Source organism: Oncorhynchus mykiss, chromosome 17 (genome assembly GCF_013265735.2).
Source record: "Oncorhynchus mykiss isolate Arlee chromosome 17, USDA_OmykA_1.1, whole genome shotgun sequence".
Taxonomy (NCBI): Eukaryota; Metazoa; Chordata; class Actinopteri; order Salmoniformes; family Salmonidae; genus Oncorhynchus; species Oncorhynchus mykiss.
Window position 1 is genome coordinate 45,732,931 of NC_048581.1, and position 144,179 is coordinate 45,877,109.

Below are 144,179 nucleotides of genomic sequence, written 5' to 3' on the forward strand. Positions count from 1 at the left end.
GTCTGAAATCTGGAATTCTATACACCATCTATACACCATTCTTCCACGCGAAATTCCATCATTTGGTGTTTTGTTGATTGTGGAGGAAAACGCTGTCACAGACGTCGCTCCAGAGTCTCCCATAAGTGTTCAATTGGGTTGAGTCTGGTGACGGAGACACACACACACACACCATTTGAGACCCCTCTTTCAAAGTCACTGAGATCTCTTCTTCTAGCCATGGTAGTCATAATAATGGGCAACTGGGAATTGTTACACATGACCCTGAGCATGATGGGATGTTAATTGCTTAATATTCTCAGGAACCGCACCTGTGTGCTAGCACCTGCTTTCAATATACTTTGTATACCTCATTTACTCAAGTGTTTCCTATTTGAATAATTAAGGTTTTGTACAGCCTGATTTGTTTTTGGGGGTATCTAGTTAAGGAGTATCCATTCTGCCTTCCAGCACTGAACAAGCCATGGGCATACGGTTATATAAACACTGTCTTCTGATAATTGGCATGGTAATGGTTAATAAACTGTCCCTCTCTCTCCCTCTCGCCCACCCCTCTCTCCCTCTCGCCCACCCCTCTCTCCCTCTCGCCCACCCCTCTCTGTTTCCTTCTTTCTCCCTATCTCTCTCTCTCTCTCCCTTCAGTGGGGTAACTATTAAAACAGCAGGAGTAGATGGAAAGAGCCGGCTGGGGGTCAGAGAGAGGAGTGGCCTATCTGTCAATGCCACGAAGGCCGTGTGCATGACATGCCAATAGCCTAGCCTACCCACCAGGCTCCTTTCACAATGTCCCATACCTGGGAGACTGAGAGCAGTGTTGGGGCCCTGCAAGAAATATAGGAAGTTCATTTGTTATTGCTACAACTACAGAGTATCAGTCATATGGGCAGCCCATGTCACTGGTCCAGCTCTCTGTGAGGTATTCACTGTGGTGTAAAAAATAATTGACCTTCTCTCTGTGTGTGTGTGTGTGTGTGTGTGTGTGTTCGCACATTGCACTCTGACCATAAAATTGCATTAGGAAATAGAGATGGATGTCCAAGTACAATATTAACCTCAGTGGAAAAGCGTCAGAAACCTGTGTCTTTCTTCCCTCAAGACACTGTTCAGACAAAGATTCTGTTACATAGCCAGGTAGTTCGCTGAAATTGTAAATGCTTCTCTTTTCAATTTCAAATCCTACCGGAATAAAGTTTGTCTCTTTCGTAGATCATTCAAATCAACAAACATATACAGTGTGTATCCGCAAACAGCCATAAAACTGTTACGGCAAACCTTACAGAAGCTGGGGTCACACCATATCGAAAATATTCTATGGAGCGATATCCATCTAGAATTGTATACATTTTGTATTGATTGGCAGCATGACTACGGGAGAGTTAACTACCTGTCCATAACCTCTCCAATATCCCTAGTCTCTTCACCCTCTCTATCCATACCAGAATATCCATCTCATCGATCTGTCTCAGCCTGCAGAAGGACACGTTCATTTCACAGGTCAATTCATTTTAATTACCCAGCATCTCAATAGCCCATCATTGGGGTGGAGTGGTGTGTGTATGTGTGGTGGGAAGGAGAACTTAATTAACCTTAAAGTTCTGAGACACCTATTCACCCAGGCCACGAGTCAAGACATTTTAAATGTAATTTGACAAGACACGGCAAATCTACGGGGTTTGAGATGACAGACTGAAACACGATAGTGGTCTGAAGCTTCACGTGCCTCCTGAACTTTTACTTTTAGTCTAGCCTATCTGTACCTTTCGTCGACAACCTCAATAAATTGTAGCTCTACCTGTTCTTGCAGCTATTCATGTCTGTTGTCATCCCCACCCTCATCCGTTTGCTTCAATGTAGTGGTTTTGTACTTGAGAACACTTGACCTTAACCAATGCTACCAATTGCAATCTCTAACCATTGTGTACCACTTGCGGAAACAGAACAACATGTTGCTACACTGTCTTCAATTGAGCCAAACCATTTGTCATCACGAGAGTGTGGAGATTATTTGCCACCGACGAAACGATCGAAGGCTATATTTGCAGAAAAAAAGGTTCTCGATGGAGGTGGGCCAGACAAAGAACTTTCCGGTCAAAAGCCCAGCAAAGACCAGCTAAAGTAGCTCATTTCTGCACGAACACACCCCACGTTCCAGATCACCGTCCCCTGCCTCAGCTCATTATCCACCTGCTCGCTGCGTTGAAGGTAATTTGGCACCAACTGATTTAGATTAATGCTGAGCCCTGTGCGCAACAGCTGCTGCCAGCCAACCACTTTTTTGCTACCCTAGAGCAGCTGTAGCCTGTTACATTGCATTCCAATGAAGGCCATAGTACTTATTCAATATTTACTGTGCAACACTGCGATTGTTACAGCTGATGGAGGACTCATCTCTGATGCTTACTAATAATGGCAACAGCAAAAGCCCAAAGCATACCGTCACCATTTTTTTTTTACTTTGAACATTTTGGGGTGGGATATGGCTTGGTTTGTAGTGCGCCTCTCGATTTTTCCAATTCACAGAACTTAAATGAAGTGTCAGATAAACACGTCTGAGTTATTTTGTGACAGGTGCATGGGAACAATGCGATAATAAAACGAGAGAAGAGAAACTCCCAGACTGCTCTAGATAGTATAACTTATTTTTTTTCAATGTTGTCCTTTTGGCCTTAGTCAGAGCTTTTTTTCAGATGTCATATACACTGATGATAGTTAGTGGACAAAGCGATGTTAACAACTGAAATATGAACTAGAGGAAATGCATATACTGGCTGAGAGAACTTCATTGGCCTACAATTAAGTTATTTTCCGCCTTTAAAACCCCCTAGTATAAGGGGACAAGGCGAGACCCAGATGCAGACACGTGAGGCAGATGGTTTGAGTCTTTGATATTTATTAGAATCCAAAATGGTGGCAAGAGAATGGTCGTGGACAGGCAAAAGGTCAAAACCAGTTCAGAGTCCAGGATGTACATTATGGCAGGCAGACTCAAGGTTAGGGCAGGCAGAAGGGTCAGGCAGGTGGGTACAGAGTCCAAACAGGCAAGGGTCAAAACCGGCAAAGAGAGACAGGAAATACAGGGATAAATACACCGGGGAAAATAAGCAACACCTGGAGGGGGTGGAGACATTCACAAGGTCAGGTGAAACAGATCAGGGCGTGACACCAAGAGTCAATTGACTCACCGGTGCGTCAATCTAAGTAACATAATAAAAAAATCCCCATCAAAATCTGTCAGTTTAAGCTAGAGATATCTGTTTTTGCATTGGGTTGCATCTCAATTCTCCACAGCCACTGATGTCGCACTTCTGCTTCATCAGGTGGCAGAGCTAGAGCGGTGTTTGTCAGACCATGAGACATCCCAAAAATCGATTTTCTCACAAAAATGTGTGTATGGTTGACCTACAAACTAATGTAAAACAAAAGGGGAGATTCTCACGAATACAATGGTGTTCTCCGTTTTGCTCTTCGACTCCCACAACTGTCACAGGACTCGCTGGAAGGTAACCGGTACCGGTTGTAAAAAATGAATTGAAGTATGAAGATAGTTTTGTGCCTACCCCCAAAAAATTGGTTAAAAAAATATATATATACAGTATATTTCCTGATCTTTCTTATATTTCATAGATATAGGACACACTTCAAAACCTTGTTTCTTATAATTTATTTTTGGACTGTCAATTTTGTCTTTTATTAATATGTTATTCAATTTGTTTCTCTGGGCTATAGTAGGTAAGGCCATATTCAATATTTGTGACTTGTTTCAGGAAACTAGGAGTATGTCGCACATCACTACTTCACAGGAGTGGCATTAGAACTTAAACATGTATTTTTTATCAAAATGTGTTTTTTGGGCAGAAATGCCTTCTGGAATGTGTGAACTTTCATGTGCCTTAGTAACAAACTTGTATTCCATCCACGAGCCTAGTTGGTTTAGCCACAGAAAAATGGAGGAACCTTCCAGCAAGCCATGATTGGCTGAGATAATAGGTGGGCTGGACATGCCGGGAGATGAGTTTTGATTGGTCTGCCATGTAGCATGCTTTTGTCTATAACGTGAGCTTTTGAGTATGTGTTGACAGTCCTTTCTACCACGCTGTTTTGGAAAGATATAGCGTTAGCCATCGAGAACTACAAAAGTTTTGCTACTTTTCTCAACGACATTGATGCCCTGAATTTAGCAGGAGCTATCGACAGACAGAAAAAGTGATGGGCTACTTTCTGCACACGCCACAGTCAGTGTGAACTGGAGTGACTTGACACAATGCTGGCCAAACAAAATGTAACTACAAACAAAACAGAGTTAAATGGTTCCTGTCTACTGTGAAGTGTTCATCCAAGTATACGCATAAGAGTCTAGCTACATTTTCCGATATACGTTTCTAATTTTGTCATAAAGTTGTTTTTATTGCAAGTTAGCTAGCAAATGTTAGCTTGCTGGCTCGCTAGCTAACGTCACGTGTATGATCTGTATGATAATATTATTTGAATCAGAAATCCATTTGCATTGCTAGTTATAGCCTAATGTTAGCTAGCTAACATTGAACCGAGTTTGTTAGCTTTAGGTACCTGCAGATTCATGCTACAGCTATGACAATGTTTGTATTGGTAGTAGTATGAGTCGGGATTATGCCGGTTCATTGTTTAACTAGCTAGCTACGTCTAAACAAAGGACTCCACTTTGGCCAGATTATTACATAACCCATCAAATTAGCCAGGTGTGTCTGGGGGTGATTATTGCCATTTATTGTATTTCAAGAACAAGTGTACATGTCTAGAAAATAGTGATCCATCCACTTAACTAGATGGGGCTGGGGGGTGGTTAGAGAATTTCCTTCACATTACCCATCAATTTAGACAAGTGTGTCGGGAAAGCATAATTTAATATTAATTAAATATTGACAAAATATTTTTATCTCGACACTTTCTGTTTTTGATGTTGATACCACTTCACTGTACCATTTACACCTTCTGTATCCTGTGCATATGAGAAATAAACCTAGATTTTATTTGATTTACGTAGCTTGTGTTTACCACATGGCCTCACATGTGAATCCTAAAATAGATGGGTGGGGCTAAGGCTTACGAGGGTGTGAACGATTCTGAATGGATGTCGATAAATAATAGTTCTCCAGTAGGTGTACCAAAACATTCAAGGACGTTTTTCTCAAAAGTGGGGTTACAAGTTTATCAACTTTCAAAGCAGAATTACTTTCCCATTGTTCTTCAACTGCGGTGTATGATATACTATTTTGTAGCTCAGAGTCTCTACTTTTATCCAATGTAAAAAACACAATTTCTAATTTTGCTACATACATTTTTTTTTATACATAAAGGGGACCTGAAATTCAAAATCAACTAGCTAAAAGATCCATAGTATGACCATCTTAAATCAATTCCATATGTCAGTAAAAAAATTAGCATAACAAACAAGGTTTTGAAGTGTTTGTCCTTTGTCTATGAGATATAAGAAAGCTCAGGAAATATTTATATATTTTTTGTTACACATATTTAACGGCCCGTCTGGAAGTCCAGGATCAGGTTGCAGAGGGAGGTGTTTAGTCCCTGGGTCCTTAACTTGGTGATGCGCTTTGAGGGCACTATGGTATTGAACGCTGAGCTGTAGTTAATGAATAGCATTCTCACTTAGGTGTTCCTTTTGTCTAGGTGGGAAAGGGCAGTGTGGAGTGCGATAGTGACTGCATCATCTGTGGATCTGTTGGGGCTGTATGCAAATTGGAGTTGGTCTAGTTAGGGTTTCTGGGATGATGGTGTTGATGTGAGCCATGACCAGCCTTTCAAAGCACTTCATGGCTTCAGACGTGAGTGCTTCGGTCGGTAGTCATTTAGGCAGGTTACCTTAGTGTTCTTGGCACAGGGACTATGGTGGTCTGCTTAAAACATGTTGGTATTATAGACTCGGACAGGGAGAGGTTGAAAATGTCAGTAAAGACACTTACTAGTAGGTCAGCGCATGCTCACAGTACACGTCCTGGTAATCCCTCTGACCCTGCGGCCTAGTGAATGTTTACCTGTCTCTCTAAAGGTCTTGCTCTCTGCAGCCGTTGAGAGTATGATCACACAGTCGTCCGGTACAGCTGGTGCTCTCATGTGTCAGTGTTATTTGCCTTGAAGCGAGCATAGAAGTAGTTTAGTTTGTCCGGTATGCTCCTGTCACTGGGCAGCTCTCGTAGGTGCTTCCCTTTGTAGTCTGTAATGGTTTGCAGGCCCTGCCACATCCAACGAGCGCCCGAGCAGTTGTGGTACGACTCAATCTTGCTCATCTATTGACGCTTTGTGTAACGGTTTTCTTTCGGTGAAAGAGAGTCGGACCAAAATGCAGCGTTGTGATGATTCATATTTAATAAAGACGACACACGATCAATACAAAACAAGAAACTTATCGTGAAAACCTAACAGCCTATACTGGTGCACAAACAAACAAACACAGAGACAGGAACAAGGACAATCACCCACAAAAACCAAACAGGCTACCTAAATATGGTTCCCAATCAGGGACAATGACTAACACCTGCCTCTGATTGAGAACCATATCAGGCCAAACATAGAAATGGACAAACCAGACACACAACATAGAATGCCCACCCAGCTCACATCCTGACCAACACTAAAACAAGGAAAACACACACAAACAATGGTCAGAAAGTGACACTTTGCCTGTTTGATGGAACGTCGGAGGGCATAGTGGGATTTCTTATAAACTTTCACGTTACGTACTGTCACTGTGGGGACAATGTCATCAATGCACTTATTTATGAAGCCTTATTTATGATGTGGTGTACTCCTCAATGCCATTGTAGGAATCCCGGAACATATTACAGCCTGTGCTAGCAAAACAGTCCTGTAGCTGCTTAGCATCTGCTTTATCTGACCACTTTTTAATTGATCTAGTCACTGGTACTTCCAGCTTAAATTTTTGCTTTTAAGCAGGAATCAGGATAATGGAATTATGGTCAGATTTGCTAAATTGAGGGAGAGGGAGAGCTTTGTATGCATCTCTGTGTATGGAGTATAGGTGGTCCAGAGTTATTTTACCTCTAATTGCACATTTAACATGCTGATATATATTTGGTAACACTAATTGAAGTTTTCCTGCATTAATGTACCCGGCTACTAGGAACACCGCTTCTGGATGAGCGTTTTCTTGTTTGCTTATGGCAGATAATGATCATTCAGTGCTATCTTAGTGCCAGCCTCTGACTGTGGTGGTATGTAAACAACTACAAAGAATATACAGTTGAAGTCAGAAGTTTACATACACTTAGGTTGGAGTCATTAAAACTCGATTTTCAACCACTCCACAAATTTCTTGTTAACCTCTTGAGTGTATGGTGCAGTATTTTGATGTTTGGATGAAAAACTGCATATTTCTCACGCCCAGAATCTAGAATATGCATACACTCTAAAGTTTCCAAAACTGTCAAAATATTGTCTGTGAGTATAACAGAACTGACATTGCAGGCGAAAACCTGAGGAAAGTTACTTTTAAGGGTGGAACCAACATGCAGTACTTACAGCAGGCAGAGAGGCAAGAACCATTAATTGGCCCACTCAGGGACATGCAACAATGTTCACAGCCCTGTGTAATGTTCAATATAATGTCATTACTTTACTTTTTGAAATGTAACGTATTTGTATTTTTTAACTTTTTAATTTGACATCCCATGTGTTAGGGATAGGGAGGTTGTTAAGTGAGGGTGGGGTATTAATGGGAAGGGGTTTAACATGTAAAAATAAAATAAATATATGGTTTAACCTCTCTGTTACAAGTGGGACGCTAGCACAACAGCCAGTGAAATTGCAGGGCTCCAAATTCAAAACAACAGAAATCCCATAATTAAAATTCCTCAAACATACAAGTATTATACACCATTTTAAAGATAAACTTTTTGTAAATCCTATCACAGTGTCCGATTTCAAAAAGGCTTTACTGCGAAAGCACACCATGTGATTATGTTAGGCCAGCGCCTAGTCACAGAAAACCATACAGCCATTTTCCAGCCAAGGATAGGGCTCACAAAATTCAGAAATAGCGAATAAATGAATCACTAAGCTTTGATGATCTTCATCAGATGGCACTCCCAGGACTCCATGTTACACAATAAATGTGTGTTTTGTCCGATAAAGTTCATCTTTATGTCCAAAAACCTCACTTGAAATTGGCGCGTTATGTTCCGAAATGCATTGTCTCAAACAAACATCGGTGAAAGTGCAGAGAGCCACATGAAATTACAGAAATACTCATCATAAATATTGATCTAAGATACAAGTGTTTAACATTAAAGATAAACTTCTCCTTAATGCAACCCTCGTGTCAGATTTCAAAAAAGGCTTTATTGCAAAAGCACACCATGCTAGGTTAGCGCCTAGCCACAGAAAACCATACAGCCATTTTCCAACCAAGGAGAGGTGTCACAAAAGTCAGAAATAGCGTTAAAATGAATCACTTACCTTTGATGATCTTCATCTGATGGCACTCCCAGGTTTCCATGTTAGACAACAAATGTTTGTTTTGTTCGATAAAGTTCATCTTTATGTTCAAATTCCTCCTTTTTATTCGCGTGTTTAGTCCAGTAATCCAAATGCACAAGCTGCGGGCACTAAGTCCAGACGAAAAGTCAAAAAAGTTCCATTACAGTTTAGAAACATGTCAAACGATGTATAGAATCAATCTTTAGGATGTTTTTATCATAAACCTTCAATAATATTCCAACCTGACAATTCCTTTGTCATTAGAAATGAAAGGGAACAGAGCTCGTGCTCACTGCCACGCGCGTGACTAAACTAAAGGCTTTCAGCCTGACCACTGGTTCAAACAACTCTTATTCTCTCCCCTTTCATAGTAGAAGCCTGAAACAATGTTCTAAAGACTGTTGACATGTAGTGGAAGCCTTGGGAAATCTGACCCCATAGACACAGTATATTGGATAGGCATTCACTTGAAAAACTACAAACCTCAGATTTCCCACTTCTTGGTTGGACTTTTTCTCAGGTTTTCACCTGCCTCCTCTTCTGTTCCCATGGGTGAATGTGTCAAAGACCTGACTGGGCCCAGCACCGCATGGTATGGATTGCTATATTGTCGTGTGGGTGTTTGTGTACTGGGGAACATGGAACTTGGTTACAGAAGAAAGCCACTTTCAATGTCCTTATGTTGGAGGCTTTTATCAAGGTAACATGACTTTAGAACGTGTGTGATCCTGCAGCACAACACGTCACCCTTCATAAAGCACATGTTTATGTCATGTTCGACATTGGTGATTATGTGACACACTTATGCCACATTTTTTAACACGTTATAAAGCACGACATACATTTATGAGACTTCAAAAGGGTGCTTCATCGATCACAGAGTCATATAGAGTCGATGTCAGCGCCTCCGCTGAAATCTAATTAGCGTTATAACAAAATCCCTATCAAAATCCATCTGTTTAAGCTAGAGATATCTGGGGGGTTTTGCACTGGATCCGACGATGTCGGCCTTCCTCACCTGTGGTAAAAGGTGACAGAGCTACAGCTATGTTTATCAGACCAGAAGACTTCTCAAAAATTGCGTCAGTATGGTTTGGCCTACAAACTAATGAACTCTCTATGGAAAGACGAGACTCTCATGAACACGATGGTGTTCTCCGTTTTGTTACGGCCCCCACAAGCATTAGGGGACTCATCTGAAGTTGGTACCGCCGATCTGACAACTTCTGTCTGTAGCGTCCGAACCGTTTGGGCTACACACTAAATGACATCAGAAATAGAGGAAGGACTAAATAGAGGAAGGACTAAAAACAAAATAAATATAACTATTGTAAAATAGATTGTGTCTGTAAAATGCGTATAATATGTATATACTGAAGGTAGAAGCCTAAGTGTTATTGTTAATTAGTTTGCTCCAATTGGGGGAAGGGTGGTAAGGTTTGCGGGGAATAATAAAGGTATATTCTAAAAAAGTATGTATGTCTATTTGTGTATATGTATGCATGTGTATGTACATGGACATTTAAATTTAGCCCCAAAAATATATGGGGGATTGGAAATGATGCAGACAATTACATTGATGGAAGCAACAATCTTTCCCCAATATTAAGCTGATCCACCCCTTAAGATTTAAAAATAAAGAAATAAAATTAATGAACCCTCTATGGAAAGATGAGACTCTCACGAACATGATGGTGTTCTCCGTTTTGTTACGCCCCCACAAGCGTCAGGGGACTCATTTGAAGTCGGTACCGCCGATCTGACAACTTCTGTCTGTAGTGTCCAAACAGTTTGGGCTACACACTAAATGACCCCGCCATCGAAAGGTGAGACTGTCACGTTCGTTATAAGGATTGGACCAAGGCGCAGCGTGGTATGCGTACATTCTTATTTATTTAAAGAATGAAACACTGAACAAACTAACAAAATAGCAAAATGAAACGTGAAGCTGTACAAACGAGTGCTGACAGGCAACTGCACATAGACAAGACCCCACACCAGAAAGTTGGAAACAGGGTTACCTAAATATGATCCCCAATCAGAGACAACAATAAACAGCTGTCTCTGATTGGGAACCATATCAGGCCAACATAAAAATACAAAAACACGAGACCTTCAGTTTCTTTGCAATTTCTCACGCGGAATAGCCTTCATTTTACAGAATAAGAATAGACTGACGAGCTTCAGAAGAAAGTTCTTTGTTTCTAGCCATTTTGAGCCTGTAATCGAACCCAGAAATGCTGATGCTCCAGATACTTAACCAGTCTAAAGAAGGCCAGTTTTATTGCTTCTTTAATCAGGACAACAGTTTTCAGCTGTGCTAGCATAATTGCAAAAGGGTTTTCTAATGACCAATTAGCCTTTTAAAATGATAAACTTGGATTTGCTAACACAACGTGCCATTTGGAACACAGGAGTGATGGTTGCTGGTAATGGGCCTCTGTACGCCTAAGTAGATATTCCATATAAAATCTGCCGTTTCCAACTACAATAGTCATTTATGACATTATAAATGTCTACACTTAATTTCTGATCAATTTCCCGTTATTTTAATGGACAAAAAATGTGATTTTCTTTCAAAAACAAGGAAATATCTAAGTGACCCCAAACTTTTGTTTTGCATCAGGATGCCCAAAAGCCTGACAAGACTCACCTGAAGGTAGCCCAGTACCAGTTTAAAAAAATAAATGGAAGTATACACTGAGTGTACAAAACATTAGGATCCTTCCTAATATTGAGTTACAGACCCTTTTGCCTTCAGAACAGCCTGAATTTGTCTGGGCATGGACTCTACAATGTGTCAAAAGTGTTCCACAGGGATACTGGCCCATCTTGACTCCAATGCTTACCACAGTTGTGTCAAGTTTGCTGGATCTACTTTGGGTTGTCGACCATTCTTGATACACACAGGAAACTGTTGAGTGTGGAAAACCCAACAGCGTTGCAGTTCTTGACACACTCAAACCGGTGCGCCTGGCACCTTCTACCATACCCCTTTCAAAGGCACTTAAATATTTTGTCTTGCCCATTCACCCTCTGACACATCTCAATAGTATCAAGGCTTTCATTTTTTTTTTTTACTGCACCTAATGTCCCCTCCCCTTCATCTACACCAGCGTTTCCCAAACTTGGTCCCCGGGACCCCAAGGGGTGCACGTTTTGGATTTTCCCTAGCCCTACACAGCTGATTCAAGTAATAAACTAATCAAAAAGCTTTGATCATTTGAATCAGCTGTGTAGTGTTAGGGCAAAACATCTAATCCTGCACCACTTGGGGTCCTGAGGACTGAGTTTGGGAAATGCTGATTTTCACTGATTGGATTTCACTGATTGGAAGTGACATCAATAAGGGATCATAGCTTCACCTGGGTTCACCTGGTCATGTTTTGTACACTCAGTGAATATGGAAGTAATTTAGTTCCAGAAGAAATTGGTTAATGTGGGTAAAATGTCTCTCAGATATACGACCGACACTTCCAAACATACTACTGTTCTGTATTTTTTTTACTGTATGTTTTGCCATGTATGAAAATGTTATTCAATGCATTTCTATCGGCTAATGGCAATAAGGCCAAATTCAATGTTACATCAAATAATTTGTAAAACATTTTTTGTACTTACACGGTTACTCAAATTCAAAATGAAATATCTAAATTATCCTTGATATTATCTTCTTAAAACAATTCCATATGTTAGCTTAGTACAAACCCAGCCCCAGGCCGTTAGACCTTAGGGGGTTGTACATTAACTGCAGTACTCAAGCACAGCAGTGTAGGAACAACTCCAGTTACCACCGTAATGCACATACTGTATTGGTGCATTTGTCTCTTGCTTGTCAAATGCAAGTCTCGTAAGATTCTGTGTCTGTTGAGAGCTATACATCCATCTAACTGCCAAATGCATAGGGATACACTGCTCAAGGGATGATCTATAGCAAGGCTTCAATGGGGCCTACAGTGTTTACGATCATTCATATATCGACAAACAAGACCATACAGGTCTCCCCAATGCAGTTGATGTGATGGAATGCCAATTGTGATGCATAATGTTCCCCAAACCGCCAGAGACATCATGCGGGATGCACATCATGTGTGGCCCATTCATCACAACCAGTGGCCTCTTTTCATAGCCATATCCATATTAATTTCACGTCTCTGTCAAGCCATATTAACTTTTGGGAGGAAGGCAGTAAATGCTGAAGTAAGTTCATGTTCAGAAACTCCAGCTGCAGGGTGGCTGGTTGACATCTCCGCTCTCCGAGGCAGCGAGTTGAAATTGCTCTGGAAATGAACAGCGAAATATCTACTGGAGCAAGAACTTATAGTCAGTGAACCAGGAAATGGCCGCGAAGTTTCACCATCATATAATTTTTCCTGAGCGGTCAGCCCGATGACAGGTGGAGACAGAGGAAGGGGCTGACTGGGGTGTGAAAAAAACATGTATTCCTTCCGTTGAAAACTTGTGTGAAAATATAACGTTATTTAGAGGTCATTTTGGCAAATGCAACACCGTAGCATTTACATCGCTACAACTGACATATTATGGTGAATACAGAGTAATGAACACCGATTTCGTCTTACAAGTGCTGTTTTTGTGCTATCAAAACAATGTACTGCCACTTTCCCTGTACTGCAATTCATATTTCCCTCACAGGTTCTAAAATAGAAAACCAGGCCTCCACACATATACTCCTGTTTCTGTTCCATTATGCTTTTCAGTCTCTCACTGACCCGAGAGAAACTCTCCTCAAAGCATAATCCCTGCACATCCTTACTGTGCAAAGTTACATTTCCCACTCCCTACATTTGACTCACAAAATAGTCTCCGTTTTGGGGGGGATACCCATGTCATTTACAGTAACTTCAGAAAGTATTTATACCCTTTGACTTATTCCACATTTTGTTGTGTTACAGTCTGAATTCAAAATGTATGATATACGTATATGTATAATATATATATATATATATATATATAATATAAAATATATATACAGTGCCTTGCGAAAGTATTTGGCCCCCTTGACCTTTGCAACCTTTTGCAACCTTTTGCAACCTTTTGCTGCGATTACAGCTGTAAGTCGCTTGGGGTATGTCTCTATCAGTTTTGCACATCGAGAGACTGACATTTTTTCCCATTCCTCCTTGCAAAACAGCTCGAGCTCAGTGAGGTTGGATGGAGAGCATTTGTGAACAGCAGTTTTCAGTTCTTTCCACAGATTCTCGATTGGATTCAGGTCTGGACTTTGACTTGGCCATTCTAACACCTGGATATGTTTATTTTTGAACCATTCCATTGTAGATTTTGCTTTATGTTTTGGATCATTGTCTTGTTGGAAGACAAATCTCCATCCCAGTCTCAGGTCTTTTGCAGACTCCATCAGGTTTTCTTCCAGAATGGTCCTGTATTTGGCTCCATCCATCTTCCCATCAATTTTAACCATCTTCCCTGTCCCTGCTGAAGAAAAGCAGGCCCAAACCATGATGCTGTGACCACCATGTTTGACAGTGGGGATGGTGTGTTCAGGGTGATGGGCTGTTGCTTTTACACCAAACATAACGTTTTGCATTGTTGCCAAAAAGTTCAATTTTGGTTTCATCTGACCAGAGCACCTTCTTCCACATGTTTGGTGTGTCTCCCAGGTGGCTTGTGGCAAATTTTAAATGACACTTTTTATGGATATCTTTAAGAAATGGCTTTCTTCTTGCCACTCTTCCATAAAGGCCAGATTTGTGCAATATACGACTGATTGTTGTCCTATGGACAGAGTCTCCCACCTCAGCTGTAGATCTCTGCAGTTCATCCAGAGTGATCATGGGCCTCTTGGCTGCATCTCTGATCAGTCTTCTCCTTGTATGAGCTGAAAGTTTAGAGGGACGGCCAGGTCTTGGTAGATTTGCAGTGGTCTGATACTCCTTCCATTTCAATATTATCGCTTGCACAGTGCTCCTTGGGATGTTTAAAGCTTGGGAAATCTTTTTGTATCCAAATCCGGCTTTAAACTTCTTCACAACAGTATCTCGGACCTGCCTGGTGTGTTCCTTGTTCTTCATGATGCTCTCTGCGCTTTTAACAGACCTCTGAGACTATCACAGTGCAGGTGCATTTATACGGAGACTTGATTACACACAGGTGGATTGTATTTATCATCATTAGTCATTTAGGTCAACATTGGATCATTCAAAGATCCTCAATGAACTTCTGGAGAGAGTTTGCTGCACTGAAAGTAAAGGGGCTGAATAATTTTGCACGCCCAATTTTTCTGTTTTTGATTTGTTAAAAAAGTTTGAAATATCCAATAAATGTCGTTCCACTTCATGATTGTGTCCCACTTGTTGTTGATTCTTCACAAAAAAATACAGTTTTATATCTTTATGTTTGAAGCCTGAAATGTGGCAAAAGGTTGCAAAGTTCAAGGGGGCCGAATACTTTCGCAAGGCACTGTATGTATAATATATATATCATATATATATAATATGTATTATATATATATATATATATATATATATATATATATATATATATATATATATATCCCATCCGCACACAATACCCCATAATGACAAAGTGAAAACATGTTTTCAGAATTTTTTACAAATGTATTGAAAATACGTACAAAAATATCTAATTTACAAAAGTATTCACACCCCTAAGTCAATACATGTTAGAATCAATCCTTTGGCAGTGATTACGGCTGTGAGTCTTTCTGGTCTCTAAGAGTGTTGCACACCTGGATTGTACAATATTGCCCATTATTATTTTCAAAATTCTTTAAGCTCTGTATATTTGTTGATCATTGGTATACAACCATTTGTAAGTCTAGCCCTAGATTTCAAGCAGATTTAAGTCAAAACTATGACTCTGCACTGGGAACATTCACTGTATTTTTGGTAAGAAGTGTAGATTTGCCCTTGTGTTTTAGGATGGTGTCCTGCTGAAAGGTGACTTAATCTCCCAGTGTCTGGTGAAAAGCAGACTGAACCAGGCATTCCTGCTTAGCTCAATTCCATTTCTTTTTTTATCCTGAAAATAAGTGCCCTTCTTTGGAAGGCATGGGAAAACCTCCCTGGTCTTTGAGGTTGAATCTGTGTTTGAAATTCACTGCTTGACTGAGGGACCTTAGAGATAATTGTATGTGCGGGGTAGAGACATGTAGTCATTCAAAGGGATTGAAGACTTATTTACTCAAGACATTTCAGCTTTTCATTTTAAATTAATTTGTCACAATTTCAAAAAGCATAATTCCACTTTGACATAGCCATTGGAGCCTTAGCCATTGGAGAATGTAAAGCCCATGGAATTAAACGCCTCCGGATCTAAATCCCTGCTGATCTTATAAAGGATAGCAGCGGCTTCCCGAAACAGCATCTTGACATGGGCAACAATTGAGCACGCAAACAGCTTCACCCACATTAAGCCATTACCTCTTGCAGTAAAGCTCAGGATATTTGGTTTCTCCAAAGCTCAGAGTATGGTTTAATATTCATAAAGGTGTCGAGATCTCTGGTCACATGGGAGCTAATATATATTTTGTTCTACTGGCATTAAAATGGTGGATGAGGTAAACAACAGTGGTGAAAAAAGTAACTACACAGGAGAGAAGCCATTTTCAAGACAAACTACAAATTCCTTAGCCTTTTTGGAATATCGACGTAACAGAACTTCAAAGCCATCAGAAATCCATCAGAAAATGCTTACAAGTTCCATTGCTTAGCAGAAAGTCTAACATTTAGCCAGACACATTTATGCCAAAACATACTGACAACCTGTCTTTGAGAAAGCAAATGATTTATTCCATCATGAACAATGCCTACAATAATATTTATTTCATGACAGAGGACAAGTAGAAGAAGTATGCATGGTTGAGAGAATTCAAGAGAATAACCATTGTGTTCTACCTGTTGATGGTGCACTGGCCTTGAAAATAAATTTGCCTCATAAATGTAAAATATTGTATTCAAATGCAGCAGTTAAAAAGTCAACCTATAGTAATGTGTCAGAAACTCAATACATTCTGAGTTTAAAGACCATGGAAAAGCCACAGCTTTGACATTCTTCCAGTTCTACACACACACACGCGCACATACCTTCCACATCTCTGGATGGGCTGTCTAAAGCATTTAGTGCCGGGAGGTGTGGAGCTCAGGGCTGCCAGGCAGGTGTTGTGTCCTTCTCAGTGCCTCACGTCTGCATACATCAGTTTCACTTCCCCCACAGCTCCCCCGGCTGCAGCCTGGACATGACACTTCCAGGGAGAGAGCTGAGAGGAGTGGAGCTCCTGGAGAGAAGAAAAAAAGACACGGACCTGACAAAAAGTCAAAATGAGAGAGTTTCTGCAAGACCCTAAAGGTTAACTGCTTTTCAAGGCCTTGACAGGATTTCTGACTTTTCAAAGGGAATGTTCAAATCCTACTGTACGTCTTCTTGAGAGAAACAAACATTTCCAGGGTTGATATAACAGAGTACTGTATGTTCATTAAATGCTCAAATAGATGATATTCAAACTGAAAAATGTATATCATGTACTCAGATAAAGCTAAATATAGAATATACACTGAGTATACAAAACATTAGGAACACCTTCTCTTTCCATGACATAGAATGACCAGGTGAATCCAGGTGAAAGCTATGATCCCTTGTTGATGTCTCTTGTTAAATCCACTTCAATAAGTGTAGATGAAGGGGAGGAGACAGTTTAAAGAAGGATTTGTAAGTCTTGAGACAATTAAGACATGGATGATGTACTTGTGCCATTCAGAGGGTTAATGGACAAGACAACATTTTTAAGTGCCTTTGAATGTGGTATGGTGGAAAGTGCCAGGCGCACCGGTTTGTGTGTGTCAAGAACTGTAACACTGTTGGGTGTTTCATGCTCAACAGTTTCCTGTGTGTATCAAGAATGGTCCACCACCCAAACGACATCCAGCCAACTTGACACAACTGTGGTATGCATTGGAGTCAACATGGGCCAGCATCCCTGTGGAACACCTGTAGACACCTTGTAGAGTTCATGCCCTGACGAATTGAGGCTGTTCTGAAGGCAAAGGGGTCTGCAACACAATATTAGGAAGGTTCCTAATGTTTTGTACACTCAGCATAAATTAAACCACTTCATTATCATTGACAAGAATAGTTTCATATTGCTCTCTGAAGTTCAACCTCATATAAAATCGGAAGTTCAACCAATGAAATTAGACTGGAAAAATTATGAATAATCTTAATCTGCAAATAATACTACAGACTCATAACTGCATAATTTTCAATGTTCCTAGCTGTTTGTCCCCCACATTGAACATTGTACCACAGATGGAGTTTTGTCAACAGGATAAATAGTCCTCCTTAGTGCCACCCTTTGCCTTGATGAGAGCTTTGCAAACTCTTGGCATTATCTCAACCAGCTTCATGAGGTAGTCACCTGGAATGCATTTCAATTAACAAGTGTGCTTTGTTAAAAGTTAATTTGTGGAATTATTTCCTTCTTAATGCGTATGAGCTAATCAATTGTGTTGCGACAAGGTAGGGGTGGTATACAGAAGATAACCCTATTTGGTAAAAGACCAAGTCCATATTATGGCAAGAACAGCTCAAATAAGCAAAGAGAAACAACAGTCCATCATTACTTTAAGACATGAAGGTCAGTCAATGCGGAAAATGTCAAGAACTTTGAAAGTTTCTTCAAGTGCAGTCGCAAAAACCATCAAGCGCTATGATGAAACTGGCTCAGAGTTACCTCTGCTGCAGAGGATGCGTTCATTAGAGTTACCAGCCTCAGAAATTTTAGCCCAAATAAATGCTTCACAGAGGTCAAGTAACAGACTGAGTGATTCAGGCCTTCATGGTTGAATTGCTGCAAAGAAATGCTACTAAAGTACACCAATAATAAGAAGAGATTTGCTTGGGCCAAGAAACACGAGCAATGGACATTAGATCAATGATCCTGTCCTTTGGTCTGATGAGTCCAAATTTGATATTTTTGGTTCCAACCACATTGTCTTTGTGAGACACATGGGAGGAGGTGTGATGGTGTGAGGGTGCTTTGCTGGTGACACTGTCAGTGAATTCAATGCACACTTAACCAGCATGGCTACCACTGCGTTCTACAGTGATACGCCATCCAATCTGGTTTGCGCTTAGTGAAACTATCATTTGTTTTTCAACATGACAATGACCCAACGCACCTCCAGGTTGTGTAAGGGCTATTTGACCAAGAAGGAGTGTGATGGAGTGCTGTATCAGATGACCTGGCTTCCACAATCACCCAACCTCAACCCAATTGAGATTGTTTGGGATGAGTTGGACCACAGAGTGAAGGAAAAGCAGCCAACAAGTGCTCAGCATATGTGGGAACTCCTTCAAGACTGTTGGAAAAGCATTCCTCAGGAAGCTGGTTGAGATAATGCCAAGTGTGAGCAAAGCTGTCATCAAGGCAAAGATTGGCTCTATTTGAAGAATCTCAAATATAAAATATATTGAGATTTGTATAACACTTTTTTTGGTTACTACATGATTCCATCTGTCTTATTTCATGGATGTCTTTACTATTATTCTACAATGTTGAAAACAGTAAAAAAGTACAGTAGGTGTGTCCAAACTTTGACTGGTACTGTACTTCTTAGAAACGTATAGAGCTAAATAGGTTTAATGTCTTGTTAAGGCCTACTAGCAGGTCGGTATGTTTAGTTTGCTGAATTGTTAACAAAATAATGCTGATTCCTCAAGATACATTATCAATACATGTGTTATTGTATCCAATCCTTGGTAAGTATGTCAACTAGTCTAGACAGCACATTTTCTGTTTTTGTGTCTGCCTACTGAATACAACCCTGTTGACAATTGAAATGCTTTTAAGAAAAGTTAATTCCTCAAGTAATTAGTATACTGAAACTGGACAAAAATTAAGGAAAATCTATCTTTGCAATGTGCTGTAAAGCTTTCACAGATAGCACAGGTTGTGAGAGAGGGAATGAAGAGGGTAGGCCACTGTGAGGAGACTATGCCACTTAACCAAGCCACTGTTGTTTCTGTGAGAGTTGGGACATTCAATGAATTGCAATTGTAAGTACACTTGAAGCTCAGTCTTGTGTTGTGTGTAACTGCAACCAGAGAATCAGAAGGTCTTTGTTAGCTTGTGGTTTGGTGAGACCTCATGACTGTAGGAATTATGTTTGCTTGAGCAGCTGTACAGTACAGTAAGCAGCAAAAAACTTGCCTTTTCTACAAGAGAAAGGATTGATTTGTCTCTACTAACTAGGGTACCTATTGTAACTTGTGAGTACTTGGGACAGTGTTTGAGTGAGTCTCCATGTGCTTGCGCAGGTGCCTGTAAGCCGTGACTGCGCCAAGGGCTAAAATATTGTGTGTTGTCTCTTCGTGTGCAGGGCAAATAAAAAGAATCCAACCGGCAGACCTGCAGTTGTGTCCTAATTAACAGTACACAACGCAGATCGAACCAAGCTACATCTATATGTGGGCAGAACCCTTATTAACTTGTATAGAAGCTAGTGTTGCCAAACGTAGCTCATTCAGTATGACGAACGAGGCTCACATGCTTTTTAAAATTAATGCCCTGTGTAGGTGTTCAACTACACTATGTGTTCAACCACACGTGTCCCTTAATTAAGAGCCTGCGAGCTCACTGCATGCCAATACGAGCCCCATAGGAGGAAATGTACGGCTAGGCTAACAGCTGCAGTAGCGCTGAGTCCTAGGTTAATACTGCTGTAACGCCATGTGTTAGATGTGATGACAGCAGGTTGGTTGATGTATTCCTCTAGTGGTTTGGAAAAGGACAGTCTTGCATAAAGTAGCATTTATATGGAATCAATCTGTTTGCAGTAGGCTGAGAATCATATGCCTAACCCAATATCACATTTGATCAAATATACCAAATATAACAATTATATTATAGTGGAATGATTTTGAGCTGCATTTTTTTCTATGATTTGTCGAGATTTGAATGTCGTGGTCTGTCTTGAATAAACTGATGAATAGATAGATTGCTATGCCATGCTAGGTATATAGAATGCAATACAGGCCAACTGCAATTGTAAACGTTGCCTATGCCCAGAAAAATACACATTAGCCTACCTTTTTGAGTTGGCTATATAGCAAGTAAAGACATATATGTGTAAAGAAGTAAGAATAACAGTACAGGAGCTTTGACTATTGAACATATATTTTTTTTATAATGACTATTCAGAATAAAGGATGTTAAAACCTCAGATCGCCGAATGTAACTTGTTATAAAAGTTAATAACAGTAGGCCTATAATTTTTCTAGATCCCTCCGCCTAAATGACTTTCTCTGCAAGCCACTGCACTTGTCCCCATGTATTTCTCCGTCCGCCTCTACTGGAGGTGCTTGCTTGCAGAAATACAGGGAACCAGTGCTGATAATATCCCGCAGGCGAATAGGGTACACCTTGCGCCTCATAGCGCAATTTTTGTCCGGTGCTATTTTGTATCTAATCTCCGAGGGTGCTGTCATCCAGGAAGGATTTGGATACTATTTAGTGAGCGTGCTCCGCCTAATGTGAGTTTTTCGTCCACGACTTGAAACAAGAACAAAAGCAATGGGAGCATTTGGAGTGATAATATGGATTTTACATTATATGGGACTCTATATTCAGTTTAACGCCGCATACAAACCGACTGTGCGAACCGAGGTGGACAATCATATATCTGGAAATGGTAGGTTTAATTCCGTCGGTAATTATGTAGCCAATTCATTATGTTGCATATTTAATACAACTGATACATTGTTCCATGCACACGCGACTATTCTGATTGGGTGGGGTTGACTGATGTCAAGATGGTGATGATAGTTGCGACTATTGTTTAGCGTATAAAGTTATCTGGGACACACATTAATAGTGTATTGTAAGCCCATGTGTGCCGGGCACCGGTAGCTAGGTGTATGACACGTAAATAAAATAAATCCTTCAATCATTAACATCTTTATGACAGAATAGCATTTTTTATCAATTTGGCTCTTAAGACTTCCCTGGACTGTGTAGCCTGTATCTGTGAAGATTGCTTTGTTATTATAATACATTAAACATGTGTGATATTAATGAACGCAACATTCCTTTATATGGCACGTTTGAGTATTGAAAATGGGAATGAGTTCAACCCGGAACAACTGTTACATTAATCCAACTGTGCAATACAATTGTATGACCTCAAAGACCATTTTGTGAGGGGCAGTTCAAACTTGATATCTGACAATGCTATATTTGGAGCAACTGTTTTGAGCTATTGCTGTTGGATTTCGTATATGGTATTTCCAGTTAGGTAGCGGTGCATCTTGGGCTAATTTACTGACAGAACAACACAGACAAGAGGGAAATCAATGTTCTTGTCCCAAAGCTATAAATCATCCATGTCATTTTAAGTTTTGTTGTAGGATATATTTTCTTTTTCAACTTTTGCTTCGTTTGCGTGCTGTGAAATCAAGGGTGGCAGGGGGGTGCATTGTTGGCAGAGGTGGGATTTTAAGGGGAGGATTTTTGGAGGGAAGGAGTAGATAGGTGGCAGGTGATTCAGACCCGTATATGGCAGGTGTGAGGGCACTAGTCAAGGTATGTTGAGGGTAAATATATGACTTACTTAGGAAGTTACTATGGGAATAAAAAGACCTCACATAGGAGCGCAGTGTGCAGAGTCTCATTTCACTTTCTAATTGATTTTTTTAGTAGCCAGCACCTGCTCAGAGACAATGGATGTGTGTAATCGTTCCCTATTCTAAGGTCCTATGTGAGACATTGGTAATGGATTGCACAGACAAAGCAATAGTTTAAAATCTGTATTAATCAATCAATCATGTTATCTACAAAAATGAGTTTTCATAATGTTAATGAGCCACCACCCTGAGACCCTGGAGTTAGGTTGGGAGGAAACGTGAATAAACCAATTTATCTTATTAAGATTTCTGGACTTTTTTTGAATGATTTCATGATTTTTTTTCAGATTTTCTTTCAGATCCCCATTAGCTGTTGAAGAAGCATCAGCTATTTTTCCTGGGGTTGACACAAAACATAGAACATGACAAAATGCAGAACACAAATGGACAAGAACAGCAATGATATGTTGATGCATTATTTTAACAGCAATACCTTACCAGCAATGAGCGTGCTTGTACATACTCAGATAAAATGTAGCTCAGTAGAAGCTTACTAATTGGTGTGGCACTGCATTTCTGCCATATTCCCTGTCACAAAGATGTTTCTACAGTATTTTGGCTCTAACTGCAGGCTGCTATACAATTTAATTTGATCGTCTGCGATAAACACTTTATCATTGTGTCTCCCTATTCTGTCCCAGGAGCTCTCTCTCTCTCTCTCGCTCTCTCTCTCTCTGTCCTTAGCGCGTCAGCTTTAGCCAAATCAATATGAATGAGTGTAGCGTATACTGGCGCTGGATGAATTGACAATCTTGGATGGGTAGAAAAATCGATTACACGCATCACTCCCAGAGGGAGTTAATTAAAATGGGGTTAAACTGCAATGTTCTCTCCCCGGTCTTACGTGTAACCAGCCACAAAAGAGAATGGCTCAGGGTGTGAATTTCATAAAAGGGGAAAGCTCATCATTTCAAAGTAGGCTACTGTAGCGTAGCTATAACTCAGATCCTACTATCTCCATTAGCTGTTCTCTCTTTGGTGACCTGGAAAAAAATAGCCTTTTGTTTCACTCTTGGAGGTGACTGGCTTCTCAACCGAAATGAGAGCTGCATCCCACTGAGGTTAAGTCGTACCTCAACGTCAACTAAACAAATTAGCTGATCGTGGACTACAGGAGACAGCAGAGAGGGCATGCCCCCAACCACATCGACGGGGCCGCAGCGGAGAGGGTCAAAAGCTTCAAGTTGATCTGCGTGCACATCACTGACAACCTGAAATGGTCCTTTCACACAGACAGTGTGGTGAAGAAGCTGCAACAGCGCCTCTTCAACCTCAGGAGGCTACAGATGCACCATTGAGAGCATCCTTCCGGGCTCTATCACTGTACCTATTGGCTATTGAGCAAGTTGAGGAGACTAAACTGGTGGGTGTAACCCTAGATAGCAAGCTGTCATGGTCAAAACATATAGACTCATTGGTCAAAACATATAGACTCAATGGTTGCTAAAACGGGAAGAGGTCTGTCCATGATAGGGTGTTGCTCTGCCTTCGTGACATCTCAAGTTTTGTGGTCATGTGCAGCTAAGAAGGACAATTGCAGTTGGTCCAGAACAAAGCAGCACGTGTTGCACTTAGATGTAAACAGAGGGATAGTGTCCGTAACATGCATGTCAGTCTCTCCTGGCTGAAAGTTGAGGAGAGATTGTCTGCATTACTGTTGGTGCAATGTACTGTTGTGTTGAAGGTACCAAACTGTCTGTTCAAGCAGTTGGCACACAGTTTAGACACTCTTCGGTACCACATAAGACATGCAACCAGAGGTCTCTTCACAGTCGTCAGGTCCAGAACAGAGGCTGGGAAACGCAACGTATTAAATAGAGCCATGACATCGGCTAACGCTCTCGGTAGGCGATGTGAACAAAACCTTTAAACAGGTCAACATTCACAAAGCCGCTGGGCCAGACGGATTACCAGTACGTGTACACAAAGCATGCGCGGACCAACTGTCAAGTATCTTCACCGACATTTTCAACCTCTCCCTGACCGAGTCTGTAATACCTACATGTTTCAAGCAGACCACCATAGTCCCTGTGCCCAAGAAAGCGAAGGTAACCTGCCTAAATTATTACCGCCCTGTGCCACTCATGTCAGTAGCCATGAAGTGCTTTGAAAGGCTGGTCATGGCTCACATCAACAGCATCCTCCCGGACACCCTAGACCCACTCCAATTCGCATACCGTACCAACAGGTCCACAGATGACACAATCTCAATCGCACTCCACACTGCCCTTTCTTACCTGAACAAAATGAACACCTATGTGAGAATGCTGTTCACTGACTACAGCTCAGCATTCAACATCATAGTGCCCTCGAAGCTCATCACTAAGCTAAGGACTCTGGGACTAAACACCTCCCTCTGCAACTGGATCCTGGACTTCCTGACGGGCCACCCCCAGGTGGTAAGAGTAGGCAACAACACGTCTACCCTGCTGATCCTTAACACTGGAGCCCCACAGGGGTGTGTACTTAGTCCCCTCCTGTATTCCCTATTCACCCATGACTGCGTGGCCAAACACCACTCCAACACCATGATTAAGTTTGCTGATGACACAACAGTGGTAGGCCTGATCACCGACAACGATGAGACGACCTATAGGGAGGAGATCAGAGAACTGGCTGTGTGGTGCCAGGACAACAATCTCTCCCTCAATGTGAGCAAGACAAAGGACCTGATCGTGGACTCCAGGAAAAGGCGGGCTGAACAGGCCCCCATTAACATTGACGGGGCTGTAGTGGAGTGGGTCGAGAGTATCAAGTTACTTGGTGTCCACATCACCAACGAACTATCATGGTCCAAACATACCAAGACAGTTGTGAAGAGGGCACGACAAAACCTTTTCCCCCTCAGGAGAATGAAAAGATTTGGCATGGGTCCCCAGATCCTCAAAAGGTTCTACAGCTGCACATCGAGAGCATCCTGACCGGTCGCATCACCGCCTGGTATGGCAACTGCCCGGCATCTGACCACTAAGCGCTACAGAGGGTAGTGCGAATGGCCCAGTACAGCTTCTACCCCCCCCCCCCTTGTACACTGCTGCTACTTGCTGTTTGTTAGGTACCTATGCATAGTCACTTCGCCCCAACCTACATGTACAGATTACCTCAACTAGCCTGTACCAGTGCCCCTGGTATACAGCCTCGTTATTGTTATTCTTATTGTGTTACTTTTTAGTATTACTTTTTATTTTAGCTTTGTTGGTAAATATTTTCTTCTTCTTGAACTGCACCGTTGGTTAAGGGCTTGTAAGTAAGCATTTCACGGTAAAGTCTACACTTGTTGTATTCGGCGCATGTGGCAAATAAAGTCTGATTTGATTTGACTACATATAACTCTCTGCCACACCAGGTAACTCAAGCTAGAAATAAAACCAGTTTCAAAAAAACAGGTAAAATAACACCTGACTGCACAAATGGGACAGTGAAGAGACAGCCATTTTATATATCTTGTATTGTAATTTGCATTGTACTATGTATTCAGTGGCGATTTTAGCATGTACATCTTGGTGGGGCAAAATAAAGTGGGATGCATGCCAGCAAAGCCACGACACAGAAAAACATAGCTGATATGGCAGACTTACTTAAACAAATGTGGTTTCTACTGACTTCTTGGATGGGCACTTCTAAAATAACTTTATGTCAGAACCCAAGGGGCAAACATTTTTGAGCTCTAACCTTAGAATTGGGAATGATGTACTGTCCATGAGTGACAGATAACTGAGTCAATCATGACAGAAAACTGAGCCAATCAGGCTCAACTCTCTGTATTTTCTGCTGGCTAGCCCCACCACCACAGAAAGCACTGAGCTAGTCTGCCTTACTCAAGAAATCAAAAAAGAGACCATGTTTGTATACGGCTTTATTAACTCATAATGCATTTTTTTTACATTGTTTGCAAGCTGATATGTGACATGTATTAATGCCAAAATATCAAGCAAAACAGACAAGCCCCCCAATTAAAAAAGAAATATATATTTAAATATGTATTTATTTATAACCTAAAAGTGTGATGCACAAAACAGGTGGGGCCAACCTGCCCTGAATGACGGGTCGCCACTGTATGTATTAGACCTAGATATTGGGTGTATGTTTTGATATGTAGGCTATGTGTGACATTTTAGATGTATTTATTTCAGTCCTTGACTAATAATGTTCTGTACTATGTATTATGTCATGTTTCATGCGGACCCCAGGAAGAGTAGCTGATGCTTTTGCAGCGGCTAATGGGGATCCTAATAAACACCAAATACCAATACCACCTGTTATGGCAAATGCACCGTCCACAACCGTAGTGCTCTCCAAAGGGTGGTGAGGTCAGACCAAAGCATTATCGGGGGCACACTGCCTGCCCTCCAGGAACACCTGGTGTCACAGGAAGGCCAAGAAGTTCATCAAGGACATCAGCCACACGAGCCATGGCCTGTTCATCCCGCTTCCATTTAGAAGGAGGACACAGTACAGGTGCGTCAAATCTGGGACCAAGAGACTGATTAACAGCTTCTATCTCTAGGTCATCAGCCTGTTAATTCTTACGGCTAGGGGTTCTGCTAGCGGAAACCCTCGACAACATTCCGCTGAAAAGGTAGAACGCGGAATTCAAAAATGTTTTTTTGAAATATGTAACTTTCATACATTCACAAGTGCAATGCACCAAATTAAAGACCAACTTCTTGTTAATCTACCCATCGTGTCCGATTTCAAAAAGGTTTTACAGCGTATGCACACCATATGATTATGTTAGGTCAGAGCCTAGTCACAAAAACACACACAGCCATTTTCCAGAAAAAGAGAGGAGTCACAAAAAGTAGAAATAGAGATAAAATGAATCACTATCCTTTGATGATCTTCATCAGATGTCACTCATAGCACTTCATGTTACACAATACATGTATGTTTTGTTCGATAAAGTTCATATTTATATCCAAAAATCTCAGTTTACATTGGCGCTTCATGGTCAGTAATGTTGTGCCTCAAACATCTGGAGAATTTTCAGAGAGCCACATCAATTTACAGAAATACTCAATATAAACTTTGATAAAAGATACAACTATTATGCACAGAATTATAGATATACTTCTCCTTAATGCAACCGCTGTGTCAGATTTCATAAAAGCTTTACGGAAAAAGCAAACCATGCAATAATCTGAGTAAGGCGCTCAGACACAAAAACAAGCCATGCAGATACCCGCCATGTTGTGGAGTCAGTAAAAGTCAGAAATATACAGTGCCTTGCGAAAGTATTCGGCCCCCTTGAACTTTGCGACCTTTTGCCACATTTCAGGCTTCAAACATAAAGATATAAAACTTAATTTTTTTGTGAAGAATCAACAACAAGTGGGACACAATCATGAAGTGGAACGACATTTATGGGATATTTCAAACTTTTTTAACAAATCAAAAACTGAAAAATTGGGCGTGCAAAATTATTCAGCCCCCTTAAGTTAATACTTTGTAGCGCCACCTTTTGAAGCGATTACAGCTGTAAGTCGCTTGGGGTATGTCTATCAGTTTTGCACATCGAGAGACTGACATTTTTTCCCATTCCTCCTTGCAAAACAGCTCGAGCTCAGTGAGGTTGGATGGAGAGCATTTGTGAACAGCAGTTTTCAGTTCTTTCCACAGATTCTCGATTGGATTCAGGTCTGGACTTTGACTTGGCCATTCTAACACCTGGATATGTTTATTTTTGAACCATTCCATTGTAGATTTTGCTTTATGTTTTGGATCATTGTCTTGTTGGAAGACAAATCTCCGTGCCAGTCTCAGGTCTTTTGCAGACTCCATCAGGTTTTCTTCCAGAATGGTCCTGTATTTGGCTCCATCCATCTTCCCATCAATTTTAACCATCTTCCCTGTCCCTGCTGAAGAAAAGCAGGCCCAAACCATGATGCTGCCACCACCATGTTTGACAGTGGGGATGGTGTGTTCAAGGTGATGAGCTGTGTTGCTTTTAAGCCAAACATAACGTTTTGCATTGTTGCCAAAAAGTTCAATTTTGGTTTCATCTGACCAGAGCACCTTCTTCCACATGTTTGGTGTGTCTCCCAGGTGGCTTGTGGCAAACTTTAAACAACACTTTTTATGGATATCTTTAAGAAATGGCTTTCTTCTTGCCACTCTTCCATAAAGGCCAGCTTTGTGCAATATACAACTGATTGTTGTCCTATGGACAGAATCTCCCACCTCAGCTGTAGATCTCTGCAGTTCATCCAGAGTGATCATGGGCCTCTTGTCTGCATCTCTGATCAGTCTTCTCCTTGTATGAGCTAAAAGTTTAGAGGGACGGCCAGGTCTTGATAGATTTGCAGTGGTCTGATACTCCTTCCATTTCAATATTATCGCTTTCACAGTGCTCCTTGGGATGTTTAAAGCTTGGGAAATCTTTTTGTATCCAAATCCGGCTTTAAACTTCTTCACAACAGTATCTCGGACCTGCCTGGTGTGTTCCTTGTTCTTCATGATGCTCTCTGCGCTTTTAACGGACCTCTGAGACTATCGCAGTGCAGGTGCATTTATACGGAGACTTGATTACACACAGGTGGATTGTATTTATCATCATTAGTCATTTAGGTCAACATTGGATCATTCAGAGATCCTCACTGAACTTCTGGGGAGAGTTTGCTGCACTGAAAGTAAAGGGGCTGAATAATTTTGCACGCCCAATTTTTCAGTTTTTGATTTGTTAAAAAAGTTTGAAATATCCAATAAATGTCGTTCCACTTCATGATTGTGTCCCACTTGTTGTTGATTCTTCACAAAAAAATACAGTTTTATATCTTTATGTCTGAAGCCTGAAATGTGGCAAAAGGTCGCAAAGTTCACGGGGGCCGAATACTTTCGCAAGGCACTGTAGTTAAAATATTCACTTACCTGTGATGATCTTCATCAGAATGCACTCCCAGGAATCCCAGATCCACAATAAATGTTTGTTTTTAGTTCGATAAAGTCCAAACAAATCCAAACTCACGAGGCGTGGGCAAGTCCAGGCGAAAGTTCAGAAGAAAAGTACAAAAAGTCATATTACAGTTCATAGAAACATGTCAAACGAAGTATAGAATCAATCTTTAGGATGTTTTTAACATAAATCTTCAATAATGTTCCAACTGGATAATTCCTTTGTCTTTAGAATTGCAATGGAACGCAGGTCGCTCCCACGTGTGCACGCGTGATCAGCTCATGGCACTCTGGCAGGCCTCTGGTTGATTCAGCTCTCATTCTCCCCCACTTCACAGTAGAAGCCTCAAACAATGTTCTAAAGACTGTTGACATCTAGTGGAAGTCTTAGGAAATGCAATATGACCCATAGACACTGTATATTTGATAGGCAATGAGTTGAAAAACTACAAACCTCAGATTTCCCACTTCTTGGTTGGATTTTCTTCAGGTTTTCACCTTTCATATGAGTTCTGTTATACTCACAGACATCATTCAAACAGTTTTAGAAACTTCAGAGTGTTTTCTATCCAATACTACTAATGATATGCATATATTAGGTTCTGGGCCTGAGTAGTTGGAGGTTTACTCTGGGCACGCTTTTCATCAGAACGTGAAAATGCTGCCCCCTATCTCAAACAGGTTTTAAACAGTCATCACTAGCCGGCCTCCCCCCAGTACCCTTTCCTGATCCTTAGACACTGTTACTAGCCGGCTACCACCTGGTACTCTACCCAGCACCTTAGAGACTGCTTCACCCTATGTGCATAGAGACATTGAACACTTGTCACTTTAATAATGTTTACATACTTTTTGTGTGTAATGTTTTGTATTGTTAGGTGTTACTGCACTGTTGGAGTAACAAACCTCAGATAATATCTGCAAAATACGTGTATCCGACCAATACAATTTGATTTGACTTTATATGTATTCACTATACTGTATTCTCGTCATGGCTCATCCTATATAACTACTGATGTACAAACCGTTTACAGTGGGGCAAAAAAGTATTTAGTCAGCCACCAATTTTGCAAGTTCTCCCACTTAAAAAGATGAAAGAGGCCTGTAATTTTCCTCATAGGTACACTTCAAATATGGCAGACAAAATGAGAAAGAAAAATCCAGAAAATCACATTATAGGATTTTTTATGGATTTATTTGCAAATTATGGTGGAAAATAAGTATTTGGTCAATAACAAAAGTTTATCTCAATACTTTGTTATATACCCTTTGTTGGCAATGACAGAGGTCAAACGTTTTCTGTAAGTCTTCACAAGGTTTTCACACAAGGTTTTCACAAAATGGGTATTTTGGCCCATTCCTCCATGCAGATCTCCTCTAGAGCAGTGATGTTTTGGGGCTGTTGCTGGGCAACACGGACTTTCAATTCCCTCCAAAGATTTTCTATGGGGTTGAGATCTAGAGACTGGCTAGGCCACTCCAGGACCTTGAAATGCTTCTTACGAAGCCACTCCTTCGTTGCCCGGGCGGTGTGTTTGGGATCATTGTCATGCTGAAAGACCCAGCCACGTTTCATCTTCAATGCCCTTGCTGATGGAAGGAGGTTTTCACTCAAAATCTCACGATACATGGCCCCATTCATTATTTTCTTTACACTGATCAGTCGTCCTGGTCCCTTTGCAGAAAAGCAGCCCCAAAGCATGATGTTTCCACCCCCATGCTTCACAGTAGGTATGGTGTTCTTTGGATGCAACTCAACATTCTTTGTCCTCCAAACACGACGAGTTGAGTTTTAACCAAAAAGTTATATTTTGGTTTCATCTGACCATATGACATTCTCTCAATCTTCTTCCGGATCATCCAAATGCTCTCTATCAAACTTCAGACGGGCCTGGACATGTACTGGCTTAAGCAGGGGGACACGTCTAGCACTGCAGGATTTGAGTCCCTGGCGGCGTAGTGTGTTACTGATGGTAAGCTTTGTTACTTTGGTCCCAGCTCTCTGCAGGTCATTCACTATGTCCCCCCGTGTGGTTCTGGGGTTTTTGCTCACTGTTCTTGTGATCATTTTGACTCCACGGGGTGAAATCTTGCGTGGAGCCCCAGATCGAGGGAGATTATCAGTGGTCTTGTATGTCTTCCATTTCCTAATAATTGCTCCCCCAGTTGATTTCTTCAAACCAAGCTGCTTACCTATTGCAGATTCAGTCTTCCCAGCCTGGTGCTGGTCTACAATTTTGTTTCTGGTGTCCTTTGACAGCTCTTTGGTCTTGGCCATAGTGGAGTTTGGAGTGTGACTGTTTGAGGTTGTGGACAGGTGTCTTTTATACTGATAACAAGTTCAAACAGGTGCCATTAATACAGGTAATTAGTGGAGGACAGAGGAGCCTCTTAAAGAAGAAGTTACAGGTCTGTGAGAGCCAGAAATCTTGCTTGTTTGTAGGTGACCAAATACTTATTTTCCACCATAATTTGCAAATACATTCATAAAAAATCCTATAATGTGATTTTCTGGATTTTTCTTTCTCATTTTGTCTGTCATAGTTGAAGTGTACCTATGATGACAATTACAGGCCTCTCTCATCTTTTTAAGTGGGAGAACTTGCACAATTGGTGGCTGACTAAATACTTTTTTGCCCCACTGTATATATATATATGTATATATAAAGCTCTGGAAAATATTAAGAGACCAGTGCAAAATTATCAGTTTCTCTGGTTTTACTATTTATAGGTATGTGTTTAGGTAAAATTAAAAATGTTGTTTTATTCTATAAACTAATGACATTTCTCCCAAATTCCAAATAAAAATATTGTCATTTAGAGCATTTATTTGCAGAAAATGACAACTGGTCAAAATAACAACAAAGATGCAGAGTGTTCAGACCTCAAATGAACCCTACAGACGAAGAACCATCATATATGTGACAATTTTTCAATTTTAAGATAATCAGTTATTTTTATATTATTAATTGTGTGTACCACATTAGGTGTTTTATGGTTGAGAAATAATTCACCATACCCATATCTTCCAACAACAATTAATATTTTTTTGTTATTTCAAATAATATTTTTTTTATTGCCGTTTTAATTTTTAGAATGTGGAAGAACAGTATATCTCCAGTGATGATTTCAGTTTGTGGAAGAACAGTATATGTGACATTTTTCATGACTCTTGTAAGATGTCCTTTTTTAACACCTGATATGATGTTTTAAGTACTTTCAAGTACAGATGCCCTTCATGTAAATAACTTAAATGCAATATGCAGTTAATTCATTTGTATGGAGGTTCATTTAAAGGTGGTCTATCAACTTTAGCAATGATTACTTTTTTTAAAAGTTGAGTCATGAAATCTTAGTCTCATTTAAAATGAAGCCCTCAATGTGAACATACCATAGAACTACCAAAATAGAATACAATTAAATTAATTCAATCAAAACAAGCACAACTTGTAAATATCAAATAGGGATAAATGTGATGTGCCAATATGCATGTCCATTATGCAGGTCCCGAAGGTCAATATTACAAAACGTTCAGAAAACCATTCTCTTTGTGTTTAACACTATGATCAGCAATTACGTTGTGAATTGCGTTAAACCCATGCTAAAGGCAAGAAATGTCCTTCTGCACTGAGATGACAGCAGTAAATAAGTATTAACTGCTTAGAGTTAATGCTAAATGTGGTGACAGAGAGACAGTGTATATTGTAATGAATAAAAAAAGGGAATCAAGATCAAATGAATACTCACATACTGTATGTGATGACTTATTTGTTTTTAATTCATTCAGATTAAAAAAAGGTTCAAATGATCACACAAAATAATTATCAACAGAACACATTGTACATAACATTTTCTACACTAGGAACAACATCTTAAAATTAAATTAATTCAATATATTGTGCTGGTTCAAATCATACACAAATTGATTCACATAGAAAACACCTACGATACATTTAATTTCCTACAATAGGGGTGACATGTCTTCTGAAATGTATACAGATTCAACATACTACAGTATACAGGTTCAGGGGATCATAAACTCACAGAAAAAATGTTTAATTATGTAGCTTGGTTTAACAACAAATTATTCACTCTGCAGAGATTCATAAAAAGAGCGTGCAGCAGCTGGCAAGTAGTTGAGCATGGTCATCAGATCTTGGTACTTGTTTTTTTTTGATGGGCAGAGGACTCTCATATGCTCTAGGGTAGTGGCTTGCAAAATAGGGAGGTTGAGGTGTAGCTCCTTGTTTTGGTTTGGATATCAGCCACGACTTCCATCCCTCAAATAGACTGTGGCTCTGTTTGGCGTACAGATTCCAAGGATCCTCAACTGAAATTAGAACAGAAACATTTTAAGTTCCTGACATCAATAACAACTTTCACAGTCAAGCATTAGGATATTTTATTGTTAGAACAACATGTTGCGTGTTGATGGGATGTTAGTAAACTATTCTCTGTGCAATACCTGTGACTTTTAACCACCTCACTGAGGTGATCTGTAGTCCAGCTGGTCGCTTGAGGACAGAATCTGGGAGGTGCCTGAAGTCTTCACATTGCATCCTCATCACCTTGAATGGTTTTGCTGGTTGTGCTTCAAGTATCATCTTTGAAACATCATATAGGTGTATGAAGGACTGACACCTTGCGCCTCTTCTCGATGGTGGCAAAAGATCGATCACAAGGAAGAAAAGAATGACCAGAGACCATGAACTTCTGCTCAACTTGGGTAAAGTAACCCATAGAGACGAGCATCGACATCAGATTGAGCATCCGCCAGTTGTTATTCTGCCCACAGCATCTGTCAGCATCTGTACAGAGAATACAATATGTTTGTAATTGATATTCATATAGACATTAATTCATATTTTCACTTGCCTGAAGATGGCTGTTGGTTAGCTGGAACACAGACATGAAAGTAACCTTGCACACATTCAATCTCTGGCCTGCTTGCTGTACATGGTATTTGAAGGTTTGTTTCCGTCGTTTGTTCTCCTTTGTATCCTCAGGTTTACGTCTCCGTTTCACCTCATGCTGCAATAAAAATTGACAATGATGAATTCAGAATTTAATATACTGTAGCACATTCAGGATATTGCTTGATCAGGACCTCCATCTTTCACACACTCCCAATCTATACACAGAATGAGTTTGTATTGCAACATTGTGTAACACAGCACTTTTAGAGTTAATGTTAATGTACGTATCATTACTGTCAAAGTTAAACTATGCAAGTGTTCAATATAGCTATTATAATAATAGGCGTTTTGTCTTATTTCTAACCTGTTCTAAGCCGGAGAGAATCAACGCTTGTTGTTTCTCGTATGGGACAGTATAGAACCTGTTGAACAGATGCAGCTTGCGTTCATCAGTCAACTTTCCACAATCCTTTCTGCACGTCGTGGAACACGCTCTTCCCTGCAGGATACAGTGTAACTAGCTAGCTACTGTAGCCATGTCGAATCATCCGGTGGACGGAGAAAAAGTAGCTAGCTATGTTTCTTCTATAATCTAGCAATAACATTTGTAACGATAATGTATGAGTTAGTAGCCAACGAACTTTAGCTAATATGTTTTCTCTATAGTTACAAATTAGACAACCCAGAACATACATGTTAGTTACTGTACTCTATAGCTAGCTAGCTTGATTGTTTGATATACGGTTCTTCCACATACCTCTTTTGGACAGCTTTTCCCAGTTTTTTCTTGACCCTTACGATTTGTATAGGGTTTTCCCGCATCCCGTAAGATCTTCCTTTGCCTGTCTTTCCATTCTTTTAGTTTTGTTTTACGTTTCTTTCCCACATTTCTGCGATTTTCATCAGCAACAGAAAGGTTGTGCGCTTGTCCGTCCATTCTGAGTGGTGCACATAAACGGTTATTCCACGAGAGCCTATCTTTAAATTTAAAATTATTGTTAATTAGCGCGTGGAAAGCTTGTGAAACCGGTTCACTATAGAAAAATGGTGTCCAATAATGATTTTTTATGTATATCTCATTTTTTTTTTAAATGTCACATATATGGTTCTTCGCCTGTAGGATTCAAATAATGCAAAGTTCATATTCATTTTCAAACAGCACAATACTAATGTTTTAACTTAGGAAGAGTTCAGAAATCAATATTTGGTGGAATAACCCTGATTTTCAATCACAGCTTTCATGTGTCTTGGCATGCTCTCCTCCAGTCTTTCACATTGATTTTGGTTGACTTTATGCCACTCCTGGCGCAAAAATTCAAGCAGCTCAGCTTTGTTTGATGGCTTGTGACCATCCATCTTTCTCTTGATCACATTCCAGAAGTTTTCAGTGGGGTTCAGGTTTGGAGATTTGGCTGGTCATGACAGGTTCTTGATCAGGTGCTCCTCCATCAACACGTTGATTGACCTGGCTGTGTGGCATGGAGCATTGTCCAGCTGGAAAAAGTTTTCTTCCAGGACAACCTTGTACGTGGCTTGATTCATGCGTCCTTCACAAAGACAAATCTGCCCGATTCCAGCCTTGCTGAAGCATCCCTAGATCATCACCGATCCTCCACCAACTTTCACAGTGGGTGCGAGACCTGGAGAGGCATACAAGCCACAGTGTCTCGCACCCAGTGTGAAATTTGGTGGAGGATCGGTGATATATATATATATATATATATATATATATATATATATATATATATATATATATATATATATATATATATACAGTGCCTTGCGAAAGTATTCGGCCCCCTTGACCTTTGCAACCTTTTGCCACATTTCAGGCTTCAAACATAAAGATTTAAAACTGTATTTTTTTGTGAAGAATCAGCAACAAGTGGGACACAATCATGAAGTGGAACGACATTTATTGGATAGTTCAAACTTTTTTAACAAATCAAAAACTGAAAAATTGGGCGTGCAAAATTATTCAGCCCCTTTACTTTCAGTGCAGCAAACTCTCTCCAGAAGTTCAGTGAGGATCTCTGAATGATCCAATGTTGACCTAAATGACTAATGATGATAAATACAATCCACCTGTGTGTAATCAAGTCTCCGTATAAATGCACCTGCACTGTGATAGTCTCAGAGGTCTGTTAAAAGCGCAGAGAGCATCATGAAGAACAAGGAACACACCAGGCAGGTCCGAGATACTGTTGTGAAGAAGTTAAAGCCGGATTTGGATGCAAAAAGATTTCCCAAGCTTTAAACATCCCAAGGAGCACTGTGCAAGCGATAATATTGAAATGGAAGGAGTATCAGACCACTGCAAATCTACCAAGACCTGGCCGTCCCTCTAAACTTTCAGCTCATACAAGGAGAAGACTGATCAGAGATGCAGCCAAGAGGCCCATGATCACTCTGGATGAACTGCAGAGATCTACAGCTGAGGTGGGAGACTCTGTCCATAGGACAACAATCAGTCGTATATTGCACAAATCTGGCCTTTATGGAAGAGTGGCAAGAAGAAAGCCATTTCTTAAAGATATCCATAAAAAGTGTTGTTTAAAGTTTGCCACAAGCCACCTGGGAGACACACCAAACATGTGGAAGAAGGTGCTCTGGTCAGATGAAACCAAAATTGAACTTTTTGGCAACAATGCAAAACGTTATGTTTGGCGTAAAAGCAACACAGCCCATCACCCTGAACACACCATCCCCAATGTCAAACATGGTGGTCACAGCATCATGGTTTGGGCCTGCTTTTCTTCAGCAGGGACAGGGAAGATGGTTAAAATTGATGGGAAGATGGATGGAGCCAAATACAGGACCATTCTGGAAGAAAACCTGATGGAGTCTGCAAAAGACCTGAGACTGGGATGGAGATTTGTCTTCCAACAAGACAATGATCCAAAACATAAAGCAAAATCTACAATGGAATGGTTCAAAAATAAACATATCCAGGTGTTAGAATGGCCAAGTCAAAGTCCAGACCTGAATCCAATCGAGAATCTGTGGAAAGAACTGAAAACTGCTGTTCACAAATGCTCTCCATCCAACCTCACTGAGCTCGAGCTGTTTTGCAAGGAGGAATGGGAAAAAATGTCAGTCTCTCGATGTGCAAAACTGATAGAGACATACCCCAAGCGACTTACAGCTGTAATCGCAGCAAAAGGTGGCGCTACAAAGTATTAACTTAAGGGGGCTGAATAATTTTGCACGCCCAATTTTTCAGTTTTTGATTTGTTAAAAAAGTTTGAAATATCCAATAAATGTCGTTCCACTTCATGATTGTGTCCCACTTGTTGTTGATTCTTCACAAAAAAATACAGTTTTATATCTTTATGTTTGAAGCCTGAAATGTGGCAAAAGGTTGCAAAGTTCAAGGGGGCCGAATACTTTCGCAAGGCACTGTACATATATATATATACTCTGACATTGTTTGTTCTGATATTTCTTCATTTCTTTATTTTTTACTTTTTGGATAACGTGCATATTGTTTTGTTTTGGTTGGTATTATTTCTGTACTGTTGGAGCTAGAAACACAAGCATTTCGCTGCACCTGCGATAACATCTGCAAATCTGTGTACATGACCAATAAACTTTGATTTGATTTATCAGGCCAGACACTGATGGGTTGATATATTGACCTGGTACCCAGGAGCTGTGGCGCACCGGCACTTATGTGTGGCTCAGTGGGTAGCGTACCCCGCTTGCAAATGCCAAGGGTTGAGGGTTTGATTCCCCATGGGGCCACCCATATGTAAAATGTATGCATACATGACTGTAAGTTGTGTTGGATAAAAGCATCTGCTAGATGGCATTTTATATTATAATATAGAACACAGCAGCCGATGCAGTGTTCCATAGAGCGTTTGTTTTATTTAGCCCAGGCTCATTTGTATACAGCCCCAGATAAGTGCATTTGTCCCGGGTTTCGTGGCCCTGCATGGCCACTGCTCATCCGACGTGTACAGGTCTGTAGGTCTAACACCTGTGCAGCTAGGCGGAACATTGCATGGCATCGGAAGGGAAGGTGAAGAAGTCAGGTCTAACAACACCTGGCTCCTTTGACACGTGTGTCTGGTTCTGCCCCGGTCCTGCCAATCTCACAGCATCAGGTCTCGGAAGGTTGCACAGAGAAAAGACGAGGGAGGGGGGGCAATGTTGAGTATGTGTCCATGTGTACCTGGAAGAGCAATAATGAACACAGTACAAGACATAAGATCTACTCTAGTAGGGAAAATGTGACATTGGACGTCATAATTGTCTGGTTGTAAATTGGTTCCCTAATTGTAGAGGCATCAGCCTATCACAAGGAAAATATGTATATTTTGTACACGATGACACCAAGACGTCTAGCAAAGATGGCACATCATTATCTGTGTCAGGGTGTGACTAGGGTGGGCATTCTAGTTTCTTTATTTCTATGTTTTCTGTTTCTACGTCTTGGTCGGGTATGGTTCTCAATGAGGGACAGCTGTCTATCGTTGTCTCTGATTGGGAATCATACTTAGGCAGCCTGTTTTGCCACCTTAGTTGTGGGTAGTTGACTTTGTTAGTGGCCTGTATAGCCCTAGTAAGTGTCACGGTTGTTTTTGTTGGTGACATTCAAAATAAAAAGGAATGTACGCTCACCACGCTGCACCTTGGTCTGGTCATTTCATTTCCCTGACGACGTTCATGACAGTCTGGTAAGATATCCAGGTAACAACCATCAGAACAAAAACACCAGACAACACCGGATGATCCGGATCAACACAACACCAGATGTATTTCTCCTGGTCGCTAAAAAAGCATTAAAAAAATCTGTAGGCCTATACAACCTGACCATGACCTCACAATATGTTATTGACGCCATTAAAATTGCCCTAGGACACTGTTTTGTTGAATATTCTGCACTGTGACGGCAGTCCAATTTGACAACATTTCAAATCCCACCCAACAGAACGTCAATGTACTCTGATTGTTTCACCATGTAATCATTGTTCACACTAAATTTACCATCTGGGCGTATTGTATAAGTTAATTACGCACAAAAAATATTTTTAAATCCTCCTCCACAGTATTGTCAATACCAGTACTGACAACGACAACCATCATCAATACTGTCACACCCTGATCTGTTTCACCTGTTTTGGTGATTGTCTCCACCCCTCTCCAGGTGTCACCCATCTTCCCCATTATCCCCTGTGTATTTATACCTGTGTTCTCTGTTCATCTATTGCCAGTTCGTCTTGTTTGTCAAGGCAACCAGCGTTTTGTCTCAGCTCCTGCTTTTCCCTCGTCTCTTTTTCTCACCCTCCTGGTTTTGTCCCTTGCCTGACCCTGAGCCTGCCTGCCATCCTGTACCTATGCCCCTACTCTGGATAACCTGACCTGACCCTGACTCTGCCTGACCTGACCCTGAAACTGCCTATCGGCCTGTACTTTTGCCCCACTACTCTGGATTACCAACCCCTGCCTGCCTTGACCTGTCATTTGCCTGCCCCTGTTGCTGTAATAAACATTGTTCAGCACAGTCTGCATTTGGATCTTACCTGAAACGTGATAAATACCTATCACCACCAAGTTCCTACCTTTTATTCCCTTGTTATCTTCACCAATAAGTAATAATACTATTACTCATATTGGCATTAATCATAAACACGGTCATATTAATAGCTAAAATAAGAGTAATAATAGTTGTAATTATAATAATAACGTCAACGACAATACAATTATCATCCTCACCACTGTCACAATCAATAAGTCAAACGAACAGCAAAAACAAGAATGTGCAGATATTCATATACAGCAGCTCATTATTTTCTCACTTTGTAAGTTGGCAGTCTTCAATCACAACACAAGGTATATCAGACCACTTTGTTCAGTTCATTAGATTCCCTTGCCAATGAAAATGGAAGAAAGGTTCAGAAACAACATTATAGGCTCACTTAGGCCTAGATTCCATCAGATCAAGCCTTAACCAGTCATAGCAGACAGCAGCATAGCAGATGTGTTGCTGGTGTTGGAACTGCTGATGAAGACAGCTTGGCTGTCGAAAGGTTGGTAATTACATTTTTGCATCTGAGCTCCTAGAGTGTGCGGCTCTCTTTTATTTTCAAGTTGGAACTGCTTTTGCCATCATTCCTCACAAAGCCAAAAGTTCAGAACAAGAAAGTGGGCTGCATGGGATTTCTCTTAATGTGACACCGTTCAGCCACGGGCATTGTCCGCTTTAGGTATAATGCCAGGAGCCGCTTGTGGATTTGACAGCTCTGACGCAGTTCCAACTCCGTCACCGTCAAACAACCGCTATGTGGATGTCGGCTGAAGCGGATCTGATTGAATAGAGCCATTATTCACATTCAGACAATCACAATAGAGGATAGGCAGATCAGCCCAGTTTGTTTCAAGTTCATTAGATCCGAATGTCAGTGAAATGAGAGAAAGAAATTGAAAACAACAAGAGCAGTTTTTAAATGTCCATTACTCACACTTTGCCTATTAGGCAGAGAACATATTTCCACATGCCATCCTTGTTATATTCTAGCATTAAAAATAATAATTTGAAGAACTGGCAATAACTGATAACGGGTATCCGCTTTACACATCACAACACCCTTGAAAGAACACATAATCCTCATTTGGAATCGCCCTTGACACTGAAGGACAAGTATGGTAAAATAATAATACATCTCAATATGCAGATCTGGTAATTGGAGCAATTTATTAAATATGTATATTTTAACTGTAGATCTACCTATATCAAATATTATACCATTACACCTATTATATCATGACCCTTTTCCATGATTTGGAAAAGGGGTCGGAGAGAGAAAGGTAGCGTAAACAAAACGAATCAGATCAAAATGTCCCGCCCCATGGGAAGTAGTGGTTTAAAATGTACTTTCTTAAACCAGTTACTGTTGGGTTTACTCATTTAATTTAGGCTAACATTAGTTTGACCCAATGTTAATTCCCCACAACACTTCCCTCCATCAGAAGACCAAGGGGAACAAAGGTAACATTGGACTTCATATCTTCATCTCAACACACTGCCTCGTGGAGGGTTTTTCTGGTTCACCTGTAATGGTTAGTGCAGTGCAGAATGGCTACACTTCTACTAATGTGATCAGCATTAAGGTTATGTCTGTCTCTATATCCTTTCCATTGGCTATTGGTTGAACTTAGAGTTTGCTGTTCAGGAGTTATTCACAACTTGGATGCTATGGTTCATGTACCTACAGTAAATACCACAGGTATCAGAGAGTCAAACGTGAAGAATTCCATCTCATGGAACCAGTTTTTACCACAGATGAAAGTTCCGAATTGCGAATATGAAGTCTTCAATACACCTGTTTGAGTGAGTAATTCACCAGTTTTGCACAGTAAACCCTTTGAGTCTTGAACCTCACATGGGGGATATCCAGGATTTCTGCAGCCAATAATAGATAAGGCCTTGCAGGCTTGCACAAAGCCCAATCCCCCAGGCTCCCTGCTAAGTGTCACGTTCTGTGGACCTATTTATTGAAATGTTACACTGCCTGTGATCTTGATTGCCGAAGACTCCTCTCATCAGATCAAAGGCTCAGAGCATTTCTTTTGATATTCCTTGCCATAAATTCAGTGCCATGTCTAGCCCCAAAGTCCCCAGGAGCCTAATTGTTATTACACCACATTCAATTGATAGCATGGTAGAGAAGCAAATGCCTATTTCAGAATCCGTGTATTGGCCCGACAAGACTCTCGGATGACCCTCATATTGAAATGCAACACATTTATATTTGAAGTATTTCCAACTTCCTGAGACTGAATGTTACAAAATGTGATGTTGATGACATAGACTTCTTTTTGGCATCAGACTAACAGTTAACATTTGACAGGAAACATGAGATTTCCTAAAAACAGTATAATTCTAACACACAAACAAATTCCCAGACCAATCTATCATACAGTCATAGAGTCTTAGAGAACTACTTTTGTGTAGAAATCTTGTGGATTGACCCTCCAAGGTTCAATCTTTGCTACAAAGTGGAGCTCTCCTTTCCCCGGTGTCCTCCTCCTCCAAAACACACCACTGTGCATCACTTCATCCATGTCAGACCTGTCATTCCGCTACACTCACTCACCAGGTCTCTGTCATGACCCTCTGCTGTGACAGTGTAAATGTCCAATCTGTTGGCCCCTCTCTCACAGCCAGAGCCGCATTCAATTGAAAGCCAATGCAAACTGCCTGGGCAGATGAGACTCATTAAATGGACACCAAGCAGAGTGTGTAGGAGGATTTCAAAGACTTTTTGTGCGTAATTAATTTATACAGTACGCCCAGACGGTAAATTTAGTGTGAACAATGATTACATGGTGAAACAATCAGAGTGCATTAACGTTCTGTTGGGTGGGATTTCAAATGGTGCCAAATTGGACTATGCCTTCACAGCGCAGAATATTCAACAAAAGAGTGTCCTAGGGCAAACCGATTTCAACTACAATAACATATTTTGTGAGGTCATGGTCAGGTTGTATAGGCCTACAGATGTTTTTTTTTTCATGCTTTTTAAGCATACCAGGAGAAATACATCTGTTGTTGTGTTGATCCGGATCATCTGGTATTTTTGTTCTGATGGTTGTTGCCTGGATATCTTACCAGACAATGATGTACCATCTTTGCTAGACGTTTTGGTGTTGTCGTGAACAATTATGACGTCCCATGTCACATTTTACCTACTAGGGTAGAGCTTATGTCTTGTACTGTGTTCATTTTTGCACTCCCAGGTACACATGGACACACAATCGACATTGCCTGCCTGCCCCCCACACCACTGCCACTCTCTGTTGTCATCTATGCATAGTCACTTCAATTAACTCCTAGATGTACATACCACCTAAACGAATTGGTGCCCCCGCACATTGCCTCTGTACCGGCACACCCCTGTATATATAGTTATTTCTTACTGTTGCTCTTTAATTACTTGTTACTTTTATCTCTTATTCTTATCCGTATTTTTTTAACTGCACTGTCGGTTAGGGGCTCGTAAGTAAGCATTTTACTGTTAGGTCTACACCTGTTGTATTCGCATCATGTGACTAATACATTTTTATTTGATTTGACATTGCACCTCCCTCCCCCCGTTTCCCTCATCTTTTCTCTGTGAATCCTTCCCGAGACCTGATGCTGTGAGATTGGCAGAACCGGGGCAGACCCAGACACACGTGTCAAAGGAGCCAGGTGTTGTTAGACCTGACTTCTTCACCTTCCCTTCCGATGCCATGCAATGTTCCGCCTAGCTGCACAAGTGTTAGACCTACAGACCTGTACACGTCGGATGAGCAGTGGCCACGAAACCCCAGGCGAATGCACTTATCTGGGGCTGTATACAAATGAGCCTGGACCAAATCTACCAATACTAATACAGAATTATAATAATATACACTTCTCTTTCCATGACAGACTGACCAGGTGAAATCTATGATCCCTTATTGATGTCACTTGTTAAATCTTCTTCAATCAGTGTAGATGGAGGGAATGAGACAGGTTAAAAAAGGATGTTTAAGCCTTGAGACAATTGAGACAAGGATTGTGTATTTGTGCCATTCAGAGGGTGAATGGGTAACACAAAAGTGCCTTTGAACTGAGTATGGTAGTAGGTGCCAGCAATGCTTAATTTGAGCCATATCCTGCCAGAACAGAGATCCGGCACCTCTCAGATTTGACCTTGTTCATTCCGGCACCTCTTTGACCAGCTACGGTACCTCTCACGGCATTATTTATACAATTTGTTCACTGTTTGCATTGTAAACATTTTTTTTTAAGCGATCAGAGTTAAATCAAGTTGCATCCTGGTTATTTCTCCCGCCTCCCTGAAAAACCATAATGTAAAAGCATTCCTTCTGTGCAATCATCCTATCCTTCCAAACTGATTTCAGACCTGCTCTCTTATTTGTACATATAGGTTATGGGGTAGGCCGGCAAGGTAAGTAACTGATTTTGAAGCAGGTCTTGGCAGTGGTGGTCAGCTAGTGAAGAGGTCCCTACGTAATCATGTCAGAGAGCATAGGCTAGTAGTCTCCCTACTGAATTTTAAACATGGAAAAGACAAATCAAAAATGGATAAGCAAAGGCAATCAACTTTAATGAAGATTTTCAAGTCCAAAAATCCTGAAAAAGATGGTGAATCGAACCTGAAACGAGCCAGAGAACTGCCAATGGCGGATGAGAGGAATGGGTCAGAAGTTTACATACACTAAGTTGACTGTGCCTTTAAACAGCTTGGAAAATTCCAGAAAATTATGTCATGGCTTTAGAAGCTTCTGATAGGCTATTTGACGTCAATTGGAGGTGTACCTGTGGATGTATTTCAAGGCCTATCTTTAAAACTCAGTGCCTCTTTGCTTGACATCATGGGAAAATCAAAAGAAATTAGCCAAGACCTCAGCAATTTCCAAACGCCTGAATGTACCACAGTCATCTGTACAAACAAGAGTACGCAAGTATAAACACATGGGACCACGCAGCCGTCATACCCATCAGGAAGGAGACGTGTTCTGTCTCCTAGACATGAACGTACTTTGGTGTGAAAAGTGCAAATCAATCCCCAAACAACAGGAAAGGACCTTGTGAAGATGTTGAAGGTAACAGAAACAAAAGTGTATATATATCCACAGTAAAACAAGTCCTATATCGACATAACCTGAAAGGCCGCTCAGCAAGGAAGAAGCCACTGCACCAAAACCACCATAAAACGGCCAGACTACGGTTTGCAACTGCACATGGGGACAAAGTTCGTACTTTTTGGAGAAATGTCCTCTGGTCTGATGAAACAAAAACAGAACTGAAAAAGTGTGTGTGAGAAAGGAGGCCTACAAACCTCAGTTACACCAGCTCTGTCAGGAGGAATTGGCCAAAATTTTGTGGAAGCTTGTGGAAGGCTACTCGAAACGTTTGACCCAAGTTAAACAATTTAAAGGCAATGCTACCAAATACCAATTGAGTGTATGGTAACTTCTGACCCACTGGGAATGTGATGAAATAAATAAAAGCTGAAGTAAATCATTCTCTACTATTATTCTGACATTTCACATTCTTAAAATAATGTGGTTATCCTAACCTACTTAAGACAGGGAATTTTTTACTCGGATTACATGTCAGGAATTGTGAAAAACTGAGTTTAAAAGTAGTTGGCTAAGGTGTATGTAATCTTCCGACTTCAACTGTATCTGCTGGTGGAATTGTCCGTAATCTGTTATCTACGTTAGAGGGTGTGAAGTTTACTGAAAAAACCCTCATTGGAATTACATGTGATTGTGCGTCTGTCATGCTGCGATGCAAGAGCGAGGTAGTAACAAGGCTTCAGGCCCTCTTCCCTAATAGAACCGTTTGGCACTGCTCGGCATACAGGCTTGAGCTCGCAGTAGGTAATGTGGTAAAAGAGATGAGAGCAATTAATTATTTTAAAATACTTATGGACAAGCTATATACGGTTCATAGCGTATCCAACATAAAACGAATGGAGCTAAGAGAGTGCACAGAGAGTTTAGACATTCAGCTGTGCAAAAACGGCAGGATCTTTGATGGGTGGCATCCAGTTTTTGAGTTGTAGAGTCTGTGTGGAAAAATTACCCAGCTCTTCACAAGCATTTCACCACAGCAGCTGAGGATGCCCGCCGAGCTTAAGTGGTCTTGCCATGCAAATATCGTCGCATGCGTTTGTTAACAATCTAGGCTTTATGTTTGATGCACTTCAAGAACTATCTGAATTGTCACTCGAGCTCCAAAAGAGAGATTGCACAATTATTACTGCACACAGGGCAGTCATCAGGGAAGCATTGCAATGGCAGAGCAGCCAGGCTGACACACACGACTCAGAGAGGGATTGAGCCAGAGAGGGATTGAGAACTCTTTCCAAGGAGTCAAACTGAATGGTGGAAGACCCAGCGACAGAGTCCTTAATCAGAGGGAGTTTTACAAGGGCTTGGTGAGGAACATGGAGGCTAGAATGTTATCTCAAGGAGGACGGGCGGTGGACCATACAGGATACAGACAGTTCATCAAGGAGCTGAAGATGCTTTACGCGCAATACTGGCCAGAGGACGCAGGAGCACTGTATAGAGAAACAGAGATAGAATCTCTCTGCCAGCGGTTTGGCATTGACAGTCCACTTAGGGTCATACAGGCCTACAGGCAGTACAGGTACTACAGGTACACTCATGGTAACGATAAAGGTGCCATTCTAGATGGACCTAAAGAGCTGTTGGTGGCAGTCAGCACCAATGTAGAATGCGAGTGAGGATTTTATCATATGAATCTGATTTGCACCTCAACCTGCGCCCCTCTGCATTCCTCCACCATATCAGGACTTCTCTTTCTGAACCTTGTTATCCCACCCCTGATCAAATTCAAGCCAGTTCCCTATGTGAGATCATGGATTTCTAAAGGACACAGATGTCACAGAGACCAGGAGCAAAACAAGAAATAGGGAGAAGACGCACAAGGAAATGTCTGTGTTGAGGGAGATTTTTCAAAACTAAGGTAGGAACATCTTTTTCCTTTACATACCTTTTCTGTACTGTGAAGTTAATCTGAATATGCACTTCATGTTATCACAAGTAGGAGGCCCATATATTCTGATGTGTGTTCGGCTGTAGCCTACATTGGATACTGAACAGAAATCGAAACACAATGTGTAAAGTGTTGGTCCCATGTTTCATGAGCTGAAATTAAAGATCCCTGAAATGTTCCATACACACAAAAAGCTTATTCCTCTCAAACGTTGTGCACAAATTTGTTAACGTCCCTGTTAGTGAGCATTTCTGCTTTGTCAAGATAATCCATCCACCTGACAGGTGCAGCATATCAAGAAGCTGATTAAACAGCATGATCATTCCACAGGAGGGTTAAATGGTAGGAACCCGATTACTGGGATTTACCGCCCACAATCACACCCTTTTCCCGGGATAAATAACTGTGAGAAACCGGTCAATTATAATAAATTATTTATATTAACAGCATGGCGTGAACTATAACTATTACATTATATGCAATGTCTAAATCTGGCTTCTCTACGGCCTCTGCATGATGAATCATCAACGCTCAAGGTGGGGACAGACAGCCCATCTCAGTCTGGAGCACAGTTCACAATGCATGTAGACCTATCATCTCATCATGGTAGTGTTTTTTCTTGTGACAGGTAGGCCTACATTTGTGACAGCATAGCCTATACTACAGTGATATAAAGACCGAATGCGCATCTAATTTATCCATCTCCATCTGACTTTCGGGGGTCACCTTGGTTTTTAATTGTAATGATTTGTTTTTGGAGTTTTTGAGAGTTTTGAGACTTTTTAAACAGCCTTTCTTAACAACTTAAGCAGCCTTTCTCTCCATCAACTCCATTCAAATTGGATCCAAAATAGATAATCCTGTTCTAGATTGATATATGGCACTAAATATAGATGTCCAAGTCTACCTCTTTCAGGTAATAAATGCAATGTACTATTAGCCTTATATTTAGCTAATTAATGATGGGTTATGCATAATAAGCTTCTAACGTATAGCCACTGTCTCTTGCGCAATACACACGCACCTCTGCTCCACTGGCTTCTCCTTAAACACACTCCTTAGCTCTTGAACTAGAATAGCTTGCTGGACATAATTGTTTTGAATTTCTTATACTAATAGACTATTCCAAGAGGGACGCAAGCTCTTTTTTTCCTCTATGTTAAAGACAGCAGCCAATAGAACTCATGGGTAGTTTGAAAGAAGAGTTGAAAGCACGATGGCTGTAGACTATAGCGGTTATTTATTCAAACCCATAAGCATAGCCCCACCTGTTTTGAGCCCCACATTTTTAGCATTTATTTTTGGGGGCTTGTCTGTTTTGCATGTTATTTTGGCATTAATACATGTTACATATCAGTTTCCAAACGATGTAAAAATAATATATATATTTTCTTGAGTAAGACAGCTCCAAAAGGCAGGTGTTTCAGCCTAGCTCAGAGCTTTTTCTGGTGGTGGGGCAAGCCAGCAGAAAATATGGAGCGCTGCACCGTGATTGTCTCAGTGTTCTGTCACTCATGGGGACTTTAGGTCACTGCCAAGTGTAAGAGGAGACATTGAAAATTCTAGCCCTTCGGCTGCTGCCATAGAAGTGCCCATCCAAGAAGGCTCAAGGTCATTGGCCACGGATAAAATTACGTCAAATCACGCTATATGTACAGTAGCTTATATTGGACTGATCATGTCAACATCACACTTTCACAATCTTAGCCTAATAATTTGGTCTATTTACCTCTCTTTAATTTTGCCTACTGTTCTACCGTAGCCTATAACCTGTTTTTTGAGAAATGCAATGATCGAATAGTGTAAGAGCTTTCATTGTCTTCTAATATGCCCCCTTTATTTATTCTACGGTTCTAACTTGGTGCACAGGGAGAGCACTGAAAGAACGGCCCATGTTCTGAATTCTGTCGCTGTACATTTCTAAAGTGCTAAACAAATAGTTATATTGACTAACATTATGTCTGTCCTAGCTTGCTCGTTGTCTTAGTCGAAATTACGAATTGCCTCTTATGCGCATGTCCATTATGCCATAGTTTGTAAATCTCAAATGTCATTAGAAACCACATTTGCTAAAGCAAGTCAGCCATATCAGCTATGTTTTTTTTATTCAGTAAATTAGGTTGAATTAAATGTTTCGCTGCCAGACAAGGCTCCGCTGATAACCAGGTGTAGCAGTGGTAAGATGTTGGGACTAGAGGTAGACCGATTTAATCGGAATGGCTGATTAATTAGGGCCGATTTCAAGTTTTCATAACAATCGGAAATGTTGCCTTTTTTAAATATGTTTTTTTCTACCTTTATTTAACTAGGCAAGTCAGTTAAGAACACATTCTTATTTTCAATGACGGCCCAGAAACGGTGGGTTATCTGCCTCGTTCAGGGGCAGAATGACAGATTTTCACCTTGTCATCCCGGAGACCCAGTCTTGCAACCTTACAGTTAACTAGTCCAACGCAATAACGACCTGCCTCTCTCTCGTTGCACTCCATAAGGAGACTGCCTGTTACGCGAATGCAGTAAGCCAAGGTAAGTTGCTAGCAAGCATTAAACTTATCTTATAAAAAACAATCAATCATAATCACTAGTTAACTACACATGGTTGATGATATTACTCGATATTATCTAGCGTGTCCTGCGTTGCATATAATCTGACTGAGCATACAAGCATACAAGTATCTCACTCATTCAAACAGCACTTTCGGCCGTTTTGCCAGCAGCTCTTCCTTGTGCGTCAAGCATTGCACTGTTTATGACTTCAAGCCTATCAACTCCCGAGATGAGGCTGGTGTAACCGAAGTGAAATGGCTAGCTAGTTAGCGCGCGCTAATAGCGTTTCAAACGTCACGCGCTCTGAGCCTTCTAGTAGTTGTTCCCCTTGCTCTGCATGGGTAACGCTGCTTCGATGGTGGCTGTTGTCGTTGTGTTGCTGGTTCGAGCCCAGGGAGCGAGGAGAGGGACAGAAGCTATACTGTTACACTGGCAATACTAAAGTGCCTATAAGAACATCCAATAATAACTACAACCTATAATAACTACACATTCCTATAATAACTACAAACTAAAACTTCTTACCTGGGAATATTGAAGACTCATGTTATAAGGAACCACCAGCTTTCATATGTTCTCATGCTCTGAGCAAGGAACTGAAACGTTAGCTTTCTTACATAGCACATATTGCACTTTTACTTTCTTCTCCAACACTTTGTTTTTGAATTATTTAAATAAAATTGAACATGTTTCATTATTTACTTGAGGCTAAATTGATTTTATTGATGTATTATATTAAGTTAAAATAAGTGTTCATTCAGTATGGTTGTAATTGTCATTATTACAAATAAATAAAATAAAAATCTGCAGATTAATCGGTATCGGCTTTTTTTGGTGCTCCAATAATCGGTATCGGTATCAGCGCTGAAAAATCATAATCTGTCGACCTCTAGTTGAGACTGTTGTTTGGACAGTTTGTGGGCACCGTCTGTCACAGTTATCGTGCAATTCATGTATTGTTTAGTGTTGTGTTGTGTAGTGGCTTTGCTGGCATGCTTCCCACTTGTTTTTTTTCCCCTACTAAGCTTATATGCTAAAATGTAAGCTTGTCGTGGGTATTGTGCACTAGCCTATATCATATAGCCTATCCTATTGGATAACGACACAATCATTTGGGCTTTTTTGGGCTTGGGCTTGTTAAAGGTCCAACGTATTTAATGTATGTCTCATCATGCTCAGGTAGCATCAGGCTTGCATTTTCGATCAAAGCTTTATTCAAATCCAGACCTCGGCCTATTTATATGCTTTATAATGCTTTTGAATGACGCTTTTGTTTTTGGGACATGGAACATTCGTAAAAATACCGGAAAAGTATTCAACCTTATTACACAAGTGCGCCTTGTGCTGGAGACAACATAAGGCCACTTTAAAATATGCATTTTTGTCACACAACACAATGCCACAGATGTCTCAAGTTTTGAGGGAGCATACACTTTCTCTACCATAAGCCAACTCCAATGTTGTTTTAGAGAATTTGGGAGTACAACCAGCCTCGCAACCACAGACTCTCTGTAACCAAGCCAGCCCAGGACCTCCACATTCGGCTTCTTCACCTGCAGGTTTGTCTGAGACTAGCGAACCTGGACAGCTGATGAAACTGAGGAGTATTTCTGTCTGCGATGAAGCTCTTTTGTGGGAAAAAACTCATTCTGATTGTCTGGGCCTGGTTCCTAAGTGGGTGGGTTTATGCCCTCCCAGGGCCACACATGGCTGCGCCCCTGCCCAGTCATGTGAAATCCATAGATTAGGGCTTAATTCATTTATTTCAACTGATTTATTTCCTTATATGAACTGTAACTAAGTAAAATCATTAAAATTGTTTCATGTTGCGTTTATATTTTTGTTCAGTATATATTCAGATATCAAATCAGATTATTTTGATATGTTTGTTCTACTGCTACATTGATGTCTTGAAAAGTATATGAAATTCAACTCTTGTAAGCCATACAGCTGAGTGTGTGGATATGCAATGGCGGGTGTTCTGTAGTTACATCTAAAAATGATGCACATTAATAGCTTGAAAATCAGGCTATAAGAAATTCTGACTTGTAAGCCCCACAGCTGTATGCACTGTATATAATGCAGTACCAGTCAAAAGGTTGGATACACCTACTCATTCAAGGTTTTTTATTTATTTTTCTATTTTCTACATTGTAGAATAATGGTGAAAACATCAAAACTATGAAATAACACACATGGAATCATATAGGAACCAAAAAAGTGTTAAACATAATATATTTTATATTTTAGATACTTCAAAGTAGCCACCCTTTGCCTTGATGACGGCTTTGCACACTCTTGGCATTCTCTCAAACAGCTTCACCTGGAATAATTTTCCAACAGTCTTGAAGGACTTCCCACATATGCTGAGCACTTGTTGGCAGCTTTTCCTTCACTCTGCGGTCCAACTCATCCCAAATCATCTCAATTGGGTTGAGGTCGGGTGATTGTGGAAGCCAGGTCATGCATCACTCTCCTTCTTGGTCAAATAGCCCTTACACATGCTGGACGTATGTTGAGTCATTGTTCTGTTGAAAATCAAATGATCGTCCCACTAATTGCAAACCAGATGCGATGGGGTATCTCTGCAGAATCCTGTGGTAACCATGCTGATTAAGTGTGCCTTGAATTCCTAATAAATCACTGACAGTGTCACCAGAAAAGTACACACCATCAGATCTCCTCCTCCATGCTTCACGGAGGGAACCACACATGCGACGATCATCCGTTCACCTACTCTGCTTCTCACAAAGACACAGTGGCTGGAACCATAAATATCACATTTGAACTCATCAGTCCAAAGGACAGATTTCCACCGGTCTAATGTCCATTGCTCGTGTTTCTTGGCCCAAGAAAGTCTCTTCTTCTTATTGGTGTCCTTCATTAGTCTTTTTTTTTGCAGCAATTCAACCATGAAGTCTCCTCTGAACAGTTGATGTTGAGATATGTTTGTTACTTGAACTCTGTGAAGCATTTATTTGGGATGCAATTTCTGAGGCTGGTAACTCTTATGAACGTATGAACGTATGAACTCTGTGTCTTTCTTTCCTGTGGCGGTTCTCATGAGAGACAGTTTCATCATAGCGCTTGATGTTTTTTGCGACTGCACTCAAAGAAACTTTCAAAGTTCTTGACATTTTCCAGATTGACTGACCTTCATGTCTTAAATTAATGATGGACTGTTGTTTATCTTTGCTTATTTGCTGTTCTTGCCATAATATGGACTTGGTCTTTTACCAAATTGGGTTATCTTCTGTATACCAACCCCTACCTTGTCACAACACAACTGATTGGCTCAAACGCATTAAGAAGGAAAGAAATTCCACAAAATAACTTTTAACAAGGCACACTTGTTAATTGAACTGGTTGAGAGAATGCCAAAAGTGTGCAAAGCTGTCATCAAGGCAAAAGGTGGGTACTTTGAAGAATCTGAAATGTAAAAAGGAGTTCATGTTTAACACTTTTTTGGCTACTGTCACGTCTACTCCCGCTCATCCCCTCTGGCGTTCGACGTTGCCGGTATACTAACCACCAGTCTTGGGATCCATCATTACATGCACCTGGCGTCAATCATTATGCGCACCTGCACGTCATCATGAGGCACACATGGACTCCATTACCTCACTTATTACCTCCCCTATATCTGGCACTCCCTTAGGTTCCTTCCCCAGTCAGTATTGATCCTGTGTTTATGCAAAGACGCTACTGTTATGTTGTCTCGTTTGTTGTTTTATTAAACGTTTCACCTGCACCTGCTTCTCTACTCACAGCGTCTTCCTTACAGTTACTACATTACATGATTCCATATGTGTTATTTCATAGTTTTGATGTCTTCCCTATTATTCTACAATGTAGAATATGGTAAAAATAAAGAAAAACGCTGGAATGAGGTGTGTCCAAACTTTTTACTGGTACTGTATATATACAGTGCATTTGGAAAGTATCAGACAACTATTTCCACATTTTGTTACGTTACAGCCTTATGCAAAAATGTATTAAATTCATGTTTTCCTCATCAATCTGCACACAATGCCCCATAATGACAAAGCAAAAACTGTTTTTTAGAAATGTTTGCAATTGTATAAAAAATAATAATAAAACAAATACCTTATTTACATAAGTATTCAGACCCTGAGCTCAGGTGCATCCTGTTTTCATTTATCATCCTTGAGACATTTCTACAACTTGATTGGAGTCCACCTGTTGTAAATTCAATCGATTGGACATAATTTGGAAAGGCACACACCTATCTATATAAGGTCCCACAGTTGACAGTGCATGGCAGAGTAAAAACCAAGCCATGAGGTCAACCGAATTGCCCGCAGAGCTCCGAAACAGGATTGTGTTGAGGCACAGATCCTGGGAAGGGTACCAAAACATTTCTGCAGCATTGTCCCTAAGAACACAGTTGTCTTCATCATTCTTAAATGGAAGAAGTTTGGAACCACCAAGACTCTTCCTAAAGCTGTCCGTCCGGACAAACTGAGTAATTGGGCGAGAAGGGCCTTGGTCAGGGAAATGATTAAGAACCCAATGGTCACTCTGACAGAGCTCCAGAGATCCTCTATCGAGATGAGAGAACCTTCCAGAAGGACAACCATCTCTGCAGCGCTCCACCAATCAGGCCTTTAGGCTAATAGGCACATGACACCCCACTTGGAGTTTGCCAAAAGGTACCTAAAGGGCTATCCGACCTGAATGCCAACCGTCACGTCTAGAAGAAAACTGACAACAGCGGCATCATGCTGTAGGGATGTTTTTCAGCGGCAGGGACTGGAAGAATACTCAGGATCGAGGGGAAAAATGAATTGAGCAAAGTACAGAGAGATCCTTGATGAGAATCTGCTCCAGAGCGCTCAGGACCTCAGACTGGGGCTAAGGTTAATCTTCCAACAGGACAATCATTAAGACGATTTGACAACATCCGGTGAATTGGCAGAGCGCCATACTATAAATATTAAACTTTCATGTAATTACACATGCAATTCTTGGATGGTTTGTCCTAGGGGTTTATCCTGCCAAATAAGTTGTTATACTCACAGACATCATTCAAACAGTTTTAGAAACTTCAGAGTGTTTTCTGTCCAAATCTACTAATAATATGCACATCCTAGCATCTGGGCCTGAGTAGCAGGTCCTTTACTTTGGGCACGCTTTTCATCCGGACGTGAAAATACTACCCCCTAGCCTAGAGAGGTTAAACAACCTCTTCCGTGGTGCCCCAAATTTCTAATGAGTTAATTGTTACATAATTAATTTAATCGGGTAAAAATTAAACATAGTTAGTGGATTAAATAATAACAGTCATCAGATTTAATGAAAGTAATGTCATGACACTGCAGTTACATGACATACCTTGCGCCATGTATCACTCAAAACCTCTCAGTATGTTTATATGTGGGACGATGGCGTTTTTTAAATTACTTTCTGCATGTATAAGACTGACGACTGTATAATATGTTATTTTCAACAAATTACTCTACTCTATTTGATAGTACATTTCCATGATATGACAGTTCAGTTATAAATTTACAAGCACAGTAACTACAGACAATGGTCGAAGCGATCAGAACGTCCAGTGACTGCAAACCTTACTCTTTGTTGACTACGGATTACCATTTAGGATTAATATTTAGGCCTGACGAAAAACAAGTGCAGGAAAGGAAGCAGGATGGATGGAAAGTGTTGAATGGAATGAGAGAATGAGTGATGACAACACATGACTTTGACAACACAGTGTTTTTGTTTTTTTTCTGTCACTGTTGTCCGTCTTTTCGCCTGATCAGGCATCTAGTTCTCGGTTCCAGACGTAACGCATATGGCTCTAACCCATGGTAATTAGAGTACTGTGATTTGGCCAAACTCATCCAACTCCCTTTAGAAAGACTGAAAGACTGAAAGAGAGAGAGGGAAGGGAGAGAGAGAGAGAGAGAAATAAAAAGAGATTGCCAGATCGACCTCACGCTGGTACTTTCGCGCTGGATTTATCTGTCTAATTTCATGTTGGACTCCTGTGAGGAGGGAGCGAATTTTATAGAGTGGCGTCTCTCGAGATTGAGCTATGTTACATGAATTGGTTTAGATATTTATTTACTTAAAGCACTTTCCGCTTTATTTAATTATTTATCCCCTTTTCATTTTTAATGAGGCTTCAGGCGACAGCTGCCGGCAGTGTCTGTGTGTTAGGGCCACATTTCTATCATAGTACTCCAAGTCATACAGGGAAAATGCCACGTGTGCGTAGGGCGTTTAAAAATGCACGTGTTGCATCTTCAAACGAGCATCGTCTGCAACTGCCGGGGGAGGATTATGACACCACTGCCTTTATGAGTTTTCTGCTTGAAACTGCACAGTAGCAAATTTAAAATTGCTGGCTAGCAAGGCTGACTGTACATAACATTATTCAAGTTGACTGAACGAGAATGTTTCCATTTAGAAACTGCTCCCCTCTCTTGGAAGGATTTTTGTGGTACGAAATACCACAAAGGTGTCAGTATTGAAATCCAAACGTTGCCGTTTGATTCCCGCTGTCGTTCTCAGTGGTGAGAGGCCGGCGAAGCGGACTGGAGGTATGCAACATGTTAACTTATCATCCAGCCAAGGTTAGAGGATTGATTTCCCACCACACTAATGTGATTTAAGTCACAAACGTGCTGGATGTTTGCTGAGCAGGCCTGTCAGGACCTGACGTTGGCACAAAGCACCCTGGGATATGGCCTGTTTGTCAACAAGTCATGTTTTATACTTCGCTGGAAGAAGGCGCCTGCATACTGAGGTGGAAGGCAATTTGACATCTGTCAGATCAATAAGGAAGGGAGACAGAGAGAGAGAGAAAGAGAGAGAGAGAGAGAGAGAGAGAGATGCAGAGCCCTTTTCCAAACATTATTTGCTGGTGGTGATGATGTGTTGTAAATAGAAGTGTGTGCTCAGCATGAAGTGTTGATGTGAGTGGGTGGATGGAGATGTGTGTGAGTGAGTGAGTTTGTGGGTGTATTGTATGTATTTATGTGTGAGTGTATAGGCAGCGCTTTGATGATTGAAAAAAATATATACAGTGCCTTCAGAAAGGATTCATACTCCTTGACTTATTCTACATTTTGTTGTGTTGCAGCCTGAATTCAAAATGGATTAAACAGATTTTTTTCTCTCACACATCTACACACAATTAAGTGATAAAGAAACTAGAGGCCGTGCTCTACAGTATGATGAATATAGTCACAGGTAAATGGCATTGTTCGGCCAGACGTGATAGCGGGGGGTCGGTCAACCCATTTACCTGTGACTGTATTCATGATACAGCACTGCCTCATGTGCCTTATTGCTTTACTGTGTCACCAACATATTAATAACATATTAATACCAATTAATTATATATTTTCAATACAACATTATTTTAATAAATACATTCATAAAATGTCATTATTCTACCAGAAGAAAAACATACAAAAATCTGGTTGTTCGTTATTTTGGTCATGTTGCTACAGACAGGAACGACCCAGTCATTCATTATTTTTGTGTAGTTGCTATGCAAACAAAATGGTTGCTATGTAGGCTGGATAATGTTCTTGTTACTTGCTAGCTAGCTAGCCAACTTTTCAGCTGACACATTCATGTCAAACATTGAACCTGGAATGACAGTACACAAGCTGCATTTTCATTTGTTCTATATTTTTTTCTATTGGCATTTACTTGGATTTGTCCATGATAATGACGTTGTTGAGTGATTTCTAACGACGTTGTTGTTTGATTTCATCTAGCTCGGAAAAAGTTGTCTTCTCTTGTCTGGACACTCTCTGTGTTTAGTACAGAGATCAAAATTCAAAAGTTAAATATTGTTTTTGGGCTTATATTAACTTTATATTAACTCCCACTGTACCAAACTAAATGCTAGGCTGGAAGCAAGGGGAAATAATGTGCGAGTTGAGATAAATACAAGAGATGATTCGGACAGCAGCATGAACATTATATTCTTATGAAGGCATGGGGATAATTTTCAGATGGAACTGTTAGCAGACATAGTGTGCTTGTGCCAGCAAATACAGGGCGGCTTGGAATGCTGCTTGTCCAATCAGAATCCAGGGTCAAAACAACTAGTTTTATAATACCCCATAATGACAAAGTGAAAACATGTTTTCATACGTTTTTACTAATTTGTAGAAAATGAAATACAGAAATATCAAATTTACATAAGTATTCTCACCCCTTTGTCATTACATCTTTCTGGGTAAGTCTCATAGAGCGTTGTACACCTGGATTGTACAATATTTGCACATTCAAGTTTTATCAAGCTCTGTGAAGTTGGTTGTTGATCATTGCTAGACAGACATTTTCAAGTCTTCCATAGATTTTCATGGCGATTTAAGTCAAAACTGTAACCAGGCCTGAATCACGTTTTCCTCTAGGATTTTTTTTATTAGGGGGGTAGAGCAGCTTTAATATTGCAGACAGATTGTGGCTTCTATGAATGTAATTGTCTGCATCATTTACAATGCCCCATATATACAGTTGAAGGTGGAAGTTTACATCCACTTAGGTTGGAGTCATTAAAACTTGTTTTTCAACCACTCCACAAATGTCTTGTTAACAAACCATAGTTTTGGCAAGTCGGTTAGGACATCTACTTTGTGCATGACACAAGTAATTTTTCCAACAATTGTTTAGAGACAGATTATTTCACTTATAATTCACTGTATCACAATTCCAGTGGGTCAGAAGTTTACGTACACTAAGTTGACTGTGCCTATAAACAGCTTGCAAAATTCCAGAAGATTATGGCCTGGCTTTAAAAGCTTCTGATAGGCTACTTGACATCATTTGAGTCAATTGGATGTGTACCTGTGGATGTATTTCAAGGCCTACCTTCAAACTCAGTGCCTCTTTGCTTGACATCAAGGGAAAATCAAAATAAATCAGCTAAGACCAGAGGGGGAAAAAATTATAGACCTCCACAAGTCTGGTTCATATTTGGGAGAAATTTCCAAACACTTGAAGGTACCACGTTTATCTGTACAAACAATAGTATGCAAGTATAAACACCATGGGACCACGCAGGCATCATACCGCTCATACACGTTCTGTCTCCTAGAGATGAACGTACTTTGGTGCGAAAAGTGCAAATCAATCCCAGAACAACAGCAAAGGACCTTGTGAAGATTCTGTAGGAAACAGGTACAAAAGTATCTATATCCACAGTAAAACGAGTCCTATATCGACATAACCTGAAAGGCCACTCAGCAAGGTAGAAGCCACTGCTCCAAAACCGCCATAAAAAAAGCCAGACTACGATTTGTACGCACATGGGGACAAATATCATACTTTTTTATTTTTTATTATTACCCCTTTTTCTCCCCAATTTCGTGGTATCCAATTGTTGTAGTAGCTACTATCTTGTCTCTTCGCTACAAATCCCGTACGGGCTTGGGAGAGACGAAGGTTGAAAGTCATGCGTCCTCCGATACACAACCCAACCAGCCGCACTGCTTCTTAACACAGCGCGCATCCAACCCGGAAGCCAGCCGCACCAATGTGTCGGAGGCTACACCGTGCACCTGGCAACCTTGGTTAGGGCGCACTGCGCCCGGCTCGCCACAGGAGTCGCTGGTGCGTGACGAGACAAGGACATCCCTACCGACCAAGCCCTCCCTAACCCGGACGACGCTAGGCCAATTGTACGTCGCCCCACGGACCTCCCGGTCGCGGCCGGTTACGACAGAGCCTGGGCGCTAACCCGGGGACTCTGATGGCACAGCTGGCGCTGCAGTACAGCGCCCTTAACCACTGCGCCACCCGGGAGGCCCCAAATATCATACTTTTTAGAGAAATGTCCTCTGGTCTGATGAAACAAAAATAGAACTGTTTGGCCATAATTACCATCGTTATGTCTGGAGGAAAAAGGGGGATGCTTGCAAGCTGAAGAACACCATCCCAACCGTGAAGCACAGGGGTGGCAGCATCATTTTGTGGGGGTGCTTTGCTGCAGGAGGGACTGGTGCACTTCACAAAATAGATGGCATCATGATGCAGGAACATCATGAGGATTTATTTAAGCAACATCTCAAGACATCAGTCAGGAAGTTAAAGCTTGGTCGCAAATGGGTCTTCCAAATGGACAACGACCCCAAGCATACTTCCAAAGTTGTGGCAAAATGGCTCAAGGACAACAATGACAAGGTATTGGAGGGGCTATCACAAAGCCCTCACCTCAATCCTATAGAGGATGTGTGAGCAGAACTGAAAAAGCATGTGCAAGCAAGGAGGCCTACAAACCTGACTCAGTTACACCAACTCTGTCAGGAGGAATGGGCCATAATTCACCCAACTTATTGTGGGAAGCTTGTGGAAAGCTACCCAAAATATTTGGCCCAAGTTAAACAATTTAAAGGCAATGCTACCAAATATTAATTGAGTGTATGTAAATGTCTGACCCACTGGGAATGTGATGAAAGAAATAAAAGCTGAAATAAATCCTTCTCTCTACTGTTATTTCACAGTCTTAAAAACTGACCGAAGACAGGAAATTTTTACTAGGATTAAATGTCATGAATTGTAAAAAACTTAGTTTGGTGTATGTTAACATCCGACTTCAACTGTGTGTACACACACATATATGTATATATATATTTTTTAATTAAATATATGTTCCTTCTTTAGTTTTTTTCCCCTAACCCTACCACCCCTCCACTAATTGGAGTAAACTAATTGACAACAATACTTAGCATGTGTAAACTGGAAGTTAAAACCTATATCAATTTTATGGAGACAATATATTTTACATTAGTCATCTTTTTTAAATTATTCAGCTAGCCTCAACCCTATCTCTCAAACCATCCAGTTTTGATTTCTAATTTCCATATATTTTTCAACTGTGCTGTGATGTTTCACAATGTTTCTGAACCTTTATAGATTCTACAGATTGTAAATTAAAGATAAACATGTTTGCTAAGAGTATTATTATATTATTGATGGATTGACTATGGCTTTTCAAGTCACCCAGCAGTGCTACTTGCAAAGTTAGCTCCAGGTAAATGTTTAAATTCTTCAACCATTCCTGAACCTGTGACCAAAAACAGGCTACATTTAATTTATCACTATTTTCTTTAAACAATTTTGGTCTTTAATGTAGGGCTGACAGACAAGTTCCTTACATTCTCCTCCTTCCACTTGTCTCTTCCAGTTTTGCGGTAATACTTCAATCAGTTGGTTGTAATTTTGAATTAGTATACGATACCTTGCAAAAATATTCATCCCCCTTGGCATTTTTCCTATTTTGTTGCATTACAACCTGAAATTTAAATATAGTTTTATTTGGATTTCATGTAATGTTCATACACAAAAAAGTCCAAATTGGTGAAGTGAAGTCAAAAAAAGTATTTATTTCAAATAATTCTACAAAATTTAAAAAACGGAAGTGGTGCGTGCAAATGTATTCACCCCCTTTGCCATGAAGCTCCTAAATAAGATCTAGTACAACCAATTACCTTCAGAAGTCACAAAGTGTATGAAATAATGTCCACCTGTGTGCAATCTAAGTGTCACATGTCACAATCTATCTGTCACATGATCTCAGTATATATACACCTGTTCTGAAAGGCCCCAGAGTCTGCAACACCACAAAGCAAGGGGCAGCACCAAACAGGTCAGGAACTAAGTTGTGGAGAAGTACAGATCAGGGTTGGGTTATAAAAAATATCAGAAACTTTGAACATCCCACAGAGCACAATTAAATCCATTATTAAAACATGGAAAGAATATGGCACCACAACAAACCTGCTAAGAGAGGGCCGCCCACCAAAACTCACGGACCAGGCAAGGAGGGCATTAATCAGAGAGGCAACAAAGAGACCAAAGATTGGAGTGTCTGTCCATAGGACCACTTTAAGCCACACACTCCACAAAGCTTGGCTTTACGGAAGAGTGGCCAGAAAAAAAGCCATTGCTTAAATAAAAATAAATAAAAAAGCATGTTTGGTGTTCGCCAAAAGGCATGTGGGAGACTCCCCAAACATATGGAAGAAGGTACTCTGGTCAGATGAGACTAAAATTGAGCATTTTGGCCATCAAGGAAAACGCTATATCTGGCGCAAACCCAACACCTCTCATCACCCCAAGAATACCATCCCCACAGTGAAGCATGGTGGTGGCAGAATCATGCTGTGGGAATGTTTTTAATCGGCAGGGACTGGGAAACTGGTCAGAATTGAAGGAATGATGGATAGTGCTAAATACAGGGAAATTCTTGAGGGAAACCTGTTTCAATGCCCAGACCTAGACCTAGTCAATGCCCAGAGCTCAATCCAATTGAGAATCTGTGATATGACTTGAAGATTGCTGTACACCAGCAGAACCCATCCATCTTGAAGGAGCTGGAGCAGTTTTGCCTTGAAGAATGGGCAAAAATCCAAGAGGTGCCAAATTTATAGAGACCACAAGAGACTTGCAGCTGTAATTGCTGCAAAAGTAGGCTTTACAAAGTATTGACTTTGGGTGGGTGAATAGTTATGCACACTAAAGTTTTCAATTTTTGTCTTATTTCTTGTTTGTTTCACAATAAAACATATTTTGCATCTTTAAAGTGGTAGGCATGTTGTGTAAATCAAATGATACAAAACCCCCAAAATCTATTTTAATTCCAGGTTGTAAGGCAACAAAATAGGAAAAATGCCAAGGGGGTGAATACTTTCACAAGTTTAACTATAATATTTGTTGTAATATTTGTTCTGTATTTTCTGCTGGATTAAACTGAAATTGAAACCAGCTTTCTATGGCTTGTTTTAAAAATAGCAATATTTTGGAGATTTTATTTATTTTCAGACAACCGAAAGGGAGAGGTTGTAATCTGATTAAAGAGAAAAATACCATTCTTGAACATGGGGTGAGCCATTTTTACTAATCTGCTACAACTGGTTTTGGATTGAAGTATAGCTTTTGTATGACTGAAACCTTTAGTGAGAGGTCCAATGTTAAAATATTTACTCCTTTCTGCCCTCCAAATTCATATTCAATATATAAATAGGCCTGTTAAATTTTATCTGGCTTGTTGTTCCAAATAAAGTGGAATATTTTTTGCTCATATAATTAAAAAAAACAAGTCATTAGGTGTAGGAAGCGCCATGAGCAAATAAGTATATTGGGATATGACTAAAGAGTTAATCAGGTTGATTTTTCTTCAAATAAACAGGTATATCCCTTTCCATAGTATCAAGATCTTATCTCTTTTTGCCAACTTTCTATGAAAATGTATTAGAGTGAGATCATTTCTTCCTTTCAGAATGTAAATACTGATTGTAATCCAGAGCGGTTAGAGAAATTCTGTGTGGCTGTGCAGCAATCCAAATAAAATCAAAATATAAAAAAAACATGTTTTTAAGCCCTGGATTTATAGCACCTTGATATTATTGTTGGATCTGATATTAATAGCTACCATTTTGATAGCCGTAAATAGATATGCCTATGGTGGACAACCTTGTTTTACTCCTCAGTTTAATACTTTCTGAGAAGTAGACATCATTTTATTTGTACATCTGTGGTTACTATACATAATTTTAACCCATTGTATTCTCCAAAATGAAAAAAGTCCAGGCATTTCTATATAAATTCCAAACGTACTTTATCAAAAGCCTTTTCAAAGTCCACTATGGATACCAGGCCTGGTTTCCCAGATTTTTCATAGTATTCTATTGTTTCCAGTACTTGTCTTATATTATCTCTAATGTATCATCAATGTAAAACACCTGTCTGATTAGGCTTAATAATATCTGTCAATACCTTTTTTATTCTGTGCTCTATGCATTTTGCTATCATTTTTGCATCACAACACGGAAGTGTATGGGGCCTCCTGTTTTTTTTTAAATGGACTGGATCTTTATTTACCACCTGGGTCCTGTTTCAGTAATAGTGAAATCGGACCTTCTTGCTGAGTGTCTGACGGTCTACCATTTTTATAGGAATGGTTAAAACATGCTAATAACAGACCCTCTGAGTACATCAAATAAGGTTTGATATACCTCAACTAGTATGCCATCCAGCCCTGGAGTTTAAAGCCTTTTATTGCATCATGAAGTTCAGAAAATAATCAGAGAGGATAATTCTGACCCACATACAACAATATCAAGATCACAGAATCAGGATTTTCAGTGCTTTGAACAGGCCTACACCATGCCATCTAATGGACAGGTTGTGGTACTACTTCCACACTGTCATGGGGAAACAAAAAGTTAACTACATAAATTAAAGTAAGATAAAAAAAATGTTACAGCTTTCATATCACTTATAAGTAGATGCATGTATTTTACATGTCTCAATATAACAACTGACCACATACCTATACTAGGGTCAATTTAACATAATGAACCTTTGGTTTTCAGATGTAATAACGTTTTTTAAATCTCACCTTAGTTACATTGGCATTTCTTGGTTGTGGTGCCTTTCACCTTTCAAATCCCCCTGAATCCCCCTTCCAAGATAGTTTTGATGCTGGAAATCTGAATTATCATAACTACTTTTGAGTTTTGAAAAACAAACAAAAAAAATTATCCTGGTCAGATTGGACTACCAACTCCTTATTCCTTTTCAGAGGATCAGAATAAAAATGTCAATTTTGAAAAACCCAAATCCAACATTTAATCCTATCCGATTGCCGAAATCTGATGAATTAACTTTAAAAAACTGGGCCCTGTGTCAGAGTCTAGGCGATGTGGGTAAGGCGGAGTCAGGCGCAGGACACAGAGATTAGTAATAATAGTAACTTTACTCAAAAATAATCTTCCAGCAAGGAGAACGAAAATCCAGAATCACATAAACGAAACAACTGACAACAATAAACACGCACAAAACCATGATGGCTCCAGAGGGTTAAATAGGGAAATAATTCAAACGTAATGGGAACCAGGTGTGTACAATACAGACAAAACAAATGGAAAAAGAAATGTAGATTGGTGGAGGCTAGAAAACCGGTGACGTCAACCGCCGAACGCCGCCCGAACAAGGAGAGGCACCAACTTCGGCGGAAGTCGTGACCCCCTGGTTTCCTGCACATTAGTAGAATAAATATCACAAACAGGACAATAGGAGAAACAGTGACAAAAAGTGTTGCATTTTATAAGTCATGGTCCTGCTGGGTTTTTCCATGCTCAACAGTTTTCCATGTGTATCAAGAATGGTCCACCACCCAAAGGTGTATTGGGAATAATTATATTTATTGTTATCTTTTTACCCCTTTTTCACCCCAATTTCGTGATATCCAATTGTTACTTACAGTCTTGTCCTATCACTGCAACTCCTATACGGACTCAGGAGAGGGGAAGGGCGAGAGCCATGCACCCCCCGAAACATGACCCTGCCATGCCGCACTGCTTCATGACACACTGCTCACTTAACCCGGAAGCCAGCCGCACCAATGTGTCAGAGGAAACACCATACAACTGGTGACTGAAATCAGCATGCATGCGCCCAGCCCTCCACAAGGAGTCGCTAGAGCATGATGGGACAAGGACATCCCAGCAGGCCAAACCATCCCCTAACCCGGACGACGCTAGGCCAATTGTGCGCTGCCTCATGGGTCTCCCAGTCGCGGCCAGCTGCAACACAGCCTGCGATCGAACCTGGGTCTGTAATGATGCCTCAAACACTGCGCCACTCGGGAGGCTGGGAATTAGTATTTGACATGTGTACATACAGTATATATACAGTGGGGAGAACAAGTATTTGATACACTGCCGATTTTGCAGGTTGTCCTACTTACAAAGCATGTAGAGGGGTTGCAACAATGGCAGCGGATAGTTTTAGAAAGAGAGGATCCAGATTGTCTAGCCCAGCTGATTGTACGGGTCCAGGTTTTGCAGCTCTTTCAGAACATCTGCTATCTGGATTTGGGAGAAGGAGAAGCTGGGGAGGCTCGGGCGAGTAGCTGCGTGGGCGGCGGAGCTGTTGTCCGGAGTTGGAGTAGCCAGGAGGAAGGCATGTCCAGCCATAGAGAAATGCTTATTGAAATGTTCAATTATCATGGATTTATCAGTGTTGACCGTGTTACCTAGCCTCAGTGCAGTGGGCAGCTGGGAGGAGGTGCTCTTGTTCTCCATGGACATTACAGTGTCCCAAAACAATTCCCAAAACTTCTTAACCTCATTGAGCATTCTGCACTGTGCTCTTGCGGTCATCTTTGCAGGTCGGCCACTCCTAGGGAGAGTAGCAACAGTGCTGAACTTTCTCCATTTATAGACAATTTGTCTTACCGTGAACTGATGAACATCAAGGCTTTTAGATATTTTTGTAACCCTTTCCAGCTTTATGCATGTCAACAATTCTTTATCTTAGATCTTCTGAGATCTCTTTTCTTCGAGACATGGTTCACATCAGGTAATGCTTCTTTTGAATAGCAAACTCTAATTTTGTGAGTGTTTTTTTTATAGGGCAAGGCAGCTCTAACCAACATCTCCAATCTTGTCTCATTGATTGGACTCCAGGTTAGCAGACTCCTGACTCCAATTATCTTTTGGAGAAGACCATTAACATAGGGGTTCACACACTTTTTCCAACCTACACTGTGAATGTTTAAATTATGTATTCAATATAGATATGAAAAATACAAAAAAATTGTGTTATTAGCTTAAGCACACTATGTTTGTCTATTGTTGTGACTTAGATGAAGATCAGATCAAATTTGATGACCAATTAATGCTGAAATCCAGGTAATTCCAAAGGGTTCACATACTTTTTCTTGCCACTGTATAGTCACTGAAAGGAAACAAATACTTTGACCCATGTTTGTTCATAACCATTGCGCTATATCTATCTATCTTTCCATCAGTCTGTTTGTCTTATCATCGCCATGTGTCTGTATGTCTGACTGTCTGTCTTTTCAGCTAGATACTCTTTATCGACACGAAATATACAAAAGTATGTGGACAGCCCTTCAAATGATTGGATTTGGCTATTTTTAAATCTAACACACAGCCATGCAATCTCCATAGACAAACATTGGCAGTAGAATGGCCTTACAGAAGAGCTAAGGGACTTTCAACATGGCACCGTCATAGGTGGCCACCTTTCCCAAAAGTCAGTTGGTCAAATTTCTGCCCTGCTAGAGCTGCCCAGGTCATCTGTAAGTGCTATTTTTGTGAAGTGGAAACAAGGAGCAACAACAGCTCAGCCATGAAGTGGTAGGACACACACATGCTCACAGAACAGTACCGCCAAGTGCTGAAGCGCATAGTGTGTAAAAATCATCTGTCCTCGGTTGCAACACTCACTACCGAGTTCCAAACTGCACTGGGAGCAATGTCAGCACAATAACTGTTCGTCGGGAGCTTCATGAAATGGGTTTTCATGGCTAAGCAGCCTAAGATCACCATGCGCAATGCCAAGCGTCGGCAGGAGTGGTATGAAGCTCGTCGCCATTGGACTCTGGAGCAGTGAAAATGCTTTCTCTGGCAGTCCAACGGACAAATCTGGGTTTGACGGATGCCAGGAGAATGCTATCTACCCCAATGCATAGAGCCAAATGTAAAGTTTGGTGGAGGAGGAATAATGGTTTGGGGCTGTTTTCATGGCTCTGGCTAGGCCCCTTAGTTCCTGTATACAATGACATTCTAGACGATTCTGTGCTTCCAACTTTGTGGCAATAGTTTGGAAAGGTCCTTTCTGTTTCAGCACAATGCCCCTGTGCACAACACAAGTTTCATACAGAAATGTTTTGTCTAGATCGGTGTGGAAGAACTTGACTGGCTTGCACAGTGCCCTGTCCTCAACCCTATCTAACACCTTTGGGATGAATTGGAACATTGACTGCAAGCCATGCCTAATCACCCAACATCAGTGCCCAACCTCACGAATGCTCTTGTGGCTGAATGGAAGCAAGGCCCTGCAGCAATGTTCCAACATCTAGTGGAAAGCCTTCCCTAGAAGAGTGGAGGCTGTTACAGCAGTAAAGGGAGGACCAACTCCATATTAATGCCCATGATTTTAGAATGAGATGTTCGGCTAGCAGGTGTCCACATTACTTTTTTGCCATGTAGTGAATCGTGCTCTGTATTTTTAAGCCTGAAGCATTACTGATATGAAACCAGTTATTTTCACATTTCTAAAACAGGCATGAGCAAGCACAAACAAGATTAAGAAACGCATATAGTACCAGTCAAAAGTTTGGACACACTTACTCATTCAAGGGTTTTTCTTTATTTTTACTATTTTCTACATTGTAGACATAAAAACTATGAAATAACACGTACGGAATCATGTAGTAACCAAAACAAGTGTTAAACAAATGTAATACTTGAGATTCTTCAAAGTAGCCACCCTTTGCCTTGATGACAGCTTTGCACACTCTTGGCATTCTCTCAACCAGCTTCATGAGGTAGTCACCTGGAATGCATTTCATTTCACAGGTGTGCCTTGTTACTGTAAACGCTCATTTGATTAATTACAATAACATCACATCAACAACCCTCTACCACTGCATGGTTATGAAAATCAACAACTCTAATTTAGAACGTTACCATGTTGCTGATTTTGCAAAATAATTCACTGTTTCCTTTCATGCAGTCAATGCATACAGAATCACTCTTCCGTGTTATTTTTTGTCAATTTCCTATACACGGGGGGATACAATGCTTGTTTTCATCTTTGATCTTTGAAATGGTTCTAATTCTCTGTAAATTGGTAGGGCCAAGGCTGCATGCATCCTTCCTTTCTGGAGTATAGAAGGACATCATGGATGGAATTCCTACCTAGAGACGTCCTTTCCACTCTGCACTCACTCACACACACCCACACACAGACACACGTAAGGAGGCACATAAGCACTAGTGTGCCACTGAGAGCATCACTGTGTACCAGACAGGAGAGGAGGAACAGGGACTGCACACTCAGCGAGAGAGAGACAAAAGAGAGAGATGGGGGGGGGGGGGGTTATAGAGAGGGAGTGAGTGAGAAGTAGAGAGAGAACAGAGGTGCAGGGGGTATAGAGTGGGAGGAAGGAGTGAGAGAACAAGAGGAGAGGCAACAGCTCTCAGTAGAGGGGAACCAAGAGGGAGAAGGTTGAGGGTTTGTTTTAGAGGATGAAAGCAACTCAGTGTGAGTGTGAAACTGTAGGTGAGGGAGAGAAAGAAGGAACAAAACATAAAAGGATACACACCACAGGAGGTTGGTGGCACCTTAATTGGGGAGGACTGGCTCATGGTAATGACTGGAGCAGAATAAGTGGAATGGTATCAAATACGTCAAACACATGGTTTGATTCCATTGCATTCCCTCCATTTCATCCATTATTATGAGCCGTCCTCCCCTCCGCAGCCTCCTCTGATACACACATATGAGAGAGTGAAAGATAACAATCGAGAGAGAGGGAGGGGAATTTGAGAGAAAATGCTTGAGTCTGCATAATTAGTATTTTTAGTAAGTGTCTTTTGGGTTGGATGGATTTGAAAGAACAGGGTCTACCTCAAAGCTATAAGAAGGCAATTCCATGGTAACAAATTTGGTTTGTATGGACTTGACCAAATCTGCTCCAATCATAGACATCTATTTTCAAGTTTGGACATCGCAGTACAGCACAGTAGAGTATAGTTCACTCTACTCTAGTGTGCACTACTGTACAGTACTGTAATGTATTGTACTGACCTATACTATACTTTTCTTTACTGTACTGTACTTTACTGTGCTGTCCAAACGTGTGAAAAAGACATATGTGATTGGTTCAGATTTGGACTACTTTTCAACGCCCATAGACGTCCGGTGTCAGTCTGTGCTTAGTGGGTGAGAGGGCTGGTTCCAGTAAATGGAAATAGAGGGGGCTCATGGGTAGATAAGAGCGGGAAGAGGTGACATTAACTGAAAAGAGAGGGGCAGGGAGAGAGAGAGGGAGGGCAGTCCAGACTGTTTTCACACTTTTGCTTTGACCACCACGCAACAGAAAGAGAAAGAAAACAGTTATGGGCTGAACATAACAGTATGCCAGTAGCAGGTGACCCAACTGTGGAATTCCCATTGTAGCCAATTCAGTTGAATCATATAAAATCAAATTTGATTTGTCACATGCGCTGAGTACAACAGGATTTTTTTTTAATTATGAAAAAGGCAATGCCACAGAGTGACATTCTCCACAATCGCACCATTGACAAGACTAAATAAAAAGATAGCTTGAGTTTTCTAACATTTTCAAGTTTCCCAAGTGGAATAGAATAACCCTGAAGGAAAGTTTATATCTTAAAATCTCCTCCCCCACTTTCTCTTCTCATAGACAAGAGTTTTTAAAAAGAAAATAGTTCGAATTTTAGAGCCAATCTCAATCGAGATGACCTCCCATTCAAATAAATTATGCTTCTTAGCTTTAACATACTAGACCCTACTCGACCCTACCCTACATACTAGACCCTACCCTACATACTAGACCCTACCTTATAGTGAAATGCTTACTTACAAGCCCTTAACCAACAATGTATTAAGTAAAAAATAGAAAGTAAAAAATAGAGCAGCAGTAAAATGACAATAGAGAGACTCAGGTAATATGTACATGTAGGTAGAGTTAAAGTGACTATAAAAAGATAATAAACAGAGAGTAGCAGTGTAAAAGAGGGGGCTATGCAAATAGTCTGGGTAGCCATTTGATTAGCTGTTCAGGAGTCTTATGGCTTGGGGGTAGAACATGTTAAGAAGCCTTTTTGTCCTAGACTTGGCTCTCCGGTACCGCTTGCCGTACGGTAGCTGAGAGAACAGTCTCTGACTTAGGGTGGCTAGAGTCTTTGACAATTTTTAGGGCCTTCCTCTGATACCACCTGGTATAGTGGTCCTGGATGGCAGGAAGCTTGGACCTAGTGATGTACTCTACTGAACCGTACGCACTACCCTCTGTATTGCCTTGCGGTCGGAGGCCGAGCAGTTGCCATAACAGGTAGTGATGCAACCAGTCAAGATGCTCTCAATGGTGCAGCTGTAATCTTTTCAGTCTCCTAAGGTGGAATAGGCTTTGTCGTGCCCTCTTCACGACTGTCTTGGTGTGTGTGGACCATGATAGTTTGCTGGTGATGTGGACACCAAGGATCTTGAAGCTTTCAACCTGCTCCACTACAGCCCCATCGATGAGAATGGGGGTGTGCTCAGTCCTCCTTTTCCTGTAGTCCACAATCATCTCCTTGATCACGTTGAGGGAGAGGTTGTTGTCCTGGCACCACACGTCCAGGTCTCTGACCATAGGCTGTCTCATCATTGTCGGTGATCAGGCCTACCGCTGTTGTGTCATCGGCAAACTTAATGATGGTGTTGGAGTTGTGCAGTGTTGAGTGAACAGGGAGTACAGGACGGGCCTGAGCATGCACCCATGAGGGGCCCCCATGTTGAGGACAAGCGTGCTGGTCAGGAAGTCCAGGATCCAGTTGCAGAGAGAGGTTTTTAGTGCCAGGGTCCTTAACAGAAGTCATTCTGATTTTTTTGGTCATTCTGTTACAGATTTGGTAACAGAATGACGCGTTTTAATCACTTAAACCAAATTTATATCAGTATAAACACTATAACTAAGTAGATCTATCTTGTTATGTGGTGGAATATTATATTTATTTGAGAGACTTTGTAATTTCTTTAAAAAATATATATTTTTCAATATCAATTAATTATTGCAATAATGAAACCGTCGACCCGGCAGTCTTGCCTACCCTTTACAGACCATGCTGTTCCTTATATACCTGTTACTAAGATTGCTCAGTTTTAGCTGGTTCAACCCCTCCAATATAGTTTGGGGGCAACATAAGCCACTTTGGGTTCCTCCTGTGGTCATCTGCCAGGATAATAATGAGGCCTTTGTTCTGTTCCTCCAGGCTATCTCTATCTTGATGGCTCTCACCACATCTGATCTATGGAAAGCCAGCTGTAGGTTTTTTATCACCAAGCCACCAAGCTCCATAAAGACTCCTCTCAGTTAACTCAGAACCTTACTCTAATAAATAAAACAACCATTTGGTGCATAAACATAACATTACATTGTAATCCAGCTACCACATTCCCCCATTTTGACAATTCTCTCAACTTAAAAGCAGAATTATAAGGTTTAAAAAAAACAACATTTATTCCGGTTAGTGCCTAATGAACATGCCCTGGGACAAGTATCATGATTCCACCATGTATAAGGCATCGTCTATGGACTCTATGTTCTATTAGCATAAACCTGCTATAGTTCCTGAGTATTATCATTATCAAAAATTACAATTTGGCAATGGATATAAATCCAATAGATTAGGATCAAATTTACTCTCAGGACCAGAGTTCACCTCTCCATTCTCAAGGCATGCTGAGAATAGTCATTGGTCAACATTTTCAGTACACAACAACTTCTTTATCTATGTCACAATCATCATAACAACAATCAAAACAATCAATCCATAATACATTAATTGCCCCGATTAACATACCAAAAATTTCTCAAATCAATTAGGCAGTTTAAAGAATCATTCAGCTTCCAAATCATAATTAAAACCCAAATAATTATTCTAACAAAGTTTAGAATGACATTGCTCAGTGATTCACATTGGTTCTATCACCCAAAATGAAAACCCTCAACTTAACACACTGATAGAATGTACATTTAAATTACTATACAAAAGATTAATCTCATAATTCTAGTATTAAGTTTCTCATCAGGGTTATAATTGCAGATCAGTATCTCAATGCATTCCTAGCCTAAATCACTATACATTTTGCAGTGTATAAACCTCCTCAATCAACCTGATACCCCAAAATAAACATTTTAGACAAGTCTAAATCAGTTACGGGCACAGGTGACCAACCCCCTCCTTTTCCCGGCCCTCAATCTTGTGGCATTTCTTAATTTTTTCTTCTGCAGATATCTTTACAGTTCAAAGTGGATGGCCCATGACAATGTCCCAATTTCAATGTCTCACTTGAACCCCACCACAACTCCTACTATGTCTTGTCCATTTGCCAACCAGTATACAAGCAATATGAGAGAAGTTTTGGAATGGATCTCTCCCCATGCTCACTCCATGTGGACTTCTGTTGTATTCCTGGGAGAAAAGGCATGAGAGAAAAGGCAGTTGATAACTTCAACAGGATGCTGTACACCGATTGCTCGGTTCGGACTCAGGTCACTCGGTAGAGGTGGTGCAGGACAGGGCCGTAGTGAACACCATTTCTTCACCTGGTTAGAGGATGTTTTGAGGTCCACACCATTTGGTAAAATTACCCCTCCCGTGCATTTAGATCCCATCTCCACCATAACCTTAAGAAAGGACAGATCAGAACAATAATTCAGTTCAGTGCATCTTTGATTCCGTAAATCCAAACAAATGATCTACTGTATGACAAAGTATTACTACAATCCAATATTCTTAATGCAAATCTCTAAAACACATGTCTTTGAAAAAAAATAACATCACATTCTGTTGAAACAATTTTTCCAATTAGCCCTATACTCTCCTTATCACACTGTTAACCTCATGGCAGAGTCATAGGGTCAGGAAATGCTCCCGATCATTCAGCAGACCCAATCTGGTGAGATTTATCGAAACAACCATTTGGTGCATAAATATAACATAATCTTGTAATCCTGCAACCACAGTTACTTCTGCGAAATGTAATTACCTTCCCTCCTCATGAAGGAGAGAAATAAGAAAATATCTTAAAGATAGGTGGGTTTTTTGGAACAGAATGACAATTATTTCTTAAATTTAACAGAAGGCAAATTATTTTTGCAAAGCTAAATATAAACGTTGATATTATTTGGCAGGGTCTTTAATTCAACATGAATGTGTTTTCATGTATTGTTAATAGCTTTTAAGACTTTTTATGTTTTCTAAGACTGCTTTTTCATCTGATACCAGATTCAAAGTCTTTGCCTATTCCACATTTTTAGGATGGAAAATGGTTGAATAATGTATATGCCTTAATTTCTCAAAAATATAGAATCTTAGCTTTCATTTTATGTGCTCGTGGGGATTTTTTTTGACGTGGAAATGTCGAAGACCATCCTACTGTGGTGTGGAATCCCAAATCTAAGCCTCATACAGGACTCCCTGCATATCGCTGTCCTTGAGATGACTTTGCTTTACTTTAGGGTTCCATCTGTTAGGTTATGGATACAGAAGACTGAGGGCAGCAAAGGCAGTTTGTCAAAATTAGACTTCACTGTCTGCTCACTCACGGCTTTCATGGCTCTTCTCAAGCTGTATGCCTATATGAAAGTGATCACAAACCAAAGCTGTAGTTCATTGTTAAAAAATAAATAACTTCGCTATGATCTTTTTTGTTCATTTTCTCTCTGTCAACCACCATCCTTCACCTATTTATTTGTGCTCGTGTTTATCTTCTTTTAAGTTAGATAATATGAGCAAACAACTGTCTGGTGTCTGCTGTTGTCAATAGACTGCCAAGCACTGTTGCTATCTTGGGTATGCCACACTTTAATTTGGATGTTCCAATAAACCACTTTTAAAAAAGGAGAGTGCATGCCTTCACACTGTTCATGGTTCAAAAAATGACAATGAAAGGTCAATGTTTGGGTCACTTTCTGTTCTGTGTAATGCACCCTTTGGAGCATTTCAAGTGTGTGTAGGCACCCTTTAATTATATGTGTGCAGTTTTCAGACAGTTTTATAATGTAGCATGTACCATGACCATTGCCCTCCAAAAGTGTTGTTGGGTTTATCTCAGCGGTATAAAGTGGAGTATTGGTTTCCACATGTAAGATGGCGCCCACAGATATGGCAGCTCTACTTCTAGCTCCGAAGAAACTTTGCAGTATTTCATTTTTTGTTATTTCGTACATTATTAGCCCAGATTTCTTTGGTGTTATTATATACAGCCGGAAATAACTTTTGGATATCAGAGCGGTGGTAACTCACCAGCATTACGACCAGGAATACGACTTTCCCGAATTGGATCCTATGTTCGTACCCCCCAGGGCAATTTAACTTATTCCAGAGACTGCTCCAAAATACCACTGGCAGAGAAGAGCTATTTGGAGTGGACTTCTAGTCCGACTCAGGAGGCGTGCACATTATCCACCACTTCTGAGTACAATACTAGCTAACACTCAGTCTTTGGATAATAAAGTAAACGAGCTCAGGGCGAGGATCTCCTTCCAGAGACATCAGGGATTGTAACATACTCTGTTTCACGGAAACATGGTTCTCTCGAGATATACTGTTTCCTTCCATTCAGCCATCTGGGTTGTCAGTACATTGTGCAGACAGGAATTAAGAACTCTCCGGGAAGAAGAAAGGCGGTGGTATATGTTTCCTGATTAACCACTCTTGGTATGATTGTGATAACAAACAGAAACGGAAGTCCTTTTGTTCACCCAACCTAGAATACCTCACAATCAAATGCCAACCATATTACCTCCCAAAATAATTATCTTCGGTTATAGTCACAGCCCTCAAGCCGATACCATGACGGCCATCAAAGAACTACACTGAACTACACTGGATGCAATCTGGAAACCACATATCCTGAGGCCGCATTTATATATTTTTAACAAAGCAAATGTGAGGAAAACGCTACCGAAGTTCTCCCAACACATTGACTGTAGTGCTGGTAAAAAATTTGGACCCTTGCTACTCAACTTTTCAAAATCCCTACAAGGACCTCCCCCACCCTCCCTTCAACAAATCTGATCACGATTCCATTTTGCTCCTCCCTTCCTATAGGTAGAAACTCAAACAGGAAGTACCCGTGCTAAGGTCTATTCAACGCTGGTCTGACCAATCGGAATCCATGCTTCAAGATTGTTTTGATCACGCGGACTGGGATATGTTCCAGGTAGCCTCTGAGAATAACATCAACGAAAACACAGATATGGTGACAGAGTTCATCAGGAAGTGTATAGGAGATGTTTTGTGACTATTAAAACCTACCCAAACCAGAAAATGTGGATAGATGGCAGCATTCACGCAAAACTGAAAGCGCAAACCACCGCATTTAACCATGGCAAGGTGACTGGAAGTATGGCCAAAAATGAACAGTGTAGTTATTCCTTCCATAAGGCAATCAAACAGGCATCACATCAGTACAGAGACAAAGTGGAGTCGCATTTCAACGGCTCAGACATGAGACTGATGTGGCTGGGTCAACAGACAATCACGGACAAAGGGAAAACCAGACACGCCGCGACCACCCACGTCTTGCTTGCGGACAAGCTAAACACCTTCGTCTGCTTTGATGACAACACAGTGCCACCGTCGCAGCCCGCTACCAAGGACTGTGGGCTCTCCTTTTCCGTGGCCAGCATGAGTAAGACATTTAAGTGTGTTAACCCTCGCAAGGCTGCCAGCCCAGACGGCATCCCTAGCCACATCCTCCCTTATAGGGCACTCCACAAACTCTGGGTCATGATCCCCACCACAATTGCAACACGGCTGCTCTTCACTTCGATTTTTGTACACTCCACTCATCTGCACACACTTGAAACATGTCCAAATCCTTTACAGTTTTTACATTGTAGTGGTTTTGGCACAAATGCTCTTATCTCATATACCCTAAGTGCTCACTATCAAAAATGATAGAACTGACATGCTTTCTTCCTTTTCTCCATCTACCATCGGGGTCAAGCGATGAGCACCAATCAAACCTGGGATTCTCGATGTAAGGTTTTCCACCTTAACTTCCCTCAACACCCTTGAGGTAACTTCCGTCGACACCCCTGGGATGACTCCCTTAACAGATGCCCAACTCTGGAGTTTGAAGCACGATACTTCAGATGACACAATTCTTGTGAGGCCCGCTGACCTCGTCCTCTATTCCTAAGGCACATAATTCATTATTAGAACAAGCCCACTCTAATTGATTTCACTTTTCGCGGCAAACGATTCACCCGCTTCATGACCCCAGATAAACATCCTTGTTAAAAAAAAGCAGCCCAATTTATTTTTCCTTTATTTAACTAGGCAAGTCAGTTAAGAACAAATTTTTATTTTCAATGACGGCCTAGGAACAGTGAATTGCCTGTTCAGGGGCAGAACGACAGAAGTGAACCTCAGCTCAGGGTTTGAACTTGCAAACTTCCGGTTACTAGTCCAACGCTCTAACCACTAGGCTACCCTGCCGCCCCGATAAGAAGTGAACCCTTGTACGACATACACTTATCATACTCTTAAATTGTTGACACCTTTTTCATTCCATTCTTCGACTACTACTGTTGTCTGTTCATCTTCTCCAACTCTGCACTTCTCGTTTCAAATTTGACCTCCTCTTCCACCATGATTCCTCATGGTCCTCGACCTACTATCGACGCCGAAAAACCATGCATGTAACCAAAATCCACACGTGTTTACTTGGTTTTGAGCATGTGCCGGGGAAATAAATTTAAACGACAGTACCGGTGGGATGAGAACTTGTGCTCCATAAACCACACCCCAGTGGGCAGAGGCATGTTGCTTGTTCACTGGGACACATTTTACCACGAGAAAGACAGATAGCCCTCTCATTTTACAATGGTCTACGCTAGTTGACAAGCCAGACCTGCTTGACATTCCCTCTCTCGTCGCCCTCTGTCCCTCTCTCTCTCCTTCTCACATATGAGGCTGCTCCCTGGCCACGAGCAGTGGAGCGTCGAGGACAGACTTGTGGGAGCTCAGTCAGTCAGTCTGTGCTGAACCTCCCTCCCGAAAGAAAATGTATTTCAATAAACACAATAGCATTTTCATTAGTTTATGCAACTGTAGGCTATGTGTGCAAAATAATAAACACTAAAACACCACAATAAAACACCAAAAACCATTAAATAAACAACATCGCAAGGACCATTCATTATTCATTTGTTAAGGGCAGGTCTTAACTCTTGAAACTCTGGGGGCGGTATTTCATTTTTGGATAAAAAACGTTCCCGTTTTAAACGGGATATTTTGTCACGACAAGATGCTCGACAATGCATATAATTGACAGCTTTGGATAGAAAACACTCTAACGTTTCCAAAACTGCAAAGATATTGTCTGTGAGTGCAACAGAATGTTACAGGCGAAACCCAGATAAAAATCCAATCAGGAAGTGCCCCATATTTTGAAAGTGCTGCATGCCAATGACTCCTTATATGGCTGTGAATGGGCTACGAATGAGCTTACGCTTTTTACGTATTCCCCAAGGTGTCTACAGCATTGTGACGTATTTTTACGCATTTATGTTGAAGAATAGCCGTAAGTGACCACATTGAGCAAGTGGTCACATGATGGCTCCCGCAGAAAATCTTGCGTAAAGTACAGAGGTAGCCATTATTCCAATCGCTTCTAATGAGAAACCAATTGTCCCGGTGGATATATTATCGAATAGATATGTGAAAAACACTTTGATGATTGAATCTAAACAACGTTTGCCATGTTTCTGTCGATATTATGGAGGTAATTTGGAAAAAAGTTTGGCGTTGTAGTGACCGCATTTTCCGGTCGATTTCTCAGCCAAACATGAAGAACAAACGGAGCTATTTCGCCTACAAAAATAATATATTTGGAAAGAACGGAACATTTGCTATCTAACTGGGAGTCTCGTGAGTGAAAACATCCGAAGTTCTTCAAAGGTAAATGATTTAATTTGATTGCTTTTATTATTTTCGTGAAAATGTTGCCTGCAGCTAGCAGGACATAATGCTATGCTAGGCTATGATAAACTTACACAAATGCTTGTCTAGCGTTGGCTGTAAAGCATGTTTTGAAAATCTGAGATGACAGTGTGATTAACAAAAGGCTAAGCTGTGTCTCAATATATTTCATTTGTGATTTTCATGAATAGGAAGATTTTCTAGGGATATTTTTGTCCGCTGTGTTATGCTAATTAGCTTCAGGCGATGATTATGTTCCCGGATCCGGGATGGGTAGTATCAAGAAGTTTTTAAGGAATTCATTTATGAATTAAAAATGCATTTCAAAAGAACAGAATGTCATATTTTGAGTTCAAATATATTACTGTGCTTTGAGTGTAGGAGTGCATGTGGGGTGCGGATGTAATAGCAGTAATTCTGCCCCCAAAAGTTCTATTTTGAAATATAGCTCATTTGTCAGAGTTGTTTGGCAAGCATAGGTGATTTGGAAACTGCAGAATCTGCTCTTTCTGATACTATATAGACATCAAAATGTCTTACCTGCTTGTGACACTGTAAGATAATTAGCAAAAGTCACTTTTTGGCACTCCATTTAATTTCCCTACCTCTGTTGTCAATTCCAAACTGTGCTGTTTATCAGATTATTCATATACAATCTAACAATTGATAATTTTCTCACCCATTGGACTATAGTCAATTTAATGTTTGTCTTTACGCTAACTCTATTATTATAAGTGTGAAATTAGTTTTGATGTAGTTTAGATTTTGTTTCAATGGGCCGTCATTAGCTGCAGATGCCTGACAGGCAGGGGGGAAACATTGATATGTCCTCTTAAAACTGCTTAGAACACAAATTCTGTTTGTGTTATTAAGATTCTAACAACGATAGTTTGTTAGACTTATTTAGCAAAAGTCAAGGACGAGTGGGACATAACTTTAAAAATGACAGGGTAATAAAAAAGTGCATGTGTTTTGAGTCAATATGATGCTCTCTGCTCTCCTAGTGTTAAATGGTTACATTTGTGGCCGCCTTGTCACTATCTCCTGGTCGCTGAGCCTAGCCTAACCTACTACCTCCTGGTCCTTGAGCCTAGCCTACTATCTCCTGGTCCCTGAGCCTAGCCTAGCCTACTACCTCCTGGTCCCTGAGCCTAGCCTACTATCTCCTGGTCCCTGAGCCTAGCCTACTATCTCCAGGTCCCTGAGCCTAGCCTACTATCTCCAAGTCCCTGAGCCTAGCCTACTATCTCCAGGTCCCTGAGCCTAGCCTAGCCTACTTCCTCCTGGTCCCTGAGCCTAGCCTATTATCTCCTAGTCCCTGAGCCTAGCCTAAACTACTACCTCCTGGTCCCCGAGCCTAGCCTATTATCTCCTGGTCCCTGAGCCTGGCCTACTATCTCCTGAGCCTAGCATAGCCTACCATCTCCTGGTCCCTGAAACTAGCCTACTGTCTTCTGGTCCCTGAGCCTAGCCTAGCCTATTGTCTCCTGGTCCCTGAGCCTAGCCTAGCCTATTGTCTCCTGGTCCCTGAGCCTAGCCTACTATCTCCTGGTCGCTGAGCCTAGCCTACTATCTCCTGGTCACTGAGCCTAGCCTACTATCTACTGGTCGCTGAGCCTAGCCTATTATCTCCTGGTCGCTGAGCCAGTAAGATGTTGCCAAGCCTATTGGGATTATTACTGTTATAGGGCATTATGTTCCAGCCTCATAGTCTATTAATTACCGGCCTATGGTTTACTATGTGTAGGTCTATGTGAGTTGCATGTTAAATGCAAGAGTCATGGATTTACATAGGCCTATAAGACTATTTGGTCTCTAATGCGAAATCACATGTTAGATGGTTTGTTGTGTGCTATCAATTACAGTCAGGTATAGAATAGGTTATGCTTTTATGATGATTTGAGTGGCTAAACATGGACCTTTTATAAATCAAGCTGTGGACACCATAGATCGAAATGGCTTACATTGAGCTATAGCCCTGGTCTTTATTTTTACCTTTATTTAACTAGGCAAGTCAGTTAAGAACACATTCTCATTTTCAATGACGGCCTAGGAACTGCCTGTTCAGGGGCAGAATTACACATTTGTACCTTGTCAGCACGGGGATTTGAATTTGCATCCTTCTGGTTACTAGTCCAACACTCTAACCACTAGGCTACCCTGCCACCCCGAGGACAAAGTAGTATATTTTCTGTGTGACATAGGATGTGAAATCTGAAACCACTTGACGCTGGAATGTCACTCTTAGCATTTCATTGGCTCTTCTGACAGTCCATCAACTCCTGTCTAAACCCTACATCACAGACACTGACAAAGCATATGCCTGCAATCCATATATTGTAGTGCAGCAGGAGAGAGTGGTTTCACCACTGTAGCACATTTATAACCATTAATCTAAAATAATTTGTACATTTTAAACAAAAAAAAACACTTTATGTTTTTCACAGACGGGCAAAATTAATATGAGATGAAAGGTGAGTGCCTAACGAGTTCAGGAAGCCAAGATAAAGCTCTCTGCGATTCACAGCGATTGGGGGCAGGCATTTTGATCAAGAGAGACCATTTAGAAAATATGCAAATGTTCTGTTACACTAAACATACACATATGTATTTTACAATTATAAGGAAGGTGAAATCTTATCATTAGTTGTATCATTAGATTATACTATACTATATTTATAAAGAATATAAGTAATTTCAAGCCTTATTCATACCATTTTGTTGAATAGGAAATGCATCATATAAAATATTTTGTATTTTCATATTTGAATCATATTTGTACTGTGAACTTGCGCTTGTGTCCTCAAAAGTGACTACACCCCAATTTGTACCTGAAAGGTGAGATTTTAACCTTTCTTGGAATATGCAGCACTGCTAGTTATTGTTTATGGCCCTCTCATGGTAAATAATTACTTTTGGGGATTACGTAGATTGCAGAGGAGCTTTATTTCATAGACTAAAGCATGTTACCTCTCGTGCCCCCAGTCTAGTGAAATACTCGGTCTCTCTGGAAGATAGATGTATCCTATCATAATAAATACACTACTTTGACAGACAGCACCTCCCTTAGCCTACTCTCTACCCACCACGATACCTCGTACGGGTCCCCTTTTCATGGTCAACTTTTCCTTTGAACCGTACTCCAGGTCGCAAGTTTTCATTTCCCAACTTTCTTCCTTCCCACCATTCTCAGGCACAGCAGCAGCTGCACCTTCCAGACCCTCCGCTATTTCTCCGCTCTTCGACTCACCCTTACTCTCTACAGCTTTCCCAATCTCCATCTCACTCCCTCTATGATCACTACCATCCAGAGGAGGCTGTTGGGAGGCGCTATAGGAGGACAGGCTCATTGTAATTGCTAGAATGGAATAAATGGAACGGAGTCATAAGTAGTTTTCGTGTGATTGGCAAGAATATAAAATAAACAAATAGGAGTAACCCACTTGTTCAGGACAATGCACTTACTCCCAAAATAACTCACCACTGTAAGTACATAGTCATATAAAATCAATATGGAGAGAGAGTGAGCAAGAGCGAGAGATCTTTTTAGTAAAAAATGTGGGACTCAATGGGGTGTGATGAGTGTACAATCACACATGACCTCAGGCTGCTACGCTGTGTAGAGCAGGAACTGAATGTACTGAACATACATCTAGTTTCACCACACATTATTAACCACCATCATTAGCGTGATGATAGATCAAATGAAGATAGATCAAAATGATTGATGTGAATGTAATGAACCAGTTGTCATTGTCCTGAAAAGCTACTGGGGATGCAGGCTTTCGTTCCAGCCCAGCACTACCACACCTGATTTAACTTAGCATGGTCCAGTTTGAAGATCACGATTAGTTGATTATTTGAAACAGGGGTGTTCATGCTAGGCTGAAGCAAATGCATGCACACCATGAATGGGAATTGGAGACCCCTGGAATATACCTTGATTTAATAGAGGCATGATACGGTCATAATGTGTATTGTGTTCTCTAAGCGTTTGTCGTGTAGGGATGCTGGGACAATATTTTATCACAACAGAAGACAAAGGCTGCTCTATGACAGGTGTAATGTTTCCTTAATGCTTCTTTATGTTCTATACACAAGGGGTCGCTGCAGGAGAGATGGGAAAACAATAGGCAGTCAGGAAGGATTGCGAAATGTAATGGACGCAGAAATGCCTACAACCCTTTTAATTATTTTCCATAGGGGTATATCTTTTCAGGGGTAAATCACTTAGATAAGACACACATTTTCACAATCGTACTATCCATATCTATTGAAGTAGTTATTTATTATGATACATTTTGTATGCATGCTTCTCATTACCTAAAGGACAACATCCTTAAAAAGCATGACCCAAAATGTGATTAGATGAGCCAGTCGAATTGCATTTGTCTGATACATCTGTAATGTCTTTAAGACACACAAAACATCTCTCCTACTGACATCTCCCTAAAGTATACAAGAACATCCCTTCCAAAATCCCCAAAGTGCCCTTCAACTTAACTATCTTCATCCTTGCTGAAGTTTTATCCTCATAGCAGATGGTGCATGTTAAACAACAACACATCGCTTAAACAGAATACCAGTGGCTACCTTATCTTTCAAAGACTTGTCTATAAGACTAAAGCACTTGGTGGAGGAAGCCTTTGTGGTGGTGAAGTTATAAAGGATGATTAGTCCATGAATTAGCAATGTGTTTTAAGGGAGCAGTTAACAGGATTTAGCGATGGTCTAATAGCTGGATGTGTGGGGATAGATAAGGGATATGAGGGAGTGATGTCTTTGTTTGAGAGATGTCCCAGGCTACTTTAGCCCTCTGAAGGATCACGGAAACTAAAAAGCCCACAGCAAAGCTGGGTGGTATTCATTAGGTGCCAAATGGAAAACACACGACTGAAACAGGGAGGGACTAGCTGAAGATGTCCAATAAGAAACATTATTGTTTAGTGTTACTGTTCTTTAGCAATTATTTTGCTAAAGTTTCACAGACAGGGACTTTTTTGACCCTTTCGTGATTTAAAGTCACAAATGTATCACTTTTATTTCCAGTGCCACTCCTGGTTGGTCACTTTTTCTGGTCACTTTTCGGGTGCATACATGCTCAGTCTCTTCACTCTTTCTCCATTAAGCTCTCTTCACGGAGGTCCCTCATGACACCACAACGCATAGCGGTCAGGATGTGGAGATGGCCTGTTCATTCCGGGGGGCGGGGCCCTCCTACTCCCTGGAGATCCAGTGGTGGTACATGAAGAACCACAGAGACTGGCCAGAGAAACCCGCCTGGACCTCCAATCAGGTGAGCCGCTGAGAGGAATACGGTCGGAGGGCGGGACTTGCCTTTTAAGGGGAGATTGTAATGGCCGTTGGGTGTTTGAGTGACACGTGAGTCAACGATCCGAGTTACTGTTCTGTGATTCTGTTTGACATAGAGTAGCAGTGGTTGTGTTAGCTCAGGACTTGGTGAGCACAATTAAACAATGTAGTTCCACTCACTAAATATTAGTAACTGTCAACCCTGGTTTGTCTATTGAAAGGTTACAAATGGAGCCCCGAATCACTACTTTGAGATACATGTGTCGGTGTGTGTATAACATTTTCCCAACCTCCTAGTGTCAATACAATATTCACTTGAGTTATTTTCTTGTTTCATAAAAGAGTAGCCCTGTATCTGATTATCATTATCATCCATATTTGATTAATTCTCAGCTAAAATATTTATTACCTTTTAAAATGTATTCTAAATGTACAGCAGTCGGGTTTTAGACCAGGTCATAGAACTATCGCTGCTGCATCCACAGTTATAAATGATGTTGTTAACTGTATGAATAAAAAGCAACATTGTGCTGCCCTCTTCATTGACATGTCAAAGGATTTCGATACTGTTGATCTCTCACTGCTAATTCAGAGGCTTTCCTCAAATTGGCCTAGACCAGGCTGCATGTAACTAGTTAAAAAATACTATAGATATAAAACTCAATGTACAGTACATTCTGAAAATATTTAGACCCCTTGAATTAAAACATTTTTGGTGCGTTACAGCCTTATTCAAGAATTGCTAAAATAGTTGTTTCCCCCTCATCAATCTACACACAGTACCCCATAATGACAAGTTAAAATCAGCAAAAACATTTTTGCAAATGTATTTTCAAAAAATGAACTGAAAAATCATTATTTACATACTGTACATTTTCAGACCCTTTACACAGGACTTTGTTGAAGCACCTTTGGCAGCGATTACAGCCTTGAGCATTCTTGGGTATAACGCTACAAACTTAGCACACCTGTATTTGGGAAGTTTCTCCAATTCTTCTCTGCAGATCCTCTCAAGCTCTGTCAGGTTGGGTGGGGAGTGTCACTGCACAGCTTTTTTCAGGTCTCTTCAGAAATGTTTGATCAGGTTCAATCAATCAATCAATCAAATTTATTTTATATAGCCCTTCGTACATCAGCTGATATCTCAAAGTGCTGTACAGAAACCCAGCCTAAAACCCCAAACAGCAAGCAATGCAGGTGAAGAAGCACGGTGGCTAGGAAAAACTCCCTAGAAAGGCCAAAACCTAGGAAGAAACCTAGAGAGGAACCAGGCTATGTGGGGTGGCCAGTCCTCTTCTGGCTGTGCCGGGTGGAGATTATAACAAAACATGGTCAAGATGTTCAAATGTTCATAAATGACCAGCATGGTCGAATAATAATAAGGCAGAATAGTTGAAACTGGAGCAGCAGCACAGTCAGGTGGACTGGGGACAGCAAGGAGTCATCATGTCAGGTATTCCTGGGGCATGGTCCTAGGGCTCAGGTCCTCCGAGAGAGAGAAAGAAAGAGAGAATTAGAGAGAGCATATGTGGGATGGCCAGTCCTCTTCTGGCTGTGCCGGGTGGAGATTATAACAGAACATGGCCAAGATGTTCAAATGTTCATAAATGATCAGCATGGTCGAATAATAATAAGGCAGAACAGTTGAAACTGGAGCAGCAGCACAGCCAGGTGGACTGGGGACAGCAAGGAGTCATCATGTCAGGTAGTCCTGGGGCATGGTCCTAGGGCTCAGGTCCTCCGAGAGAGAGAAAGAGAGAAGGAGAGAATTACAGAACGCACACTTAGATTCACACAGGACACCGAATAGGACAGGAGAAGTACTCCAGATATAACAAATTGACCCTAGCCCCCCGACACATAAACTACTGCAGCATAAATACTGGAGGCTGAGACAGGAGGGGTCAGGAGACACTGTGGCCCACTCCGAGGACACCCCCGGACAGGGCCAAACAGGAAGGATATAACCCCACCCACTTTGCCAAAGCACAGCCCCCACACCACTAGAGGGATATCTTCAACCACCAACATACCATCCTGAGACAAGAATGAGTATAGCCCACAAAGACCTCCGCCACGGCACAACTTAAGGGGGGGGGGGGGGGGGGGGGGGGGGGGGGGGGCGCACCAGTATTTGGGAAGTTTCTCCCATTCTTCTCTGCAGATCCTCTCAAGCTCTGTCAAGTTGAGTGGGGAGCGTCGCTGCACAACTATTTTCAGGTCTCTTCAGAAATGTTTGATCAGGTTCAACTCCGGGTTCTGGCTGGGCCAATCAAGTACATTCATTGTCCCAAAGCCACTCCTGCTTAATATTGGCTGTGTGCTTAGGGTCATTGTCCTGTTGGAAGGTGAACATTTGGCCCAGTCTGAGGTCCTGAACGCTCTGGAGCAGGTTTTCATCAAGGATCTCTCTGTACATTGCTCCCTTTATCTTTCCTTCAATCCTGACTAGTCTCCCAGTCCCTGCCGCTGAAAAACATTGCACCATGCTTCACTGTAGGGATGGTGCCAGGTTTCCTCCAGATGTGACGCTTGGCATTCAAGCCAAAGAGTTCAATCTTGGTTTCATCAGACCAGAGAATCTTGTTTCTCATGGTCAGAGTTCTTTAGCAGCCTTATGGAAAACTCCAAGAGGGCTGTCATGTGCCTTTTTTTGAGGAATGGCTTCCGTCTGACCACTCTACCGTAAAGGCCTGATGGATGGAGTGCTGCAGAGATGGTTGCACTTCTGGAAGGTTCTCCCCTCTCCACAGAGGAACTCTGGATTTCTGTCAGAGTGACCATTGGGTTCTTGGTCATCTCCCTGACGAAGGCCCTTCTCCCCCGATTGCTCAGTTTGGCTGGGCGGCCAGCTCTAGGAAGAGTCTTGGTGGTAACTAACTTCTTCCATTTAAGAATGATGGAGGCCACAGTGTTCTTGGGGACCTTCAATGCTGCAGAACATTTTTGGTACCCTTCCCCAGATCTGTGCCTCGACACAATCCTCTCGGAGTTCTAAAGAAAATTCCTTCGACCTCATGGCTTGGTTTTTGCTGTTTTCTATATGAACACAGCAGCCACGTCATTAACGCCACCGGATGCAGTTTATCATGGCACATTCCGGAGACGGGCACACCGTGCACCATTCCCTAGCATTCTTCTTGCCAATGTCCAGTCTCTTGACAACAAGGTTGATGAAATCCGAGCAAGGGTAGCATTCCAGAGGGACATCAGAGACTGTAACGTTCTTTGCTTCACGGAAACGTGGCTTACTGGAGAGACGCTATCCGAGGCGGTGCAGCCAACAGGTTTCTCCACGCATCGCGCAGACAGAAACAAACATCTTTCTGGTAAGAAGAGGGGCGGGGGCGTATGCCTTATGACTAACGTGACATGGTGTGATGAAAGAAACATACAGGAACTCAAATCCTTCGGTTTACCTAATTTAGAATTCCTCACAATCAAATGTAGACCGCATTATCTACCAAGAGAATTCTCTTCGATTATAATCACAGCCGTATATATCCCCCCCCAAGCAGACACATCGTTGGCTCTGAATGAACTTTATTTGACTCTTTGCAAACTGGAAACCATTTATCCGGAGGCTGCATTCATTGTAGCTGGGGATTTTAACAAGGCTAATCTGAAAACAAGACTCCCTAAATTTTATCAGCATATCGATTGCGCAACCAGGGGTGGAAAGACCTTGGATCATTGTTACTCTAACTTCCGCGACGCATATAAGGCCCTGCCCCGCCCCCCTTTCGGAAAAGCTGACCACGACTCCATTTTGTTGATCCCTGCCTACAGACAGAAACTAAAACAAGAGGCTCCCACGCTGAGGTCTGTCCAACGCTGGTCCGACCAAGCTGACTCCACACTCCAAGACTGCTTCCATCACGTGGACTGGGACATGTTTCGTATTGCGTCAGATAACAATATTGACCAATACGCTGATTCGGTGTGCGAGTTCATTAGAACGTGCGTTGAAGATGTCGTTCCCAGAGCAACGATTAAAACATTCCCTAACCAGAAACCGTGGATTGATGGCAGCATTCGCGTGAAACTGAAAGCGCGAACCACTGCTTTTAATCAGGGCAAGGTGACTGGTAACATGACCGAATACAAACAGTGCAGCTATTCCCTCTGCAAGGCTATCAAACAAGCTAAGCGTCAGTACAGAGACAAAGTAGAATCTCAATTCAACGGCTCAGACACATGAGGCATGTGGCAGGGTCTACAGTCAATCACGGACTACAAGAAGAAATCCAGCCCAGTCACGGACCAGGATGTCCTGCTCCCAGGCAGACTAAATAACTTTTTTGCCCGCTTTGAGGACAATACAGTGCCACTGACACGGCCTGCAACGAAAACATGCAGACTCTTCTTCACTGCAGCCGAGGTGAGTAAGACATTTAAACGTGTTAACCCTCGCAAGGCTGCAGGCCCAGACGGCATCCCCAGCCGCGCCCTCAGAGCATACGCAGACCAGCTGGCCGGTGTGTTTACGGACATATTCAATCAATCCCTATACCAGTCTGCTGTTCCCACATGCTTCAAGAGGGCCACCATTGTTCCTGTTCCCAAGAAAGCTAAGGTAACTGAGCTAAACGATTACCGCCCCGTAGCACTCACTTCCGTCATCATGAAGTGCTTTGAGAGACTAGTCAAGGACCATATCACCTCCACCCTACCTGACACCCTAGACCCACTCCAATTTGCTTACCGCCCAAATAGGTCCATAGACGATGCAATCTCAACCACACTGCACACTGCCCTAACCCATCTGGACAAGAGGAATACCTATGTGAGAATGCTGTTCATCGACTACAGCTCGGCATTCAACACCATAGTACCCTCCAAGCTCGTCATCAAGCTCGAGACCCTGGGTCTCGACCCCGCCCTGTGCAACTGGGTACTGGACTTCCTGACGGGCCGCCCCCAGGTGGTGAGGGTAGGTAACAACATCTCCTCCCCGCTGATCCTCAACACTGGGGCCCCACAAGGGTGCGTTCTGAGCCCTCTCCTGTACTCCCTGTTCACCCACGACTGCGTGGCCACGCACGCCTCCAACTCAATCATCAAGTTTGCGGACGACACAACAGTGGTAGGCTTGATTACCAACAACGACGAGACGGCCTACAGGGAGGAGGTGAGGGCCCTCGGAGTGTGGTGTCAGGAAAATAACCTCACACTCAACGTCAACAAAACTAAGGAGATGATTGTGGACTTCAGGAAACAGCAGAGGGAACACCCCCCTATCCACATCGATGGAACAGTAGTGGAGAGGGTAGCAAGTTTTAAGTTCCTCGGCATACACATCACAGACAAACTGAATTGGTCCACTCACACAGACAGCATTGTGAAGAAGGCGCAGCAGTGCCTCTTCAACCTCAGGAGGCTGAAGAAATTTGTCTTGTCACCAAAAGCACTCACAAACTTCTACAGATGCAACAATCGAGAGCATCCTGGTGGGCTGTATCACCGCCTGGTACGGCAACTGCTCCACCCTCAACCGTAAGGCTCTCCAGAGGGTAGTGAGGTCTGCACAACGCATCACCGGGGGCAAACTACCTGCCCTCCAGGACACCTACACCACCCGATGTCACAGGAAGGCCATAAAGATCATCAAGGACATCAACCACCCGAGCCACTGCCTGTTCACCCCGCTATCATCCAGAAGGCGAGGTCAGTACAGGTGCATCAAAGCTGGGACCGAGAGACTGAAAAACAGCTTCTATCTCAAGGCCATCAGACTGTTAAACAGCCACCACTAACATTGAGTGGCTGCTGCCAACACACTGACACTGACTCAACTCCAGCCACTTTAATAATGGGAATTGATGGGAAATTATGTAAATATATCACTAGCCCCTTTAAACAATGCTACCTTATATAATGTTACTTACCCTACATTATTCATCTCATATGCATACGCATATACTGTATTCTATATCATCGACTGTATCCTTATGTAATACATGTATCACTAGCCACTTTAACTATGCCACTTTGTTTACATACTCATCTCATATGTATATACTGTACTCGATACCATCTACTGTATCTTGCCTATGCTGCTCTGTACCATCACTCATTCATATATCCTTATGTACATATTCTTTATCCCCTCACACTGTGTACAAGACAGTAGTTTTGGAATTGTTAGTTAAATTACTTGTTGGTTATTACTGCATTGTCGGAACTAGAAGCACAAGCATTTCGCTACACTCGCATTAACATCTGCTAACCATGTGTATGTGACAAATAAAATTTGATTTGATTTGATTTTATACAGGTGAAATTTTTAGGACTCGTCACTGTATTCTCTACCAGCAAGTTCCTTGGCCTTCTTTGATGTCATATAGGTTGATACATTGCTAAGTTTTCATTCCTAAAGCTCTTTTACAAAAAGTCCCACTGTACCTAACATCATTTACTAAACTTTAGACATACGAGTTACCACATCCGGTCTCAGGGATGGCTAATTCTGGAAATCCCTTTGACCTCTATTGAGTTAGGTCAATCAGATCTTAGTTTTCTTGCATCTTATTATTGGAACACTTTTTTTTATGTTCTGGTGCCTCTAGGGAAATTCAGAAAGCTGATTGAGGACCTTATTACTGGTGAATGTGTTTGTTTTCTATGACTGTGTTTTTCTTGCATTTTTTGCATGTATTTTGTATTTATATTTTGTTATGTGTATTTGTTATGTAATTTATCATGGCTCATCGGTAAAGGAAACCTTGGTCTCAGTATGACTCCCTGATAAAATAAATGTTAAATAAAATACATTTTAAAAAATGTTTAAAAAAAACATTAATTAAGCCCACATGGACTTTGTTAACACACTATTACCATTCAAAGAGATCATGTTCATTACTGTTGACAGAACTGAATCGACTGAATCCACATTTGTCTATAATACAGCACGCAGAGGAAATACATTACCCACAGCCCTTGGCATTGGAAATAATAGATAATTGCTGATTAGCATTTTACTAGCACTGTGGGAGGAGGTTGACTACTATAACTTATGGAAACTCAAACCCCCTGCTGTGATGCTAGACACTATAATTGGCACTAAGGAAGGAATAGATTTTCCAAATCTCTGTTCAATGCATAATGCATACCTATGTCCCTAAGAACATTAACAACTTCATAGTTAAGAACACTATAATAATATGGAAGAAAATGAAACATATTCTACAAGAACGAACATCACTCCCTAAAAATACAACCTTATGGAACAATCATTGGATAGGTTTTCAGAATAATTGGTCCAAATGGAAAACTAAAGGCATAGAAACCATAAATGACTTGGTAACAGGAAATCCATTTAGCTCAGAATAAAAATACACTTTGGACTGACCAATGTACAGTGGGGCAAAAAAGTATTTAGTCAGCCACCAATTGTGCATGTTCTCCCACTTAAAAAGATGAGAGAGGCCTGTAATTTTCATCATAGGTACACTTCAACTATGACAGACAAAATTTGAAAAAAATCCAGAAAATCACATTGTAGGATTTTTAATGAATTTATTTGCCAATTATGGTCACCTACAAACAAGCAAGATTTCTGGCTCTCACAGACCTGTAACTTCTTCTTTAAGTGGCTCCTCTGTCCTCCACTCGTTACCTGTATTAATGGCACCTGTTTGAACTTGTTATCAGTATAAAAGACCTGTCCACCTGTCCACAACCTCAAACAGTCACACTCCAAACTCCACTATAGCCAAGACCAAAGAGCTGTCAAAGGACACCAAAAACAAAATTGTAGACCTGCACCAGGCTGGGAAGACTGCATCTGCAATAGGTAAGCAGCTTGGTTTGAAGAAATCAACTGTGGGAGCAATTATTAGGAAATCGAAGACATACAAGACCACTGATAATCTCCCTCGATCTGGGGCTCCACGCAAGATCTCACCCCGTGGGGTCAAAATGATCACAAGAACGGTGAGCAAAAATCCCAGAACCACACGGGGGGACCTAGTGAATGACCTGCAGAGAGCTGGGACCAAAGTAACAAAGCCTACCATCAGCAAGGGCATTGAATATGAAACGTGGCTGGGTCTTTCAGCATGACAATGATCCCAAACACACCGCCCGGGCAACGAAGGAGTGGCTTCGTAAGAAGCATTTCAAGGTCCTGGAGTGGCCTAGCCAGTCACCAGATCTCAACCCCATAGAAAATCTTTGGAGTGAGTTGAAAGTCCGTGTTGCCCAGCAACAGTCCCAAAACATCATTGCTCTAGAGGAGATCTGCATGGAGGAATGGGCCAAAATACCAGCAACAGTGTGTGAAAACCTTACAGAAAATGTTTGACCTCTGTCATTGCCAACAAAGGGTATATAACAAAGTATTGAGATAAACTTTTGTTATTGACCAAATACTTATTTTCCACCATCATTTGCAAATAAATTCATTAAAAATCCTACAATGTGATTTTCTGGATTTTTTTCCTCATTTTGTCTGTCATAGTTGAAGTGTACCTATGATGAAAATTACAGGCCTCTCTCATCTTTTTATGTGGGAGAACTTGCACAATTGGTGGCTGACTAAATACTTTTATGCCCCACTGTATATAGTTTCAAATGCATGCAACTTAAAGGTTACATGTCACAAAATGTCGATTTGAAATCCTTTGGACACCAAAGCAATCTTGAGGGAATCTTGTTTGAGTCAAAAAAGGATGTTCTTATGATACGGAATATATACTGTACAAAACCTTGTAGAGAGCATATCCAACTGACAATCTCTTAGAAGAAAATATAAACTATTGGAACCAAGACTTAAAAATAACTGATGTTGGCACAAGATGGGGGGGTGGGGGGGGGAATTTGGAGTATAACTACTGAAATTACAGTTAACGAAAAAAGTACTCTTAATCTAGTATAAACGAATGTATAGAATTGATTGTACAAGAGACAAAATTCACAAATTCTACAGCACAACAGCAAAGTCACATCTTAAGTGTAAAACCAATTATGATTGAATAATCCATGCTTTCTGGGAATGCTATGAAGTCCAAAAGTTATGGGCGGAGCAAGAAAGTTGGCTGTCAGAACTGTTACAATGTAAACTTATTTGAATCTGTCCGTCTGCATATTTCAAGACATACCCACTGATCTTGAAAAAACGTACATTAAAACTTGTAAATCAATCAATCCGCCATCATTAACACAATGGAAAAATGAAATGATTTATTATTGAAATATTGAAATTAGCATTGGCGTCTGAGATAGACGAATGGGTACAGTGTAAGGCCAAGTGGCAAACAACAATGCAGGCGCTAGGGATGGGGGTGTGAGCATGCAGGTCTGGGAAAATTAGATGTATCCATTGTTTGAGTGCATCTGTAAGTTGTTGTTTGTATGTATACGTTTGTATCTGGAGTTAAAAAAAAAAAAAAGACAAATAAAATATTATTTAAAAAAAGTGAATACCTTCCCCTCCCCAACTTTCCCAGATAGCCTGTTCAATTGACACCACAAAACAGCTAGCAGACATAACAACAGCAACAAATATATTAGACTACCCAGCGTGGATAGAAACTAGTTTATCTGAGCACAGTGCTAAAGGTTTTGAATTGCAGCTGTGCGAAAGCATATATATGTACGCAGTATCACATTCCACTGGTTCAAGTGGTGGAGTCTAACACATTTTCATTTGTTGATTATCTGACGTGTAACATATTTGAAAGTATGTCGACATATACGGTATATTTTATATATATATTTATTTACATTTATTTGAACAGTTTAACAGGGAGTCATGCTGAAACCAAGGTCTTTTTCACAGTTGAGACCTGTATATACATCAATACACATCAAGCACATCAATTTGTTTCGTTTTTTACCTTTATTTAACTGGGAAAGTCAGTTAAGAACACATTCTTATTTTCAATGACGGCCTAGGAACAGTGGGTTAACTGCCTGTTCAGGGGCAGAACGACAGATGTGTCAATATACTCTCTGCACATCAATAAACATCAATATACACATCAATATTCACATCAATACACTAAAAGCAAAACACAATCATAGAAAAACATGTGAAGTCATATTTGATTATATCTCAATTGATAATGTATGTCTCTTGCGAATGTTATTTCAGCCATATGCCTGACTTATTTTAACAAATTCCTTATAGGTGGTGCCAATGGAGGAGATGTCTAAGGATGCCACCAAAATAAGTGTGAGGAGACACATGTACAGTCTTCAGTACTGCACTGTAAACTAAATGGACTCTTAACTAAACATGATTAAAACATTATGAACCTAATTATTTCTGTTGAAACCCAGGAATATTATTCATATTCATGTGACTCACAAATACATGATCTCCTGCCACAGGTGGTGAAAGTGGCTGGGAGCAACATCTCCCACAAGCTCCGCCTCTCCAGTGTCAAGCAGTCAGACGAGGGCACATACGAGTGCCGTGTCATCGACTTCAGCGGCAGCGTTGCGCAGCACCACCGCGTCCGGGCCTACCTCCAGGTGGAAGCCGAGAGATGGCTGGGTCACGGGTCAGCAGACACCCAGCCCCAGGAGCCCCGACACAAGGGACAGGGGAGCCAGGTGCACCCCCACCAAACAGAGGACCGGGAACTGAAGAGGCGATCGGCCGATGACAGCACCACGGACTGCACTGAGAGCTGTGTGCTCTAGAGTCTGGTTCTGTGTCCAGATAGGAATAACAGGAGTGCATGTTCCCAATTATCTTAAGAAGGATGATTATTTTTACACCAGCAGAGGCCTGGACAAAAACTGCTTAATTTATGTTAAATTTATGAATCGATTTGTTTGGTTGTTTGTTAATCTGAGATTTGTTTATGTTTGTTTGAATTCGGGTTGTCATAGACCACCAGAGGGCATGATCGTGTTGTCTTGGTTCTTAAATGTAATGTTATTTCACATCGCCTTTGTTAAATGCTTTGTCCATGATTTCTGACTCTGGAGTTGTGATGGTTGAAGATGAGGTTGTCGTTGGGTGGAAAGGATGCAGGGAAGGCCTGTATCTCAATAGTATGAAGTATCTTCCTTCCTTTGTCTCCTTTCCTTAATAAGCACTGATCTGAAATTAATGGAAAGGACAAAGCAATATATACCCTAGGGCTCTTGAGTGGCGCAGCAGTCTAAGGCACTGCTTCTCAGTGATAGAGATGTCACTACAGACCCTGGTTCGATTCTAGGCTGTATCACAACTGGCTGTGATTGGGAGTCCCATAGGGCGGTGCACAATTGGATTCCTGCATCATCCAGGTTAGGGTTTGGCCGGGGTAGACTGTCATTGTAAATAATAATTTGTTCTTAACCGACTTGCCTAGTTAAAAGGTTAAATAAATAAAACAATTAAAATACTGAACAAAAATATAAAACGCAACATGGAACAATTTCAAAGATTTTATTGAGTTACAGTTCATAGAAGGAAACCAGTCAATTTAAATAAATTCATTAGCCCTTATCTATGGATTTCACATGACTGGCCAGGGGCGCAGCCATGGGTGGGCCTGGGAGGGCATAGGTCCACAATCTTGGGAGCCAGGTCCACCCAGTGGGAAGCCTGGCCCAGACAATCAGAATGAGTTTTTTCCCACAAAAGGGCTTTCTTACGATCCCGCAGGTGAAGAAGCCAGATGTGGAGGTCCCTGAGCTGGCATGGTTACACTTGGGCTGTGGTTTTGTGGCCAGTTGGATGTACTGCTAAATTCTCTAAAATGTTATGGCTTATGGTAGAGAAATTAACATTACATTCTCTGGAAACATCTTTGTTGGATATTCCTGCAGTCACCATGCCAACTTGAGATATCTGTGGCATTGTGTAGTATGACAAAACTGTACATTTTAGAGTGGCCTTTTATTGTCTCTAGCACAAGGGCCACCTGTGTAATGATCATGCTGTTTAATCAGCTTCTTGATATGCCACACCTGTCAGGTGGATGGATTCCTGCTCTTGGCAAAGAATAAATGCTCACTAACATGTAAACAAATTTGTGCACATAATTTGAGAGAGAGACACTTTTTTTTTGTTGCATACAGCATTAATCATTTCTGGGTTCTTTTATTTCAGCTCAAGAAAAATGGGGCCAAAACTTGACATGTTATGTTTACAATTTGTTCAGTTTAGTAGCTACCAACCCAGGTATTTCTGTATCTGAAGTTATGAATTAAAGGAGACAATTAGAGGAAGTGATTCAGGAGTATTTAGACCCCGTTGTTCATCGAAAGATACATTTTGCTCTCGGTGACATACACTTTGAAATACCTTGTTTCTTAATGGTCTTTAATTAATGGAAACGTATTCCAAAAAAAAGCTACAGTATTTACATGTAAATAACACTTTAATTGATCAAGCTCTGTGAAAGGACTTTGAAGGTTGTTCTTTGGTTTGTACTTACATTTTGCTTTGATGTTTTGTAAAAAAAAAAATCTTGATCGAAATGTGTAACTTTCTAAACCACTTCTAGAATATCCAACGTAAACCCAAACATACATGTATGCCTTCATAACATTGAATAAATTGTATATTATCTCCACACTGAACACACACACTTTTCCTATCAGCACAACACAATGTATTAAGTGCTAATTAACCAAATGAATCATTGCACACTATGGGCCAGTTTCCCAGCCCCAGATTAAACCTAGTCCTGGACTAAAATGCAGTTTTAATGGAAATTCTCCATTGAGAATGATTGTTAGTCCAGAACTACGCTAAATCTGTCTGGGAAACCTGCCCTGGGAGTATGTTAATTCTAGCTTGTTTGTCTCAACTAGCGCTTGGGTCTTTTTTTGTGCAATTATTTCGTCAATGGAGTTAAAATGATAAGTTGTGTTTTTGGAATATTTTTTTATCTTCTCATCCTCTTCTTGACTGTATTTGTTCTTCAATCTAAGTGATGCTGTTTGATAGCTATTCTGTTAAATACATTGATTTAATGGAGAAAAAAAAAAACCTTGGTCTTAGGAATGATTTTTTTTTATTGTTCACTTACAGGACTATGATGTCTGCGTGATCTCCTGTCAGAGAAAAATTGTATCCCAAAAATCAAAACATTTCAACACGATAGTTGATGAAACAGTTGTATCTCAATGGCGGTATTGAATGCACGACAGGGCAATGGATGCTTCTGTTCTTTTACATCTGCTTTGCTGTGATCAGGAATCTACCAGAAAATACTTTTTGAAGCATCTACAGTATCAATATACACCACCACCCCCCCCCCCCCCCCCCCCCCCCCCCCCCCCGCTTGCCCTCAGAACAGTCTTAATTTGTTGGGGCATGGACTCTGCAAAGTGACGAAAGTGTTCCACAGGGATGCAGGTCCATGTTGACTCCAATGCTTCCCACAGTTGTGTCAAGTTGGCTGGATGTCCTTTGGGTGGTGGCCCACTCGTGATACGCACAGGGAAAACCCAGTACCGTAGGCAGTTCTTGACTCCAACCTTATTGATGTCACTTGTTAAATCCACTTCAATCAGTGTAGATACGGGGAAGGTACCAACTACAGATAAAATCTACTTAAGCCATGAACTCACCAGTAGTGTTCAGTGCAGAGAGCCTTGTGTTCCTCAGTCGACGGTTTGTCCTGTCTTTTTCCTTTCAATAGTGAAAAGGTAACAAGGTGTATAAAGTAATCTATTCAAGTAAAAATTTGTGAACACCATAGAATAGAAGACAGGCAATTACTGTTACACATTTTATTAATCTTTTTTCAAAGATTCTCCAATGGTAATAGGTAGTAGGGACAACAATTCATATTTTAACTTAGTCAAGTTGGTTTTAACGTACAATACATACAACCATGGAATTATACTACGTGGGGTTATAAGCTAGGTTTAATAGAAGGGTTACAAGCCACAATAAACTAGGGTTAATTTAACTATTTCTCATTGTCTGTTTTTTCATAGCAGATTGGGATACAGTGCGCTGTTGCCACCTATAGGGCTAAAAATGAATTACAATTACTGATGCACTTCTCTTGAACAGATTACCATGTAACACTATCACTATGTAGTCCATGTAACACTATCTAATCACCTGTTCTCCATTTCACAGTGATACATTAAATGCAATGTGTGATTTTAATGCCTTTACAGTTCGAAGAGGGTTAATGTTTAACACACACACACAACCTTGATTCAACCAGTGGGGAACTTCTAATCTTTTCCACGATGTTGGCTGTTATTCAATTGGACAATGGAAAAAGTATTATACCGATCGTCATTGGCCATACTCAACTACAATACTCCAACAAATGTTTTAGCGTAAGCCAAGCGTTGTATGTAAGCGGGACCCAGTTTGTTTAGAAAGGACTTCATGCTCAAACACGAAGCAGCTCCTTTCTTCAGCACCATGTCAATGACGTCACGTGCCTTCTCTTCTCTCACACAAATCCCCTTCACTGCTTTCACATCATTGGCAATAATCCCTTTCTGTTGCAGAAGTCCATCCAGCAAAACATCAATAACAGGCTTTGACACTCAAGCCACAAACTCCTTCCCCACAGAGCGCTGTTGTTTCTCTGCAGAACTCAGCTGTTCCTTTGCTGAATCACTCTCAGCCTGGAAGAGGTAGAATATACCTCTGCAAAAACTAAAGAGTAACCCTGCCACAGCAGTGCATCTTGATCCAGATTAGTCAGTGAGTTTAATAACATCGAACATGGAATGATACAAAACTGATAACAGCGGTTCGCAATCAAGGGAGTAATGAAGTCCAGGTGTGACTGTTGATGCTGAGACGCAGGTGTGCGTAAAGATAGGTTGCCAGGACCGGTGGTTAGCATACAGGTGACGCCGCATGCCGGAGCAAGAGTTGATGTGACAATTGTTGTGACAGAACACTGAGCCAATCACAGTGCAACTAGAGAACATCACCAATCGACTATATCCATCAGTAATTTCTGCTTTTTGCTCTTTCCAGATTAATTTGGATGATTCATTTAATCAAATGTTCTTGCAACTTTTTCTCCTTTGTCTCACTCCTCCTAATGCCCCTTCTGTGGCTTCCCCAACTACTCCAGCCTGTAAACCAGCTACTGTCCGACCTGCTGCTCTACCTGATGCACCATTCCTTATTTATACTACCCCTCTTGGTTTAACTGATGTCCCTCCCAAAATTGCAACATTTTCTCTGTCCCCAGCCATCTTATCTTTCCCATATTGCCCCCATACATATGGCTTCTTTGTTTCTGTCTGGGATCACTAATCCAACCACCTGTAATGTATACCTTTCAGCTCCCAGGTCTACCACCTCCTCTAAATGTACAAATTCCAATCCTGCTGCCCCACCAGCAACTCTACCTGCTGCCCCTGTATCTCTACCTGAACCTCTGCCTGCATCTGCCCGAAACTCTGTCAGACCTAAAAAAGAAATGGTGACAAAATAAGTAAATACAATTTGGGGTGGGGGTGTTACAGGTACAATATTCATAACAATTCATATATAAAGTTTATATAACATGTACCCATGGGCTGCCACTCAAAATAAAAACAAAAGTAAGAAATACATCAAATGATCACACGGGATTTTGTAATAGGTAGTTGGGTTTCTCAAGGGACTACATTGCTCCTGAGTGGCGCAGCGGTCTAAGGCACTGCATCTCAGTGCAAGAGGAGTCACTCATGTGTGTTCCACACGGAACTGCTTTGATTAGTTATTTCGCGTGTAGTTTGTTTTGTTTCAGTGTTCGCTTGTTTTAATAAAGAGCATGAACATGTACCACGCTGCGCATTGGTCCTCCGAACCTTACTGATCCTCCTCGTCGGAGGAAGACAGCCATTACACTGAGACTCTTTTTGCTTATGGCGATGGGCTTGTCCGGTCTGCGGTGAGCGTCCAGCTGGATAAGACTGCCGAAAGTGGTGTAGGGCTTCTTAACCACCAACTGTTTGGTCCTCTTGCAGAAGATTTGCTGGTACTGGACATCTCCTGGAAAGTGGACGAGACGTAGGGCAACATTACTTTGTTGGTAATGGTGTCAATCGAATGGGACCAGCTAGTTTAGGGACAATGGGGGGACATTGGGAGCTGCTTTTGAGAGGAAAGATCAGTCAACAAAGTGAACGGGCTGGGGGGCTAAAGAAGGTGTGAAAAGTCTTAGGAAGGCAGTTCTTACACAGTATGAATTGATGTGTATGGGAGACTGAAGAGAAATGGCACCTCAATCCAGTGTTGTATCGGTCTCGAGACCACATAGTGTCTTGGTCTTATCTCTGTGTCAGATATTTTTACTCTGTCTTGGACAGTGAGGACTCATTTCGAGACAAGCCGAGACCAGCAGAGTAAAAGAGATCAGCTTATACTCAGTCAGCAGATTAAACCATTTTGCCGGGCCAAATATATACACTACTTTCTTGAAACCTTTTTATCCAGGGCTGCAACTTTCACTGGGGACGGAGGGGTCATGTCCCCCCCCCCCAGTTCTATCATTGCAATGTCATACAAAAAGCGGCAACTGTGAGCTTTAGGACCATGCGGATGCCTTTGAGCAGTCGGGTAGGCTGTTTGGAGTGTTTAGCAAGTTGGATTTAGGGCAGCACAGACACCACAGGCTGTGTGAAGGCAAAGCTTCTGGAAGGCTGGCTGGACCAGCATGGGAGAGTTGAGCATAGTTCAGTGTGTGTGTGTGGCGCTCTTTCACCGAGTTGTAAATGCAGAGCAGAAACTGGCTACTATTTAGTTGGCTGATGTAGCTGGCAAGGTAACCAAGGTCAGTTTTAGCCTCTTTATGTCAGTCATAATAGCCACCTCAAATCGCTATCTAACAGCTGTTATTTGTATGGAAATATTTTGGAGCCTTTGTTTTGTCTCATTTGAAAAGTAAATGAACTTGGCTAGCTTCGTCAGTTGATGTACCTGAACACATTTTGGGTGTGTTCATAAATTCAGGCTACCTCCATTTCAGAGCACTTGTCTGAGTGTGCCAGAGTGCAGAATAACTGAATTTACTAACCCTCAAACACCCGTTGAATATGAACCGTGTCAGTAAATGCCAGCGAAAAAAAAGCACAATGCAATTGTTGCCAGCAGCACAGTAAGTCATCAACCCTCAGGATAACATGAAAACAGCCTAACCAGCTCTGGAAGTAGCTAGCAGGCCAGAGTATCCAGTGTGCGCTCTGAACGCTCCGAAAGCAAAACGCTCTGAATTTACAAATGGACAATCGTACAGCAAAGTTGCTCTGGATAACATAACGGCCTAACCAGCTCTGTTAGGGCGAGTAATGTTCAGTGAGCTTGATACACACGCCTCTTGGAGGGATTGAAACACTCAACTCCCCATGGAGTGAAAGAGGTATGTGATTGCAGGTGCGAGTAAGGATGACAGAGGCAGAGAATATTATAATTTATTGGGAATTTATTTCCTTAACACAGTAATGTGGGGAAAAGGGTCTGGACAGAGCAAAAGCAAAGAAAGTAAAAGTTTCCTCTCTCCTACCTTACCTGACCTACCCACTACTTAGCTAACCTTATCACCACCTGATGCACTAACCAAAATACAGGGGTGGTCGACCCAGGTCTTACCTAGTGTGCATTGACAGAGTACATATATATGCCCTCAGGCCTCTTGCCTAAGCACTCCCAAGGTGCCTTCCCCTTCCCCTCTTGGAACAAATGAAACAGAATACAAACTTAAAGTGAACAATCAAAAACACTGAGTTTTATTGGCACACACATACCTTCATCAAAACTGTCTCTGAGCAACAACCAACTCAGGACATCCAAGAAGCTCTCTCTTCCACAAAGTGACACTGGCTTTTTATCCAGCTGCAGAAGGAGTTTGTAATTGCCGACAGCTGTATCCCCTAACGAGAGGGTGGGATCAGAGCACCAATCTGCAATGGGGCCAACCAATCAGCTGCTTGGGGGAATCCAGGAAGACATTTCCTGAAAGACACACATACATAAACACAACTCATAACACAGAAACTGGGGAACGTAACAGAGCTGTTCTCTCATTTGTGTCTGGAAGTTGCTATCAAGTTAGCTTGAGTGCTTGACTGCTATTTTTTCTTCTTATTATTATTTTGAACAAAACAAATACAAAAACAGAAATATACAAACAAGAGTACAAAAACCTAACAGTATTACATATCGAGATACATTTATTATTTGATAAAAAGTTACTTACTAATAATTTCTAAATAATATTTAAATTATATCTTAAACAATGTGAAGAGGGCTTTGTTCTCCGCCCACTTCCTTTTATGGATAAAGAATCTGCCATGTAAAAATAAACAAATGAACAATGAACATTAAACCAGGGTACATATACTTTGGATCTAAATGAAACATCATATCAGAGTCTTTCAAATGAACATTAATAGCAGTTTCTTTTAACTGCCACGTGATTATTTGCCCATGTAGGTTAGCCTACTCTCACGCTCAACCAGGAGAGGTAGGCTACTGGAGTTGAAGCAGCGAAATCTGAGTGTGTGAATAATGTGGGAAAAGATGTGCTTTTAATACAACAGGTAAGCTAACGCATACAAAGCAGAAAGAGGACCGTCTCCAAATAATCTGTGGGACAACAAAAATGTTGTCATCCCCAAAATCGTCTGTCTAACCGCCTTCAGCTTGAAAAATGCCGACCCGCACTGATCTCTGTCAGGAACCACAGGTCCTGTAGGCATCCTGCAGGAAGGGAGCCCTCTAGTGCAATCAGTACACAACACTATGCTCATCATGTCTTAGCAGGACCAGATGGTGACAGGGGTCGCAGCAGGATCAGACAGCCAGGGAAGACCAGTCTACGGAGCTCAGGTGAATTTCGCAGTATAATAACAATGTCAGTGAATGTTCCACCTTGAACTGATGGGTAGACCCAAAGTAGCTACAGGACAGCAGCTTAAATTTATAGCTACAGTCTGTGATCTGGGAATAATGGTCATTTTAATTCTGGAATCATTGATTCTATTCTTGTATAATATAATGTATAAAAGTACACCAAGGTAATTCTTTGTCACATCTCATTTTAGGAGGATCAGATTTTAAGGCAGTCTGACAAACCTCCAAAGTTGATTTCAAAACTGTAACAAGGGTTGATAGATGCTTTTCCTGATGACACAAAACATGTAAAACAAAAATGTGATGAAGACCTGGAAGATGCTATTGATGATGATGAATGAATACAGATACTGTATGTTTGAATGCCTCGTCATGTCCATATAATCTCAGACATAAATTACTGCATAAATTAAGACCATCCATAGAACGTAAAATAAAAAAAAATGATATAAAAATCAAACTTTCATTAAATCACACATGTAAGATACTCAATTAAAGCTACACTCGTTGTGAATCCAGCCAACATGTCAGATAAACATCACAATTGGTCCTTTTGTTCGATTAATTCCGTCCATATACAGTGCCTTGCGAAAGTATTCGTCCCCCTTGAACTTTGCGACCTTTTGCCACATTTCAGGCTTCAAACATAAAGATATAAAACTGTATTTTTTTTGTGAAGAATCAACAACAAGTGGGACACAATCATGAAGTGGAACGACATTTATTGGATATTTCAAACTTTTTTAACAAATCAAAAACTGAAAAATTGGGCGTGCAAAATTATTCAGCCCCCTTAAGTTAATACTTTGTAGCGCCACCTTTTGCTGCGATTACAGCTGTAAGTCGCTTGGGGTATGTCTCTATCAGTTTTGCACATCGAGAGACTGAAATGTTTTCCCATTCCTCCTTGCAAAACAGCTCGAGCTCAGTGAGGTTGGATGGAGAGCATTTGTGAACAGCAGTTTTCAGTTCTTTCCACAGATTCTCGATTGGATTCAGGTCTGGACTTTGACTTGGCCATTCTAACACCTGGATATGTTTATTTTTGAACCATTCCATTGTAGATTTTGCTTTATGTTTTGGATCATTGTCTTGTTGGAAGACAAATCTCCGTCCCAGTCTCAGGTCTTTTGCAGACTCCATCAGGTTTTCTTCCAGAATGGTCCTGTATTTGGCTCCATCCATCTTCCCATCAATTTTAACCATCTTCCCTGTCCCTGCTGAAGAAAAGCAGGCCCAAACCATGATGCTGCCACCACCATGTTTGACAGTGGGGATGGTGTGTTCAGTGTGATGAGCTGTGTTGCTTTTACGCCAAACATAACGTTTTGCATTGTTGCCAAAAAGTTCAATTTTGGTTTCATCTGACCAGAGCACCTTCTTCCACATGTTTGGTGTGTCTCCCAGGTGGCTTGTGACAAACTTTAAACGACACTTTTTATGGATATCTTTAAGAAATGGCTTTCTTCTTGCCACTCTTCCATAAAGGCCAGATTTGTGCAATATACGACTGATTGTTGTCCTATGGACAGAGTCTCCCACCTCAGCTGTAGATCTCTGCAGTTCATCCAGAGTGATCATGGGCCTCTTGGCTGCATCTCTGATCAGTCTTCTCCTTGTATGAGCTGAAAGTTTAGAGGGACGGCCAGGTCTTGGTAGATTTGCAGTGGTCTGATACTCCTTCCATTTCAATATTATCGCTTGCACAGTGCTCCTTGGGATGTTTAAAGCTTGGGAAATCTTTTTGTATCCAAATCCGGCTTTAAACTTCTTCACAACAGTATCTCGGACCTGCCTGGTGTGTTCCTTGTTCTTCATGATGCTCTCTGCGCTTTTAACGGACCTCTGAGACTATCACAGTGCAGGTGCATTTATACGGAGACTTGATTACACACAGGTGGATTGTATTTATCATCATTAGTCATTTAGGTCAACATTGGATCATTCAGAGATCCTCACTGAACTTCTGGAGAGAGTTTGCTGCACTGAAAGTAAAGGGGCTGAATAATTTAGCACGCCCAATTTTTATGTTTTTGATTTGTTAAAAAAGTTTGAAATATCCAATAAATGTCGTTCCACTTCATGATTGTGTCCCACTTGTTGTTGATTCTTCACAAAAAAATACAGTTTTATATCTTTATGTTTGAAGCCTGAAATGTGGCAAAAGGTCGCAAAGTTCAAGGGGGCCGAATACTTTCGCAAGGCACTGTATATCCAAAATGTCATTTTATTTGGAGCGTTTGATCCAGAAAAAAACAGCTTCCAAAATGTGCAACTTCACTACAAAACATTTCAAAAGTTGCCTATAAACTTTGCCAAAATATTTCAAACTACTTTTGTAATACAACTTTAGGTATTTTTAAACGTTAATATTCGATCAAATTGAAGACGGGTCTATCTGTGTTCAATACAGGAACACAACAAACCAAGCTACTTTTCAAGTCTTGCGCAACTCAACAGTGTTACGCAGTTCCTAGATGGCCGTACTTCTTCATTGCCCAAATGAATAACCTCAAGCATCGTTTGCCAATGAGAACTCAATGAACAGACAGAGACCTAAAAAAAAATTAATCTGAACGGTTAGTCCTTGGGGTTTTGCCTGCTACAAAAGTTCTGTTATACTCACAGACATGATTCAAACAGTTTTAGAAACTTCAGAGTGTTTTTTTTATCCAAATATACTAATAATATGCATATCTTATATTCCTGGCATGAGTAGCAGGAAGTCGAAATTGGGCACGCTATTTATCCAAAAGTGAAAATGCTGCCCCCTATACCTTAAGAAGTTAAATAGTACCCGCAAACTCCAGTCTCAAGGTCAACAGCGATGAGGCGACTCCGGGATACTGACCTTCTAGGCAATTGCAAAGAAAATGCCATATCTCGGACTGGCCAACAAAAAGAAAATATTTAAGATGGGCAAAAGAACACAGAAACTGGACAGAGGAACTCTGCCTAGAAGGCCAGCTTCCTGGAGTTGCCTCTTCACTCTTCTGCCTAGAAGCTGCCAGTTGAGGACTTGTGAGGTGTCTATTTCTCAAACTAGACACTAATGTACTTGTCTTCATGCTCAGTTGTGCACCGGGGCCTCCCACTCCTCTTTCTATTCTGGTTATAGCCAGTTTGCGCTGTTCTGTGAAGAGAGTATTACACAGCGTTGTACGAGATATTCAGTTTCTTGGCAATTTCACCCATGGAATACCCTTCATTTCTCAGAACAAGAATAGACTGACAAGAAATGTATTTGTTTCTGGACAATTTTAGCCTGTAAATGAACCCACAAATGTTGATGCTCCAGATACTCAACTAGTCTAAAGAAGGCCAGTTTTATTGCTTCTTTAATCAGACCAACAGTTTTCATATGTGCTAACATAATTACAAAAGGGTTTTCTAATGATCAATTAGCCTTTTAAAATTAGGATCTTGGATTATCTAACACAACGTGCCATTGGAACACAGGAGTGATGGTTGCTGATAATGGGCCTTTGTACGCCTATGTAGAAATTCCATAAAAAAATATGCAGTTTCCAGCTACAATAGTAATTTACAACATTAACAATGTCTACACTATATTTATGATCATTTTGATGATATTTTAATGGACAAAAAATGTATTTCTTTCAAAACAAGGACATTTCTAAGTGACCCCAAACTTTTGAACGGTAGTGTATATTTGAGGTGTACTGTATGTGTGTTTTTTTTTGTTTGTTTCCAAACCTTTCCATTGGAAATTAAAAAATTGGTATGAACTGGGAAGGGAATTGGGTTGGGAGAGAATTTAGTTATTGACTATCAATCACATTTATTTCTAAAGCCCTTTTTACAAAGTGCTATACAGAAACCCAGCCTAAAACCCCAAACATCAAGCAGTGCAGCTGTAGAAGCACAGTGTCAAGGAACAACTCCATAGAAAGGTGGGAACCTAGGAAGAAACCTAGAGAGGAACCAGGCTCTGCGTGGTGGCCAGTCCTCCTCTGGCTGTGCCGGGTGGATATTATAAGAGTACATGGCCATTAAGGCCAGATTGTTCTTCAAGATGTTCAAACGTTCATAGATGACCAGTAGGGTCAAATAATCATTGGATGTGGCAGGGCTTGCAAACTATTACAGACTACAAAGGGAAGCACAGCCGAGAGCTGCCCAGTGACACGAGCCTACTAGACGAGCTAAATAACTTATGTGCTCACTTCGAGGCAAGTAACACTGAAACATGCAGGAGAGCATCAACTGTTCCGGACGACTGTGTGATCACGCTCTCTGCAGACGATGCAAGTAAGACCTTTAAACAGGTCAACACTCACAAGGCCGCTGGGCCAGATGGATTACCAGGACGTGTTCTCCGAGCATGCGCTGACCAACTGGCAAGTGTCTTCACTGACATTTTCAACCTCTCCCTGTCTGAGTCTGTAATACCAACATGTTTCAAGCAGACCACCATAGTCCCTGTGCCCAAGAACACTAAGATAACCTGTGTAAAAGACTACCGACCACTTACGTCTGTAGCCATGAAATGCTTTTAGGTACTTTCTTAAAACTGCATCGTTGGTTAAGGGTATTTCACTGTAAGGTCTAACCCTGTTGTATTCGGCGCATCTGACAAAAAACATTTGATTTGATTTGATATGATATCAACAGACCACCAACTTATTACCCTGAGAGAAGGCTAAGAATAGCGCACAAAAATCTCCACAGCACAAGCCTGAGGGGGTGCAAAACCAAACAGGAAAATCATGTCTGTGACTCATCCCACTCAATAATACACGCCTCCTAAGAACGACATGGAAGAGCACTAGCAAGCCAGTAACTCAGCCCCTGTAATCGGGTCGGAGGAAGAGAATCCAAGTGGAGAGAGGGGAGCTGGCCAGGCAGCGACAGCGGTTCGGTTTTCCAATGCCTTGCCGCTCACCTTCACACCCCTGGGCCAGACTACACTCAGTCATAGGACCTACTGAAGAGATGAGTCTTTAAAGGTCGAGGTAGAGTCTGTGTCTCTCAAATGGATAGGCAGACTATTCCAAAAGCCTTGCTTGGAAATTATAGGCACAATAAGGAGGCCTGTGTCGTGTGACCATAGCATATGTCCAAATTGCAGAGATAGGTAGGAGCAAGCCCATGTAATGCTTTGTAGGATAGCAGTGCTATCTTGAAATCAGCCCCTAGCCTTAACAGGAAGCCAGTGTAGAGAGGCTGGCACTGGAGTAATATGATCAAATGTTTTGGTTCTAGTCAAGATTCTAGCAGCTGTGTTTAGCACTAACTGAAGTTTATTTAGTGTTTTATCCGGGTAGTCGGAGAGTAGAGCATTGCACTCTATGTTGTCTGTTCACACTGCAATGCTTTATCTTGGCCAGGTCACAGTTGCAAATGAGAACTTGTTATCAACTAGCCTACCTGGTTAAATAAAGGTGAAATAAAATAAATAAAAAAGCTTAATCTAGAAGTGACAAAAGCAAGGATTAGTTTTCCTGCATCAATTTTGGACAACACATTTATGATATTTGAAATGTTACGAAGATGGAAAAAGGCTCTCCCTGAAATATTATTAATATGTTTGTCAGAAGACAGATTAGGGTCCAGATTAAAGTCAAGGTCCGTCACAGATTAATTTGAGATGACTGTACAACCATCAATATTAATTGTTAGATCCAACAGCAGATCTCTTTGTTTCTTGGGACCTAGAACTATCATCTCTGTTTTGTCCGAGTTCAGAAGTAAAACAGGCAAATTTAAGGCTTTGCCCAGTGTGGCAAAGAAGGGGGTCGAGTGATAAATGGCAGATATGTGAGAGCAGAACTAATAAACGGGCTCTGCCCGATCACTAAAATGACCACCCCTGTCAGAACTACAGATCACAAAATGGCCGACCGCCAAAACTACAAGTCCCAGAAGCAAGGTGAACCCTCAGAAGGTGGAGCCGACCCACAGATAAAGGGTCAAGAAAAACCAGGAAGAGAGAGAGAGAGTGCTGGAAGGATCTATGAACAATAGAGAAAGAGACAATAGAGATTGGCTGGATTTACTGTGTATGAGCTGGATTGTTTTGAACTTACCTGTTGGCGTTTGGACCTGGACCTACCGAGAACCCGATTTGTGTACCGAACCCTGCTATCCTTGACCTCGCCTACGGCCTGGGTGGACCAGGACGGAGAAACAAACACACAGGTACTGTCCTGTTCGAAAGAACTCTCATTCTTGGGTGATTTGGTGACAGTTTACCACTTAATTTGTGACAAACGCTCCTAACCTTGAAGAGGTTTGCCACACCCAGTTTCATCAAAATGTACAGCTGTGTGTCGTCCGCATAGCAGTGAACGTTGACATTGTGTTTCTGAATGACGTCACCAAGAGGTAGAATATATTGTGACAACAGTAGTGATCCTAAAATGGAACCTTGAGGAATGCCGCAACTTACAATTGATTTGTTAGAGGACAAACTATCCACAGAGACGAACTGATATCTATCTGACAGAAAGGCAAAAACTTTGTAGACCAAGTAGGGTTTCTCATCTTTACAAAAAAATGTGGTGATGATGGTCTCAAAAGCAACATTGAGGTCTAGGAGCACGAGGACAGATGCAAAGCCTTGGTCTGATTCCATTAAAAGGTAATTTACCACCTTCACGAGTGCAGTCTCAGTGCTATCATGGGGTCTAAAAACAGACTGAAGCATTTCGGCATACATTATTTGGTTTTGTTACTGCCACTTTTAGTGAGTTTGGAACTGGTGGATAGGGAGCAATTTATTATGTTCAACATAGGAGGGCCAAACACAGGAAGTAGTTGGAATAGGGTCCAGTATGCAGCTTGAGGGTTTAGAGGCCATGACATGTTCATGAATGTGTCAAGAGATACATAATTAAAAACTTTAGCGTCTCCATTCATCCTAGGTCCTGGCAGTTCTGTGCAGACTCAGTGCAGACAACTGAGCTTTGGAGAAGTACGCAGATTCAAAGAGGAGTCAGTAATTTTGCTTTCTAATGATCATGATCTTTTCATCAAACAAGTTAATTAATTCATCACTGCTGAAGTGAAAGCCATCCTCTCTTGTTGAATGCTGCTTTTCAGTTAGCTTTGCGACAGTATCAAAGATACATTTTGGATTCTTCTTATTCTCCTCAATTAGGTTGAAGAAATAGGATGACCGAGCAGCAAAGTGGGCTCTTCGATACTGCACCTAGATCGTCTTTCCAAGCTACTCGGAAGACTTCCAGTTTGGTGTAACGCCATTTCCATTCCAGTTTTATGGATGCTTTGTCCCTATAATTTCTAAGCAAACAGCTGGAGGCAGGGCTTTCTCCTATAGAGCTCAATTTTTATGGAACGGTCTGCCTACCCATGTCAGAGACGCAAACTCGGTCTCAACCTTCAAGTCTCTACTGAAGACTCATCTCTTCAGTGGGTCATATGATTGAGTGTAGTCTGGCCCAGGAGTGGGAAGGTGAACGGAAAGGCTCTGGAGCAACGAACTGCCCTTGCTGTCTCTGCCTGGCCGGTTCCCCTCTTTCCACTGGGATTCTCTGCCTCTAACCCTATTACAGGGGCTGAGTCACTGGCTTACTGGGGCTCTCTCATGCCGTCCCTGGAGGGGGTGCGTCACCTGAGTGGGTTGATTCACTGATGTGGTCATCCTGTCTGGGTTGGCGCCCCCCCCCCCCCCCCCCCCCCTCCCTCCCCCTTGGGTTGCGCCGTGGCGGAGGTCTTTGTGGGCTATACTCAGCCTTGTCTCAGGATGGTAAGTTGGTGGTTGAAGATATCCCTCTAGTGGTGTGGGGGCTGTGCTTTGGCAAAGTGGGTGGGGTTATATCCTTCCTGTTTGGCCCTGTCCGGGGGTGTCCTCGGATGGGGCCACAGTGTCTCCTGACCCATCCTGTCTCAGCCTCCAGTATTTATGCTGCAGTAGTTTATGACACATAAGGGGTTAGGCTAGGGTCAGTTTCTTATATCTGGAGTACTTCTCCTGTCCTATTCGGTGTCCTGTGTGAATCTAAGTGTGCGTTCTCTAATTCTCTCCTTCTCTCTTTCTTTCTCTCTCTCGGAGGACCTGAGCCCTAGGACCATGCCCCAGGACTACCTGACGTGACTCCTTGCTGTCCCCAGTCCACCTGGCCGTGCTGCTGCTCCAGTTTCAACTGTTCTGCCTCATTATTATTCGACCATGCTGGTCATTTATGAACATTTGAACATCTTGGCCATGTTCTGTTATAATCTCCACCCGGCACAGCCAGAAGAGGACTGGCCACCCCACATAGCCTGGTTCCTCTCTAGGTTTCTTCCTAGGTTTTGGCCTTTCTAGGGAGTTTTTCCTAGCCACCATGCTTCTACACCTGCATTGCTTGCTGTTTGGGGTTTTAGGCTGGGTTTCTGTACAGCACTTTGAGGTATCAGCTGATGTACGAAGGGCTATATAAATACATTTGATTTGATTTTGGGTTGTCCGAGAATTTATAACATGGCTTAAGATGATCCTTGGTTGGGGTGTGAGCAGATTATTTGTTGCGATTGCAAATGCATTCAAATGGTGGTTCGATAGTCCAGGATTATGAGGAAAAACATTTAGATCCACAATATTTAATCGATGTGACAACTATATCCAGGGAATGACTGTGGCAATGAGTAGTTCCGGAGACATGTTGGACAAAACCCTATGAGTCAATGATGACTCATGGAGTGGGTCTGTGGACTTTTCCATATGAATATTAAAGTCATAAAAAATGTGAATATTATCTGCCATTATCTGCCAAGGTCCGATAGGAATTCAGGGAACTCAGTGAAGAACACTGTATACAGCCCAGGAGGCCTGTAAACAGTAACTATAAAAAGTGATTGAGTAGGCTAGAAGCTCAAAAGATGAAAGCGCAGTCATTTTTAGCGGGGTATATTGAAATTTGCTGTTGTAAATGTTCAACACCTCCGCCTTTGCGGGATGCGCAGGGGAAATGGTCACTAGTGTAACCAGGAGGAAAGGCCTCATTTAACACAGTAAATTCATCAGGCTTAAGCGATCTTTCAGTCAGGCCAATCACATCAAGATTATGATCAGTGATTAGTTAATTGACTATGACTGCCTTGGAAGTGAGGGATCTAACATTATGTAGCCCTATTTTGAGATGTGAGATATCAGAATCTCTTTCAACAATGACAGGATCGGAGGAGGTCTTTATTCCAGTGAGATTGCTAAAGCCATAACCCCCATATTTAGTTTTGCTCAACCTAGATCGAGGCACTGACACAGTTTCAATGACTACACTGACTGTGCTAGTGGCAGAATCCACTAAACTGGCAGGCTGGCTAACAGCCTGCTGCCTGGCCTGCACCCTATCTCATTGTGGAGCTAGAGGAGTTAGAGCCCTGTTTATGTTGATAAGATGAGAGCACCCCTCCAGCTAAGATGGAGTCCGTCACTCCTCAGCAGGCCAGGATATACTGGTGGGGCTCGGGCTGGCTGGTCGGTCTGGCTGAAAGTTGATATTTCTTAATAAAGACAACCAAAAGTCTTTATTTTTTCAAGAGTTGTTCATTTGTTAGGGTATTGGTTAAAGGTGCAGTCTTATTAATCACTTAAACATATTTAATAGCTTGATGACTGTGGGCATTTTTGCTGTCTTTTTATTCTACTGTAAATAGACTGTATATTGGATTATGTAAAAATGCAGGAAATGAGCTTCTGATGATCAAACAAATTCTGAGGGAGCTTATGTCCCCCCCTACTTCTAAAACCAAAGTGTTAATATAGATTATAGATATGTTTGCGCAGTGCTGAACCTATAGGCCTTCAGTGTGTGTAACAGGTTCATGATTCTGAAAGGACACTAACTGTAATACCAGCGCACTCATGTAGGAGGAGGCACTTTTTGTAAAACACAAAGGGCCAGTGGTGTAGTGGAAGGTATACACAGGTATAAGCCGTATCTATACACACTTTCTATTAGTGGGCATTGCTTATACTCACTTCTTAATCCCTACTGACACGTATCAAAGTAGTGTAGAGGTGCTAGCCAGCTGAGACTGGTTGAGAACCAACTACAGACGATTTAGACACAAGCGTCATTGCTACCAACGCACAAACAGAGAGTGAATTAGCTATATCAACAATTCTATTTTTAGCAACGGAGTATTTTCCAGACAAGGGTGGAATACGTGGCGACCAAATTGATACCAAATAAGAGTAACATTGGCTAACTTACGTTAGTTAACACCAGTCAAACATAGAACAAAGGTAGCTATCAGTCTAGAAGTGACAACCATGGCATAAACAAAATTGATTGACAGTGTTCTAAAAAAAACTATATGATTTAGCTGATTGCTTTCAGATTTCAATACAGGACTGTATTAGCTAGCTAGCTAGCTAACTTACCCAGCTACAGTAGTCCAACTAGGCTAGCAAGCAAGCTAGGTTACCTCTAATTGAGAATCGACTGTTTTGTTGTGAAGATAATGGATAATAATCACTTCTCAGTTGACCCCATCAGTTCAGCCTGAAAATCCCTCTGATAATCTTTGGTCACAACATCATTATTGATAACCGCAAGCCACTAGCAGAAATTTTGGTGAATCTCTGGTAGGTAGAACAGTGAAAGGTAACTAATTTTCACACCTGTTTGTAATTAGCACAGCCAGGCACAGAACATCACACAGGCATGATGACAAACATTAGTGAGAAAAATGTTCGTCGTTCGAAGTAAATAACTGTCACGCCCTGGTCAAAGTATTTTGTGTTTATCTTTATTTATTTGGTCAGGCCAGGGTGTGGCATGGGTTTTTGTATGTGGTGTGTATGTATGGGGATTGTAGCTAGTGGGGTGTTCTAGCTAAGTCTATGGCTGTCTGAAGTGGTTCTCAATCAGAGGCAGGTGTTTATCGTTGTCTCTGATTGGGAACCATATTTAGGCAGCCATATTCTTTGAGTTTGTCGTGGGTGATTGTCCTTAGTGTCCTGATGTCATTGTTCTGTGTTAGGTTACACAAGTATAGGCTGTTTCGGTTTTCGTTAAGTTTATTGTTTTGGTAGTGTTTGTGTTTAGTGTGTTCCTTCATTAAACATGGATTGCAATAGACACGCCGCATTTTGGTCCGACTCTCCTTCTCATATAGAAAACCGTTACAATAACGCCATTATTCAAGTTTGTGGGCAAGCCTCTACCTAGCGGGCGGTATCAGTATGTCTGTTTGCCCGACTTTGTGGTTCACTATGAGTAGACGAATACACGGGGAGTCAAAACTTCCTGATTCTACCAGTGAAATGAAAATGTTCTAGCTTGTGGTTTGGATAATGGTGATGTTTATGTTAACAATATGTTGTTAATATAGTAATGACTATATGCCATGTCAGAGCCAGGGTGAAATTCCCCTTTAATAAAAGTGAAATTAGTGCTGTATTCACATCTCTCCCAAATTAACCTTTGTGACATGGTGTTCAAATCATTTTGAGCAATAGAAGACATTGATTCCACCATTTCAGATAGACCTATCCAGGTGATTTGCCTTTTATGCATGCTATCCAATGCCCTTTTGAGTTCATTGATTTGGGCTCCCAACGAGGCGGCTTCCTCTTTGGAGAGGAGAGGAGTTCTTAATTGTTTTTAGAAAGGACTTAGTCTGGCTTGATGTGGATTTACAATCCGTGGTGAACAGTTGTTTTATAGAAGCGGGAGAATATTTTACTGATTCATTTGGGTTCTGATAGTAATTCTCCTGTTTCAGATTCAATCATTTCTATATTAGCTGATTGATCATTAGGTCATATGGGTCATATGTCGAATACAGGTGTAGATAATAATATAACATCGATTTGGGAGAATATTTTATGCCTGTTTGAGTAAAAGGTTACTTATTTTGCTTTGGATTACGTACTCCTCCAGGCATAAATGAGCTTGTAATCAGAGAGTATACCTTGGAGAGCCTTGTTTGCTTGTGAATTGTCATTGGTCTTATTAGATTTGTCCCATATGTCCAAAATTGGCATTCATGTCTGTCCCAATAACCAGATGGAATTTAGTTAATTCTAACAATAGGCTGCTCAGAGAATCAAAAAACGTAGGACCATATGAATATGGTATACATATTAAAAAAGGCAATTTTGTTTCCATTATGATTGCGTTTAAGGAAAGTGATTCTGCCTTCTTGGCCATTGCCTTTATCGAAGATGGTGATTTTTAGTTTCTTATGTCTTATTATGATAACCCCTTTAGTTTTTTTTGGGGGGGGGGGATAAAAAGTGATAAAAAGCAGCCAGTCCGAACAAAGAGTTCTGTTTCCTATGCGTCCTTTTGGAGCAGGTGAGTTTCTTGAAGCACTGATACAGTGCCTTCAGAAAATATTCATACCCCTGAACTTATTCCACATTTTTATTATGTTACAGCCTGGATTCAAAATGTATGAAAATATTGTTTTTCTAACCCATCTAGACATGACACCCCATAATGACAAAGTGAACACATGTTTTTAGCAGACATTTTTGCAAATGTATTGAAAATGAAATAATGATGATCTCATTTACATGAGGTACCAGTCAAAAGTTTGGACACACCTACTTGTAGAATAATAGTGATGACATCAAAACTATGAAATAACACATGCGGAATCATGTTGTAACCAAAAAAGTGTTGAACAAATCTAAATATATTTTATATAAAAGAAGCCACAATAAGCCTTGACAGCTTTGCATACTCTTGGCATTCTCTCAACCAGCCTAATGAGGCTGTCACCTGGAATGCATTTCAATTAACAGGTGTGCCTTGTTAATTTATGGAATTTCTTTCCTTCTTAATGTGTTTGAGCCAATCAGTTGTGTTGTGACAATGTAGGGGTGGTATACAGAAGATAGCCCTATTTGGTAAAATACCAAGTTCAAATTATGGCAAGAACAGCTCAAATAAGCAAAGCGAAATGACAGTCCATCATTACTTTAAGGTCAGTCAATCCTGAAAATAAATTAACTTTGAAAGTTTCTTAAAGTGCAGTGTCAAAAACCATCAAGCGCTATGATGAAACTGGCTCTCATGATGACCGCCACAGGAAAGGAAGACCCAGAGTTACCCCTGCTGCAGAGGATAAGCTCATTAGAGTTACCAACCTCAGAAAACGGCAAATAACTACACCTCAGATTGCAAATCACAGAGATCAAGTAATAGACATATCTTAACATCAACTGTTCAGAGGAGAATGTGTGAATCAGGCCTTCAATGTCGAATTGCTGCAAAGAAAACCTCTACTAAAGGACACCAAAAATAAGAGGAGACTTGCTTGGGCCAAGAAACACAAGCAATGGACATTAGACCGGTGGAAATCTGTCCTTTTTGAGATTTTTGGTTCCAACCGATGTGTCTTTGTGAGATGCAGAATAGGTGAACGGATGATGGTTCCCACCGTGAAGCATTGAGGATGAGGTGTGATGGTGTGGGAGTGCTTTGCTGGTGACACTGTCTGTGATTTATTTAGAATTCAATGCACACCTAACCAGCATGGCTACCACAGCATTCTGCAGCGATACGGCATCCCATCTGGTTAGCGCTTAGTGGGACTATAATTTATTTTTAAACAGGAAAATGACCCAAAACACACCTCCAGAATGTGTAAGGGCTATTTGACCAAGAAGGAGAGTGATGCAGTGCTTCATCAGATGACCTGGCCTCAACAATCACCCAGCCTCAACCCAATTGACATGGTTTGGGATGAGTTGGACCGCAGAGTGAAGGATTGATTGATCTTTCAGAAGTTGATTTTAAGAAAGCAGCTTGCCCGCATGAATTGAACCCTTATTTTAAAATAAAATGGTGCAGAAATCATTGCTGCCCATCTCACACATATTAAATCTTTCATTGGCGAGTAATATGATTCCAAATGTCTGGAAAGCAGTGTCCAGAGTTATCAAAAGCTGCTTTTACATAAGGGTGGAGATCAGTCCCAGTTGGATAACTATCATCCCATATCTGATTAACAGTCTGCACTGGCAAAAGTTTAGGAAAACTGGTGAACTCGCAGTTGAAAGACTTTCTTCATAGTATATGTTACTCAGTTTTATCTCAATTCCAGTCGGGTTTTTAGAGCCAAGCATAATACAATTACAACCAGCTTTCACTTTTAATTGACCTATCGAAGGCCTTCGACACTGTTGACAATGCCCTGCTGTTGTATAGACTAAAACTGGTTGGTTTAATTGTTGATGTATTGGATTGGTTCCGAAATTACCTTTCTGACAGAACACAGTGTGTAGCATAGGAGGGTATGAAATCTGAGTTTCGAAGGCTCACAAAAGGAGTTCCCCAGGGCTCAATTTTAGGTCCAATCCTTTTTACACTGTATACAGTATACAGCCATGGCCAAAAGTTTTGAGAAAAAACACAAATGTTTCACAAAGTCTGCTGCCTCAGTGTCTAGATATTTTTGTCAGATGTTACTACGGAATACTGAAGTATAATTACAAGCACTTCATCAGTGTCAAAGGCTTTTATTGACAATTACATGAAGTTGATGCAAAGAGTCAATATTTGCAGTGTTGACACTCCTTTTTCAAGACCTCTGCAATCTGCCTTGGCATGCTGTCAATTAACTTCTGGGCCACACTGATGGCAGCCCATTCTTGCATAATCAATGCTTGGAGTTTGTCAGAATTTATGGGTTTTTGTTTGACCACCTGCCTCTTGAGGATTGGCCACACGTTCTCAATGGGATTAAGGTCTGGGGAGTTTCCTGGCCATGGACCCAAAATATCGATGTTTTGTTCCCCAAGCCACTTAGTCACTTTTGCCTTATAGCAAGGTGCTCCATGCTGGAAAAGGCATTGTTCATCACCAAACTGTTCCTGGATGGTTGGGAGAAGTTGCTCTCGGAGAATGTGTTGGTACCAATCTTTATTCATGACTGTGTTCTTAGGCAAACTTGTGAATGAGCCCACTCCCTTGGCTGAGAAACAACCCCACACATGAATGGTCTCAGGATGCTTTACTGTTGGCAAGACACACGACTGATGGTAGCGCTCACCTTGTCTTCTCCGGACAAGTTTTTTCTGGATCCCCCAAACAATCGGAAAGGGGATTCATCAGAGAAAAAACCTTTACCCCAGTCCTCAGCAGTCCAATCCCTGTACCTTTTGCAGAATATCAGTCAGTCCCTGATGTTTTTCCTGGAGAGAAGTGGCTTCTTTGCTGCCCTTCTTGACACCAGGCCATCCTCAAAGTATTTTCCTCGCTGTGCGTGCAGATGCACTCACACCTGCCTGCTGCCATTCCTGAGCAAGCTCTGTACTGGTGGTGCCCCGATCCCGCAGCTGAATCAAATTTAAGAGACGGTCCTGGCGCTTGCTGGACTTTCTTGGGCACCCTGAAGCCTTCTTCAAAACAATTGAACCTTTCTCCTTGAAGTTCTTTATGATCCAATAAATGGTTGATTTAGGTGCAATCTTACTGGCAGCAATATCCTTGCCTGTGAAGCACTTTTTGTGCAAAGCAATGATGACGGCACGTGTTTCCTTGCAGGTAACCATGTTTGACAGAGGAAGAACAATGATTCCAAGCACCACCCTCCTTTTGAAGCTTCCAGATCTCCAACCTTGTCCTCATCAACACTCACACCTGTGTTAACGAGAGAGTCACTGATATGATGTCAGCCGGTCCTTTTGTGGCAGGACTAAAATGCAGTGGGAATGTTTATATGGGATTCAGTTCATTTGCATGGCAAAAAAAGGGACTTTGCAATTAATTGCAATTCATCTGATCACTCTTCATAACATTCTGGAGTATATGCAAATTACCATCATACAAACTGAGGCAGCAGATTTTGTGAAAATTAATATTTCTGTCATTCTCAAAACTTCTGGCCACGATGGTACAGTAAATTACAGAGGGAGACTGACTCTGCAAATCTTCATCTGTATGCTGATGACACAAGTATTTATTCAAGCGCATCTAATATTGAGAAGTCTTTTCAGGACTTACAGTTGGCTTTTGATGCTGTTCAATGGCAACTTTTCAAATTTAAACTTGTGCTTAATGCAAGGAGAACTAAATGTATGATTTCCTCTTCTCTGAAAGTAGACAGATGGAGTCACTTGCAGATTTTACCTCTAAAAGGACATCAAATTGATAGGGTCACCTCCTATAAGAATCTTGGCATTTGGTTAGATGAAAAGCTGAATTTTAAACGGCACATTAATAAATTGACCAAGAAACTGAGGTTGAAACTGGGTTTCTATTTTAGGAAAATATATTGCTTTTCACTGTCAGTCAGAAAGGATCTTGTGATAGTCTATGCAGGCCTCAGCAAGTACCTTTTAAGAACTCTGTACACAGTGTATCATGGTGCTTTAAGATTTCTCACAAATGCTAGATCACTCACCCATCACTGTGATTTGTCTGCCATGGTGCAATGGACCTTTCTCTCCATCAGGAAGCTAAAGTACTGGCACACCTTTGTATACAAAGCATTCATAGCACAACTCCCTTTGCATCTCTGTTCCTTACTGACCAGATCAGTCACTCAATGCAGTCTTTTTTCACAGTTGCTGCTGTCTGTTCCTAAGGCTACAACTGAGAAGGGGAAACCATATTTTTCCCACAATGCCCCTTCATCCTGGAACATGCTTCAAAATATATTAAAGTTAGGGGAGTTAGTGGCCTTGCTTGTTTTTAAGACTCTGATCGACAACAGTTTTTGATAGCGCGCAGTTGTTCCTAATCTTCAAATGCATTTGTAATTTGTGACACTTTGTCTTTTGTGTGTATTTTGTATTTTCTTTCTAATATTTCATGTACACACATGCTATTTCCCTGTTTTGCCTTCTTGCCATGTTGCCCTTGCAAAATCATTTTTTAACCTCAATGGGTCTTACCTGGATAAATAATGGTTAAATAAACAATTAAATAAAATGTATTTTCCCAGAATGGTGTTTCCTGCACTGCTCTTTCCAGCTCTGGTTTTTCCCAGCAGCACAATCCTCAGTTGATTAAAAAGAGATATCAAATAAGAAATTATATTGTGTGTTATAAGTGTTTCTTTCCAAAACGCTACATCCACCAATTTTTCAAATTTGTGTTTTTTCAACATAAATTATTGCTTATGGGTACCTTCATGTGTGTAAAATATTACTGTTCTCAGACTTTTTATTTATATATTTTTTTTATTTGAAAGAATTTATTTTTTTCTAAATGCTATCCACTGAGTATACAAAACATTAAGAACACCTGCTCTATCCATGACAGACTGACCATGTGAATCCAGGTGAAAGTGATGATCATTGGAGTCAACATGGGCCAGGATCCCTATGGAATGCTTTCTCAATATTAGGACGTTGTTCCTAATGTTTGGCATACTCAGTGTTTATCCATTGCTTAGAATGGAATGGAATTTGATTGTGTTATCTGGTTTTCTCACCTACTGTAGCTATCTTAAGATGAATGCACTTACTGTATTTCCCTCTAGATACAGATCTCATATGGATCATTTTTAAAATACATTGATTTACATTTTAGCAGACGCTCTCAATTAACAATTGTTACCCGGAGAAAAATGGGGGAGGGTCACAACTTCTTGTGGTCAATTTGAAGTCCACAAATGATTTGTAATTATGTTCCGCCCCCCTGACCATCAAGAAATACTGGTTGATGATCCTTGCTGTAGGCTATTCCTACGAGTTGTTCTCCTATGTTTACAAGCAATATGTTTATCCAAGGCTGCTTGTCATTTCATAAATATCTGATAAAAAATATATATATTTTACTGTGCAAATTCATTGGGTAGGCCTATAGGCTATTCATCGCAGTATTATTCCTCTTTAGCTCTTGGAGTCCCAGGAAAGGCTACAGTAGGCCTACAATAGCTTGTTGTACACTTACACTACATGACCAAAAGTATTTTGGACACCTGCTCATTGAACATCTCATTCCAAAATCCTGGGCATTAATATGAAGTTGGTCCCCCTTTGCTGCTCTGACAGTCTACAATCTTCTGGGAAGTCTTTTCACTAGATGTTGGAACATTGCTGCAGTGACCTGATTCCATTCATCCACAAGAGCATTAGTGAGGTCGGGCACTGATGTTAACCGATTAGGCCTGGCTTGCAGTCGGCGTTCCAATTCATCACAAAGGTGTTCGATGGGGTTGAGGTCAGGGCTTTGTGCAGGCCACACCGACCTCGACAAACCATTTCTGTATGGACCTCGCTTTGTGCATGGGGGCATTGTCATGCTAAAACAGGAAAGGGTCTTCCCCAAACTGTTGCCACAAAGTTGGAAGCACAGAATCATCTAGAATGTCATTGCATGCTCTAGTGTTAAGATTTCCATTCATTGGAACTAAGGGACCTAGCTCGAACCATGAAAAGCAGCCCCAGGCAATTATTCCTCCTCCTCCCAACATCACAGTTGGCACTATGCATTGGGGCAGGTAGCATTCTCCTGGCATCCACCAAACCCAGATTTGTCCTTCGGACTGCCAGATGGTGAAGTGTGATTCGTCACTCCAGAGAACGTGTTTCCAATGCTCCAAAGTCCAATGGCGGTGAGCATTACACCACTCCAGCCAATGCTTGACATTGGCATGATGATCTTAGGCTTGTGTGCGGCTGCTCGGTCGTGTTAACCCATTTCATGAAGCTCCCGACGAACAGTCCAGAAGCAGTTTGGAACTCTGTAGTGAGTGTTGCAACCGAGGACAGACGATTTGTATGTGCTACGTGCTTTAGCACTTGGCGATCCCGTTCTGTGAGCTTGTGTGGCCTACCACTTAGCGACTGAGCCTTTGTTGCTCCTAGATGTTTGCACTTCACAATAACAGCACTTATAGTTGACAATGGCAGATATAGCAGGGCAGAAATTTGATGAACTAACTTGTTGGAAAGGTGGTATGCTATGACGGTACCATGTTGAAAGTAACTTAGCTCTTCAATTAGGCCATTCTACTGCCAGTGTTTGTCTATGGAGAGTGCATGGCTGTGCGCTCGATTCTATACACCTGTCAGCGATGGGTGGGCTGAAATAGCCAAATCCACTCATTTGAAGTGGTGTTTACATACATCTATATACACTATATTTACAAAGTATGCTTCATTTTTGCCAATAGTAATGCTTTAATAACTCATACGCTAATGATGTTGAAATCCATCTTTTTAGGTGGTGACAGACATGATTCCTATCAGTCTCTTCTTACAAAGGCTTGAATAATGAACTGACCATGAATGTCATGTTGTAATCATCTCGTTCTTATTGTACATTTAAAGGCGGCACCAACAAGCAAGGCGGCACCAACAAGCAAGGCGGCACCAACAAGCAAGGCGGCACCAACAAGCAAGGCGGCACCACCAAGCAAGCCATGAAGACCAAGGAGTTCTCCAAACAGGACTGGGACAAAGTTGTGGAGTAGTACAGATCAGGGTTGGGTTGTAAAAATATCCAAAACTTTGAACATCCCATGGAGCACCATTAAATCCATTATTAAAAAGTGTAAAGGCACCACAACAAACCTGCCAAGAGAGGGCCGCCCACCAAAACTCACGGACCAGGCAAGGAGGGCATTAATCAGAGAGGCAATAAAGAGACCAAAGATAACCCTGAAGGAGCTGCAAAGCTCCACAGCGGAGATTAGAGTATCTATCCATAGGACCACTTTAAGCTGTACACTCCACAGAGCCGGGCTTTACGGAAGAGTGGCCAGAAAAAAAAGCCATTGTTTAACCCTTTCATGAGCGAGTTCCAAATATCTCTAACGCTCGCCCCAGCGTGAGTTTTAAAAAAAAAACATTTATTCACGTGATGTTAGAACGTTCTCTCAATTCCAGGATGTGATTGTTACGCAACAGTACATTTAACCCTCAAACCAAGGCACACATGCATGATTCATGAGTTGGTCTATGTTGGTCTGGGGATATAACAAAGTAATAGAATGTTCTCACACCGTACTTATCAATACAGATTGAGATACAGTGCATTACTGCCGCATACAGTACTAACGATGAACTACAATTACGGTGCTCTTCAGCCTGCTATGTTACACTTCCGTGTTTAAACAGTAGGGGTCAGTGTTACACCGGCCTATCCCCTGCTGACTTTAATAGGTCCTGAGCTTTCCCAGCTAAGCTCATAGGGTCAGGAAAAACTTTAACCATTACACATTTCTTAGACTACTTATCCCTTTGAAAATGTATTTCTCAATAACTGCTCTTGTGTGGTTTTCAGTGGAGTGAATGTTACATTCACAGACCATGTAAACCACGTTGCACCATGAACCCTAGTCAAAAGGTTTTGGTTTGAGGTAATGCTGATGCCAGAGTATCTTAGATAAGGGGGAACCATATTGCCTTTGTTTATGTGTGTGAGGTATTTTACACATAGATATGAGGAAGTTCAGGTTCCTTCAGATGGTGGGAGACATGTTCCATTTCAGCAGAGCTAGTTCACTGTGGTGCTCTAAAGCAGAGGTTCCCAATTATTATTATTTTTTTTCTATTTTATCCTATTTAGTCTTTCTATGGTTACAAGCACTGTTCATGAGACAAACTGTTCACACCCCTCTTGTTGGTGAAAATAATTCAGCAGGTTTAAAGCTTCTTCTGTCTTGCAATTCTACATTTTTGCCATGTCTAATAGGTATTCATGCGATATTTGAGTGACTAAAATATTACAACATCATCTCTGGGCTAAAAAACCTAAATAAGAAAACGTTAGCTGGGCTAGTTGATCTGGATATTTCTGACAAGTTATAAATAGCTCTCAAAGGTATGCAATTACTAACATGACAAGAGGAACTGATGATGCACTACCCAATTTCAAAATCGCATCTTGTGCATTCTGCTATTACAACTCTCAAGAGTAATTTTAAAGTCGGACTGAGTTCCTGCACCCCACTGCCGACCCCTCGTGCCCCCTACACATTTTGGGAATCATTGCTCTAAAGCATGTCTGGAAACGCTGTAGCAATCCCAGCCTAGATGAAAACACCACCCAGAATGGAAACCCTTAAGTGATTAATGCACCAAAATGACACAAAAGCTGCAATGTTGTGAATGTGCTGAGGGCAGGTTAGAGTTATCTGAGGTCATTGGTATAACTACTTTCAGACTAAGTTGTTTGTGTTAACACACTTGATTTACAACTTACAGCACTTATGTTGCTTGTTTTCAAACAATCAAACCCTTAAAAAGCAAAACATGAAGTAAAATTGTACAATATCTTCTATACCTTGAAGATCAAATCCGCATTTGGGGAAACAGTGCCACAGCACCTTTTTTGTATTTTTTTGTTGTTGATGAGATGGAGGATTGTCCGGTAGTGTGGTAAAAAAAATATCTGTACATATTATACTGTTTTATTGCGTGTGCAATGATGTCCGAGGGGGGAAAAAAAACTAGTTCTTTATTTGCAGTAACTTCTTAGTTGTGGCATTATCCCAAACGGACGTAGCAGTTTGACCAAATAAGGATTCTAGCTTTAAAGGGGCAATTTGGGATTGGTACTATCAGAACTCAGGATAAGACCCAGATGCAGACAGTGCGAGTCACAAATGTTTATTGACCCAAACACGGGGCAGGCAAAAGACTTAGAATGTCCCTGTGGCTGACTTTTCTATGCCCAACGAAATGGAGGTTGTCGTGGAAATTCAGTACTGAGAGAGACTTAGTAATTTCTTCAAACAATCATCTTTATTTAATATTGATTAATTATTGCAATAATGAAACCGTCAGCCCAAGAGTCTTGACTGTCGGACCGAGTGCTTGAATCATACCGAGAATACTGTGTCTTTATATACCAAACTTAAAAATGCTTCAACCATGGCTGGCTCCACCATTCCCAGATAGATTGGGGGCGCACCATGAGCCACTTTGGGCTCATCCTGTCTTTATCTGCCCCTGGCGTTATCTTAACCCCTGACCCTGGCCTCATTTCCCAGGCCAGGATGTCTAAGGACCACTGAGGCCTTTGTTCTACTCCTCTCTCTCCCAGCTAAACATACACCGTATCTTGTCTATGGAATGCAGGCTCACTCAGACCAGAGACATATGTCTCACATGAACCACTAATCATAGAATGGAATGTGGATATTTGGTTTCTTATCACCGAGACATCAATCAGTTGTCAGCTTCAAGCCATTTCTAGTAAAAACCCATGTACTTGACACCCAGACTAGCTGCAGGAAGCTGGAGTTGACACCATAAAACTCAGCATTAGCAGGACAGAAATACCTTACTGTTTGTTAAGTAAATAAAAATGAAATATCCACCAAATAAGGTGAATACATAATATTTCTATCACAAGGTCCATTTGTAAGAACCAACTATCAGAACCTAACCAGAACCAGACCATTACATCCAGATGTCCTGCTCAAAATGAATTATTGCATTTGTTTGCATTTTCCCCCTGGATCTGATTTACGTTAGCATTTTGCATGGTATGTCAAATTATGGATTACTACCTTTTCTCAATGAGGTTAAACCTCCCTGAAATAACTGAACCAAGGCCGGGGGCCTGTTTTTTAATCAGAATGCACATTGGCAGTATGGCGGAATGGCACCCCAATTCTTCATGGCATCATCATTCAGTGGAAAACAATAAGATGTGCACTACCATTCAAAAGTTTGTGGTCACTTAGAAATGTTCTTGTTTTTGCCCATTAAAATAACATCAAATTGATCAGAAATAATGTAGACATTGTTAATGTTGTAAATGACTATAGCTGGAAACAACAGATTTTTTATGGAATATCTACATACAGTAGGCGTACAGAAGCCCATTATCAGCAACCAGCACTCCTGTGTTCCAATGGCACGTTGTGTTAGCTTATCCAAGTTTATCATTTTAAAAGGCTAATTGATCGTTAGAAAACTTTTTTGCAATTATGTTAGCACAGCGGAAAACTGTCCTTCTTTAGACTAGTTGAGTATCAGGAGCATCAGCATTTGTGGGTTCAATTGCAGGCTCAAAATGGCCAGAAACAAACAACTTTCTTCTGAAACTTGTCAGTCTATTATTATTCTGTTACTATTCCATGAGAGAAATTGCCAAGAAACTGAAGATCTCGTACAACGCTGTGTACTACTCCCTTCACAGAACAGAGCAAACGGGCTCTAACCAGAATAGAAAGAGGAGTGGGAGGCCCCGGTGCACAACTGAGCAAGAGGACAAGTACATTAGAGTGTCTAGTTTGAGAAACAGACGCCTCACAAGTCCTTAACTGACAGCTTCATTAAATAGTACCCGCAAAACACCAGTCTCAATGTCAACAGTGAAGAGGCAGAGTTGCAAAGAAAAATCCATATCTTAGACTGGCCAATAAAATAAAAGATTAAGATGGGCAAAATAACACAGACACTGGACAGAGGAAGATTGGGAAAAAAAATGTATGGACAGACTAATCTATGTTTGAGGTGTTCGGATCACAAAGAACATTCGTGAGATGCAGAAGAAATGAAAAAATGCTGGAGGAGTGCTTGAAGCCATCTGTCAAGCATGGTGTAGGCAATGTGATGGTCTGGGGGTGCTTTGGTGGTGGTAAAGTGGGAGATTTGCACAGGATAAAAGGGATCTTGAAGAAGGAAGGCCATCACTCCATTTTGCATAGCCATGCCATACTCTGTGGACGGCGCTTAATTGGAGCCAATTTCCTCCAACAGGACAATGACCCAAAGCACAGCTCCAAACCATGCAATAACTATTTAAGGAAGAAGCAGTCAGCTGGTATTCTGTCTATAATGGAGTGGCCAGGACAGTCACCGGATCTCAACCCCATTGAGTTGTTGTGGGAGCAGCTTGACCGTATGGTACGTAAGAAGTGTCCATCAAGCCAATCCAACTTGTGGGATGTGCTTCAAGGAGCAAGGGGTGAAATCTATTCAGATTACCTCAACAAATTGACAACTAGAATGCCAAAGGTCTGCATGGCTGTACAGTGCCTTGCGAAAGTATTCGGCCCCCTTGAACTTTGCGACCTTTTGCCACATTTCACGCTTCAAACATAAAGATATAAAACTGTATTTTTTGTGAAGAATCAACAACAAGTGGGACACAATCATGAAGTGGAACGACATTTATTGGATATTTCAAACTTTTTTAACAAATCAAAAACTGAAAAATTGGGCGTGCAAAATTATTCAGCCCCTTTAAGTTAATACTTTGTAGCGCCACCTTTTGCTGCGATTACAGCTGTAAGTCGCTTGGGGTATGTCTCTATCAGTTTTGCACATCGAGAGACTGACATTTTTTCCCATTCCTCCTTGCAAAACAGCTCGAGCTCAGTGAGGTTGGATGGAGAGCATTTGTGAACAGCAGTTTTCAGTTCTTTCCACAGATTCTCGATTGGATTCAGGTCTGGACTTTGACTTGGCCATTCTAACACCTGGATATGTTTATTTTTGAACCATTCCATTGTAGATTTTGCTTTATGTTTTGGATCATTGTCTTGTTGGAAGACAAATCTCCGTCCCAGTCGCAGGTCTTTTGCAGACTCCATCAGGTTTTCTTCCAGAATGGTCCTGTATTTGGCTCCATCCATCTTCCTATCAATTTTAACCATCTTCCCTGTCCCTGCTGAAGAAAAGCAGGCGCAAACCATGATGCTGCCACCACCATGTTTGACAGTGGGGATGGTGTGTTCAGGGTGATGAGCTGTGTTGCTTTTACGCCAAACATAACGTTTTGCATTGTTGCCAAAAAGTTCAATTTTGGTTTCATCTGACCAGAGCACCTTCTTCCACATGTTTGGTGTGTCTCCCAGGTGGCTTGTGGCAAACTTTAAACGACACTTTTTATGGATATCTTTAAGAAATGGCTTTCTTCTTGCCACTCTTCCATAAAGGCCAGCTTTGTGCAATATACGACTGATTGTTGTCCTATGGACAGAGTCTCCCACCTCAGCTGTAGATCTCTGCAGTTCATCCAGAGTGATCATGGGCCTCTTGGCTGCATCTCTGATCAGTCTTCTCCTTGTATGAGCTGAAAGTTTAGAGGGACGGCCAGGTCTTGGTAGATTTGCAGTGGTCTGATACTCCTTCCATTTCAATATTATCGCTTGCACAGTGCTCCTTGGGATGTTTAAAGCTTGGGAAATCGTTTTGTATCCAAATCCGGCTTTAAACTTCTTCACAACAGTATCTCGGACCTGCCTGGTGTGTTCCTTGTTCTTCATGATGCTCTCTGCGCTTTTAACGGACCTCTGAGACTATCACAGTGCAGGTGCATTCATACGGAGACTTGATTACACACAGGAGGATTGTATTTATCATCATTAGTCATTTAGGTCAACATTGGATCATTCAGAGATCCTCACTGAACTTCTGGAGAGAGTTTGCTGCACTGAAAGTAAAGGGGCTGAATAATTTTGCACGCCCAATTTTTCAGTTTTTGATTTGTTAAAAAAGTTTGAAATATCCAATAAATGTCGTTCCACTTAATGATTGTGTCCCACTTGTTGTTGATTCTTCACAAAAAAATACAGTTTTATAACTTTATGTTTGAAGCGTGAAATGTGGCAAAAGGTCGCAAAGTTCAAGGGGGCCGAATACTTTCGCAAGGCACTGTAAATGCTGCAAATGGAGGATTCTTTGACGAAAGCAAAGTTTGAAGGACACAATTATTATTTCAATTAAAAATCATTATTTATAACCTTCTCAACGTCTTCACTATATTTCCTATTCATATTGAAACTAATTTCATGTATATTTTCAAGGATAACAAGGACATTTTCTAAGTGACCCCAAACTTTTGAACGGTAGTATACCTGTGGATTGTTCAATGTGAAGGGACTAGTTATATAAATAATTCCATGGTGTGCTAAGTGTTCATCAAGATGAATTCTACTATGGACTGGACTAGTTTCCAGGTACAGGGAGATTTTACATGGAGCCAATGTGCGTTCTCATGTCTTGAATCAGTTTTGTGGAATGATTTGTATCTCTGGCTTCTTCCAATAATCTCTAGGTTCTGCCAATGTCTTACTATTTCATTTTTGTCAAGAAGATGGAAGTGAACCTTTTGTCCTCCCTAGCAAAATGCTCAGTATTTGCCAAAGGATTACTGATAGCAAGCCACATTTGGTAATGTTGCTCTTCCTTGTACAATCACAGATGAAAGGTTTTATAAGCAAAAATACAAAAGTCCTATATTTCACAGCTTTGCATGCAAAAATGTATAATCAGAAACTCCTTTATTTGCCAAGTATATTTACACATACTCAGAATTTTACTTGAAAGTATTCAGACCCCTTGACTTTTTCCACATTTTGTTACGTTACAGCCTAATTCTAAAATGTATTCAATTGTTTTTTTCCACGCTTGGCATTCAGGCCAAAGAGTTAGAATTCATACAATTATCAAGAGAGAAAGTCCCTTGTCATCCCTACTGACTCTGATCTGGCGGCTCACTAAACACAAATGCTTTGATTGCAAATTATGTCTATGCTTACCGTAAGTAAATAAAAACAAGAAAATGGTGCAATCTGGTTTGCTTTATATAAGGAATTTGAAATGATTTGTACTTTTACTTTTGATACTTTTTCCACCATTGAAATAAATGGTTTCGTCAGACCAGAGAATCTTGTTTCTCATGGTCTGAAAGTCTATAGGTGCCTTTTGGCAAACTTTGGGTGCCTTTGACTGAGCAGTTGCTTCCTTCTGGCAACTCTACCATAAAGGCCTGATTGGTTGAGTGCTGCAGAGATGGTTTTCCTTCTGGAAAGTTCTCTCATCTCCACAGAGGAACTCTAGAGCTCTGTCAGAGATACCATCGGGTTGTAGGTCACCTCCCTGACCAAGGCCCTTCTTCACTGATTGTGCAGTTTGGCCGGTCGGCCAGCTCTAGAAAGAATTAAGAATAATGGAGGCCACTGTGTTCTTGGGTACGTTCAATACTACAGAAAGTTTTGGTACCCTTCCCCAGATCTGTGCTTTGACACAATCCTGCTTCGGAGCTCTACAGACAATTCCTTCGACCTCATGGCTTGGTTTTTGCTCTGACATGCACTGTCATATATGCACTGTTATATAGACAGATGTGGGCCTTTCCAAATCATCTCCAATCAATTGAATTTACCCCAGGTAGACTTCAATCAAGGTGTTGACCATCCTTGAGATGTTTCTATGGAAACCGGATGCACCTGAGCACAATTTAGAGTCTCATAGCAAAGGGTATGAATACTTATGTAAATATTATTAGTATTTTTTTTCTTCATACATTTACAAAAATATCTAAACCTGTTTTCGGTTTGTTCTTGTGGGGTATTGTGTGTAGATCGATGAGGAAAAAGGCTGTAACGCAACAATTTGGAAAATGTCAAGGGGTCTGAGTACTTTCCGAAGGCACTGTATAATCCTAACAAACAGAGAATTTGTTTATCTATAGGTGATAAAAGAGATCTTGGAGTATAGAAATATGCATAGATTGTGAAACAACTGTATGTCTTTGTCTTCATTGGGTTTTATGGAGTGCAGGCTCAGGGTGGGTCCTCTATTTGCCGATGATGACATTCCTGTAGCCCTTGACGTGACACAGCTTATTGCTGTCGAAGTCGACCACCAGTTTCCGTTGGCCTGAGTGGGTGGGCGTGAAGTAGATTTTGACCTTGGCATCTTGCCCGGGTTCCACCGTGGAGTTAAGTCTAAGGAAGGTACACATTTAGAAGTTACTCTATCGACATACTCTGTAACACTCTATCATGCTATATTCTCAGCATAACTGTTGAGACCATTGATCTTGTTTTCATGAACACCTTGGCTATCAATGGATGTCTTTAGCTAGTTTGATTTAGCTGAGTTGACCAGCCAGGACTGTGCATGTATTGCTTCACTGTCTACAGTATGCTCCCATCCAGCCATATATGTGTGAACCAGAAGTTACTTTGGATTAAAATATCTGCTAAATAACCATATTCATACATCCGTATAGGATATGTAAATCTGTCATCGGAGCTTCTCAAACTTATTCAAACCTGTCTTTATGATCAAATCCCTTCATATTCTCTGCCTCTAGGTAGTTGTCTCGATTGCGTAACACCACATTGAGCCAAACATCTGGGGATCGCAAGTCAACCAAACCCTGTCATCACCACCATCTGAATGCTTGGATATCCAACTCTGACAAAGCGATGCTCTCAGAAACCCAATGATTTTATATATAGTGAATAAATCCAGACAAACATTAATTAACTGGTGAAACAGCTTGCTTTTGCCTAGCCAACTCCCTAGTCTTTGATGTGAAAGTGTGACTTTTCAAATCAAAACACTTCTTTGAGAAGCTTCATGAATTGTGACCTTGGCAAGACACTTGGATAGTTTTAGTCTGCTTGATTTGTAGATGGCTGGGAATTCAGTATCCACCTTTAGCCCTAATAAGGCTGTTACACTGCTTTTGACATGTAAGCGTTAATGTCTTCTACAGACATTTCTCTTATCATTGACTCCAACTACCAAAGCATGGACATACACCACTCGGTGACTAGATGAGTAGATGATTATATGTGTATGAATTACATATGGTTATGGACATACCTGACAAACTACACTAAATGGCTATACCCTTTGACCCCCTACTAACGTGTACTGTGTACACAAAAGCACATGTCCTGTTGTTAGTGTTTGGTATACATGGGACTTGATCTGTTATCAGTCCTTATTGGACATAACGTAGATGTCACACTGCCATGGTTGTCCTACTTCTCAGTGATGATCTGTCCTCCAGTGAGGTTGGAACCCTCCACGGTGAAACAGCAGTTCTGCAGTGGTACTGGCAGAGGGTTCTGTAGAGTTATCTCAGCCACCAGCTTACGGTTCTCTTTGGGTTCCCCAAGAATCTACAACGTAAGGGATATCACTTAATGCTCTGAGACGTTGCATTTCATCGGCTAGAGAAACGTTCCATCGATACAAATCCAACTCAAACTTGCGATGCCAGCTAGAACCATTCTTTATACATGGATATCTTGTCCTAGCATGAGTACTTCCAGGCAACTTTGTTTTCTTGGAACTGTGGTTAGTCTACTTGGCTTGGGACCAAATGTTTGAAACTTTGATTCCCAAGTCAGACTACCCCACTGGTTATGCTGTATCCATGCATTAATTAATAAACTATTCATGCTAACGATTGCATTTACACATTTTTATTGTATGCTTAATTCTTGTTTTGTTGTGTTACAATAGTAGTGACCGTACCCTGACTTTGATCTCAGGATTTTCCAGTACAACGTTCCTCACAGCAAGGTAGGCCTCTTGGGTGCCGTAGTCTAGAAGCAGAGCCCCCAGCCGGATCAAATTGTCCTCAGTGAGGTTCTCGGCATACTTGGAATAGTTCATTCTCAGAGGAACTCGCTTCTCTGGAGAGAGACATTTAGCTTAGAAAGTGAGACACTCACAAAATCACAACTTCTCATATGTTGCCATAGGCAGAGACACAAACCACTGGACATTTTTGCATTCATTGACATAGATACACAGTTCGCATTAGACAGTGAAAGAACATGAAGAGATACATCAGTACACAGTCTTATACTCTAAATGAGCTAGCTGTAAATGATAATCAAATCCAGAAGTAGATACAGTATATCCCACTCATACATTTATATACTGATCACTCCATTCTACAAAGCCAACTGACCTTCTCCAGGTGCCAACTCTACGTTGAGCAGGTCTTTGAACCCACAGTTCTCTCCCAGAATTCCGTTGTAGGACACAGCTCTGGAGCCGAACACCAGACGGCACTTTTTCCCATTCGGTGTGTTATTCGTAACCACGGCGAACACGTCAAAGTCGCAGCCCTTCTTCATCTCCGCAGAAACCTTGATAGCGATAAGCAGGCCAGCATTTGTTTGCTGCTGCAGAAGTTTGTTCTGGTGGTTGGCTTTTGTAAAGGCCTCCCTTTCCTCGTCAGAACCTGGGGGCACAAGAAAAACTAAAAGTTACACATGCTTTCATACTGTGTATAGCCTCTGATTAACCCGGACACATTCAGGGAAGTATAAGAACTTGCTTCCAAACCAGAGTAGTCCTTATTGTCCTTCACCACAAATAGCTCCATACGCTCTCAGATTGTACATATAGTGAACAGACTATTACAAATACTGATACATAATATGTGATTTTCCTATCTGCTGTCTTGGGTGGCATATCATGGTGTAATGTGACATTAGTGTGTCCTGATGCCATGTTACAGTGGTGTGTTTGTTAGTTTGTCCATTTTCAGTCTGTTGCGGCGAAAAATGTTGCCGGAGTAACAATTTCAGTCGAACAATTAACGTTCTAAAATGTTTTGGTGAAACATCAAACGGCTACTTTTTGTAGTATCACTGTGGCTTTTTAGCTACAATATTCAAACAGCAAATGGCTTTGCTATTCCTACTACACGTAATAGAAAGCCCACATGGTCACTTGATTATTTGTAGTAGCAGTTTAGACCGAAACAGACGCTTATATTCGCCGCTCACGACCTTCTCAGACCCTTCACTAATGTTGGCGAACGTTCACAGCTAACACAAGACAAATGGAATATGTGAGCTAACGTTAGCAAAACAATTTCACTTGTTGAACGCACCTCAGGTCAACACTTGTTTGACTGTTGGTCACCCTACATAATAGGATGCCATACATGCCTGGCCCTATTGCCATGCTGCAAATGCTTATCAAGTATTGCGGGTCCTTGTAGCGAAGCTCCCTACCCTCAGGGTACTTGTACAGGTGTGTGATGTCCTCTCTCCTATCACTGCCCACACTCTTCGTGCTGATCTTCAGGCCCACTTGGACAGAGCTAATGATCTTCTCTGTGCTGCCGTCTTTGCGCTTCATAAAGGTGTGCACGTCAGCGTTGACCTCCGCAAACACAAATGGGGCATCATATTTATAGGTGAGCTCGCCCTCCTTGATGGCTTTCAGTGGGATGGGGCCGCAGCAGTAAACTCCTGAAAGAAAGGGATAGTGAGTGAGTGAGTGGAAAAGTCATGTAATCTGCGAGAGAACTGAAAATGACATGTTTAAGTCTTATCTTAAGGCATATCTTTATGTCTACTAGTAAAATATGTCGATTAGCGATTTAGCCGTTTCTACACCAAATCCCAATACGTAACTTTAATGGTATCAGGGGAATCAATACACATTTGAATTGGGGTCAGGCCCTTTTATGGGCTATTCTGTATTTGTTGGGGTTATTATAGTTGGTGTTATTCTCAATGCCTTACCTTCACTCTTCTCCTGTGGTGTGGGGTCCATGGCCTGCCAGCCATCATAACCTGGTTTAAGGTCAGGTCTGGTCATCCAGTTCTCGACCCAGCAGTGGTAGTTCCTACAAAGAAAAAACTCTGGTATGTTCCCATGGTGAATTAATCAGACGGACAAAAAAAGACAACCTTTCGATCCAAGTTGGAGCACACCAGAGTTGCGGACATTCCTTTCTGCTTTGATATGTTCCTTTTTGCTTCTGTCCTGCAACTGACAAGTTGGATGTGTATATTTTACTTTTTTTTTATAGTTCCTACAAGGACACAACAGCCAAATCAAATCAAATTGTATTTGTCACATGCGCCGAATATAACAGGTACCTTATCGTGAAATGCTTACTTACAAACCAACAGTGCAGTTCAAGAAATATAAATATTTACTAAATACAGTACATTTTTTAAATAAAAAGTAACTTAATAAAATAACATTAACGAGGCTATATGTGCAGGGGTACAGGTTAGTTGAGGTCATTTGTACATGTAGGTAGAGGTAAAGTGACTATGCATAGATAATAAACAGTGAGTAGCAGCAGTGTAAAAACAAAGTGTTGAGGGGTGTCAATGTAAATAGTACGGGTGGCCATTTGATTAATTGTTCATCACTCTTATGGCTTAGGGGTAGAAGCTGTTAATGAGCCTTTTGGACCTAGACATGGCTCTCCGGTACAGCTTTCCATGCGGTAGCAGAGAGAAAAGTCTTTGACAATTTTTGGGGCCTTCCTCTGACACTGCCTAGTATAGAGATCCTGGATGGCAGGAAGTTTGGCCCCAGTGATGTACAGGGCTGTACGCACTACCCTCTGTCGCGTCTTACGGTCGGATGCCGAGCAGTTGCCATACCAGGCGGTGATGCAACCGGTCAGGATGCTCTCGATGGTGCAGCTGTAGAACATTTCTTGGTGTGTTTGGACCATGATAGTTTGTTGCTGTTGTGTACACCAAGGAACCTGATGTGGACACCAGGAAACTCTTGACCAGCTCCACTTCAGCCCCGTCAATGTTAATGGGGGCCTATTTGGCCCTCATTTTCCTGTAGTCCCCAATCAGCTCCTTTGTCTTGTCACATTGAGGGAGAGGTTGTTGTCTCTGACCTCCTCCCTATAGGCTGTCTCATCGTTGTCGGTGATCATGTTGTGTTGTCAGTAAACTTAATGATGGTGTTGGAGTCGTGCTTGGCCACGCAGTCGTGGGTGAACAGGCAGTACAGGAGGGGACTAAGCACGCACCCTTAAGGGGCCCCAGTGTTGAGGATCAGTGTGGCAGATGTGTTGTTTCCTACCCTTACCACCTGGGGGCAGCACGTCAAAAAGTCCAGGAACCAGTTGCAGAGGGAGGTGTTTAGTCCCAGGGTCCTTAGCTTAGTGGGCACTATGGTGTTGACATCGCGCACCAGCTGTTATTGACAAATAGACACACACCCCCACCCCACTTCTTACCAGACATAGCTGTTCTGTCCTGCCGATGGACAAAAAACCCAGCCAGCTCTATATTATCCATGTTTTCGATCAGCCACGACTCAGTGAAACATAAGATATTATAGTTTTAATGTCCCGTTTGTAGGATAATAGACCTTTCCAGATTGCTGTCTGGCAAAAGAGCAGGACATTTGCTCATATATCCTCCGGAATGCTTTGACTATTTCCAGATTGTTGGCTAAAAGGCATGAGTAAATTTAATCTATTCTACATAATCGGCAAGATGATTTTCATCTTAAAATCAGAAATGACTTTTGATTTTGTATTTTTATTTTACCTTTTATTTTACTAGGCAAGTCAGTTAAGAACAAATTCTTATTTTCAATGACGGCCTAGGAACAGTGGGTTAACTGCCTTGTTCAGGGGCAGAACGACAGATTGGTACCTTGGGAATTGATCTTGCAACCTTTCGGTTACTAGTCCAATGCTCTAACCACTAGGCTACGGTGCCGCCCCATATAGCATAACCGTTGAAAACTGTAAATATACAATCATTTACCCCCAAAATATACTATTTAGAATGTATTTCTACAATACGTTTCAGTTCATTTACATCTTAAAACACATATCTTAATCAGAAATTACTGTTTTTTTTTCCTGTCATTTTAGCCTGCCAAAGCAGTTAATATCTGTTACCGTTTTTGTCACTCTGACTCTTAATGTAAATGTCTGTATTTTAAGATTTTGACATCTTTTGATGTCTTTTTTCAGTTAATGTTTGGCACCTTGTTTTTATTTATAATTTTTTTTTACAGTGAAAAACAGTATTTTCTGACTATATACTGCACATACATCCTACATCCATACATCCTACATACAAACATCCTCTAACTCTGTGTTGAATTTTTTTGGAGTGGAAATTCAGTCACTCGTCAATTTGATAGTCCTGAGTTCTCACCATATCATGTCTCTCGACTTCTGAACAAGTTGTCCGTTCTCATCCACATAGCGCTCTATCACCAGGTTACTGTTGGTGTCATGGGCTGAATTATAGTTGGTGACCACTCGACAAGGGATGCCCAGGGCTCGTGAAACTGATAGGGCAGAGAAATAATGTACAGTTAGCCAGTACTACTCAGGAACTATACTACTACAGATTTAACATATGGCATTATAAATACATTGTACAACAAGTAGTTCATAGAATGTGCTACTTAACGTGTCTTGTGCAAAACAAAAAAAATTTATCCTACATGACGATACAGTATGTAAACATGCTGTTAGCGTTTCTATGCGTTCATGTCTAACCTGAACAGGCCACTGCTGCAAACACCCAGCATTGGCCAAAGCGCACAGGTTGACAGGCATTTGTGTCCCAGTTCCGCAGGATCTCCACACTGCCCTTCCATGACAGGGGGCTCACCCCACCGTCATAGTCGTCGGTCCACCTGCCCAGCAAGACCCCTTTGTCGTCATTACAGTTCACCTGAGGGACATGGACAACAATGGTCAGGCTCTTCATTTCACGTGAAATTTGCTTTGTTATTTTGAGCGGTGCCATTTGCCATCTATGTTGAACTGCTGTATGCACTGTAGTGTGTAATGTAGTACATGACAGGATGGGAAACCCATTTGATGTGATCTCACCATGGCACTGAGAACTCTGGACACATAGATTGGGTTCTTCCTCCCTGAAGCGTCTTTCCCAGGGTTACGCAGGCACTTGGGGTTCATTTCCAGGATTCTCAGACAAGCTTCCAGGATCCCATCCTCAAACTACACAACACAGACAAAACAAACAAGGAAAGATTGACTACAGATGTAGCATTTTAATTTGATCACTCTTTTGTTGCTTAAATTTTCCTACACAACAGGTAATGCAGATTATTTTTGTGATTTACAAAGAATGACAAATTCATACTGACACGCGGTTAGTTATGTTAACAGTATTGCACTTTTCATGTAGCCTACTTTTGGTCAGCTAATATCCTAACTATCCATTAAAACAACGTTATGAACCAAATGTTCAAATTATGTTTCTGCAGGATTATTTTGCTATGACAATATACCTGTACTGTAGGTCCAATTTTAAGATCTGTACATGCGAATATATTGAAGCGACATCTCAAGACATCAGTCAGGAAGTTAAAGCTTGGTCGCAAATGGGTCCTCCAAATGGACAATGACCCCAAGCATACTTCCAAAGTTGTGGCAAAATGGCTTAAGGACAACAAAGTCAAGGTATTGGAGTGGCCATCACAAAGCCCTGACCTCAATCCCATAGAACATTTGTGGTCAGAACTGAAAAAGTGTGTGCGAGCAAGGAGGCCTACAAACCTGACTCAGTTACACCACCTCTGTCAGGAGGAATGGGCCAAAATTGACCCAACTTATTGTGGGAAGCTTGTGGAAGGCTACCTGAAACATTTGACCCAAGTTAAACAATTTAAAGGCAATACTACCAAATACTAATGGAGTGTATGTAAACTTCTGACCCACTGGGAATGTGATGAAATGAATAAAAGCTGAAATAAAATCACTCTCTCTACTATTAATCTGACATTTCACATTCTTAAAATAAAGGGTTGAACGGACCTAAAACAGGGAATTTTTACTAGGATTAAATGTCAGGAATTATGAAAAACTGAGTTTAAATGTATTTGGCTAAGGTGTATGTAAACTTCCGACTTCAACTAAATATATATATATATATATATATATATATATATATATATATATATATATATATATATATATATATATATATATATATATATATATATATATATATAATTTATTTATAGTTCTTGTGTTATTTCTTTGTTTTAGTTGGTCAGGACGTGAGTTGGGTGGGTATTCTATGTTTTGTGTTTCTAGGTTGGGTTTCTTGTTTGGCCTGCTATGGTTCTCAATCAGAGGCAGGTGTTAGTCATTGTCTCTGATTGAGAACCATATTTAGGTAGCCAGTTTTCCTTTGTGTTTTGTGGGTGGTTCAGTCTTTGTGTGTCTGCACCAGATAGAACTGTTTCGGTTGTCACTTTGTTGTTTTGTGTTTTTGAAGTGTTCAGTTTTCCATTAAAACCTGTTAAGGATATGGCAGACATATGCCCCCTTTGGAGAGATTGGGTACCCCTAGTAAACTGAAAAAAAAATCTGTCAAAAATTGCTAATATATGCAAATAAAAATTATTATTGGATAGAAAACACTCTAAAGATTCTAAAACCGTTGGAATTATGTCTGTAAGTATAGCAGAACTCACAGGGCAGGCATTCTTCCAAACTAGTTTTTGTGGCCATGAAAGTTGGAGCAACTTTGACGTCATGGCTCCCACCCTTCCCAACCAGTTATGATTCTGGGGACACTTTCTATCTCTTCCGCTAGATGTCCTCTTTCAGTAGAGCTTTGAATCGTTCAAATCCCGCGAGAATTGAAATGAGTGAAATTAGTGCGTGCCACGAGAGAATAGGCTGTGCGTAGGGGCGCGAATTGGTCCCAGCCATTCCTTTGTTCCAGCACTCAAGAGAAGGGCAGACGATGGCCGATTGAATTGAAGTTTGTTTTGCGTGTCTAAAACATCATAAAGCTTGCTTCTGCACTTCTGCACGACCTGTTTAGTCGACATATAATATGTAATTTTGAAGTTTTGATGCGCAACTTTTCCGGACCAGAGGACGTTTTGGGTGCATTTCAGCTGATGTTATTAGCAGTAGCTAATACAAAGACGCAAGACTTGAAACCAAACGATGTATTGGGTAAGTATGAAGCCTTCCAGAACATTCTGAACGAAGACCATCGAAGGTAAGGGAATATTTATGCTTAAATCTGTGTTTCTGTTGACTCCAACATTACGTAGAAATGTAGCTTGGAACTGAGCGCTGTCTCAGAATATTGAATAGTGTGCGATTTCTGTAACGTTAAAAATAAATCTAACAAAGCGGTTGCATAAAGAAGCAGTGTATCTTTCTAACTATATGTAGAACATGTATATTTAATCAAAGTTTATGATGTCTATTTACGTTATCTTGCCGCGCTACATAGATTTCCTGCGGGCATTTTTGAGTAATTTCTGAACGTGAACTCACTGTAAATGGACATTTATGGATATAAATGGCATATTATTGAAAAAAAATATATATGTACTGTGTAACATGTCATATTACTGTCATCTGATGAAGATTTTCAAAAGGTTAGTGAGCGATTTATTTTTTAATCCTGCGTTTGTTGATTGCATGTTTTGGCTATTCAAATGAGCTGTGTCTGGTGGTGGTTTTACATATATATGTGCTATGTTTTCGCCGTAAAACATTTTAGAAATCTGACTTGCTGGCTAGATGAACAAGGTGTTTATCTTTCATTTGAGCTATTGGACTTGTTAATGTGTGGAGGTTAAATATTTTTAAGAATATTTTTGCGTTCCATGCGCCACCATTTCAGCTGAACGTGGGAGGGTTGATTCCCAATTGGGAACCAATATCGTAGACAGGTTAAAAAGATGAACACTAACCACGCTGCGCTTTGGTCCTCTCTATGTCCAGACGACAACCGTTACAAAACCCATACAAAAAGCGAGGTGTAAACCTCTAATAAATACAAGGTACGAGACCCGTAAAAACAAGTACACGGTAACATGCAAACCGATACAACAGAGCCCAGGAAATCCATTCCAGGTGACTACCTCATGAAGCTGGTTGAGAGCATGCCAATAGTGTGCAAAGGTGTCATCTAGGCAAAGGGTGGCTACTTTGTTTAACACTTTTTTGGTTACTACATGATTCCATATGTGTTATTTTATAGTTTGATGTCATCCCTATTATTCTACAATGTAGAAAATAGTAAAATAAATAATGAAAAACCCTTGATTGAGTAGGCGTGTCCAAACTTTCGACTGCTACTGTATGTATTTTCTAAATGGAAGTAAACATGCAAGAGTGAGCAAAAGGTCAAATAATGATCAAAGGATTAGAGGTTTGCTTCTTGACTTTGATTCCCTCCTGAAAATAACAGGCACAAATGCTTAGTGAAGTTGGATACCAGTTACATGCAAAAGAAGTATGCAACTATGACACACACCCATTAAAAACAGAGCTGTATCAACAACGGAATCTAGGTCTCGATATCTCACAGTGGGATTATCATGATCTGTCAATCATACACTGATTGAACCAATGGAAGTGTCTACATTTGGAAATCGATCAGCCTGAAATTGATTTTTCCAGTCAGCAGTTGACAGGATGTCCCACCCATCACAAGTTCCTCTGAACCCTATTTTACCTTTTTACTTTATCAAACTTGTCAGGCCACTGATACGTATATAGGCAACACTATCTCTATTTTGAATGTTAAGAGCACATATTTTGATAACGGACTATTTTTCCTTATTGGGGGTAAGCTTGGGCCAAAGTGGAGCTGATAGCACTTGTGTTGGTGTTGGTACCTGGCCAAAGTTCCAAGGTGTAGGGATGAGGTATTTCCAGCTGCCTCGGTAAATGATACCATCTTGAGCCAAGACGTACTCCGCCAGTTTCTCCTCACTATCCATGTACACCACATCGCCTGTTGCCAAGAGACACAAATAATACTGTAATAAGGTATCGTCCTCCATAGAAAAAGACAAGCTCCCAAAATAGTAAATGGAATGAAGGATGCCTCATTATGTGCTTGCAGTAAGAAAACACTATTTCAACATGCACAGGGTTTATTGAAGGTAGATAAAAGTTTTAAAGCTGCGGAGAATGGATATGCAAGATGCTCTTTGAATAAGGAAGTAGTCTATGGCACCGCAGATGTAGATGAAAAAATAAACAGAATAGTGGGTCAACATCCGCAAAAACTAAGAGCGTTAAAGTGCGAAGCTCAACTTCTCCTCTGTTTTGGTGCGCTGGTTACCAGGCTGTGAACTGCATAAAACTAACCATGCACATGTGCAGATACTGTGTCAGAGCGAAGTCTTGATTCTCGCTCATCTCAATATCTGCGGTGCTGCTCGTGGCAATGCCATTTGCTGAGTGTACCTTTTAAAATGCCCTTTTTTGCAATATTTATTTAACCAGGTAACTTGACTGAGAACACATTTTAATTTACAGCAACGACCTGGGAAATAGTTACAGGGAAGAAAGTATGAGCCAATTGGAAGTTGGGGATGATTAGGTGGCCATGATGGAATGAGGGCCAGATTGAGAATGTAGAACACCGCCAGCAGTGGGATGCAGAATGGTATGCTGCTGGCTCAAACATGCATGGTAGAATTGTCTCTAATTAATGAGACTACCTGCTGTTTATTTACTTTATTGCCAATTGGGACACAATTTCTAAGTGAAACATGTATTGTAGATATAGCACATAGTAGGGCAAAAAATCCATCCCCATTCATGCCATTCATGATCATCATATCCTCTCCCAAACTACCACCCATCCATACTGTTCTCCACACGTTGTGATCCTTCCACTGCTATAAGCCCGAATCTCTCCAATGATCATGTTCTCTGTCTATGTAATAGAGACATCTAAGGCATTCCCTCGCTGTACTGTACATAGGCCCCACTACACTGAATGGATACACTCGCAGAGAGCATGACTCAAGGAATGTTTACCCACCTGTGCACCAAGGGTTATATAGCAGCACAAACTCCACCAAGCCCCCCTGACCCAGGGTCAAGCGCCAGCGTCCGATAGGCGCGTCCGGGGGGGAACAGATGGACAGGGAAACCATGTACCCGGGGGGACTGGTGACCGCGGCACTCCAACGGGAGGTGTCGATTTGGTCAGTCAGACCAAAGGAGGCCCGTGTGCCATACTGATCACTGGGCTGGGGACCTGGAAGAAGACATGGAGGAGAGAAAGGGACAGGGATGGAATAGGAACCATTGAAACACACAACTGATGTCTGTGAAAAAGAATACATTGACAACTTTCTATTTTCTCTGACATTCAATTCAGCATTGAAAATAGGTGCAAGTTTAAGTTTGTTCCATCTGAGCGAGTCTGGCCAGAGACCACTATGATGACACACCAAATTTGTTTTATGGATCCTTTTTGTCTTCTAATGCATCTAAAGGGGAAAGTAATCCAAAAGTAATGGAAACTGATCAGATTACATTACTGAGTTTGGGTAATCCAAAAGTTACGTTACTGATAAAAAGTTGGGGCAATTAACTAGCAATTGTAACAGATTATATTTCGAAAGTAACATACCCAACCCTGAGGGTAAATAATGGTAGAGGAGGCAACTAACTATTCTGCTCAATACTGGTATCACTGACAATTGGACCAGGCTAAAACAGTTTCCCTTTACTTAAAACAACATTAGACTTCACCATCATATTTTCTTCCTCCCAATTGTCTTCTAGATCACAATTGCCATTGTAGAAAATAAACAAGGTCCCAGTGCCAATAGAAACACAATTATGCATTTCCATAGTACCTTTGACATTTCCTGACAGACAAGACCCAGTTAAAAAAAATTCTAAATTCCCTGTTCAAAATCTAAACAGAAACTTAGTTCCAAAATATGTAAGGACATTTAAATAGCCAGGGTGAATACCTGCTTAAATTTGTATTTTATTAAATTAAAACAGTCTATTGGGCATGGCAGTCTCCCCACTGGGCACATACGTCAGTTCAACGAACATTTTTTATTTACATTTGGTTGAGTTGTCAATTAATGTGAATTCAACGTGAAATCAACAAAACCTGTCACCATGACATTGGATTTAGGTTAAAAGTTGGTTTTCTGTGTTGATTCAATATTTTTTAAATGACGTGGAAACAAAGTTGAGTGGGGATCAAGTCTAAATCTGCTCATTTGAAAATAACTCATGCATGCGCTGCTCCATAGTGTGTAACACCATAACAGACTATGCTCTATTTTTGTATTGTTTTAACCTATGATTTTTAATCAAAATTAAACAACATTGAGCCTTTCACACTGAATTGATGTCAGCTAACAACCCAGTGAAAACAGTTACCTGTCTCCACGGTGAGGTCGAGTGCACTGCCGCCAGGCTGGTATTCCCCCGAGCGGAGGTGCAGGTTGATGGTGAACGGCTGGCCCCTTCTAACGATCAGCTGCTCCACCCCGTTGAGCTCCGTACGGTGGTCTGTGTTGTTGAACTCACATTCCAGGTCCCATCTGGCAATTTCCAGTGCTGGGAGATGGATGAGAAAGAGAGAGGACATAGTGAGTGGAATGACCTCAGGATTGACCTCTTAACATCTACCCAGCCAGTTACAAGGGAACAGAATTCTGCTCGACAGTTCCTCTGTTTGTTCTTTTGAGGATACACTGTAGGCCCACCTTGATTATAGTATGGTTTAAGACTTTCTGACAAATGTGTTTGTAAAAAGCGCTATACAAATAACATTTATTGAATGGCTATCTTGGCGCCTCAGTGGTGGGCCAACCCTCCCCTTGCTTTTAGGACAGTAGGGTCTATACAGACTTTCTATGTCTTCAGCCAACTTGACTCTTCCAATTGCTCCTGGCTCCCCCATCTCAACACTTGCATTGATTTTTTAAAAAACTTCTTTTTTTTTTTAAAAAAAGGTACATTTTACACAAGAGAGAAAATTAGACAACGTAAAAAAAAATTGTCACTGCCTGCTAGGCGAAGTGCGCAAGCAAATATTGTGCTCGTCCTTATCCCCCGGCCTCGGTTGTGACTAAAAACCCACCTTCTGATGTCCTGTTTATACAGTAGGAAGAACAACAGTCCCTCTGCTTCCTCAAGACAAGACAGTGTGATGTTAAACAGTCTTGGGCATTGAAAAAACTTGATGGAAAATGAACATGTGGTGCCAAAGGTTACGCCCATTTAAACACTGACTGACAAGTGTTTCTGTATGTTTGTTTTTATTTACATGGTGCATTTTAGCTTGGTGTTTTAACACTGACCCCTGTTTAACATTTCAAGTGTTAAGCTAAACACACTATATTGGGTCGCATCCTAATTGCCTACAGGATAACATAACGCCTCTTTTTCACACAAACGGCTAAGAAGATGAAGTTACATGGACCATGTTACACAATCAGAGCTATCATCTTTAAGGTTGCTTTCCTTAGGATGCTACTTCTTGAAGAATGTCAGGGCGCTAACATTTATGGAGCTTAAGACCATCTGTATAGTATATTGTCTACATTTTGCCGACAGCATGTTTCACACCTTGTTGTTTACGTTTACATTTTAGTCATTTAGCAGTCGCTCTTATCCTGAGTAGTGAGTGCGTACATTTTCATACTTTTTCATACTGGGAAAGTGGGACTTAAAGGAGACAAACTCCAGTCGTCAGTCCAACTCTGGGGCATTATTAGCTCATCCTAAAGGGAAACATAGTTCATAGTAACCCTATTTTACTCAGCCATAAAGTATATCGGAGCTTGTGCTTTTGCACACATAGTGTAACACTTGTCGTCTGGAGATAGAGAGGAGGACCAAGGTACAGCGTGGTAAGTGTCCATATTTTAAATATTTTAATGAACACTGAAAACAAAACAATAAACAACCAACCAACAGTCCTGTAAGGTACAACACTAAACAGAAAATAACCTCCCACAAAACACAATGGAAAACAGTCTACCTAAATATGGTTCTCAATCAGGGACAACGATTGACAGCTGCCTCTGATTGAGAACCATACCAGGCCAAACACAGAAATAGAAAATCATAGACAAACTAACATAGACAACCCACCCAACTCACACCCTGACCATACTCAAACAAAAGACAAAACAAAGGAACTAAGGACAGAACGTGACACATAGAGGCAACAGGCCTATAAAATGGATCTATCAATGTCATAATCTGGGGAGCATTACGGAGATTAATAGCAGATGAGAGGTGGTGAACCAAAGTGTTTTTTGACAACACAGGCAAAGGCTAAATCAATGTAATGGTAAACTGCAGTTTATTGCTGCGTGTCATAAT

The 144,179-nt window shown here is 41.1% G+C and overlaps 2 protein-coding genes across 2 annotated transcripts in view; one reads left to right on the forward strand and one right to left on the reverse strand.

Moving 5' to 3' along the window:
* Positions 1 to 20,838: 20,838 nt before the first annotated feature.
* Positions 20,839 to 94,114, forward strand: LOC110493964 (V-set and transmembrane domain-containing protein 2-like protein). The gene is made up of 4 exons (XM_021568597.2): positions 20,839 to 21,176; positions 82,709 to 82,875; positions 93,025 to 93,069; positions 93,228 to 94,114. The coding sequence occupies exons 1-4, from the start codon at positions 21,059 to 21,061 to the stop codon at positions 93,540 to 93,542; spliced, it is 645 nt and encodes a 214-aa protein (XP_021424272.1). The 5' UTR covers positions 20,839 to 21,058; the 3' UTR covers positions 93,543 to 94,114.
* Positions 94,115 to 127,774: 33,660 nt separating this feature from the next.
* LOC110493959 (protein-glutamine gamma-glutamyltransferase 2) overlaps positions 127,775 to 144,179 on the reverse strand; it is a 21,727-nt gene continuing 5,322 nt past the window's right edge. The window contains exons 2-13 of the mRNA XM_021568586.2: positions 142,224 to 142,403; positions 140,854 to 141,072; positions 139,694 to 139,812; positions 135,906 to 136,034; positions 135,567 to 135,744; positions 135,217 to 135,352; positions 132,805 to 132,908; positions 132,289 to 132,528; positions 131,232 to 131,507; positions 130,790 to 130,950; positions 130,295 to 130,431; positions 127,775 to 129,240 (exon numbers count right to left, since the gene is read on the reverse strand). Of these exons, the coding sequence (XP_021424261.2) occupies positions 129,090 to 129,240; positions 130,295 to 130,431; positions 130,790 to 130,950; positions 131,232 to 131,507; positions 132,289 to 132,528; positions 132,805 to 132,908; positions 135,217 to 135,352; positions 135,567 to 135,744; positions 135,906 to 136,034; positions 139,694 to 139,812; positions 140,854 to 141,072; positions 142,224 to 142,403 (2,030 nt within the window). The 3' untranslated portion in view covers positions 127,775 to 129,089. The remainder of the gene's footprint in view (positions 129,241 to 130,294; positions 130,432 to 130,789; positions 130,951 to 131,231; positions 131,508 to 132,288; positions 132,529 to 132,804; positions 132,909 to 135,216; positions 135,353 to 135,566; positions 135,745 to 135,905; positions 136,035 to 139,693; positions 139,813 to 140,853; positions 141,073 to 142,223; positions 142,404 to 144,179) is intronic.

Coding starts and splice junctions, on each gene's coding strand:
- LOC110493964 (XM_021568597.2), top strand. CDS start 21,059: ATGGGAGCATTTGGAGTGATAATATGGATTTTACATTATATGGGACTC. Junction 21,177..82,708: donor CAATCATATATCTGGAAATG/GTAGGTTTAATT, acceptor TTCTCCATTAAG/CTCTCTTCACGGAGGTCCCT. Junction 93,070..93,227: donor AGGATGCCACCAAAATAAGT/GTGAGGAGACAC, acceptor CTCCTGCCACAG/GTGGTGAAAGTGGCTGGGAG.